The 144,179-nt window shown below is 46.3% G+C and overlaps 3 protein-coding genes across 12 annotated transcripts; 2 read left to right on the top strand and 1 right to left on the bottom strand.

Annotated features, from left to right (window-relative positions):
* Window positions 1-31,288: 31,288 nt before the first annotated feature.
* Window positions 31,289-59,982, top strand: LOC115115184 (fibrous sheath CABYR-binding protein-like). 3 transcript variants are annotated; one of them, XM_065003536.1, is made up of 7 exons: window positions 31,289-31,510; window positions 38,543-38,646; window positions 41,031-41,103; window positions 50,355-50,768; window positions 56,595-57,899; window positions 58,180-58,234; window positions 59,167-59,982. In XM_065003536.1, the coding sequence occupies exons 1-6, from the start codon at window positions 31,432-31,434 to the stop codon at window positions 58,221-58,223; spliced, it is 2,019 nt and encodes a 672-aa protein (XP_064859608.1). In that variant the 5' UTR covers window positions 31,289-31,431; the 3' UTR covers window positions 58,224-58,234; window positions 59,167-59,982. The 3 variants fall into 3 exon arrangements, with proteins under 3 accessions (XP_064859608.1, XP_064859609.1, XP_064859610.1); XM_065003538.1 differs by lacking the exon at window positions 31,289-31,510 and adding an exon at window positions 38,049-38,439; XM_065003537.1 differs by lacking the exon at window positions 58,180-58,234.
* A 1,041-nt stretch (window positions 59,983-61,023) lies between these two features.
* On the top strand, window positions 61,024-94,064 carry elf2b (E74-like factor 2b (ets domain transcription factor)). Of its 5 annotated transcripts, none has more exons than XM_065003534.1 (11): window positions 61,024-61,320; window positions 77,373-77,570; window positions 79,874-80,126; window positions 85,444-85,569; window positions 86,073-86,261; window positions 87,644-87,730; window positions 88,802-88,994; window positions 89,242-89,637; window positions 89,791-89,965; window positions 91,957-92,148; window positions 92,399-94,064. In XM_065003534.1, the coding sequence occupies exons 2-11, from the start codon at window positions 77,496-77,498 to the stop codon at window positions 92,690-92,692; spliced, it is 1,980 nt and encodes a 659-aa protein (XP_064859606.1). In that variant the 5' UTR covers window positions 61,024-61,320; window positions 77,373-77,495; the 3' UTR covers window positions 92,693-94,064. The 5 variants fall into 5 exon arrangements, with proteins under 5 accessions (XP_064859606.1, XP_064859603.1, XP_064859604.1 ...); XM_065003531.1 differs by having other exon boundaries at window positions 91,957-92,193; XM_065003532.1 differs by lacking the exon at window positions 61,024-61,320 and adding an exon at window positions 66,547-66,648 and having other exon boundaries at window positions 91,957-92,193.
* Window positions 94,065-94,826: 762 nt separating this feature from the next.
* LOC115126566 (nocturnin-like) lies at window positions 94,827-122,319 on the bottom strand. Of its 4 annotated transcripts, XR_010459635.1 has the most exons (5): window positions 121,898-122,319; window positions 98,976-99,383; window positions 98,487-98,818; window positions 96,783-98,213; window positions 94,827-96,544 (listed from the first exon to the last, which is right to left on the bottom strand). XR_010459635.1 is itself a non-coding variant. In XM_065003528.1 (4 exons), the coding sequence occupies exons 1-4, from the start codon at window positions 122,220-122,222 to the stop codon at window positions 97,683-97,685; spliced, it is 1,596 nt and encodes a 531-aa protein (XP_064859600.1). In that variant the 5' UTR covers window positions 122,223-122,319; the 3' UTR covers window positions 94,827-97,682. The 4 variants fall into 4 exon arrangements, 3 of the variants coding, with proteins under 3 accessions (XP_064859600.1, XP_064859601.1, XP_064859602.1); XM_065003528.1 differs by having other exon boundaries at window positions 94,827-98,213; XM_065003529.1 differs by lacking the exon at window positions 121,898-122,319 and adding an exon at window positions 120,929-121,026 and having other exon boundaries at window positions 94,827-98,213.
* Between the last annotated feature and the right edge of the window lie 21,860 nt (window positions 122,320-144,179).

Genomic DNA, 144,179 nt, shown 5'->3' with positions numbered 1-144,179 from the left:
TATGCCTCACTATGGTCGATACAATCACTATGCCTCACTATGGTCACTACAATCACTATGCCTCACTATGGTCGATACAATCACTATGCCTCACTATGGTCGATACAATCACTATGCCTCACTATGGTCTACAATCACTATGCCTCACTATGGTTGATACAATCACTATGTCTCACATGCCTCATGATACAATCACTATGTCTCACTAATACAATCACTATGCCTCACTATGGTCGATACAATCACTATGCCTCACTATGGTCGATACAATCACTATGCCTCACTGTGGTCGATACTACAATCACTATGCCTCACTATGGTCGATACAATCACTATGCCTCACTATGGTCGATACAATCACTATGCCTCACTATGGTCGATACAATCACTATGCCTCACTATGGTCGATACAATCACTATACGATACAATCACTATACCTCACGATACAATCACTATACTTCACTATGGTCGATACAATCACTATGCCTCACTATGGTCGATACAATCACTATGCCTCACTATGGTCACTACAATAACTATGCCTCACTACAATGGTCGATACAATCACTATGCCTCATTGTGGTCGATACAATCACTATGCCTCACTATGGTCGATACAATCACTATGCCTCACTATGGTCGATACAATCACTATGCCTCACTATGGTCGATACAATCACTATGCCTCACTATGGTCGATACAATCACTATGCCTCACTGTGGTCGATACAATCACTATGCCTCACTGTGGTCACTACAATCACTATGCCTCACTGTGGTCGATACAATCACTATGTCATTATCGATACACTATGCCTCACTATGGTCGATACAATCACTATGCCTCACTATGGTCGATACAATCAATATGACTCACTATGGTCGATACAATCACTATGTCTAATTATGGTCGATACAATCACTATGCCTCACTATGGTCACTACAATCACTATGCCTCACTATGGTCAATACAATCACTATGCCTCACTATGGTTGATACAATCACTATGTCTCACTATGGTCGATACAATCACTATGCCTCACTATGGTCGATACAATCACTATGCCTCACTATGGTCGATACAATCACTGTCTCCTATGGTACAATCACTATGCCTCACTATGGTCGATACAATCACTATGCCTCACTATGGTCGATACAATCACTATGCCTCACTATGGTCGATACAATCACTATGCCTCACTATGGCCGATACAATCACTATGCCTCACTATGGTCGATACAATCACTATGCCTCACTATGGTCGATACAATCACTATGCCTCACTATGGTCGATACAATCACTATGCCTCACTATGGTCTACAATAACTATGCCTCACTATGGTCGATACAATCTATGCCTCTATGGTCGATACAATCACTATGTCTAACTATGGTCGATACAATCACTATGCCTCACTATGGTCACTACAATCACTATGCCTCACTGTGGTCGATACAATCACTATGCCTCACTATGGTCACTACAATCACTATGCCTCACTGTGGTCGATCACAATCACTATGATACAATCACTATGCCTCACTATGTCGATACAATCACTATGCCTCACTATGGTCGATACAATCACTATGCCTCACTATGGTCGATACAATCACTATGCCTCACTATGGTCGATACAATCACTATGCCTCACTATGGTCGATACAATCACTATGCCTACTACAATCACTATGGTCGATACGATACAATCACTATACTACAATCACTATGCCTCGATACAATCACTATGCCTCACTATGGTCGATACAATCACTATGCCTCACTATGGTCACTACAATACAATCACTATGCCTCACTATGGTCGATACAATCACTATGCCTCACTGTGGTCGATACAATCACTATGCCTCACTATGGTCGATACAATCACTATGTGGTCGATACAATCACTATGCCTCACTATGGTCGATACAATCACTATGCCTCACTATGGTCGATACAATCACTATGCCTCACTATGGTCACTACAATCACTATGCCTCACTGTGGTCGATACAATCACTATGCCTCACTATGGTCGATACAATCACTATGCCTCACTATGGTCGATACAATCACTATGATACAATCACTATGCCTCACTATGTCGATACAATCACTATGCCTCACTATGGTCGATACAATCACTATGACTCACTATGCGATACAATCACTATGCCTCACTATGGTCGATACAATCACTATGCCTCACTATGGTCGATACAATCACTATGCCTCACTATGGTCGATACAATCACTATGCCTCACTATGGTCGATACAATCACTATGCCTCACTATGGATACAATCACTATGATACAATCACTATGCCTCACTATGGTCGATACAATCACTATGCCTCACTATGGTCGATACAATCACTATGCCTCACTATGGTCGACTACAATCACTATGCCTCACTATGGTCGATACAATCACTATGCCTCACTATGGTGTGGTCGATACAATCACTATGATACAATCACTATGCCTCACTATGGTCGATACAATCACTATGCCTCACTATGGTCGATACAATCACTATGCCTCACTATGGTCGATACAATCACTATGCCTACTCATGGTCACTATGATACAATCACTATGCCTCACTATGGTCGATACAATCACTATGCCTCACTATGGTCGATACAATCACTATGCCTCACTATGGTCGATACAATCACCTCACTATGGTCGATACAATCACTATGCCTCACTATGGTCAATCACAATCACATGGTCTATGCCTCACTATGGTCGATACAATCACTATGCCTCACTATGGTCGATACAATCACTATGCCTCACTATGGATACAATCGATACAATCACTATGATACAATCACTATGGTCTATGGTCGATACAATCACTATGCCTACTACAATCACTATGCCTCACTATGGATACAATCACTATGTCTCAATCACAATATGTCTCACTATGGTCAATACAATCACTATGCCTCACTATGGTCGATACAATCATCTCACTATGGTCGATACAATCACTATGCCTCACTATGGTCGATACAATCACTATACTTCACTATGGCCGATACAATCACTATACTTCACTATGGCCGATACAATCACTATGCCTCACTATGGTCGATACAATCACTATGCCTCACTATGGTCACTACAATAACTATGCCTCACTATGGTCGATACAATCACTATGCCTCATTGTGGTCGATACAATCACTATGTCTAATTATGGTCGATACAATCACTATGCCTCACTATGGTCACTACAATCACTATGCCTCACTATGCCTCACTGTGGTCGATACAATCACTATGCCTCACTATGGTCACTACAATCACTATGCCTCACTGTGGTCGATACAATCACTATGTCTAATTATTGTCGATACAATCACTATGCCTCACTATGGTCGATACAATCACTATGCCTCACTATGGTCGATACAATCACTATGCCTCACTATGGTCGATACAATCATATGCCTCACTATGGCCGATACAATCACTATATACAATCACTATGGCCGATACAATCACTATGCCTCACTATGGTCGATACAATCACTATGCCTCACTATGGTCGATACAATCACTATGCCTCACTATGGTCGACAATCACTATGCCTCACTATGGTGACTACAATAACTATGCCTCACTATGGTCGATACAATCACTATGCCTCACTGTGGTCGATACAATCACTATGCCTCATTGTGGTCGATACAATCACTATGCCTCACTATGGTCGATACAATCACTATGTCTAATTATGGTCGATACAATCACTATGCCTCACTATGGTCACTACAATCACTATGCCTCACTATGGTCGATACAATCACTATACAATCACTCACTATGGTCGATACAATCACTATGCCTCACTATGGTCGATACAATCACTATGCCTCATTGTGGTCGATACAATCACTATGCCTCACTGTGGTCGATACAATCACTATGCCTCACTATGGTCGATACAATCACTATGTCTAATTATGGTCGATACAATCACTATGCCTCACTATGGTCACTACAATCACTATGCCTCACTATGGTCGATACAATCATATCATACAATCACTATGCCTCACTATGGTCGATACAATCACTACACTATGGTCTATACAATCACTATGCCTCACTATGGTCAATACAATCACTATGCCTCACTATGGTCGATACAATCACTCACTATGGTCGATACAATCAATATGACTCACTATGGTCGATACAATCACTATGCCTCACAATGGTCATACAATCACTATGGTCGATACAATCACTATGCCTCACTATGGTCGATACAATCACTATGCCTCACTATCGATACAATCAATATGACTCACTATGGTCGATACAATCAATATGACTCACTATGGTCGATACAATCACTATGTCTAATTCACTATGGTCGATACAATCACTATGTCTCACTATGGTCAATACAATCACTGTCTCACTATGGTCAATACAATCACTATGCCTCACTATGGTCGATACAATCACTATGTCTCACTATGGTCAATACAATCACTGTCTCACTATGGTCAATACAATCACTATGCCTCACTATGGTCGATACAATCACTATGCCTACTACAATCACTATGCCTCACTATGGTCGATACAATCACTATGCCTCACTATGGTCGATACAATCACTATGCCTCACTATGGTCGATACAATCACTATGCCTCACTATGGTCGATACAATCACTATGCCTCACTATGGTCGATACAATCACTATGCCTCACTATGGTCGATACAATCACTATGCCTACTACAATCACTATGCCTCACAATGGTCGATACAATCACTATGCCTACTACAATCACTATGCCTCACTATGGTCGATACAATCACTATGCCTCACTATGGTCGATACAATCACTATGCCTCACTATGGTCGATACAATCACTTTGTCTCACTATGGTCGATACAATCACTATGCCTCACTATGGTCGATACAATCACTATGCCTCACTATGGTCGATCACAATCACTATGCCTATACAATCACTATGCCTCACTATGGTCGATACTCACTATGGTCGATACAATCACATGCCTCACTATGGTCGATACAATCACTATGCCTCACAATGGTCGATACAATCACTATGCCTACTACAATCACTATGCCTCACTATGGTCGATACAATCACTATGTCTAATTATGGTCGATACAATCACTATGCCTCACTATGGTCACTACAATCACTATGCCTCACTGTGGTCGATACAATCACTATGCCTCACTGTGGTCGATACAATCACTATGTCTCATTATGGTCATACAATCACTATGCCTCACAATCACTATGCCTCACTATGGTCGATACAATCACTATACTTCACTATGGTCGATACAATCACTATGCCTCACTGTGGTCACTACAATCACTATGCCTCACTGTGGTCGATACAATCACTATGTCTAATTATTGTCGATACAATCACTATGCCTCACTATGGTCGATACAATCACTATGCCTCACTATGGTCGATACAATCACTATGCCTCACTATGGTCGATACAATCACTATGCCTCACTATGGTCGATACAATCACTATACTTCACTATGGATACAATCACTATGCCTCACTATGGTCGATACAATCACTATACTTCACTATGGTCGATACAATCACTATGCCTCACGATACAATCACTATGCCTCACTATGGTAACTATGCCTCACTATGGTACAATCACTATGCCTCACTATGGTCGATACAATCACTATGCCTCACTGTGGTCGATACAATCACTATGTCTAATTATGGTCGATACAATCACTATGCCTCACTATGGTCACTACAATCACTATGCCTCACTGTGGTCGATACAATCACTATGCCTCACTATGGTCACTACAATCACTATGCCTCACTATGGTCGATACAATCAATATGACTCACTATGGTCGATACAATCAATATGACTCACTATGGTCGATACAATCACTATGTCTAATTATGGTCAATACAATCACTATGTCTCACTATGGTCAATACAATCAATCACTATGCCTCACTATGGTCAATACAATCACTATGCCTCACTATGCCTACTACAATCACTATGCCTCACTATGGTCGATACAATCACTATGCCTCACTATGGTCGATACAATCACTATGCCTCACTATGGTCGATACAATCACTATGCCTCACTATGGTCGATACAATCACTATGCCTCACTATGGTCGATACAATCACTATGCCTCACTATGGTCGATACAATCACTATGCCTCACTATGGTCGATACAATCACTATGCCTCACTATGGTCGATACAATCACTATGTCTCACTATGGTCGATACAATCACTATGCCTCACTATGGTCGATACAATCACTATGCCTCACTATGGTCGATACAATCACTATGTCTCACTATGGTCGATACAATCACTATGCCTCACTATGGTCGATACAATCACTATGCCTCACTATGGTCGATACAATCACTATGCCTACTACAATCACTATGCCTCACTATGGTCGATACAATCACTATGCCTCACAATGGTCGATACAATCACTATGCCTACTACAATCACTATGCCTCACTATGGTCGATACAATCACTATGCCTCACTATGGTCGATACAATCACTATGTCTCACTATGGTCGATACAATCACTATGCCTCACTATGGTCGATACAATCACTATGCCTACTACAATCACTATGCCTCACTATGGTCGATACAATCACTATGCCTCACTATGGTCGATACAATCACTATGCCTCACTATGGTCGATACAATCACTATGCCTCACTATGGTCGATACAATCACTATGCCTCACTATGGTCGATACAATCACTATGCCTCACTGTGGTCGATACAATCACTATGCCTCACTATGGTCGATACAATCACTATGTCTAATTATTGTTGATACAATCACTATGCCTCACTATGGTCACTACACAGACACATACACAGACACATACACAGACATATACACAGACAGCATACACAGACATATACACAGACAGCATACACAGACATATACACACAGCATACAGACAGCATACACAGACAGCATACACAGGCAGCATACACAGACATATACACAGACACATACACAGACACATACACAGACATATACACAGTCAGCACACAGACATATACACATACACAGACATATACACAGGCAGCATACACAGACAATATACACAGGCAGCATACACAGACAATATACACAGGCAGCATACACAGACAATATACACAGACAGCATACACAGACAGCATACACAGACATATATACACAGGCAGCATACACAGACAATATACACAGACAGCATACACAGACAGCATACACAGACAATATACACAGACAGCATACACAGACAATATACACAGGCAGCATACACAGACAATATACACAGGCAGCATACACAGACAATATACACAGGCAGCATACACAGACAGCATACACAGACAGCATACACAGACAGCATACACAGACAATATACACAGACAGCATACACAGACAATATACACAGGCAGCATACACAGACAATATACACAGACATATACACAGACACAGACATACACAGACATATACACAGACAGCATACACAGACATATACACAGACAGCATACACAGACACATACACAGACATATACACAGACATATACACAGACATATACACAGACAGCACACAGACATATACACAGTCAGCACACAGACATATACACAGACACACATACACAGACATATACACAGACATATACACATAGCACACAGCATACACAGACAGTCATACACAGACATATACACAGACAGCATACACAGACAGACAGACATATACACAGACATATACACAGACATACACATACACAGACATATACACACAGTCAGACATATACACAGACATATACACAGACATATACACAGTCAGCACACAGACATATACACAGACATATACACAGACATATACAGTCAGCACACAGACATATACACAGTCAGCACACAGACATATACACAGTCAGCACACAGACATATACACAGACATATACACAGTCAGCACACAGACATATACACAGTCAGCACACAGACATATACACAGTCAGCACACAGACATATACACAGTCAGCACACAGACATATACACAGTCAGCACACAGACATATACACAGACATATACACAGACATATACACAGTCAGCACACAGACATATACACAGTCAGCATATCGTTTGATGATTGACACACAAACACAGTCCTGGATGTTATCCTCTGACTCTGGACCGTTTTATCTCCACATCTCTTCATTCAAAGACTCGATCAGGGACATTCTTACTGACAGTTGTGGCTGCTTCTGGTGATGTATTGTTGTCTCTACCTGCTTGCCCTTTGTGTGTTTTTTTTACCATGTTGTGTTGCTACCATGTTGTGTTGCTACCATGTTGTTGTCATGTTGTGTTGCTACCATATTGTGTTGCTACCATGTTGTTGTCATGTTGTGTTGCTACCATGTTGTGTTGCTACCATGTTGTTTTCATGTTGTGTTGCTACCATGTTGTTGTCATGTTGTGTTGCTACCATGTTGTTTTCATGTTGTGTTGCTACCATGCTGTGTTGCTACCATGTTGTTTTCATGTTGTGTTGCTACCATGCTGTGTTGCTACCATGTTGTTTTCATGTTGTGTTGCTACCATGCTGTGTTGTCATGTTGTGTTGCTACCATGTTGTTGTCATGTTGTGTTGCTACCATGTTGTTGTCATGTTGTGTTGCTACCATGTTGTTGCCATGTTGTGTTGCTACCATGTTGTTGTCATGTTGTGTTCCTACCATGTTGCTGTCATGTTGTTGTCATGTTGTGTTGCTACCATGTTTTTGTCATGTTGTGTTGCTACCATGTTGTTGTCATGTTGTGTTGATACCATGTTGTTGTCATGTTGTGTTGCTACCATGTTGTTGTTGTGTTGCTACCATGTTGTTGTCGTGTTGTGTTGCTACCATGTTGTTGTCGTGTTGTTCTGCTACCATGTTGTTGTCGTGTTGTGCTGCTACCATGTTGTTGTCGTGTTGTGCTGCTACCATGTTGTTGTCGTGTTGTGCTGCTACCATGTTGTTGTCGTGTTGTATTGCTACCATGTTGTTGTCGTGTTGTGATGCTACCATGTTGTTGTCATGTTGTTTTGCTACCATGTTGTTGTCATGTTGTTTTGCTACCATGTTGTTGTCATGTTTTGCTACCATGTTGCTACCATGTTGTGTTGCTACCATGCTGTGTTGTCATGTTGTATTGCTACCATGATGTTGTCATGTTGTGTTGCTACCATGTTGTTGTCATGTTGTGTTGCTACCATGCTGTGTTGTTGTGTTGCTACCATGCTGTCTTGCCATGTTGTGTTGCTACCATGTTGTTGTCATGTTGTGTTGCTACCATGTTGTTGCCATGTTGTGTTGCTACCATGTTGTGTTGTCATGTTGTGTTGCTACCATGTTGTTGTTGTGTTGCTACCATGTTGTTGTCATGTTGTGTTGCTACCATGTTGTTGCCATGTTGTGTTGCTACCATGTTGTGTTGTCATGTTGTGTTGCTACCATGTTGTTGCCATGTTGTGTTGCTACCATGTTGTTGTCATGTTGTGTTGCTACCATGCTGTGTTGTTGTCTTAGGTCTCTCTGTATGTAGTGTTGTGGTGTCTCTCTTGTCGTGACGTGTGTTTTGTCCTATATTTATATTTTTAATCCCAGCCCCCGTCCCCACAGGAGGACTTTTGTCTTCCGGTAGGCCGTCATTGTAAATAAAACATGTGTTCTTAACTGACTTGCCTAGTTAAATAAAATAAATAAAAAGACTGCAAAATGTTAATTTCCAGGAATGAGATGTTCCTGTTTGTCATGCTCTGTTGAGAAGGAGATGACATTCCTGTCTAAATGTCTGCTGTTGGACGTGGTGCTCTGCCGTATTCAGAGCCTCAGGGAAGAGGAGGGACCCATTCTAATACTGTTGGCATCCTTCCTCCTTTCCTTCCTCTCTCCTTGATGATAGGGACATGGAGCCTGAGGAAAGGGAAGAGGAGGGACCCATTCTAATACTGTAAGCATCCTTCCTCCTTTCCTTCCTCTCTCCTTGATGATAGGGACATAGAGTCTGAGGGAAGGGAAGAGGGACCAGTAGCAGCAGCACTGTAGCCTGGTCCCAGATCTGTTTGTGTGCTGTCTTGCCAACTCCTATGGTCATTGTCATGTAGGATTTGACAAGACAGTCAAACAGATCTGGGACCAGCAGATAATCATGCCCTGTTCTGTTCTAATACTGGTCAATAATCACTGACCTGTGGCTGGATAAGTGGAAGCTAGGTTAGGATTGCTTTGACTCTCACCAATCCATCCTTGTCAGATCAATGGGGACTCTGGGGAGGAAAGGAGGAGGAGAGGAGGAGAGGGGAAGAGAGGAGAGGAGGAGAGGGGAAGAGAGGAGAGGAGGAGAGGGGAAGAGAGGAGAGGAGGGGAATGGAAGGGGGAGAGGAAGGGAGAACAGTGGGAGAAGGGAGGAGAGGGGGAGGAGGAGAGGAGGGTAAGGGAGGAGAGGAGGAGAGGAGACGGGAAGGAGGAGGAGAGGGGAATGGAAGGGGGAGAGGAAGGGAGGGCAGTGGGAGAAGGGAGGAGGGGGGGGAGGAGGAGGGAGAGGAGGGTAAGGGAGGAGAGGGGAAGGAGGGGGAGAGAGGAGGGGAAGGGAGGAGAGGGGAATGGAAGGAGGAGAGGAAGGGAGGACAGTGGGAGAAGGGAGGAAAGGATTCATGTTTTGAATAAATTGAAAGAGGGCTGGTCATTGTAATATCCCTGGCAAGAACAGAATAGTTCAAATATAATTATTTACAAGCGGCACCAACCAAAACAGACAACAACCATCCTGGGATTATTGAAATACCGTAGCATGATGGTAGCATGACAACGGTGTCATTTAAAAACTACAGAATTCCACATGAAAAAAAACTACAAATTCCACAAATCTATAGGCTACAAAAGGGGATGTGTGATGTCATGGGCCCGTATGTTAAGTCTGATAGGGGTGCAGGTCATCTGCTCTGACTCATGTGCAGCACTGATGAGTTTAAATTCATGTGTGTCTCAGAGCAGACAGGATGTATTGTCTGAGGTCTTACAGTGTTTGTACAGGGCGAAACAGACGGGGGTGTTTGTGATGTTCCTCTGGGTACCAGCTCATGTGGGAGTAGAGGGGAAAGAGGACGTGAGATGGAATTGTCAATCAGTATATTAGAAGCCAAGGGGTTAATAAGAATAGTGGTTAAAAAAAATGGTCAGAGTTGTGGAACAGGAAGAGAGAAGGGGAGACCCCTGTATAAGATCCAGGAAAAGGGAGAGAGAAGGGGAGACCCTGTATAAGATCCAGGAACAGGGAGAGAGAAGGGGAGACCCCTGTATAAGATCCAGGAACAGGGAGAGAGAAGGGGAGACCCCTGTATAAGATCCAGGGACAGGGAGAGAAGGGAGGACCCCTGTATAAGATCCAGGGACAGGGAGAGAAGGGAGGACCCCTGTATAAGATCCAGGAACAGGGAGAGAAGGGAGGACCCCTGTATAAGATCCAGGAACAGGGGGAGAGAAGGGGAGACCCCTGTATAAGATCCAGGAACAGGGAGAGAAGGGAGGACCCCTGTATAAGATCCAGGAACAGGGGGAGAGAAGGGGAGACCCCTGTATAAGATCCAGGGACAGGGAGAGAAGGGAGGACCCCTGTATAAGATCCAGGAACAGGGAGAGAAGGGAGGACCCCTGTATAAGATCCAGGAACAGGGAGAGAGAAGGGGAGACCCCTGTATAAGATCCAGGAACAGGGAGAGAGAAGGGGAGACCCCTGTATAAGATCCAGGAACAGGAAGAGAGAAGGAGAGACCCCTGTATAAGATCCAGGAACAGGGAGAGAGAAGGGGAGACCCCTGTATAAGATCCAGGAACAGGGAGAGAAGGGGAGACCCCTGTATAAGATCCAGGAACAGGGAGAGAAGGGAGGACCCCTGTATAAGATCCAGGAACAGGGAGGGAGAAGGGGAGACCCCTGTATAAGATCCAGGAACAGGGAGGGAGAAGGGGAGACCCCTGTATAAGATCCAGGAACAGGGAGAGAGAAGGGGAGACCCCTGTATAAGATCCAGGAACAGGGAGAGAAAGGGAAGACCCCTGTATAAGATCCAGGAACAGGGAGAGAAGGGAAGAAAGTGTAGTTACAAGGCTGAGACTGGGACACACAAGGCTGAGACTGGGACACACAAGGCTGAGACTGGAACACACAAGGCTGAGACTGGGACACACAAGGCTGAGACTGGGACACACAAGGCTGAGACTGGGACACACAAGGCTGAGACTGGGACACACAAGGCTGAGACTGGGACACACAAGGCTGACACTGGGACACACAAGGCTGAGACTGGGACACACAAGGCTGAGATTGGGACACACAAGGCTGAGACTGGGAAAGACAAGGCTGAGACTGGGACACACAAGGCTGAGACTGGGACACACAAGGCTGAGACTGGGACGCACAAGGCTGAGACTGGGACGCACAAGGCTGAGACTGGGACGCACAAGGCTGAGACTGGGACGCACAAGGCTGAGCCTGAGACACACAAGGCTCAATAGTACATTGAAAGTGGTGGTGAACCATCTGACTGGGAGGTGTGATCAGTGTCAGGATGAGATGGAGACAGTGGAACACGTTCTATTTCAGTGCCAGAAATATGTGAGAGAAAGGGAGCACGTTTTTAGATTTAAGGAGTAATGGGCTTGAAGAGCCAGGATTAAGTGAACTTCTGGGGAAATATTCAGGGGAAAGTAGTATTTAATTATGTATTTCGTTTCCTTAGTTTAGGGAGACCAGATTATTGGGTAGGATTTAGACCTTCACTGTCTCTGGTCCACACTCCAGTCCAGTTGGTGGCAGTAATGCACCTTAAAAGTTGGTTGCCAAACGCCATATAAAATCCACAGAAGGAGAAGGAGGAGGAAGAGGTGTCTTGCGCATGCTGATCCTTGGCCCACAGATGAGTGAAAGACACAAGAAAGGCAAATGGAGCTCCATTTCTTTTACACATTTTTTTGCTGGTATGTGACTGTGACAGTCCCATTAGGTCTGAAAGTCACGAGTTCAGGGTGATGTGACAGTCCCATTAGGTCTGAAAGTCACGAGTTCAGGGTGATGTGACAGTCCCATTAGGTCTGAAAGTTCAGGGTGATGTGACAGTCCCATTAGGTCTGAAAGTCACGAGTTCAGGGTGATGTGACAGTCCCATTAGGTCTGAAAGTCACGAGTTCAGGGTGATGTGACAGTCCCATTAGGTCTGAAAGTCACGAGTTCAGGGTGATGTGACAGGTGATGAAAGTGAGTTCAGGGTGAGTCCCATTAGGTCTGAAAGTCACGAGTTCAGGGTGATGTGACAGTCCCATTAGGTCTGAAAAGTCAGGGTGATGTGACAGTCCCATTAGGTCTGAAAGTCACGAGTTCAGGGTGGTGATGTGACAGTCCCATTAGGTCTGAAAGTCACGAGTTCAGGGTGATGTGACAGTCCCATTAGGTCTGAAAGTCAGTTCAGCATTAGGTCTGTCACGAGTTCAGGGTGATGTGACAGTCCCATTAGGTCTGAAAGTCACGAGTTCAGGGTGATGTGACAGTCCCATTAGGTCTGAAAGTCAGGTCGTCAGTTCAGGGTGATGTGACAGTCCCATTAGGTCTGAAAGTCACAGGGTGATGTGAGTTCAGGGTTCAGGGTGATGTGACAGTCCCATTAGGTCTGAAAGTCACGAGTTCAGGGTGATGTGACAGTCCCATTAGGTCTGAAAGTCACGAGTTCAGGGTCCTGAGGTGAAGAAGCCTGTGGTTGTTTGTTGTTGCGATCTGGTCGCGATCTGGTCGCATCCGCGCTTCGGTCTGCTTCGGTCTGCAGGTTGTATAACTTTTTCATTACATTTCATTACATTTCATTATAGTACAACGGTCTGATTTGTCTAATCTTAGCAATTTCCTCTTAGCTAGCTACATAGTCGTCGTTGTATCAAAGATAATTGCGTAATTATCGTATTTCGTCGTCTCCTATCTGTCGTCTCCTATCTGTCCAACACGTTCACCGTCTACCGTAGCACTGTAGTAACTATCACACTCAACTGAACGTCTTGATTAGTGTAGTGTTAGCTAGCTACATAGCTAGCTACATAGTTGTCTTTGCTGTCTTCGTATCCAAGATAATTGTGTAGCTTAGAGTGTGGAGTCTTAGAGTGATAATTGCGTTATTATCGTATTTCGTCGCCCTCCTATCTGCCTAGCAGCTAGCCAGCTAGCATACGTTCACCGGCTACCGTAGCACTGTAGTAACTATCACACTCAACTGAACGACTTGATTAGTGTAGTGTTAGCTAGCTACATAGTTGTCTTTGCTGTCTAAGTATCCAAGATAATTGTGTAGCTTAGAGTGTGGAGTCTTAGAGTGATAATTGCGTTATTATCGTATTTCGTCGCCCTCCTATCTGCCTAGCAGCTAGCCAGCTAGCATACGTTCACCGGCTACCGTAGCACTGTAGTAACTATCACACTCAACCGAACGACTTGATTAGTGTAGTATTAGATAGCTACATAGTTGTCTTTGCTGTCTTCGTATCCAAGATAATTGTGTAGTTTAGAGTGTGTAGTCTTAGAGTGATTATCTTAATTCACCGAGGTTAGCTAGCCAGCTATTTTGTCGTCCTTAACGTAGGAGACACTCCTAGCTAGCCAATAGCCAGCCAACGTCTACTGAATAGAACTTTCGCATTCGTCGCATTCCGCGTCGCTCCACAGGTAGTATCACTTTTTCATTTAATTTCATTACAGTCCCAACGGTGTGATTTGTTTGATCGTAGCTAGCTACATAGCTAGCTACATAGCCGTCTTTGTTTCAAAGATAATTGTGTAGTCTAGAGCGATTTTCTAGGTTAGCTAGCCAGCTATTGTCGTTCTCCTAACGCAACGTAACGTAACCAACACTGCTAGCTAGCCAGCTGGCCCCAGAAAAGCAGCATTGTTGAAACTTCACACTCAACGGAACGACTTGATTAGGGTAGTGTCAACAACGCAGCTAGCCTACCTCAGCAGTACTGTATCATTTTAATCATTTTAGTCAATTAGATTCTTGCTACGTAAGCTTAACTTTCTGAACATTCGAGACGTGTAGTCCACTTGTCATTCCAATCTCCTCTGCATTAGCGTAGCCTCTTCTCTAGCCTGTCAACTATGTGTCTGTCTATCCCTGTTCTCTCCTCTCTGCACAGACCATACAAACGCTCCACACCGCATGGCCGCGGCCACCCTAATCTGGTGGTCCCAGCGCGCACGACCCACGTGGAGTTCCAGGTCTCCGGTAGCCTCTGGAACTGCCGATCTGCGGCCAACAAGGCAGAGTTCATCTCAGCCTATGCCTCCTCCAGTCCTCGACTTCTTGGCTCTGACGGAAACATGGATCACCACAGACAACACCGCTACTCCTACTGCTCTCTCTTCGTCCGCCCACGTGCTCTCGCACACCCCGAGAGCTTCTGGTCAGCAGGGTGGTGGCATCGGGATCCTCATCTCTCCCAAGTGGTCATTCTCTCTTTCTCCCCTTACCCATCTGTCTATCGCCTCCTTTGAATTCCATGCTGTCACAGTTACCAGCCCTTTCAAGCTTAACATCCTTATCATTTATCGCCCTCCAGGTTCCCTCGGAGAGTTCATCAATGAGCTTGATGCCTTGATAAGCTCCTTTCCTGAGGACGGCTCACCTCTCACAGTTCTGGGCGACTTTAACCTCCCCACGTCTACCTTTGACTCATTCCTCTCTGCCTCCTTCTTTCCACTCCTCTCCTCTTTTGACCTCACCCTCTCACCTTCCCCCTACTCACAAGGCAGGCAATACGCTCGACCTCATCTTTACTAGATGCTGTTCCTCCACTAACCTCATTGCAACTCCCCTCCAAGTCTCCGACCACTACCTTGTATCCTTTTCCCTCTCGCTCTCATCCAACACTTCCCACACTGCCCCTACTCGGATGGTATCGCGCCGTCCCAACCTTCGCTCTCTCTCCCCTGCTACTCTCTCCTCTTCCATCCTATCATCTCTTCCCTCTGCTCAAACCTTCTCCAACCTATCTCCTGATTCTGCCTCCTCAACCCTCCTCTCCTCCCTTTCTGCATCCTTTGACTCTCTATGTCCCCTATCCTCCAGGCCGGCTCGGTCCTCCCCTCCCGCTCCGTGGCTCGACGACTCATTGCGAGCTCACAGAACAGGGCTCCGGGCAGCCGAGCGGAAATGGAGGAAAACTCGCCTCCCTGCGGACCTGACATCCTTTCACTCCCTCCTCTCTACATTTTCCTCTTCTCTCTCTGCTGCTAAAGCCACTTTCTACCACTCTAAATTCCAAGCATCTGCCTCTAACCCTAGGAAGCTCTTTGCCACCTTCTCCTCCCTCTTGAATCCTCCTCCCCCTCCCCCTCCTCCCTCTCTGCAGATGACTTCGTCAACCATTTTGAAAAGAAGGTCGACGACATCCGATCCTCGTTTGCTAAGTCAAACGACACCGCTGGTTCTGCTCACACTGCCCTACCCTGTGCTCTGACCTCTTTCTCCCCTCTCTCTCCAGATGACATCTCGCGTCTTGTGACGGCCGGCCGCCCAACAACCTGCCCGCTTGACCCTATCCCCTCCTCTCTTCTCCAGACCATCTCCGGTGACCTTCTCCCTTACCTCACCTCGCTCATCAACTCATCCCTGACCGCTGGCTACGTCCCTCCCGTCTTCAAGAGAGCGAGTTGCACCCCTTCTGAAAAAACCTACACTCGATCCCTCCGATGTCAACAACTACAGACCAGTATCCCTTCTTTCTTTTCTCTCCAAAACTCTTGAACGTGCCGTCCTTGGCCAGCTCTCCCGCTATCTCTCTCAGAATGACCTTCTTGATCCAAATCAGTCAGGTTTCAAGACTAGTCATTCAACTGAGACTGCTCTTCTCTGTATCACGGAGGCGCTCCGCACTGCTAAAGCTAACTCTCTCTCCTCTGCTCTCATCCTTCTAGACCTATCGGCTGCCTTCGATACTGTGAACCATCAGATCCTCCTCTCCACCCTCTCCGAGTTGGGCATCTCCGGCGCGGCCCACGCTTGGATTGCGTCCTACCTGACAGGTCGCTCCTACCAGGTGGCGTGGCGAGAATCCGTCTCCTCACCACGTGCTCTCACCACTGGTGTCCCCCAGGCTCTGTTCTAGGCCCTCTCCTATTCTCGCTATACACCAAGTCACTTGGCTCTGTCATAACCTCACATGGTCTCTCCTATCATTGCTATGCAGACGACACACAATTAATTTTCTCCTTTCCCCCTTCTGACGACCAGGTGGCGAATCGCATCTCTGCATGTCTGGCAGACATATCAGTGTGGATGACGGATCATCACCTCAAGCTGAACCTCGGCAAGACGGAGCTGCTCTTCCTCCCGGGAAGGACTGCCCGTTCCATGATCTCGCCATCACGGTTGACAACTCCATTGTGTCCTCGTCCCAGAGCGCTAAGAACCTTGGCGTGATCCTGGACAACACCCTGTCGTTCTCAAATAACATCAAGGCGGTGGCCCGTTCCTGTAGGTTCATGCTCTACAACATCCGCAGAGTACGACCCTGCCTCACACAGGAAGCGGCGCAGGTCCTAATCCAGGCACTTGTCATCTCCCGTCTGGATTACTGCAACTCGCTGTTGGCTGGGCTCCCTGCCTGTGCCATTAAACCCTACAACTCATCCAGAACGCCGCAGCCCGTCTGGTGTTCAACCTTCCCAAGTTCTCTCACGTCACCCCGCTCCTCCGCTCTCCACTGGCTTCCAGTTGAAGCTCGCATCCGCTACAAGACCATGGTGCTTGCCTACGGAGCTGTGAGGGGAACGGCACCTCACTACCTCCAGGCTCTGATCAGGCCCTACACCCAAACAAGGGCACTGCGTTCATCCACCTCTGGCCTGCTCGCCTCCCTACCACTGAGGAAGTACAGTTCCCGCTCAGCCCAGTCAAAACTGTTCGCTGCTCTGGCCCCCAATGGTGGAACAAACTCCCTCACGACGCCAGGACAGCGGAGTCAATCACCACCTTCCGGAGACACCTGAAACCCCACCTCTTTAAGGAATACCTAGGATAGGATAAAGTAATCCTTCTCCCCCTCCCCCCCCCTTAAAAGACCTAGATGCACTATTGTAAAGTGGCTGTTCCACTGGATGTCATAAGGTGAAAGCACCAATTTGTAAGTCGCTCTGGATAAGAGCGTCTGCTAAATGACTTAAATGTAAATGTGATGTGACAGTCCCATTAGGTCTGAAAGTCACGAGTTCAGGGTGATGTGACAGTCCCATTAAGTCTGAAAGTCACGAGTTCAGGGTGATGTGACAGTCCCATTAGGTCTGAAAGTCACGAATTCAGGGTGATGTGACAGTCCCATTAGGTCTGAAAGTCACGAGTTCAGGGTGATGTGACAGTCCCATTAGGTCTGAAAGTCACGAGTTCAGGGTGATGTGACAGTCCCATTAGGTCTGAAAGTCACGAGTTCAGGGTGATGTGACAGTCCCATTAGGTCTGAAAGTCACGAAAGTTCAGGGTGATGTGACAGTCCCATTAAGTCTGAAAGTCACGAGTTCAGGGTGATGTGACAGTCCCATTAGGTCTGAAAGTCACGAGTTCAGGGTGATGTGACAGTCCCATTAGGTCTGAAAGTCACGAGTTCAGGGTGATGTGACAGTCCCATTAAGTCTGAAAGTCACGAGTTCAGGGTGATGTGACAGTCCCATTAGGTCTGAAAGTCACGAATTCAGGGTGATGTGACAGTCCCATTAGGTCTGAAAGTCACGAGTTCAGGGTGATGTGACAGTCCCATTAGGTCTGAAAGTCACGAGTTCAGGGTGATGTGACAGTCCCATTAGGTCTGAAAGTCACGAGTTCAGGGTGATGTGACAGTCCCATTAAGTCTGAAAGTCACGAGTTCAGGGTGATGTGACAGTCCCATTAGGTCTGAAAGTCACGAGTTCAGGGTGATGTGACAGTCCCATTAGGTCTGAAAGTCACCGCCTGTCACGAATTCAGGGTGATGTGACAGTCCCATTAGGTCTGAAAGTCACAAGTTCAGGGTGATGTGACAGTCCCATTAGGTCTGAAAGTCACGAGTTCAGGGTGATGTGACAGTCCCATTAGGTCTGAAAGTCACGAGTTCAGGGTGATGTGACAGTCCCATTAGGTCTGAAAGTCACAGCCTGTCACGAGTTCAGGGTGAATTCGGGAAAGAACGGGACATCATATAAACAGGGACATCTTAATCCTGACGCGTTTATTTATTGGTTTGACAAGAGAACATCTAAGATATTGTTACTAAACCATTACAGTGAAACCACATGATCAAAATCACATTACTTGATTGGTGTGACATCATAAGGGCATAAGGCGAGACCCAGACCCAGACACAGACCCAGACACGGGAGGCAGACCCAGACCCAGACACGGGAGGCAGACCCAGATCCAGTCCCAGACCCAGACCCAGACACGGGAGGCAGATCCAGACCCAGACACAGACACGGGAGGCAGACCCAGACCCAGACACGGGAGGCAGACCCAGACCCAGACACGGGAGGCATACCCAGACCCGGACATGACCCAGACCCAGATCCAGTCCCAGACCCAGACCCGGGAGGCAGACCCAGACCCAGACACGGGAGACAGACCCAGACACGGGAGGCAGACCCAGACACAGACCCAGACACAGACACAGACCCAGACACAGACCCAGACACGGGAGGGAGACCCAGAATGGTCTCAGAATGGTCAGGCAGGCAGAATGGTCAGGCAGGCTCGAGGTCAGGGCAGGCAGAATGGTCAGGCAGGCTCGAGGTCAGGGCAGGCAGAATGGTTAGGCAGGCTCGAGGTCAGGGCAGGCAGAATGGACAGGCAGGCTCGAGGTCAGGGCAGGCAGGCTCGAGGGCAGGGCAGGCAGAATGAGCAGGCAGGCTCGAGGTCAGGGCAGGCAGAATGGGAAGGCAGGCTCGAGGTCAGGGCAGGCAGGCTGGTCAGGCAGGCTCGAGGGCAGGGCAGGCAGAATGAGCAGGCAGGCTCGAGGTCAGGGCAGCCTCGAGGGCAGGGCAGGCAGAACGGTCAGGCAGGCTCGAGGGCAGGGCAGGCAGAATGGTCAGGCAGGCAGAATGGTCAGGCAGGCTCGAGGGCAGGGCAGGCAGAATGGTCAGGCAGGCAGAATGGTCAGGCAGGCTCGAGGGCAGGGCAGGCAGAATGGTCAGGCAGGCAGAATGGTCAGGCAGGCTCGAGGGCAGGGCAGGGCAGGCAGAATGGTCAGGCAGGCAGAATGGTCAGGCAGGCTCGAGGGCAGGGCAGGCAAAACGGTCAGGCAGGCTCAAGTTCAGGGCAGGCAGAATGGTCAGGCAGGCAGAATGGGAAGGCAGGCTCGAGGGCAGGGCAGGCAGAATGGTCAGGCAGGCAGAATGGTCAGGCAGGCTCGAGGGCAGGGCAGCCAGAATGGTCAGGCAGGCTCGAGGGCAGGGCAGGCAGAATGGTCAGGGCAGGCAGAATGGTCAGGCAGGCTCGAGGGCAGGGCAGGCAGAATGGTCAGGCAGGCTCAAGGGCAGGGCAGGCAGAATGGTCAGGGCAGGCAGAATGGTCAGGGCAGGCAGAATGGGAAGGCAGGCTCGAGGTCAGGGCAGGCAGAATGGTCAGGGCAGGCAGGATGGTCAGGCAGGCAGAATGGTCAGGGCAGGCAGAATGGGAAGGCAGGCTCGAGGTCAGGGCAGGCAGAATGGTCAGGCAGGCTCGAAGGCAGGGCAGGCAGAACGGTCAGGCAGGCTCGAGGTCAGGGCAGGCAGAATGGTCAGGCAGGCAGAATGGGAAGGCAGGCTCGAGGGCAGGGCAGGCAGAATGGTCAGGCAGGCAGAATGGTCAGGCAGGCTCTAGGGCAGGGCAGGCAGAATGGTCAGGCAGGCAGAATGGTCAGGCAGGCTCGAGGGCAGGGCAGCCAGAATGGTCAGGCAGGCTCGAGGGCAGGGCAGGCAGAATGGTCAGGCAGGCAGAATGGTCAGGTAGGCTCGAGGGCAGGGCAGGGCAGGCAGAATGGTCAGGCAGGCAGAATGGTCAGGCAGGCTCGAGGGCAGGGCAGGCAGAATGGTCAGGCAGGCTCGAGGGCAGGGCAGGGCAGGCAGAATGGTCAGGCAGGCAGAATGGTGAGGCAGGCTTGAGGGCAGGGCAGGGCAGGCAGAATGGTCAGGCAGGCAGAATGGTCAGGCAGGCTCGAGGGCAGGGCAGGCAGAATGGTCAGGCAGGCTCAAGGGCAGGGCAGGCAGAATGGTCAGGGCAGGCAGGATGGTCAGGCAGGCAGAATGGGAAGGCAGGCTCGAGGTCAGGGCAGGCAGAATGGTCAGGTCAGGCAGGCAGAATGGTCAGGGCAGGCAGAATGGGAGGGCAGGCTCGAGGTCAGGGCAGGCAGAATGGTCAGGGCAGGCAGGATGGTCAGGCAGGCAGAATGGGAAGGCAGGCTCGAGGTCAGGGCAGGCAGGTACAGAGTCCAGAAAACAGGCAAGGGTCAAAAACAGGGAGGACTATTAAAAGAGAATAGAAGCAGGAGTACGGGAAAACATACGGGTTAACATACGGGTTGACTTGAAAAACATACAAGACGAACTGGCACAGAGAGACAGGACACACAGGGGATAATAAGTGACACCTGGAGGGGGTGGAGACAATCACAAGACAGGTGAAACAGATCAGGGTGTGACGTCATAGAGGGTGGCAGAGCTTTAAACAGGAAGCTCACCCCATGGTTAGATCAGTGACAGAAGATCAACTCTTTGTTTGTGTTTTGACGTTAAGGTTATAAAATATAGTTGGAGGAGCTATAGTGGAAGGAGCTATAGTGGAAGGAGCTATAGTGGAGGAGCTATAGTGGGAGGAGCTATAGTGGGACAAAACGGAGGAGCTGTAGTGGAAGGAGCTATAGTGGAAGGAGCTATAGTGGAAGGAGCTATAGTGGAAGGAGCTATAGTGGGAGGAGCTATAGTGGGACAAAACGGAGGAGCTGTAGTGGGAGGAGCTGTAGTGGGAGGAGCTATAGTGGGACAACACGGAGGAGCTATAGTGGGAGGAGCTTTTGTGGGAGGAGCTATAGTGGGACAACACGGAGGAGGTGTTTTTTATATATTTTTTTACCTTTATTTAACTAGGTTAAGACCAAATTATTTTTACAATGACGGCCTAGGAACAGTGGGTTAACTGCTTTGTTCAGGGGCAGAATGACAGATTTTTACATTGTTGGCAGGTAGGCTAGTGGTTATAGCATTGGGCCAGTAACCAGAAGGTTGCTAGATCAAATCAAATGACAAGGTAAAAATCTGTTCCTCTGCCCCTGAACAAGGCAGTTAACCCACTGTTCCCCTGAACAAGGCAGTTAACCCACTGTTCCCCTGAACAAGGCTGTTAACCCACTGTTCCCCTGAACAAGGCAGTTAACCCACTGTTCCTGAACAAGGTCTGTTCCCTGAACAGGCTGTTTGTAGAAATGAACAAGGCTGTTAACCCACTGTTCCCCTGAACAAGGCAGTTAACCCACTGTTCCTAGGTCGTCATTGTAGAAATAATTTGTTTCTTAACCGACTTGCGTAGTTAAATAAAAACGGGAAGCTTTGGTTTTGACTCAGTGTTCCTGTATTTATGTATTTATAGGGGACAGTTCACATGAATCTGTATGGTTATTGGTGTGGAATTTTTAAGATCCTCTCTGAAGTTCTGGAGACCTCAATAGACCCAGACCCGCTTCTGATAATCCTGGGAGTGATTCTGATTAACCAACCCCCAAAACCCTAAACGGATTAAGTCCAAGTCTCATTTTCTTAAAACAACTCATCTCCAGCCCAAAACAACTCATCTCTTACAGTCTCATTTCAGCCCAAAACAACTCATCTCTTACAGTCTCATCTCTTACAGTCTCATTTCAAAACAACTCATCTCATTTCAGCCCAAAACAACTACAGTCTCATTTCAGCCCAAAACAACTCATCTCTTACAGTCTCATTTCAGCCCAAAACAACTCATCTCTTACAGTCTCATTTCAGCCCAAAACAACTCATCTCTTACAGTCTCATTTCAGCCCAAAACAACTCAAAGTCTCATGTCTCTTGTCTCATTTTGTTTTGGCCCAAAACAACTCAAAAGGTCTCATTTCAGCCCAAAACAACTCATCTCTTACAGTCTCATTTCAGCCCAAAACAACTCATCTCTTCAGTCCATTTCAGCCCAAAACAACTATGGATCTCTTCAGTCTCATTTCAGCCCAAAACAACTCATCTCTTGTCTCATTTCAGCAAACACTGTTCACATTTGAGTCTATTAGATATATTCTGCCCAAAACAATAAATGATCAACATTTGATCAAATCTGGGCAGCAAACCTTTCTTTGATATTAGATATATTCTGAACTCCATTTACTTGCAGCCTTTCCTCTCCTACTTGGACGAGTCGGCGCTGTAAATTTGTACATTTTAACGCACTATCAATTGTAATATTTTAATCTACCTTTGGGCAGCATGTGCTGGCCCTGTCACTCGAGTGGGGGGGGTGTATACCTATACACCATTATTGTGTGTTTGAACAAAAGATATGACAGTGATGCAACATCCATGTAAATGTGCTGGGGTTAGCCAGAAGATCATTTACACCCATAGTCCCTGGGCATTTAAGGGCTATTAACACAGCCACTACGCAAATACAAAATAGTCACTAAAAACCATGCAACCTGTTCCTAATAACAGCATGAAGGAACATGAGAAACCACAGATAACTAATGCCTACAGGTTTGGATGGATCTGAGCCATGTTTTCTATTGAAATGTAAAAGTGTCGTAATCAGTGCAGTTTCTCAAGTCCATGGGCAGAGTATTCCAGTTTATCACGGCTCTTACTGAGAGGGAGGATTGTCCCAGTTTATAGTGGGGAAAAGGGACAACGCAGTCCCCTCTAGTTACTGCCCTTGTTGTCCTGGAGGGGCTTTCCTTCAGCATGATATGCCGGCATAGAGGTGGAGGAGCAAGGCCATGCAGGATCTTAAAGACAAGGCTTAAATCTGTCCAGACTGAATCAATGATGTTTGTAAATGATGTGACAATGGTGCTAACTGTTTGGTTTGTTATGTAAAAGTGTTTGTATAGCGATTCAATAGGTTTCTGAATGGTAGCTCCTACTAGTGACCAGCATGTGATGCTATAACTCAGATGGGAGAACATCATAGCATACCTACATAGTTTGGTGGCCTCCAGAGGAAGGGAAGGTCTTGTAAACCTGAAGCTTAATCCAAACATGACTGTGTTAACCACCACCACCATCACCTGTTCCTTAAATATGAAGCTGGGAGTCCAAAACGATGCCAAGATATTGAAGTTAGACACAACTTTGGAGTTTCTCCCCATGGACCGGAAACGACTCGTTGGGTAGAATCAATGGTTTTCTTACAGAAGTACATCCAAACAGTCTTGTGAATATTTAAATGCAATGTAAGAATCAGACAACCATGTAGAGACATGGACCATAGCTTCAGTTAACTTGTTAACAGCATGTTGTCTGTTTTTTTGACAGGACATACAGGACTGTATCGTCTGCATACATCTGCATGTCATCTTGTGGGAGATCATTTATATAGATGGCGAACAGAAGAGGGCCTAATATTGACCCTTGTGGGACGCCAATGTTAAAGTAGAGCGAGTCCCACACCCAGGCGAACCCTTGGCTTCTGTTTGTCAGATGGGAATACATTCAACTCGTGTCTTCAGTGGACACATTACGGGAGGATAGTTTGGACAGGAGGACCTTGATTCAGAGTATCAAAGGGCTTTTTTAAAGAGTTGTTAGTTCTGAAACCACATTCCATTTGATGTATGGAGTTGCCCTGTCTGAGGCGATCAGTCAGCTGGTCAGCCATCCATCTCATGAATATGATATCAACATTATTTTTTTTTGTGATTAGAAAACATCTTGAGGATTTTTAGAAATGTATCCTGTGTTGGGCTAATATGTTGGATAGATGTCTGAAGAGGTTACAGAAGACAGAAACACAAAAAGGGGTCCCACTTATTGAGAATTCACCCTGTATGTTGGCCACAGGAGGCTGCTGAGGGGAGGACGGCTCATAATAATGGATGGAACAGAGCAAATGGAATGGCATCAAACACCTGGAAACCATGGAAACTATGGCTGCTTCGCCAGTTAGCTTTAGGGTGCGTTTGTAAATTCACTCTGGAGTGCCAGCGTGCGCTCTGTGTGTTTGTAAATTCACTCTGGAGTGCCAGCGTGCGCTCTGTGTGTTTGTAAATTCACTCTGGAGTGCCAGCGTGCGCTCTGTGTGTTTGTAAATTTACTCTGGAGTGCCAGCGTGCGCTCTGTGTGTTTGTAAATTTACTCTGGAGTGCCAGCGTGCGCTCTGTGTGTTTGTAAATTCAGAGCATTGTGAGATTGTTGTTTGTAAATTCAGAGTGACACTGGACGCTCTGGCCGAGGAGCAGGGTTGATCCGAGCGTTCTGACCTCACAACGGCAGTCAAGTACCCAACGCTAAGTAAGCTAGCTTGCTAGTTACTTCCAGATATGAATGAGAAAACACCTCACTCTGACCATTTTATTCTCCCTAGTTACTTCCAGATATGAATGAGAAAACACCTCATTCTGACCATTTTATTCTCCCTAGCAGAGCTGGTTAGGCTGTTGTCATGTTATCCAGAGCGTTGCTGACTAACTGCTGCTGACTAACTGCTGCTGACTAACTGCTGCTGACTAACTGTTGCTGACTAACTGCTGCTGACTAACTGTTGCTGACTAACTGTTGCTGACTAACTGTTGCTGACTAACTGTTGCTGACTAACTGCTGCTGACTAACTGTTGCTGACTAACTGCTGCTGACTAACTGTTGCTGACTAACTGTTGCTGACTAACTGTTGCTGACTAACTGTTGCTGACTAACTGCTGCTGACTAACTGTTGCTGACTAACTGCTGCTGACTAACTGTTGCTGACTAACTGTTGCTGACTAACTGCTGCTGACTAACTGTTGCTGACTAACTGCTGCTGACTAACTGTTGCTGACTAACTGCTGCTGACTAACTGTTGCTGACTAACTGTTGCTGACTAACTGTTGCTGACTAACTGCTGCTGACTAACTGTTGCTGACTAACTGCTGCTGACTAACTGTGCTAATGATGTTTTTTTGCCGACGTTTACTGACAGCGGCCTTATTCAACGGGTGTTGAGCAGCTAGTAAATTCATCAGTTATTCTGCGCTCTGGCACGTAAATTCATCAGTTATTCTGCGCTCTGGCACTCAGAGAGCGCTCTGAAATCTGAGTAGATAGCCAGAGTGAATTTACGAACACACCCGAATTGGTATGATGTCTAGCTAGTAATTTGTTAAGCTAGCAAGAGGTTGCATAGCAATAGCATCAACATCCGGGAGACAGGCGAAGAGCTAGTACGCTCAACTGAAAGGATACCGTTTGTTTACAGTATACTAAAATGAACTAATAGTATGTAACAGTATGTAGTATATACTCATTAAGTATGTAGTGTACAGTATGTTAGTATGGGTATTTGAACACAGCTCATGTGATTGATGTATTTGATACCATTCCCCTGATTCCTCTCCAGTCATCACCACAAGCCCTTCCTCCCCAATTAAGGTGCCACCAACCTCCTGTGATTTTTTATTTTTTTTATTTATTTCACCTTTATTTAACCAGGTAGGCTAGTTGAGAACAGGGTCTCATTTGCAACTGTGACCTGGCCAAGATAAAGCATAGCAGTGTGAACAGACAACACAGAGTTACACATGGAGTAAACAATTAACAAGTCAATAACACAGTAGAGAAAAAAGGGGAGTCTATATACAATGTGTGCAAAAGGCATGAGGAGGTAGGCGAATAATTACAATATTGCAGATTAACACTGGAGTGATAAATGATCAGATGATCATGTACAGGTAGAGATATTGGTGTGCAAAAGAGCAGAAAAGTAAATAAATAAAAACTGTGGGGATGAGGTAGGTGGAAATGGGTGGGCTATTTACCAATAGATTATGTACAGCTGCAGCGATCGGTTAGCTGCTCAGATAGCTGATGTTTGAAGTTGGTCAGGGAGATAAAAGTCTCCAACTTCAGCGATTTTTGCAATTCGTTCCAGTCACAGGCAGCAGAGTACTGGAACAAAGGCGGACAGAATGAGGTGTTGGCTTTAGGGATGATCAATGAGATACACCTGCTGGAGCGCGTGCTACGGATGGGTGTTGCCATCGTGACCAGTGAGCTGAGATAAGGCGGAGCTTTGCCTAGCATGGCCTTGTAGATGACCTGGAGCCAGTGGGTCTGGCGACGAATATGTAGCGAGGGCCAGCCGACTAGAGCATACAAGTCGCAGTGGTGGGTAGTATAAGGTGCTTTAGTGACAAAATGGATGGCACTGTGATAAACTGCATCCAGTTTGCTGAAAGAGTGTTGGAAGCAATTTTGTAGATGACATACCGAAGTCGAGGATCGGTAGGATAGTCAGTTTTACTAGGGTAAGCTTGGCAGCGTGAGTGAAGGAGGCTTTGTTTTGCGGAATAGAAAGCCGACTCTTGATTTGATTTTCGATTGGAGATGTTTGATATGGGTCTGGAAGGAGAGTTTGCAGTCTAGCCAGACACCTAGGTACTTATAGGTGTCCACATATTGTCGGAACCATCCAGTGTGGTGATGCTAGTCGGGCAAGCGGGTGCAGGCAGCGATCGGTTGAAAAGCATGCATTTGGTTTTACTAGCGTTTAAGAGCAGTTGGAGGCCACGGAAGGAGTGTTGTATGGCATTGAAGCTCGATTGGAGGTTAGATAGCACAGTGTCCAATGACGGGCCGAAAGAGTATAGAATGGTGTCGTCTGCGTAGAGGTGGATCAGGGAATCCTGCAGCAAGAGCAGCATCATTGATATACACAGAGAAAAGAGTCGGCCCGAGAATTGAACCCTGTGGCACCCCCATAGAGACTGCCAGAGGACCGGACAACATGCCCTCCGATTTGACACACTGAACTCTGTCTGCAAAGTAATTGGTGAACCAGGCAAGGCAGTCATCCGAAAACCGAGGCTACTGAGTCTGCCGATAAGAATATGGTGATTGACAGAGTCGAAAGCCTTGGCAAGGTCGATGAAGACGGCTGCACAGTACTGTCTTTTATCGATGGCGGTTATGATGTCGTTTAGTACCTTGAGTGTGGCTGAGGTGCACCCGTGACCGGCTCGGAAACCAGATTGCATAGCGGAGAAGGTACGGTGGGATTCGAGATGGTCAGTGACCTGTTTGTTGACTTGGCTTTTGAAGACCTTAGATAGGCAGGGCAGAATGGATATAGGTCTGTAACAGTTTGGGTCCAGGATGTCTCCCCCTTTGAAAGGGGGAAGGCAGCTTTCAATCCTTGGGGATCTCAGACGATATGAAAGAGGTTGAACAAGCTGGTAATAGGGGTTGCGACAATGGCGGCGGATAGTTTCAGAAATAGAGGGTCCAGATTGTCAAGCCCAGCTGATTTATACGGGTCCAGGTTTTGCAGCTCTTTCAGAACATCTGCTATCTGGATTTGGGTAAAGGAGAACCTGGAGAGGCTTGGGCGAGGAGCTGAGGGGCCTAAGCTGTTGGCCGAGGTAGGAAGTAGCCAGGCGGAAGGCATGGCCAGCCATTGAGAATGCTTGTTGAAGTTTTCGATAATCATGGATTTGTCGGTGGTGACCGTGTTCCCTAGCCTCAGTGCAGTGGGCAGCTGGGAGGAGGTGCTCTTGTTCTCCATGGACTTCACAGTGTCCCAGAACTTTTTTGATGTAGGCCCACATTAGCGCCCTGCCTGTCCATGGCTGCGTGGTGTTTATTCTGGATTTTGGCCCAAAATGGCACCCTAATCCCTATGGGCCCTGGTCAAAAGTAGTGCACTCTATAGGGAATACCAAATGCCACCCTATTCCCTATGGGCCCTGGTCAAAAGTAGTGCACTCTATAGGGAATACCAAATGTCACCCTATTCCCTATGGGCCCTGGTCAAAAGTGGTGCACTCTATAGGGAATACCAAATGCCACCCTATTCCCTATGGGCCCTGGTCAAAAGTAGTGCACTCTATAGGGAATACCAAATGCCACCCTATTCCCTATGGGACCTGGTCAAAAGTAGTGCACTCTATAGGGAATACCAAATTCCACCCTATTCCCTATGGGCCCTGGTCAAAAGTAGTGCACTCTATAGGGAATACCAAATGCCACCCTATTCCCTATGGGCCCTGGTCAAAAGTAGTGCACTCTATAGGGAATACCAAATGCCACCCTATTCCCTATGGGCCCTGGTCAAAAGTAGTGCACTCTATAGGGAATACCAAATGCCACCCTATTCCCTATGGGCCCTGGTCAAAAGTAGTGCACTCTATAGGGAATAGCAAATGGCACCCTATTCCCTATGGGCCCTGGCCAAAAGTAGTGCACTCTATAGGGAATAGCAAATGGCACCCTATTCCCTATGGGTCCTGGTCAAAGTAATGCACTAAATAGGGAAAAGGCTGCCATTTGGGACGCTGCCTAGGCTCTGATGTATAGTGAACAAAATGTAAAACGCAACATGGAACAATTTCAAAGATTTTACTGAGTTACAGTTCATGTAAGGAAATCAGTCAATTGAAACAAATAAGGCCCTAATGTATGGATGGCGTAGCCATGGGTGGTTCTTGGGGGGCATAGGCCCACCCACTTGGCAGCCAGACCTACCCTCTGGGGACCCAGGTTGCACCAATCAGAATTTGTTTTTCCCCCCACAAAAGGGCTTTATTACAGACAGAAATATTCCTAAAAATGTCAGAGATATTTTTTTTCAGTTCGTGAAACATGGGACCAACACTTTACATGCTGCGTTGATATTTCTGACCAGTGTACATGTCCTGCCAAGCTGCAGGAGAGAGGCCTAATCCATTTATATATAGTAGTAGGGGGGAATGAGATGCTTTGGGAATCCGACAGGCACTTTGACAGTGACAATGGCCATTAGACTGCACATCGGTTAATATGGGCACTTGGTTTTTGTTTGGAATTCATATTGTTCAGATGTAGCCTGTTATCGAATAGGGCCCTATGGTAATTATATGAAATAATGAGTTATTATATGAAGTTATTTCTACATTTCTACATATTTCTATATGAAGTTATGCTTCTACACCTGCATTGCTTGCTGTTTGGGGTTTTAGGCTGGGTTTCTGTACAGCACTTTGAGATATCAGCTGATGTACGAAGGGCTATATAAATACATTTGATTTGATTTGATTTATATGAAATTATTTTTTTATTTCACCTTTATTTAACCAGGTAGGCTAGTTGAGAACAAGTTCTCATTTACAACTGCGACCTGGTCAGGATAAAGCAAAGCAGTGTGAACAGACAACAACACAGAGTTACACATGGAGTAAACAATAAAAACAAGTCAATAACATAGTAGAAAAAATCTAAAAATAATACCAAATATGCAAACAAAATATGCATACTGTACTTTGATAAAGATCCGCCTGTATTTCTCCACGGTACTATACCAGTTGAACAGGCTATCATTTATGCCTGAACGAGATCTGGTCTGTCATTCTCATTTATGCCTGAACGGGATCTGGTCTGTCATTCTCATTTATGCCTGAACGAGATCTGGTCTGTCATTCTCATTTATGCCTGAATGAGATCTGGTCTGTCATTTATGTCATTCTCATTTATGCCTGAACGAGATCTGGTCTGTCATTCTCATTTATGCCTGATTTATGCCTGAACGAGATCTGGTCTGTCATTCTCATTTATGCCTGAATGAGATCTGGTCTGTCATTCTCATTTATGCCTGAACGAGATCTGGTCTGTCATTCTCATTTATGCCTGAACGAGATCTGGTCTGTCATTCTCATTTATGCCTGAACGAGATCTGGTCTGTCATTCTCATTTATGCCTGAACGAGATCTGGTCTGTCATTCTCATTTATGCCTGAACGAGATCTGGTCTGTCATTCTCATTTACGCATAACAAAATCCACTGCAAACCCTCCGAAATATTTCACTGAAATCCGTATAGAACCTCTGGAACATGCTGTTCAAAATATTGATTTAGTTTATTATTCCCCAAAAACCAAGTGTCATGTCAAGTCAACCTTTGACCTGTCGGGGATGACGTTTATAAAGAGGCGGGCGGGGGGGTTGCTCCGTTTGGTGAATTCTCTGCCTCCACTCTAACGAGCGCAGTCTGTAGTTGCGTGATCACAGCTGGTCTCTCCTCGGTCAGTCATCCAGCAAGCCTCCTGTACCACCACACGCACTGTACACTAGATCCTGGATTCGATCAGAAATGCTTTTCTGTAGATCGGCTTGGCAGAGACTGGGGCTCCTGGCACGAATGACAGTCGCCCTACCTTTATCCAGAAATGGTGAGTGGATTAGAAGTGGTCCAATTTGATGGAGCATATTGTATTAGTTTGGGATATTTTTATATTAAGCGTTTGTTACATCGTAGCTGACGCGTCACGCGTGCGTGATGTGGGGATTTACGCGAAGGTCAATGCAATTACAGTTGGTTTTAATGACCGTCTGTGTAAACAGTTGAGCTTGATTTTATACATTTGGATGGTTTGTCCAACATTGGGTGAATTTTGTATGCAAAGTTTCAGGATTTTTCAATCAATGCAGTTTCCTTCAAATTGCGCGACATTTATGTACTTCATTCATTCCGGGATGATCCACGGCGCCATTCTTTACTAGTTTATTGAAAAACATTGCAAGAAAAGTTACATGTAATCATTTCAATCTTACATTATTGCTGAGCGCTTGTTGAGGCAGTACGCCCACTTTTCCGTTGGGGAGGTGTGTCCATGTCCACAAAGATTACAACATGCAGCTCTGCACATTTTAGTTACGAAACAGCGCATCCCCGTCCAAAAACGACTTAATCGGTGTTATGTAACATCCAAGCATCAAGTGCATGTATTTATCTGATATATCCCCTAAATCGTTGCTTTTTGAAGGCTAAGTGGAGATGTCGTATGGATATTCTTCACGTGTGATGGTAGCGCGTGTATAGCATAGGGGTTGTGTGTGTGTGTGAATATAGTTATTTGGATTGGCCTATAGCAGCCCTACTTGAATTTGACCTGTCGAGTTCTGCAGAGTCGTCAAACTCTATAATCCAAATTGATCGTGATGTTGTATTCATTCTCCCCAGACTCATCAAAGCGTTTTGTCAGGGAGAGGAAAAATGTTATTGTTGAGTTTACAGCTTTGTGTGGGTTTGAGTCAAAGAAGAATGGATTTGGGTTGTATTTTTAGTGTAGCTACTTTCCCATGCACGAGCTTCATCGATAGACTGGTTCTAGTCTGGCTTCATTCCGGAACTAGAATCCCTGTTTGCTTTGTTGCATAAGGAATTTGCCCTGAGGGAGATCTGAACAGTGCTGGTTTAATTTCCTGTTTTATAAATGTTTGAGCCTCTCCAACCTCTCCGTGTTTTGACACTAGGATGTGTATCCACCCTGATCTACAACTAGAAGCATAGACATGCATTGTAACGGTAGCTTTATCCTCTGTGTATATTTCCCCCCTGATCTACAACTAGAAGCATAGACATGCATTGTAACGGTAGCTTTATCCTCTGTGTATATCCCCCCTGATCTACATTATATGTAGCTGACTAATGACGTATTGATCACTAGTCAGTAATGTCTATGTCAGGGCAGATGGGCCTCATGGTTAGGCTTTGGGCCTACATAGGGGCGGGCATTTCTTCATGCATGTATAGTCTGTGTGTGTCACTGGTGTGAATGGTCTCTATTCAGCTGGAAGGAATCGGTGGGTTGGTTGTGGGGGGGGGGTGTTCAATGCTATTGTGCTACGATTGGCTGTCAGGGAGGAAACTGGGATCACACGTGTCTTAGACACGTCTGACCTCTAGCTCAGCTTAACTGATTAGTGCCTAGCTGCCTGTATAAATAACTGGGCCTTCACAGGAACAGACAGGAGGCACCTTGCTGTGTCATGGGATTAGAGAGAGCAGCAGAGCAGCTCTGGGTCAACCAGGATCAATGTCTGGTAACCACTGATGGCTGTGTTTTTTGAGGAATGTTTTACTGGCAGTGACTGTTGTGATTTGTCTTGTCCTACCTTAGTTGAATGTATTGACTGTGTCTATCTGGACCAGAGTCTGCTAAATGGCCTCTATGTCAAAGGTGGTGTGTTTTTATTTTTTATATATTTAACCTTTATTTAACTAGGCAAGTCAGTTAATAAAAACAAATTCTTATTTTCAATGACAGCCTAGGAACAGTGGGTTAACTGCCTTGTTCAGGGTCAGAATATCAGATTTGTACCTTGTCAGCTCAGATTCAATCTAGCAACCTTCTGGTTACTGGCCCAACACTCTTACCACTAGGCTACCACTAGGCTACCTGCCTGTGGTTCTGTTGACCTCTATCGGGGGGTAGATTAGGAGTCAGCATGGTAGGGTACATGTGGTTCTGTATACCTCTATCAGGGGGGGTAGATGAGGAGTCAGCATGGTAGGGTACATGTGGTTCTGTTGACCTCTATCAGGGGGAGTAGATGAGGAGTCAGCATGGTAGGGTACACGTGGGTTCTGTTGTCCTCTATCAGGGGGTACATGAGGAGTCAGCATGGTAGGGTACATGTGGGTTCTGTTGTCCTCTATCAGGGGGGTAGATGAGGAGTCAGAATGGTAGGGTACATGTGGTTCTGTTGTCCTGTAAGTCGCTCTGGATAAGAGCGTCTGCTAAATGACTTAAATGTAAATGTAAATGTATCAGGGGGGGTAGATGAGGAGTCAGAATGGTAGGGTACATGTGGTTCTGTTGACCTCTATCAGGGGGTAGATGAGGAGTCAGCATGGTAGGGTACACGTGGGTTCTGTTGTCCTCTATCAGGGGGGGGTACATGAGGAGTCAGCATGGTAGGGTACATGTGGTTCTGTTGACCTCTATCAGGGGGATAGATGAGGAGTCAGCATGGTAGGGTACATGTGGTTCTGTTGACCTCTATCAGGGGGGGGGGTAGATGAGGAGTCAGCATGGTAGGGTACATGTGGTTCTGTTGACCTCTATCAGGGGGGTAGATGAGGAGTCAGCATGGTAGGGTACATGTGGGTTCTGTTGACCTCTATCAGGGGGATAGATGAGGAGTCAGCATGGTAGGGTACATGTGGTTCTGTTGACCTCTATCAGGGGAGGGTAGATGTGGTTCTGTTGACCTCTATCAGGGGAGGGGGTAGATGAGGAGTCAGCATGGTAGGGTACATGTGGGTTCTGTTGTCCTCTATCAGGGGGGATAGATGAGGAGTCAGCATGGTAGGGTACATGTGGTTCTGTTGACCTCTATCAGGGGGTAGATGAGGAGTCAGCATGGTAGGGTACATGTGGTTCTGTATACCTCTATCAGGGGGAGTAGATGAGGAGTCAGCATGGTAGGGTACATGTGGTTCTGTTGACCTCTATCAGGGGAGGGTAGATGAGGAGTCAGCATGGTAGGGTACATGTGGGTTCTGTTGACCTCTATCAGGGGGTAGATGAGGAGTCAGCATGGTAGGGTACATGTGGTTCTGTTGACCTCTATCAGGGGGGTAGATGAGGAGTCAGCATGGTAGGGTACATGTGGGTTCTGTTGTCCTCTATCAGGGGGGGATGGAGTCAGATGAGGATGTGGTTCAGCATGGATAGGAGTCAGCATGTGGTTCTGTTGACCTCTATCAGGGGGGTAGATGAGGAGTCAGCATGGTAGGGTACATGTGGTTCTGTTGACCTCTATCAGGGGGATAGATGAGGAGTCAGCATGGTAGGGTACATGTGGTTCTGTTGACCTCTATCAGGGGGAGGGGGGTAGATGAGGAGTCAGCATGGTAGGGTACATGTGGTTCTGTTGTCCTCTATCAGGGGGGTAGATGAGGAGTCAGCATGGTAGGGTACATGTGGTTCTGTTGACCTCTATCAGGGGGATAGATGAGGAGTCAGCATGGTAGGGTACATGTGGTTCTGTTGACCTCTATCAGGGGGAGGGTAGATGAGGAGTCAGCATGGTAGGGTACATGTGGGTTCTGTTGACCTCTATCAGGGGGGTAGATGAGGAGTCAGCATGGTAGGGTATATGTGGTTCTGTATACCTCTATCAGGGGGGTAGATGAGGAGTCAGCATGGTAGGGTACATGTGGGTTCTGTTGACCTCTATCAGGGGGGGTAGATGAGGAGTCAGCATGGTAGGGTATATGTGGTTCTGTATACCTCTATCAGGGGGGTAGATGAGGAGTCAGCATGGTAGGGTACATGTGGTTCTGTATACCTCTATCAGGGGGGGTAGATGAGGAGTCAGCATGGTAGGGTACATGTGGGTTCTGTTGACCTCTATCAGGGGGGGGTAGATGTGTTCTCTGCAGAGCTGCAGGATGAAATGTGATACTCTTGTGATACATGGAGGGGAGAGTGGTTGTCGGGTGGAGAGCTCCCTTCTGTACATTGTTCCCTTACTGCGGCCTGCTGGGCTGCTCTACAAACACACTCTCAACCAGAGACAGGTGCGCACACACACTCTCTCAACCAGAGACAGGTGAACACACACACACACACACACACACACCTCTTATAGAACACATATGTTGCTCACACACTCAACCAGAGACACACACACACACCTCTTATAGAACACATATGTTGCTCACACACTCAACCAGAGACACACACACACACCTCCTATAGAACACATATGTTGCTCACACACACACGTACACACACACACACACACACACACACACACACACACACACACACACACACACACACCATAGAGGCACTACTTATAGAAAGTGTCTATTGTTTTTCCCCTGTAGGCGCCCCTCTGCCAGACCTTTGCATTCTGGGACACATGTTGAACTTTGAACCTAGTCCCCTGTACACCACCACGGTACAGTTATATTCCTGGTGTTTTCTCCTCGGGGCTGAATGTATACATTCATCTATAGAAGTCCTTTACTCTCTAATGGACTAACAGGCAGAACTAGACAGCAAAACACAGACATGATTTCCTGTGTAGTTGGCTGGTTTTATGTCGTGTGGCTGTGTCGTTTCTATGGTGTGTATGTGATTCGTGTGGCTGTGTCGTTTCTATGGTGTGTATGTGATTGACTGGTTGTGTGGCTGTGTCGTTTCTATGGTGTGTATGTGATTGACTGGTTGTGTGTCGTGTGGCTGTGTCGTTTCTATGGTGTGTATGTGATTGACTGGTCGTGTGGCTGTGTCGTTTCTATGGTGTGTGTGTGTATGTGATTGACTGGTTGTGTGTATGTGTTCTGTGTGCGATTTTTAGGGAGTGTTTGGGTGACGGTGTAGCAGAGGAGAGGATCTTTGGTCCAGGAAGGACGAGGTTTTATTTATGTCTGTGTTCTAAATGCACCACCATTGCCAGTGTTGATAGGATCAGGCTATTTAGCCTGAGGAGAGCCAATCCTGTCAACCCTGACAGTCTGTTTACTGACTGACTAGGCTCCTGCTCTCCACCCAGCCCTACTGGCCATGTGGACCATGCCACCCACACAACAACAACAATAACAACAACCACAACCCATTATGGAGATTTATGCTCTTATCTCTATTGCTCCATTTGGGTCTTTAGTGTTGTTAATATGATGGTTCTGTGAAGATGATTCAGTGTCCTACAGTCTGACAGTAATATTACATCAGCTCTAACCACACGGCAGGGTAGCCTAGTGGTTAGAGCGTTGGGCTAGTAACCGGAAGGTTGCAAGTTCAAATCCCCGAGCTGACAAGGTACACATCTGTCGTTCTGCCCCTGAACAGGCAGTTAACCCACTGTTCCTAGGCCGTCATTGAAAATAAGAATTTGTTCTTAACTGACTTCCTAGTTAAATAAAGGTTCATTTAAAAAATGAATATGCTATTGGCAAAGATTCAAGTGGCGTTAGCCCAAATGAAATGTGTTTAGATGGGGAGGGGTTTAGAAAGCAGGAAATGTTTCTTGGGGGTTGTCCAATCAAACACAGTATCAGGCATAAAACAAGGACTAGAATAGATCTGTGTTCAAACGCTATTTGAACTTTTTTGAGCTTTTGCTCTAGGCTTTCAGAGCGCCAGGTGGCCTGTTAAACCAGGCTCAATCAACAACAGAAACTACTTGAAATTATTTCAAATATTATTTCAACCCAGGTCTGGACTAGGATGGACTGGGATTGGTTGGCTAGTTGTTTAGCTTGGTAGGATGGACTGGGATTGGTTGGCTAGTTGTTTAGCTTGGTAGGATAGACTGGGATTGGTTGGCTAGTTGTGTTTAGCTTGGTAGGATGGACTGGGATTGGTTGGCTAGTTGTGTTTAGCTTGGTAAGATGGACTGGGATTGGTTGGCTAGTTGTTTAGCTTGGTAGGATAGACTGGGATTGGTTGGCTAGTTGTGTTTAGCTTGGTAGGATGGACTGGGATTGGTTGGCTAGTTGTGTTTAGCTTGGTAGGATGGACTGGGATTGGTTGGCTAGTTGTTTAGCTTGGTAGGATGGACTGGGATTGGTTGGCTAGTTGTTTAGCTTGGTAGGATGGACTGGGATTGGTTGGCTAGTTGTTTAGCTTGGTAGGATAGACTGGGATTGGTTGGCTAGTTGTGTTTAGCTTGGTAGGATGGACTGGGATTGGTTGGCTAGTCGTGTTTAGCTCTGTCCAATGCAAAACTAGCATTTTCCTTACTGTCTGAGAAGATTAACAAAACGTGTACATCTAGCTTTTTATTCATATATTTATAGTTTGTATATATGTATATCTCCCTCTGTATCTACAGTACCTGTCAAATGTTTGGACACTGACTCATTCAAGGGTTTTTCTTTATTTCTATTATTTTCTACATTGTATAATAATGAAGACATCAAAACTATGAAATAACACACATGGAATCATGTAGTAACCAAAAAAGTGAATCTGAATATATATTTTAGATTCCTCAAAGTAGCCACCCTTTGTATTGATCATAGCTTTGCACACTCTTGGCATTCTCTCAACCAGCTTCACCTGGAATACTTTTCCAACAGTCTTGAAGGAGTTCTCATATATACTGAGCACTTGTTGGCTGCTTTTCCTTCACTCTGCGGTCCAACTCATCCCAAACCATCTCAATTGGGGTTGAGGTCGGGTGATTGTGGAGGCCAGGTCATCTGATGCAGCACTCCATCTCCATCACTCTCCTTCTTAGTCAAATAGCCCTTATGCAGCCTGGAGGTGTGTTGGGTCTTTTTCCTGTTGAAACGGTGGTGGCTGCTACTTTGAAGAATCTTTCACAGACAGGAACCTTGACCATTTTTGGTAAACTGGTAAACCGCCTTTTTGAGATCTTCATTATCCACAGTCTTTGGTAGCTCTCTCTTCTGGTCTGTCCCCTAACCATGTCCCCCTCTCCACTGGGTCTCCTTACAGTGGTTCCAGTGCGGCAGATGTCCGTCGGGATCCCCGGTGGCTCTGCCACCAACGTGGCGTACGCCGTTCTGTGTGGCGGAGGCCTCACTGCCGCTGTGGTCTACGTAAGTACTGATTCAAGATCGGTTGTGTGTGTGTACCTAATGTTAAAGGATAAGGCCTGGGCAGTACATGCTGATCCTAGATCAGATTTGTTCCTGAAGGGCACCATCTACTCAGAACTGTATTCTACTATTTGAGTATCACGCTAGACATTGATCTTAGGTCATTTTTTTTTGTTTCCTCCCATAATGGTTAAGGTGATCTGGAGAGCAAACACTGATCTGAAGTCTGTGCTTGAAGGTTAACTTGAAAACTAAGCATGCTATATAGTTTAATTTCAAGCATATTGACATTAAGTATAGATTTTTCCTGACTCTTCCCAGATCAGTTTTCCACACTATAATCCAATGCATAAACGTCAGGACACCTGACCTCAGGTCAGTGGTTTGGTTAGGGAACAGACCCAAAGTCAGTGGTTTGGTTAGGGAACAGACCCCAGGCCAGTGGTTTGGTTAGGGAACAGACCCCAGGCCAGTGGTTTGGTTAGGGAACAGATCCCAGGTCAGTGGTTTGGTTAGGGAACAGACCCCATGCCAGTGGTTTGGTTAGGGAACAGACCCCAGGTCAGTGGTTTGGTTAGGTAACAGATCCCAGGCCAGTGGTTTGGTTAGGGAACAGACCCCAGGTCAGTGGTTTGGTTAGGGAACAGACCCCAGGTCAGTGGCTTGGTTAGGGAACAGATCCCAGGTCAGTGGTTTGGTTAGGGAACAGATCCCAGGTCAGTGGTTTGATTAGGGAACAGATCCCAGGTCAGTGGTTTGATTAGGGAACAGATCCCAGGTCAGTGGTTTGGTTAGGGAACAGACCCCAGGTCAGTGGTTTGGTTAGGGAACAGATCTCAGGTCAGTGGTTTGGTTAGGGAACAGATCCCAGGTCAGTGGTTTGGTTAGGGAACAGATCCCAGGTCAGTGGTTTGGTTAGGGAACGATGTGAGGAGAGGCTGTAGAGAACAGGTTACTCTGGTGAATGGAGGTCGTGTTTATTATTTAGTTGACCTCTCACGCACAAATATAATGCTAACCTCCCCTTGTAATTGTGATGATGAGAGGTTAGCATGTCCTGGGGGGTATGATATAAAATGCTAACCTCCCCTTGTAATTGTGATGATGAGAGGTTAGCATGTCCTGGGGGTATGATATAAAATGCTAACCTCCCTCTGTAATTGTAATGATGAGAGGTTAGCATGTCCTGGGGGTATGATATAAAATGCTAACCTCCCCTTGTAATTGTAATGATGAGAGGTTAGCATGTCCTGGGGGTATGATATAAAATGCTAACCTCCCTCTGTAATTGTAATGATGAGAGGTTAGCATGTCCTGGGGGTATGATATAAAATGCTAACCTCCCTCTGTAATTGTAATGTTGAGAGGTTAGCATGTCCTGGGGTTATGATATAAAATGCTAACCTCTCCTTGTTATTGTAATGATGAGAGGTTAGCATGTCCTGGGGGTATGATATAAAATGCTAACCTCTCCTTGTTATTGTAATGATGAGAGGTTAGCATGTCCTGGGGGTATGATATAAAATGCTAACCTCCCCTTGTAATTGTAATGATGAGAGGTTAGCATGTCCTGGGGGGTATGATATAAAATGCTAACCTCCCTCTGTAATTGTATTGATGAGAGGTTAGCATGTCCTGGGGGTATGATATTGGTGTGTGACTTTCTCACTCATCATTATTCAGGATTGTCTGTAATCATGGTAGCATCCACATTACTTTATCATATTTTATTCTTATTTATAATGACTCTAAAATTACACATTGTTTACCATTGTATTTCTATTGGGCACAAAATAATCTGGAACAACCAAAACAAAGTATTATAGTCACAAGCTTGACGTAGTCGTTTGGTGCTCTGAATATGGGACCAAATACTACACTTTTGACTACTTAACACTCATACAAGTGAAATTCTCCCAAAACTGTTAGTCCCCCCCCCCCCATTTTAGGGAAGCATGTACAAAAAGTTTTGTAATTTCTAAACGGTTCACCAGGTATGGATGAAAATACCCTCCAATTGAAAGCTGACAGTCTGCATTTGAACCTCTAGTCATTTGCATTAAAGTGCAGGCGTACAGAGCCAAAACACACTTCTGGAGCTCACTGTATAGCCTTGAGGTAACTGTTGTCATGGAGAATCCTGACCGCAGCAGTGGTGCTTTTTAAAGACCGTTATACCAGTTCTACAGAGAACCGTTGGCAAGGACGTTAGCTTAGGCCACTCCTTTATTTAACACTACACTGTAACTTACTAGTGCTGAGGGAAGAGAGGATTCAGGTTCTCAACTTAGATCAAGGCAGCCATTTTGAAATGCAGCTAGATTCACTTTCTGTGTTCTTTTAATGTGGCGTGTCCCTCCAACCTCTCTGTCTGTTCCATTCAGGCTTACAAGACAGTGAATGGTGACAGTGAGCGGTACAATGACCGACTCGCCGAGATGAACTTGAGGCCCAAGGGTGAGTTCTCAGTAGCCTACTGTCTGCACTGCCTCACACTCCATTGATCCACACTCTTGACATTCTACCAATAGACATGAACCATAGAATTTAGAACCATAGAATGTAGAATCCTAGGGGAGTTCTAGAATTTGTACTCTCAGTCTTCCAGAATTCCTCATCATAGTGGACAAGAATGGCCAGAGTTCTAGTGTCAGTTGGAGAAGGAATGTCTCATCAGAACGTTGCAACCATGACAATGTTTTGTCCACACTAAGCCTAGCCAAATGTTTTCTTTTGGCATGGACCCTGTTTTGGTGCTGCCACCGACATGCCAGCATGGTGGAATGATCACTCTGAATGTGATTAATCTAGACTGTCAGGGCTGATTTCTGTCAGTGATTAATTGACCTGTCTGGGTTCCTGGGCCCTGTGCCCAGATCGCCTGATTGGTCTGTTGGGCTAAGCTCCTTGGTTCACATGGTGTCGCTGAGAGCTCTGATTGGTTCATGTAGTTTTAGAGTCTAGTTTTCTATTCCTACCTACATTCACAACGGATGTCATCCTTACAGGCGAGGCAGAGGGGGAGTTCATTTTGGACATCTTTTAGTGGCTGAATTCCTGTCTCTCTGGCGCTGTGCTGATGGGAATAGACAAACCCTAAATCTATATATGAGACAACCTGGCATGTCACTTCCTGTCTTCGGCGCTTGCTGATGGGAATAGAGTGCCATTTGAGACAGTGCTCTAGTCCTAGGCATGAAACATCTTACAACTTCCTGTCTCTCCGGCGCTGGCAGAGGGGAGTTCATTTTGGACATCTTTTAGCCATTTGAGACAGCCTGGCATGAAACATCTTACAACTTCCTGTCTCTCTGGCGCTGTGCTGATGGGAATAGAGTGCCATTTGAGACAGTGCTCTAGTCCTACCTGGCATGAAACATCTTACAACTTCCTGTCTCTCTGGCGCTGTGCTGATGGGAATAGAGTGCCATTTGAGACAGTGCTCTACCTGGCATGAAACATCTACCTGGCATGAAACATCTGGCATGAAACACAACTTCCTGTCTCTCTGAGACAGGCGCTGTGCTGATGGGAATAGAGTGCCATTTGAGACAGTGCTCTAGTCCTACCTGGCATGAAACATCTTACAACTTCCTGTCTCTCTGGCGCTGTGCTGATGGGAATAGAGTGCCATTTGAGACAGTGCTCTACCTGGCATGAAACATCTTACAACTTCCTCTGGCGCTGTGCTGATGGGAATAGAGTCCTACCTGGCATGAAACATCTTACAACTTCCTGTCTCTCTGGCGCTGTGCTGATGGGAATAGAGTGCCATTTGAGACAGTGCTCTAGTCCTACCTGGCATGAAACATCTTACAACTTCCTGTCTCTCTGGCGCTGTGCTGATGGGAATAGAGTGCCATTTGAGACAGTGCTCTAGTCCTACCTGGCATGAAACATCTTACAACTTCCTGTCTCTCTGGCGCTGTGCTGATGGGAATAGAGTGCCATTTGAGACAGTGCTCTAGTCCTACCTGGCATGAAACATCTTACAACTTCCTGTCTCTCCTGGCGCTGTGCTGATGGGAATAGAGTGCCATTTGAGACAGTGCTCTAGTCCTACCTGGCTGATGGGAATACAGTCATTTGAGACAGTGCTCTAGTCCTACCTGGCATGAAACATCTTACTTCCTGTGCAGAACATTTGAGACAAGTCCTACCTGGTGAAAATCCAAACTGCCTGTGTTTCATGTGTTTGTGGCATGAAACATCTTACAACTTCCTGTCTCTCCGGCGCTGTGCTGATGGGAATAGAGTGCCATTTTGTAGGCTTGGCGCTGTGCTGGGAATTGCCATTTGAGATCACATCAACTTTCAATGAAATTCTACAGTGCTCTAATCCTACATTTGAGCTCCCTGACACACCTGGCACTGGTAGCCAGTTTGTCATTGCTAGCTAACAAACTTTCAATAACTAACTTGGATTTCTACACCTGGCCTACACGTATTCAACGATCTCTACCCCTTTTAAACATTCTAAACTCTCCTTTACCTGTTTCCAAAATAGCTCCATAAGCTGGGCACACTTGAAAAGAAAAGGGTAATGTTGAGCTTTGGCTCCTGAACTTGGTCAGGGAACAATGCATTAACACACGATCCAAACAGCCGATGTTCTTACCGGTGATCACATCCGTCTATCTGGCACACTTGCTTGTCATGGGAACTCTTTCATTTTATACCTATTGTCCTTTTCTTTAGTCTGGTTTTAGTCTGTAGTATCGTTGACTCTGCACTCATCTCCACACTGTTCAGACAAGTCATGGGAACTGTTCAGACTACCTGTGGTCCTTTTTTAGTCTGTAGTATCGTTTACTCTGCACTCATCTCCACACTGTTCAGACTAAGCCATGGGAACTCTTTCATTCCCTTCATACCTACCTGTTGGTCCTTTTCTTTAGTCTGTAGTATCGTTGACTCTGCACTCATCTCCACACTGTTCAGACTAAGTCATGGGAACTCTTTCATTCCCTTCATATCTACCTGTTGGTCCTTTTCTTTAGTCTGTAGTATCGTTGACTCTGCACACATCTCCACACTGTTCAGACTAAGCCATGGGAACTCTTTCATTCCCTTCATATCTACCTGTTCCACACTGTTCAGACTAGCCATGGGCCACCTGTTGGCTCCTTTTTTTCTTTTTCACATCTCATTTGCATATCTACCTTTGGTGTATTTGCATATCTTTTGGTGTATTCCAAAAAAGCTTGTTATTTGTTTCCTGTCCTGCCTGCATGTTATGTTTGGATGTTTGCTCGTTGCTTAGTCTGTCACAGCTCTATCGCCCAAAGTACCTGACCCCAAGTTCCTCGTCTTCTTAATTATGCCGTTTAAAACCAGTTGAGGCTACTGCTGTCATTCCTGGCTAATCAGTTGAGATCTTATCCTTGTTCGTGTACTTGGGTATACTTCTACAACAGAATGTGGCTGGACCTTTTAACTGGTCTGGGGCCAGTTTAAATACCAATACAGATCACTGGCTAATCAGTTGATATTATCCTTGTTACCTATTATAATGGTTTGTTTATAAAAAAACAGCTGTTTTCAGTTAACCTTGACCTTAACCCTGCTCCAGGTGTTCCCTCTGGCTGGGAGTGTGTCCCAAGAGGCACCCTATTCCCTATTCCCTATTTGGTGCCCATAGGGCCCATAGGGCTCTGGTCAAATGTAGTGCACTATGTAGGGAAATGGGGTGCATCTTGGGATTGTCGCTGTGTCTGATAAGGTTACTAGCCGTCAAAGAAATCCTGGCTTTCTCCTTCTGTCCTTGTTCACTCCATTTCTTGCCTCCCCCTGTTAATCATTAACGCCCTTGGACCAGAGATCTGTATATCAGGTCTCCACCCGAACGATGGGAGTTGTTGTCCCAATGGCGTGAAGGCAGGCGACGAGCTTCGGCCCAAAACAAGCCATAGAAACTCATTGGACTTATTTTGGACAGATTTTCGGCAAGAGTGACTCTCTGTCGATCCTTAAGTTGACACCTAATGAGCTGCAGCTCACCTCTGTGGCATTAACAGGCTGTCAAACCCCCATCCTAGATTCCACTGTTCCTCGCCGCTCTCTCTAAGGTCATTGGAGGAAAGGATCCGAGGTCTTTGCCCCTCTGACCTCCCTCCAATGACCCTTTGAGGGCTTGTAATTGAAGAGTAGGGATTTGATGTTTTTTGAAAGCCAATGAATGTGGTTTGAGTTGTCTTTGGTCAACTCTGAGGTCAACTCAGGAGGACTGCTGAATGTGGTTTGAGTTGTCTTTGTCACCAGTCAACTCAGGAGGACTGCTGTCATGTGGTTTGAGTTGTCTTTGGTCCGTTGAGGTCAACAGGATGACTGCTGAATGTGGTTTTGAGTTGAGGTCATTTCTTTGGTCAGGTTTGAACTCTGAGGTCAACTCAGGAGGACTGCTGACACGAATGTGGTTTGAGTTGTCTTTGGTCAACGCTGAGGTCAACTCAGGAGGACTGTTGACACGAATGTGGTTTGAGTTGTCTTTGGTCAACGTTGAGGTCAACTCAGGAGGACTGCTGACACGAATGTGGTTTGAGTTGTCTTTGGTCAACGTTGAGGTCAACTCAGGATGACTGCTGACACAAATGTCTATCACCTTTTATTTTAGCCAGCTTCATTTCTATGCCAACGAATCCTTCAGAACGAACTTGCCCCGGGCAGGTTAACTATACTTATCCTGAATGAAGTGTTAAAGCTTAGAGTTGAGGACCGTTCCAGTTAGATTTCCTCCCTCTTGAGTGGATCATCTCTTTATTCTCCATATTCCAGGGAGACGACTGACTCTTAATATTTTATTCATCAACTGTTCTCCTGTCAATCAAATACATATGATTAAAAAACAACATTTAGTGACTGGAATCATCTGAAACAATGTGTTAGACTGTTATCATGGGACTGGGAGGGAAAGGGCCTAAGAACACTGAAACAATGTGTTAGACTGTTATCATGGGACTGGGAGGGAAAGGGTCTAAGAACACTGAAACAATGTGTTAGACTGTTATCATGGGACTGGGAGGGAAAGGGCCTAAGAACACTGAAACAATGTGTTAGACTGTTATCATGGGACTGGGAGGGAAAGGGCCTAAGAACACTGAAACAATGTGTTAGACTGTTATCATGGGACTGGGAGGGAAAGGGCCTAAGAACACTGAAACAATGTGTTAGACTGTTATCATGGGACTGGGAGGGAAAGGGCCTAAGAACACTGAAACAATGTGTTAGACTGTTATCATGGGACTGGGAGGGAAAGGGTCTAAGAACACTGAAACAATGTGTTAGACTGTTATCATGGGACTGGGAGGGAAAGGGCCTAAGAACACTGAAACAATGTGTTAGACTGTTATCATGGGACTGGGAGGGAAAGGGTCTAAGAACACTGAAACAATGTGTTAGACTGTTATCATGGGACTGGGAGGGAAAGGGTCTAAGAACACTGAAACAATGTGTTAGACTGTTATCATGGGACTGGGAGGGAAAGGGCCTAAGAACACTGAAACAATGTGTTACTGACTGTTATCATGGGACTGGGACTGGGAAAGGGCCTAAGAACACTGAAACAATGTGTTAGACTGTTATCATGGGACTGGGAGGGAAAGGGCCTAAGAACACTGAAACAATGTGTTAGACTGTTATCATGGGACTGGGAGGGAAAGGGCCTAAGAACACTGAAACAATGTGTTAGACTGTTATCATGGGACTGGGAGGAAAGGGCCTAAGAACACTGAAACAATGTGTTAGACTGTTATCATGGGACTGGGAGGGAAAGGGCCTAAGAACACTGAAACAATGTGTTAGACTGTTATCATGGGACTGGGACTGGGAAAGGGCCTAAGAACACTGAAACAATGTGTTAGACTGTTATCATGGGACTGGGAGGGAAAGGGCCTAAGAACACTGAAACAATGTGTTAGACTGTTATCATGGGACTGGGAGGGAAAGGGCCTAAGAACACTGAAACAATGTGTTAGACTGTTATCATGGGACTGGGAGGAAAGGGCCTAAGAACACTGAAACAATGTGTTAGACTGTTATCATGGGACTGGGAGGGAAAGGGCCTAAGAACACTGAAACAATGTGTTAGACTGTTATCATGGGACTGGGAGGGAAAGGGCCTAAGAACACTGAAACAATGTGTTAGACTGTTATCATGGGACTGGGAGGAAAGGGCCTAAGAACACTGAAACAATGTGTTAGACTGTTATCATGGGACTGGGAGGAAAGGGCCTAAGAACACTGAAACAATGTGTTAGACTGTTATCATGGGACTGGGAGGGAAACTAAGAACACTGAAACAATGTGTTAGACTGTTATCATGGGACTGGGAGGGAAAGGGCCTAAGAACACTGAAACAATGTGTTAGACTGTTATCATGGGACTGGGAGGGAAAGGGCCTAAGAACACTGAAACAATGTGTTAGACTGTTATCATGGGACTGGGAGGGGAAAGGGACTGTTATCATGGGACTAAGAACACTGAAACAATGTGTTAGACTGTTATCATGGGACTGGGAGGGAAAGGGCCTAAGAACACTGAAACAATGTGTTAGACTGTTATCATGGGACTGGGAGGGAAAGGGCCTAAGAACACTGAAACAATGTGTTAGACTGTTATCATGGGACTGGGAGGGAAAGGGCCTAAGAACACTGAAACAATGTGTTAGACTGTTATCATGGGACTGGGAGGGAAAGGGCCTAAGAACACTGAAACAATGTGTTAGACTGTTATCATGGGACTGGGAGGGAAAGGGCCTAAGAACACTGAAACAATGTGTTAGACTGTTATCATGGGACTGGGAGGGAAAGGGCCTAAGAACACTGAAACAATGTGTTAGACTGTTATCATGGGACTGGGAGGGAAAGGGCCTAAGAACACTGAAACCATGTGTTCTGTTATCATGGGACTGGGAGGAAAGGCTCTAAGAACACTGAAACAATGTGTTAGACTGTTATCATGGGACTGGGAGGGAAAGGGCCTAAGAACACTGAAACAATGTGTTAGACTGTTATCATGGGACTGGGAGTGAAAGGGCCTAAGAACACTGAAACAATGTGTTAGACTGTTATCATGGGACTGGGAGGAAAGGGCCTAAGAACACTGAAACAATGGTTAGACTGAAATAAGAACACTGAAACAATGGTTGACTGTTTTTGGGAGGGAAATTTTTAAGAACACTGAAACAATTTTAGACTGTTATCATGGGACTGGGAAAATGGCCTAAGAACACTGAAACAATGGATTGATGTTATTTGGGAGGAAATTGAACATTGATGTGTTAGACTGTTATTGGGACTGGGAGGGAAAGGGCCTAAGAACACTGAAACAATGTGTTTAGACTGTTATTCGGTGTTCTAAGAACACTGAAACAATGTGTTAGACTGTTTGGGACTGGGAGGGTTAAGAACACGGAAACAATGTTTGACTGTTATCATGGGACTTTGAAAGGGTTAAGAACACTGAAACAATGTGTTAGACTGTTATGGGACTGGGAGGGAAAGGTTTAAGAACACTGAAACAATGGTTCGGACTGTTTCATGGGACTGGGAGGGAAAGGGTAAGAACACTGGGGGGTTCGACTGTTATCATGGGTTACCAGCCTGGCTTGAACAGGCTCAAGGAAGTGACAGGTGCACAATCAATATCTACTTGTATCAAGCCTGAGCTGGAATGTGAAGCTACCTGAAGCTAGCTCATTTCAGAAAAGCCTGAGCTGGAATGTGAAGCTACCTGAAGCTAGCTCATTTCAGAAAAGCCTGAGCTGGAATGTGAAGCTACCTGAAGCTAGCTCATTTCAGAAAAGCCTGAGCTGGAATGTGAAGCTACCTGAAGCTAGCTCATTTCAGAAAAGCCTGAGCTGGAATGTGAAGCTACCTGAAGCTAGCTCATTTCAGAAAAGCCTGAGCTGGAATGTGAAGCTACCTGAAGCTAGCTCATTTCAGAAAAGCCTGAGCTGGAATGTGAAGCTACCTGAAGCTAGCTCACTTCAGAAAAGCCTGAGCTGGATTGTGAAGCTACCTGAAGCTAGCTCATTTCAGAAAAGCCTGAGCTGGATTGTGAAGCTACCTGAAGCTAGCTCATTTCAGAAAAGCCTGAGCTGGAATGTGAAGCTACCTGAAGCTAGCTCATTTCAGAAAAGCCTGAGCTGGAATGTGAAGCTAGCTCATTTCAGAAAAGCCTGAGCTGGAATGTGAAGCTAGCTCATTTCAGAAAAGCCTGAGCTGGAATGTGAAGCTAGCTCATTTCAGAAAAGCCTGAGCTGGAATGTGAAGCTACCTGAAGCTAGCTCATTTCAGAAAAGCCTGAGCTGGAATGTGAAGCTAGCTCATTTCAGAAAAGCCTGAGCTGGAATGTGAAGCTAGCTCATTTCAGAAAAGCCTGAGCTGGAATGTGAAGCTACCTGAAGCTCATTTCAGAAAAAAGCCTGAGCTGGAGCTGTGAAAGCTCATTTAGCCTGAGCTGGAATGTGAAGCTAGCTCATTTCAGAAAAGCCTGAGCTGGAATGTGAAGCTACCTGAAGCTAGCTCATTTCAGAAAAGCCTGAGCTGGAATGTGAAGCTAGCTCATTTCAGAAAAGCCTGAGCTGGAATGTGAAGCTACCTGAAGCTAGCTCATTTCAGAAAAGCCTGAGCTGGAATGTGAAGCTACCTGAAGCTAGCTCATTTCAGAAAAGCCTGAGCTGGAATGTGAAGCTAGCTCATTTCAGAAAAGCCTGAGCTGGAATGTGAAGCTAGCTCATTTCAGAAAAGCCTGAGCTGGAATGTGAAGCTAGCTCATTTCAGAAAAGCCTGAGCTGGAATGTGAAGCTAGCTCATTTCAGAAAAGCCTGAGCTGGAATGTGAAGCTAGCTCATTTCAGAAAAGCCTGAGCTGGAATGTGAAGCTACCTGAAGCTAGCTCATTTCAGAAAAGCCTGAGCTGGAATGTGAAGCTAGCTCACTTCAGAAAAGCCTGAGCTGGAATGTGAAGCTAGCTCATTTCAGAAAAGCCTGAGCTGGAATGTGAAGCTACCTGAAGCTAGCTCACTTCAGAAAAGCCTGAGCTGGAATGTGAAGCTACCTGAAGCTAGCTCATTTCAGAAAAGCCTGAGCTGGAATGTGAAGCTACCTGAAGCTAGCTCATTTCAGAAAAGCCTGAGCTGGAATGTGAAGCTACCTGAAGCTAGCTCATTTCAGAAAAGCCTGAGCTGGAATGTGAAGCTACATGAAGCTAGCTCATTTCAGAAAAGCCTGAGCTGGAATGTGAAGCTACCTGAAGCTAGCTCATTTCAGAAAAGCCTGAGCTGGAATGTGAAGCTACGTGAAGCTAGCTCATTTCAGAAAAGTTTGAGCTGGAATGTGAAGCTACCTGAAGCTAGCTCATTTCAGAAAAGCCTGAGCTGGAATGTGAAGCTACCTGAAGCTAGCTCACTTCAGAAAAGCCTGAGTATATCTAGCTACGTTTGTAGTATACACCTCAGGGGTTTCCGGAGGGTTCAAAGGTCAAACTGCGTCACACATTAAAAGGTAGTTAACTGCTTAGCAGAGGACTAATAACTGAAAGCAGATTAAACTTAATTTAGTATTTAGTATCATTTTGTTCCTGATCAGGATACTTTCTACACAGGGGATCGATGTTAGAATTGGACAAAACCCTGTAGGGAGGGATAAGACCGTGTCCTCATCTTTCTCTCTATTCCACTTCTCTCTCTCTCGCTCCATCTCCTTCCAGAAGCAGCACCAGCAGCAGAGGAAGCAGCACCAGCAGCAGAGGAAGCAGCACCAGCAGCAGATGAAGCAGCAGAGGAAGCGGCACCAGCAGCAGAGGAAGTAGAATCCCCAGAAGAACCGGCACCAGTAGAAGCAGAGGTGTTAGCCGAGGTGGTCGCTGAGACAGTCGAGGAGGCGCCTGCAGCAGCAGAGGAAGTCCTGGCAGAGGTCGCAGCCAAATCCGTCGCTGTCCTAGAGGCGGTTGCAGAGGTTGCTGCGGAACCAGAGGTCGTTGCAGTTGAGGAGGCGCCCGCAGTGGAAGTTGCCGTGGTTACGGAAGAAGCTCCACCGGAGGCTGACGCAGAGGCCGTCATCGAGGACGTCGCAGATGCGGCTCCTGGCGTCGTGGAAGAGGTCGTTGCCGTGGAGGCCGCCGGTGAGGAAGTAGTGGCCGAAGTAGTGGCCGAGACGGCTCCCACCGCCCCTGAGGCAGAAGCAGCCCCTGCCGCCGAGGTGGCAGCATGAGGGGTCAAAGGTCAACCTAGAGGGGTGTGTTTAGCTGTGGTGTGTCCCTCTTACTACTACCCCCTTCCTCTTACTACTACCCCCCCCCAACCCTACACCTGACCCCCCTCTCACTGGCCCCCTCTATACCCTATTCCCTATGTAGTGCACTACTTTCCCTGGTTTAAAGTAGCACCCTACGTACGGATTAGGGTACCTTTCTGGATCACAGCCCCCTATCTACTAGCACATGTTACAATAGGAAGCAGGAGGTGGACTATGTTCTGTTAAAGAACACTTTAGTTAGGTATGATGTCATGGTAACGGGGGACAGCTGTCTCTTCTCATTTCTGACTCCTTTACACCACAGCTAAATACATAGGCGTTTCAGGTTTTTAAATCATTCCCGCTCTATTTGTCAAGCAATATGGTCCTATTTATCAGCGGGGACAGGAGTGTTTTTTTCTGGTCTGTTCATGGTTGTTGGGGAAAACTCCTGGCTCTGTTTTTCTGAGGAGTTCCTAGGTGTTAAAGGGGAAGTAAAGGGAGATATTGGATTTATGATGGTACATGTTGTCCTGACCCACAAATCTATGTGCCTCTGAAATGGCACCCTATTCCCTATATAGGGCCCATAGGCTCTGGTCAAAAGTAGTACATTGTCACTATATAGGGAATAGGTTGCCTTTTTTGGACACTTCTAATGTAAAGTTTTCCCAAGTGGCCCTTAGAATTCAGGACAGAAAATGGCAACTTCTTTTCCATCACTTTTGTCTGAATGACTTTGTCCCTTAAGATTCCAGTTGGATGGCGGAGTTCTACATAATGTCAGTCTGCCATCTTGGCTTTGTTAAAGTTTCCACTCCATTTGGACGATGTGTTGAACGTGCTCCAAGTTCAGATTGAAAGGAAGGTCATGTTATGAACCTCGAGACGATAAGCACTTCAAGCAGGTTAAAGGGTTATTATGCAAGTAATAAATATACCAGTCAGAGAAGCATTTTAATTGCTTTGTGAACTGCATCTTATTGTGAAATGTGACCAAAAAACTGCTAGCTCCTTCCTCCTCCCTGCTCTCTCCTCCTCCTCCTCTGAGTGCTGCTCACACCTCTCCCTAGGATAAGCCCTAGAAGGATTAGTCGGTGATGTCATAAAGCTCCGTGTTCCAGTGCCCAAATGGAACTCCCAGTGATTGGAACTTTGGGGATCAGTTGGGTCTGTGTCCTCACTGATCTTTTTATGACATCATTTCTGTCTGATCCTTCTTATCACGTCCTAGACACTGTGCCAGGGAGAAGTCTGCCCCCACCAAGCACAGATAAGGGATCACTCCCCCCCCCCCCCCCTGCCCCCAATGCTGAGCAAATAGGGCTGCAACCAGTGGTTCCGGAAGTGGATTCTCAACCCTCAAAACCCGTAGTGGTATCAATATTATATAGTAATATTAGCAATATTACTGTACAACGTAGATGTTCTATTTTCAACCGAGATTGCAAAACAATTTCTTATTGTTGATGTAGTGCCCATCGGTTATGAATGTTTAAACCTCTGAGAAATCACGTTTGTATTGTCAGTTTGTTTCAAAGAGCACCAAAGCCTCCACTCACCATGGAGCCTCGCGGTCTGTATTGTCCAATCACAGAGCAGATACAAGTCACGTGATCTGTTAGCACCACATGATTTGGCGTCGAACAGATCACGTGACTTGGATCTGCTCTGTGGTTGGAAGATCCTACAGCTATCGCCTATCGCGTACCATCATGTGTTCGCTAACAAACCACATGACTTGTATTCTGCTCTGTGATTGGATGACACAGCCCCCCCCCCCCGCTACACTTATTAAAAAACAAACATTTTAAAGCCATTTCTAATCTTTAAAATTATTGGTTCATCCAGGAGATTTGTGTAGCTATTCATCATCTGCGAAACTGCGATAAGCAGCATGTATTATAAACAAGTGTTTATACAAAGGATTTGTGGCCCTGTCAGTTCCTGGAACCATAACTGTGGGAAGAGGGGCGCGGCCCGTTGCAGCCCTAGGAAGTGTTGAATTAAAAGCGGGGTCTTGGATAAGTGCTTGGTGGGAAGTGACAACCACTAAAATGCACCTTTAAAAAAAAAAAATACCTTGTTGTTTACAGAACCTTAAACCTTTACCTTCAACTTCAAACCTCCCGTAACAAACTGTAGTAGTGCATTTCTTCTTTACCTGCCTTACCTCCTAGTGGAACGTTTGATCTAGAACAGCCCACTACTAGTTTAATCAACCAACACTGCATTGTAACCATGGTGACTGACACACAAACCAGCCAGGACTTACATGATGTGATGGAGCTGTCCAGGACGATGCTCCCAGGCTGCATCCCACATTTCACTTGCTCTCCTACACACACACTACACATTTAATTTCATTATTTTACCTTCATTTAACTAGGCAAGTCAGTTAAGAACAAATTCTTATTTACAATGACGGCCTCCCCCGGCCAAACCCGCCCCTAACCCGGACGATGCCGGGCCCTATTGTGCACTACGTTTCACCAGAGAACTATGTTTGTGGCCTATGTGCCCTGGTTTAAAACTAGTGCACTTTATAGGGAATAGGGATCCATTTGTGATGCAGCCACACATTCTACTAATACTGTCACACTGTTTTTCTTTCTCCTTCAGCCAACCAATCATTCACCACCACCATCTCTCAATAGAACTTCAAAAAGTCCAAGCTTTCTTTTGTTTATTTGCGCCGATGCTGTTACGAGTCTGTCTTTTTATTTCCTAACTGTGAAAGGTAAACATTAAGGGAACATTTTTATAATAAACCCAACGATCTCACTTCAACACTACTGTTCTATTCCTCTCCGACCCATCGACATTGGAAATGTTGTTCTGTCTGGAGATGGTCGCCATGGGCCAACTAATAATGCACCTTGACAACTTTAAGGAAATGTTGTTCTGTCTGGAGATGGTCGCCATGGGCCAACTAATAATGCACCTTGACAACTTTAAGGAAATGTTTTCTAAAGTATCAGTGAAGAAGAGATTCAGGAAGCTGAAGTCCTTCAATAAAGACGTTCTCAGTTACTTCTATTGCGTCCATGTCTTCTATTGTCTTACCCTCACGTGTGTAATAAACACTGCGTTTTGTCTGACGTTTTTATCCAAATAGAAATGACCATTTCAGATTTTACAACTTTTTTTTTTTTACAAAACAAAACATTTGCATATTAGGTCAGAGTTCCTGAACAGAACACATGATTAAACAGTTTTCCAGGAAAAAACGTTTTAAAATCAATATCGAAGCCTCACCTACACACTGTGGAAAGGTGTCGAGAGAATTTTCAATCCCAATGATAATAACTGACAATCAATAGCTCTGACCAATCACTGCGATCTGTAAGACCATGGGTTTAATAACAATTAGACTCAGCTTATGCAAAAAATAGTACAGTTTATTCACGAACGCTCTGAAGTCCATTATACAAAGACATCCATTTTATAGCTGCGCACATACTTCCACACAAACAGTAGGTATCCTACGCACATACATACACACAAACAGTAGGTATCCTACGCACATACATACACACAAACAGTAGGTATCCTACGCACATACTTCCACACAAACAGTAGGTATCCTACGCACATACTTCCACACAAAAACAGTAGGTGAGTTTTATCCTTCTCCGTAGTTCTCACCACTGTGTATCACTACCCACAAACAGTTCCATTCCATACTTCCACACAAACAGAGTATTAGGCACATACTTCCACACAAAAACCTAGGTGAGAAGTTCTCACCACTGTGTATCACTACCCAGCCGACAGTTCCATTCCCCCGAGATTAGGGAAACCTTGAGAAGTCCTCCCTATGCTCTCATAGTTCCTCAGAGACCTAGCCAGGTCGGTCCAAACGCAGTTTAACTGTTCTCAGGTTTTTCCCGTCAGCACACACATACAAGTTCAAATCCTAAGCTACACCTGCTCCGTGTGTTTTTCCACTATACAGGTACATTGTTTAACCTAATTCCGACTAAAACTACACACATCATCAGATTATAATTGTGATTCTAATCAATTTCATACAGTTATAAGGTTTCAGAGTGGAATTATTTTATCATTATCTTTCAACATATACATTATTTTATCAAAAGGCAGGTTTTGTTAAATATTTACCAGTTATGTAGAACCTAATAGTTCCCACACCCACCCATCCGTAACCTAGAACTCCTCTAGTCTAGACATACCCATGACCGTACATTGCTTTGAGTTTAGGGTTTTGGTAGCAGTTGGATATTCCTTTTATGATCATCTATCAGGTTCCTCAATGCCATGTTCATGCTCCCATGTGTATTGAAGGGTTTTATGTAGCTGTGTGTGTGTGTAATCTTTTAGTTCAGCATAGAACTCTTGTACCAGATTTCAGAATTGTCTAGTCTCTGTGCCTGTCAGGCTTCCAACCCAGAACTGGTCCAAACTGGTCTGTAGCCGCAGCAACAGATTGATTTGACAGGTCTGGCTCTACGAGTTTTACAACATCAAAGCTAATGTAAAAACACTAAACCATGATTAGTTATTAAATAACATTCACCTTTTAATGCTTTGTCTTTATGTGTTTAGTATAATGGTACTTGGCATGAATTGTTTTCTAGTTTTTAATTTGTAGGCTGGTTAAAGTAGTGCACACATACCAGGCAGTCAGACTACCAGCAGTTGATCAACACTATCCAATGGCCTTAGGCCCTGTGCACATCCAAACACGACCAGGAACTGGATTGAATGAGCAGTTCAGAGAACAAAATGGATCCGTACACGGTTGGCTACTCCCGAAGTGGAGTGTTAATCAGTCATCACACACCAGCCTGTAGTAGGGTCTTTATCAACAAACCTCCAGGTTTATATCCTCACTACACAGACGAGGGGCATGACACGGCTGCTGGACTAGTCCCATGTGTTTAGACTCCCCCCAGATGGTCACGTGCCCCCCCCCCCCCTCCCCCCATGGCAGAATGATGTCATCCTGAGCCCTGAGGTGAATGGAAGGTAAGTCCAGTAGATGGTAAACAACGTTTTAATTATTTTTTTATAAAGACTGAATCTTCCCAGAATGTTATTACTTTATTCACACGTGATTTGATATCTGTAATGGCTATTCTGTGAAGGTTGTAACAATAACACTCACCCACATCTAACATGGTTACTCTGTGAAGGTTGTGACTGATTTAGTATGGTATCTGTTGTAACAATAACACTCACCCACATCTAACATGGTTACTCTGTGAAGGTTGTAACAATAACACTATCACCCACATCTAACATGGTTACTCTGTGAAGGTTGTGACTGATTTAGTATGGTATCTGTTGTAACAACACGATCACCCACATCTAACATGGTTACTCTGTGAAGGTTGTAACAATTAACACTATCACCCACATCTAACATGGTTACTCTGTGAAGGTTGTAACAATAACACTCACCCACATCTAACATGGTTACTCTGTGAAGGTTGTAACAATAACACTCACCCACATCTAACATGGCTATTCTGTGAAGGTTGTAACAATAACACTATCACCCACATCTAACATGGCTATTCTGTGAAGGTTGTGACTGATTTTAGTATGGTATCTGCTGATCTGCTCCATCCTTTGTATATACAATATTTTTGTAAATACTTTTCTGAAAAGCTGTGCGTTTCTGCAGTTATACAGGCAGCCTTTCTGTCTTTCTTGTATGACTGACATGACTTGCTTCTCTTTTTAGATGCTGTGTCTGACATAACGTCTGCCTCCATGAAGCTTCTGGCCAGCTCTGAGATCGCTGCTGCCTCGGTAGCTGAGAGGAGGCTCATGCACGCCGTCCAACACCTAGAAGACCGGACTGAAGAATCCTCACTCGCTCCCGCCGAGGACATTCTAGAATCCCTGGAGGTTCCTGAAGCTAAGGTAGAGGAGGAAGTATTATCTGTGGAGGGGGAAGTGGCAGAAGCACCAGCTGCAGAAGTCTTGGAAACTGAAGAGCCCAAACCAGAAGAGGAGGCTGTTGCTGCCCCTAATATCACAGAGGAAGTGGTTGCTGAGGAGACCCCTGAGCCAGAGGAAGTGGTTGCGGAGGAGACCCCTGAGCCAGAGGAAGTGGTTGCGGAGGAGACCCCTGAGCCAGAGGAAGTAGTTCCGGTCGCCGTAGAGGAAGCTCCAGCTGCTGTTGCAGAGGAGGAGACGGCTGCGGCTCCCCTAGAGGCCACAGAGCTCCCTGCCGCTGTGGAAGCACCTGAGGCTGAGGCTTCTGCCGCTGTGGAAGCACCTGAGGCTGAGGCTTCTGCCGCTGTGGAAGCACCTGAGGCTGAGGCTTCTGCCGCTGTGGAAGCACCTGAGGCTGAGGCTTCTGCCGCTGTGGAAGCACCTGAGGCTTCTGCCGCTGTGGAAGCACCTGAGGCTTCTGCCGCTGTGGAAGCACCTGAGGCTTCTGCCGCTGTGGAAGCACCTGAGGCTGAGGCTTCTGCCGCTGTGGAAGCACCTGAGGCTGAGGCTTCTGCCGAGGAGGGACCAATAGTAGAGGAATTTTCCCCAGAAGAGGCTGCCCCAGTCGAAGAGGCAGCGCCAGTTGAGGCAGAGTTACCTGCAGCCGAAGAGGTAGTAGTGGAGGAAGCCCCAGTGGAGGAACCAGCAATGGAGGAACCAGCAGCAGAGGAACCACCGGCGGAAAAGGAGGCTGTGGAGACAGCCCAAGTGTCTGAGGATGAGGCGCTCGTCGTGGAGGCGGCGATGCTGGCAGCAGCCTCAGCCCTGGATGTCGAGGCAGTGGAGGCAGAGGCAGCCCCGGCTGAGGAAGTCAAGGAGGCCCTCTTCACTTCATGCCACCAATGTGAAGCCCCAGCTTCTGAGGCTGATGTGGCAGTCACCCCCATGGAGGTTGTAGAGGCTGCATCTCTGGGGGAAGTAGAGGCTCCCCCTGCTGGTGTGAAGGAGGCAGTCGTCGAGGGTGAGGCAGTGGAGGTGACCGCAGAGGAGCGCGCCTCCGATTGGCCTGCTGAGGTGACCGAGGCAGTGGAGGAAGCCAAGGTGGAAGGTAAGACTCTATTTCTTATGTGAGATTTTTAGTGTAGGTTTTTTATTATTATTATTTTTTACATACATTTAGAGTTAGGAAAAGGCAGACAATTTAGATTAATATATTGCTTGTATTCTTTGAGTTAAGGGCCCTTAGGTCACTAACAACAGAGGACATGTTTAATTGTTATAATGTTATTAATTAGGATAAAAAACAAATGTAAGACCCTGTCCAATACCACATATAATACAATAACTACTGTGGCCCGTTTCTGGTCCCACCTTTACTATGCCAACAGGAGAGACTGCCAGGCCAGTAAAGAGGTCCTGCTCAGTGATGTGATAGTACAGAAGGTAAATAGAATGACACATAGAACTAGAATTAGAACTAGGACAACAGACCTTCCCATTCTAAGCAACATTCCATTAGAAGTTTGATCATGAAGTTTGATCATGTCATTAGAATTCTGTGCCCCTTCATAATTCCACACATACCGAATCTTTCACACAAGCAAATTACATTATTTTCCCAGCTACTGTATGTCTGCTCAATTTATTCTAATTCTATGGACAGAACACATTGACCCCAGCTAGCTAGTAGTTGCTAATGCTTGCATGTTGCATTACACATTGACCCCAGCTAGCTAGTAGTTGCTAATGCTTGCATGTTGCATTACACATTGACCCCAGCTAGCTAGTAGTTGCTAATGCTTGCATGTTGCATTACACATTGGCCCCAGCTAGCTAGTAGTTGCTAATGCTTGCATGTTGCATTACACATTGGCCCCAGCTAGCTAGTAGTTGCATGTTGCATTACACATTGGCCCCAGCTAGCTAGTAGTTGCTAATGCTTGCATGTTGCATTACACATTGGCCCCAGCTAGCTAGTAGTTGCTAATGCTTGCATGTTGCATTACACATTGGCCCCAGCTAGCTAGTAGTTGCTAATGCTTGCATGTTGCATTACACATTGGCCCCAGCTAGCTAGTAGTTGCTAATGCTTGCATGTTGCATTACACATTGGCCCCAGCTAGCTAGTAGTTGCTAATGCTTGCATGTTGCATTACACATTGGCCCCAGCTAGCTAGTAGTTGCTAAGGCTTGCATGTTGCATTACACATTGGCCCCAGCTAGCTAGTAGTTGCTAATGCTTGCATGTTGCATTACACATTGGCCCCAGCTAGCTAGTAGTTGCTAATGCTTGCATGTTGCATTACACATTGGCTTAGCTGCTAGGAAGGATACATGGATTTTCACTAAATACTGTTATTCTTTTTCCTCCCCAGGTGCACAGAGTATGAGCCTGGTGTTGCTGACAGCCCAGTCCTGACTGGAGACCAGCGAGATGTGCCTTCTGGAACAGTCAACACCCACAGCTGTCAATCAAACAGGACGATCAACATAAAACACACACATAATTAGAACTGGTTTGAATTTAATTCTATAATTCTATTTAACTCATTATATATTTAACTGTTGTCTAATGACAACCGTTGTCAACCCGGTAACTACATTCCCGGTTCTCACTCAGTTTCTTGGTCTTGTATTTTTCCCTACCCATGGTGAGGTGACACTTCTGTAAGGGTTTGAAGTATGACTTTATTCCTAGGTTCAGACCCAAATGACACCTTATACCCTATATAGTGCACTACTTTTGACCAGGGCCCGGGGGAATAGGGTGCCATTTGGGATGGATATCAACTATTTCTCAGTACCACCCTGTTCCCCAAGGTGTCACTGTTACCAAGCTGACAAAGACCACTTGAATGTATTTGAAGTTACTTGATAAATGATTGTGTACTTGACATTGCCTAATGAAATCTGACTTCTTTTTTTTTTGATTCAATGAAATAAGATCTGAATTGTTGTATTAAACAGCCATTAGACAACATCTAGATGATTGTGTTCTTCAGAGACTGTTGAGTAAGTTCTGCATGGAGTTTTTTTTTATTCAATCAGGGAACATCTAGATTAAGTTTAGTTCTCAAGCCAGTAGACTGTTGGTAGACAGTGTTGTACCCATGTGATGTAAAAAATAAAATGTTTTTTTTTTTCAGTCCAATAATAATTTATGTAATAGCTTTGCAGGTGGGGTGGTTGTGGGGTGGGGTGGTTGTGGGGTGGTTGTGTGTGACACAGTATGGAAAGACTAGTTGTCCAAACTATCCTATGGTTATATATTCATGTTGCTTGTGTATATTTTGTATAGAAAGACTAGTTTGAAGATCCAAACTAACACTATCCTGTCACTATAGCCATGTGTATATTTTGTATAGAAAGACTAGTTTGAAGATCCAAACTAACAATATCCTGTCACTTATTTAAGTCATTATGTAAGTACTAAAAAAGTTACTATGATGTCATACTCAGAAACGTGTCATATGTTGTATTTCTAGATTAAATGGAGCTGTACGCTTATTCAGAATGGACAAGTGGACTGTACACTTTTGACCTTCATTGACATGATTCCATATCTAATTATGAGATTCAATTTGGAGAGCCCTTTTTTTAATGGATGAAATGATCAATTCAATAATTGTTTTATTATGTATATAGTATCTGTTATTGTGAAGACAAATTCTTTGTAAATAAATAAAGGTGATTTAAACTGTTTGGTTGGCAATGTAATTATTGTGATGTTTTTGTATACTACAGGATAAAACGACAACACTTGGGACAGTAGATGGAGCCTAATACTTCCATTCAATCTCCTTCAATCCGTTTGAATGGGTAACAGTCTCATTCAGCCAATGTTTATTGACATGTATTAATTAGTGACTGGATGGCTACATGACTAGTAGTAGTGACTAGTAGTAGTGACTAGTGGTAGTGACTAGCGGTAGTGACTAGCGGTAGTGACTAGCAGTAGTGCAAAATGAATGTAAAGAAACGCACAGAGAACGGGCATATCCTTCAGAAAATAATTTGATACACAACAGAGAAATAAAGTTATTATATTTCAATGCTACGAAACATAACATCAGTAGTATAACAATTTTGGAAAATGTCGCAAAATATAAATTATACTATTTATGGGGAAGGCAGTTGCTGTTCTGCGTGACGTCACGGCTGGTGTGTCGTTTCTTTGACCCGAATCTCTCCTCCCAGCAACAACGAGTCCAGCCCCCTTGGAAACCCCCCACCGTTTTATATATTGTTCAGAATAACATAGAAACGTGCTTTCACAACGACCAGAAACAACCAAATCCAAATCTAAGTGTAGCTAGCTTTACACTATGCGGCATAGTGATCTGGTTCGCTCACAACAAACGGGCTGCTAGTTACCGTCAGCTAGCTTTGACGTTAGCACCGCTAGCTGGCTCTGTTCGGGAGGAGGTTACGGAGTGGCACAGGCAGCAGCTAGCGTTTACCATTGTCTGTTGTTGACTCGGCCTGGCATCAGCAACCCCTTTTGGACTGGGCAGAGGAGGCATTTCAAGGTAAGGAGAGTCTTGTAAACTATCCATATGCTAATTCTGCAAAACTATCTAACGACAAGCTGATAATCGTGAGTACCAGAACATATGCATGTTAGCTAACTAACTATAGAGAGGAGGGGGCGTCACAATTTAGCTAGCGTTAGTTAATAATGGTAACTAGTTAGCTAGTTGCTGTGGTTATTAAATAGATACAGTCTTTAATCAATGTTAATGTTTGAGAGCGAGAGAGAGGGCTCCAGGAAGTTACAGTAAAATGTCCCTCTAGTTAACTTAGTATCCCAGTGCTGTACATGTCGCCCTCAGTTGTGTTTAATACCATCCATTTACACGGGCAATGCCCCTGGTAATGACCATTTAACCCCCTACAACCACAATATACTATTGCCCAAGAGCAGGACTACAGACAACAGTAGTGTCGGCTTAGCTGCACAGGCGTCAGTGGGTTTTGTCAATCACTCGTAGCTACTCTGCTACATTTTATATGTGTCATTTATCAGACACTCTTTTCCAGAGCGACTTACAGTAAGTAGTGAGTGGATACATTTTCATATTTCATTTTCGTACATTATTAATAAATTAATCAGATTAGATAAAAACAGACGTTACTCTGTCTGTCTGACAGCAGCGTTATCTTGCCCTAGATAAGACTATGGCGGCACTTGACATTTGGCCTGTAATAACTGCTTCCCTCACAAGGGATTTGTGACGAGCTGCTAATGCAAACAAACTGATAACTAACTAAATGAGAAGCGCTGGCCTAGAGTAACCTTTGAACCAGCGAGCTAGGCCCTGAAGGATAGTTATCTCACAAGTGAACAACGGTTTCAGCCTGGCACCCATGTCCTTGTTAGGCAACCAGTAACTAGAGTCCAACAGACACCGTTTACACAGTGAAACATGCAGTGTCCCGACTGTTGAACAGAAAGCTTACCTTTACTTGAGTATTACATATTGGGTGAATGTTTGGTTGGTTCCCAAGAGGGGGGTGGGAAACCAAGGTCTGGTGGTGGGATGGACCACAGGGTTACCATAGTGATATGAGAAGGGGTAGTGGGGTGGCAGGGGATGAATAAATGGTCACGGTGAGGGTTGGGTTTCCTGGTCAAACTCTGGCACTGATAGGAGACTGTCCTTGTAGAGTAGCATACCACTGTATGTATCTCCTCCTGATAGGCTACTTCATCTTGGAGCCGTGCTGAGCACACAGTCTAGTCTACATCCATTCTCTCAGACACTGACTGGTATAAATAATATGACCTCTCTCAGGCACTGATAATATGACCTCTCAGGCACTGACTGGTATAAATAATATGACCTCTCAGACACTGACTGGTATAAATAATATGACCTCTCTCAGGCACTGATAATATGACCTCTCAGGCACTGACTGGTATAAATAATATGACCTCTCAGGCACTGACTGGTATAAATAATATGACCTCTCAGACACTGACTGGTATAAATAATATGACCTCTCAGACACTGACTAATATGACCTCTCAGACACTGACTGGTATAAATAATATGACCTCTCACTGACTGGTATAAATAATATGATGACCTCTGGTATAAATAATATGACCTCTCAGACACTGACTGGTATAAATATAAATAATGACCTCTCACTGACTGGTATAAATAATATGACCTCTCACACTGGTATAAATAATATGACTGGTATAAATAATATGACCTCTCAGACACTGACTGGTATAAATAATATGACCTCTCACTGACTGGTATAAATAATATGACCTCTCAGACACTGACTGGTATAAATAATATGACCTCTCACTGACTGGTATAAATAATATGACCTCTCAGACACTGACTGGTATAAATAATATGACCTCTCAGACACTGACTGGTATAAATAATATGACCTCTCAGACACTGACTGGTATAAATAATATGACCTCTCAGACACTGACTGGTATAAATAATATGACCTCTCAGACACTGACTGGTATAAATAATATGACCTCTCACTGACTGGTATAAATAATATGACCTCTCACTGACTGGTATAAATAATATGACCTCTCACTGACTGGTATAAATAATATGACCTCTCACTGACTGGTATAAATAATATGACCTCTCACTGACTGGTATAAATAATATGACCTCTCACTGACTGGTATAAATAATATGACCTCTCACTGACTGGTATAAATAATATGACCTCTCAGACACTGACTGGTATAAATAATATGACCTCTCACTGACTGACTGGTATAAATAATATGACCTCTCAGACACTGACTGGTATAAATAATATGACCTCTCAGACACTGACTGGTATAAATAATACCTCTCAGACACTGACTGGTATAAATAATATGACCTCTCACTGACTGGTATAAATAATATGACCTCTCACTGACTGGTATAAATAATATGACCTCTCAGACACTGACTGGTATAAATAATATGACCTCTCACTGACTGGTATAAATAATATGACCTCTCACTGACTGGTATAAATAATATGACCTCTCACTGACTGGTATAAATAATATGACCTCTCAGACACTGACTGGTATAAATAATATGACCTCTCAGACACTGACTGGTATAAATAATATGACCTCTCACTGACTGGTATAAATAATATGACCTCTCAGACACTGACTGGTATAAATAATATGACCTCTCATATGACTCTCACTGACTATAAATAATATGACCTCTCACTGACTGGTATAAATAATATGACCTCTCACTGACTGGTATAAATAATATGACCTCTCACTGACTGGTATAAATATGATATGACCTCTCAGACACTGACTGGTATAAATAATATGATAAATAAATAATATGACCTCTCAGACACTGACTGGTATAAATAATATGACCTCTCAGACACTGACTGGTATAAATAATATGACCTCTCAGACACTGACTGGTATAAATAATATGACCTCTCAGACACTGACTGGTATAAATAATATGACCTCTCAGACACTGACTGGTATAAAATATGACCTCTCAGACACTGACTGGTATAAATAATATCTCAGACACTGACTGGTATAAATAATATGACCTCTCACTGACTGGTATAAATAATATGACCTCTCAGACACTGACTATAAATAATATGACACTGACTGGTATCAGACACTGACTGGTATAAATAATATGACCTCTAAATGGTATATGACCTCTCACTGACTGGTATAAATAATATGACCTCTCACTGACTGGTATAAATAATATGACCTCTCACTGACTGGTATAAATAATATGACCTCTCACTGACTGGTATAAATAATATGACCTCTCACTGACTGGTATAAATAATATGACCTCTCAGACACTGACTGGTATAAATAATATGACCTCTCAGACACTGACTGGTATAAATAATATGACCTGACTGGTATAAATAATATGACTGACACTGACTGGTATAAATAATATGTGACTGGTATAAATAATATGACCTCTCACTGACTCATGACCTCTCACTGACTGGTATAAATAATATGACCTCTCACTGACTGGTATAAATAATATGACCCTCTCACTGACTGGTATAAATAATATGACCTCTCACTGACTGGTATAAATAATATGACCTCTCACTGACTGGTATAAATAATATGACCTCTCACTGACTGGTATAAATAATATGACTGACACTGACTGGTATAAATAAATGATCTCAGACCTCTCAGACACTGACTGGTATAAATAATATGACCTCTCACTGACTGGTATAAATAATATGACCTCTCACTGACTGGTATAAATAATATGACCTCTCACTGACTGGTATAAATAATATGACCTCTCACTGACTGGTATAAATAATATGACCTCTCACTGACTGGTATAAATAATATGACCTCTCAGACACTGACTGGTATAAATAATATGACCTCTCAGACACTGACTGGTATAAATAATATGACCTCTCAGACACTGACTGGTATAAATAATATGACCTCTCAGACACTGACTGGTATAAATAATATGACCTCTCACTGACTGGTATAAATAATATGACCTCTCAGACACTGACTGGTATAAATAATATGACCTCTCTCAGACACTGACTGGTATAAATAATATGACCTCTCACTGACTGGTATAAATAATATGACCTCTCAGACACTGACTGGTATAAATATGACCTCTATGACTGGTATAAATAATATGACCTCTCAGACACTGACTGGTATAAATAATATGACCTCTCAGACACTGACTGGTATAAATAATATGACCTCTCACTGACTGGTATAAATAATATGACCTCTCAGACACTGACTGGACTGGACACTTTATAAATAATATGACATGACCTCTCACTGACTGGTATAAATAAATGACCTCTCTCTCAGACACTGACTGGTATAAATAATATGACCTCTCACTGACTGGTATAAATAATATGTATAAATAATATGACCTCTCACTGACTGGTATAAATAATATGACCTCTCACTGACTGGTATAAATAATTGACCTCTCACTGACTGGTATAAATAAAATAAATAATATGTCACTGACTGTAAATGTTGCTGTGGAAGATGTTACAGTTGATGGTGAATGACTGCTAGTGTTTGTCTGTAAATGTTGATGTTGCTGTGGAAGATGTTACAGTTGATGGTGAATGACTGCTAGTGACTGGTATAAATAATATGACCTCTCTGACTGGTATAAATAATAACTGTGACTGATGTTGCTGTGGAAGATGTTACAGTTGATGGTGAATGACTGGTATAAGTGTTTGTCTGACTGGTATAAATAATATGACCTCTCAGACACTGACTGTATAAATGATGATCATCTGTATAAATAATATGACCTCTGTGACTGTGTGACACTGACTGGTATAAATAATATGACCTCTCACTGACTGGTATAAATTATGGTCATCTAAGACTAAAGTATAAATAATATGACCTCTGACTGGTATAAATAATGTGTGCTGGTATAAATAATAGACCTCTCAGTGACTGGTATAAATAATATGCAGACTGGCATAAAGGCTGGTATAAATAATATGGACACTGCTGGTATAAATAATATGATCTTTTGTATAAATACTAGCTCTCACTGTCTGGTATAAAAAAGCTCTGTTGTATTGCAGTATCATGTGACTGACTGTATAAATAATATGTGACTGTGTTCCACCCTCATCATGTGATCTGGGGGCAGGGCTCACACTCTCAAAGTGCTGAGTCTCTGAGGCTCACTCTCTTTCCACCGCATGGAGAAGACGGATGAGAGGAGAGAGGGATGGAAAGAGAGGAGGTTAGAGGGATGGGAAGAGAGAGAGATGGAAGGAAGAGAGGTTACAGAGAAATCTAGGTAAGGAGAATGGTTCTGCAATGCAGCAAGGCCACATTCTCTCTCTTTCTCTCTCTCTGTATAAATAATCAGACAACTCTAAATAATATCTCTCTGACTGGTATAAATAATATGACCTCTCAGACACTGACTGGTATAAATAATATCTCTCTGACTGGTATAAATAATATCTCTCTCTCTCTCTCTCTCTTTGTATCACTACTTGTTTATTTAGCTTGTTGAAAGACAGTCAAACAAAGCTCCTACCTTTTTCTATATGTCGTGGATGAATCAACAGCAGGAGTAAGTCAGAATGTTGACCTCTCACTGACTGGTATAAATAATATGTCTCACTGACTGGTTTTAAATAATATGAATATTGAATGATACTTGTATGGAATGTTGGATACTTGTGTGGAATGTTGGATACTTGTGTGGAATGTTGGATACTTGTGTGGAATGTTGGATACTTGTGTGGAATGTTGGAATCCTTCCCATATTGGATCCAGTCTGGGGATGAATGTGCAGGGTTCAGATTGAGCATGTGGAGCCAGGTCATGAGACTCTGTGACTCTATCTAACCCTGCTCTCTCTGTTCCATGGTGTTCCTTGGTAAGTAGCCTGTCTGAGGAAAGTTTGCAGTGGTTGTGTGGCTCCTCTGTATCTTGTATGGTGAAGATGTTGGCTTTCGTTAGACTTGTTTATTTTTGGAATGACAGGACATGGTGTAAGTCAGAATGTTGTGTTGTGGAAGATCCTCTGAATATTGGATACTGCTTGGTTTGTTTGGAATGACAGGACTTTGGAGTGAGTGATAACCTACTTTCTCTTTATGTAATGTATATGGATAGGCGTTCGCTAGTGTTTTTATGCCAGTAGTCCAAACTAATCATGCTAGCTTTGGAAACTAACAACTACAGTTTGGTGTGTTGCTTTTATCTTGCCAGTAGTCCAAACTAATCATGCTAGCTTTTGTGAAACTAACAACTACAGTTTGGTGTGTTGTGGGGTGTTTTTATGCCAGTAGTCCAAACTAATCATGCTAGCTTTGGAAACTAACAACTACAGTTTGGTGTGTTGCTTTTATGCCAGTAGTCCAAACTAATCATGCTAGCTTTGGAAACTAACAACTACAGTTTGGTGTGTTGCTTTTATGCCAGTAGTCCAAACTAATCACGCTAGCTTTGGAAACTAACAACTACAGTTTGGTGGGTTGTTTTTATGCCAGTAGTCCAAACTAATCATGCTAGCTTTGGAAACTAACAACTACAGTTTGGTGGGTTGTTTTTATGCCAGTAGTCCAAACTACTCACGCTAGCTTTGGAAACTAAGAACTACAGTTTGGTGGGTTGTTTTTATGCCAGTAGTCCAAACTAATCATGCTAGCTTTGGAAACTAACAACTTGTTTTTATGCCAGTAGTCCAAAACTAAGAACTACAGTTTGGTGGGTTGTTTTTATGCCAGTAGTCCAAACTAATCACGCTAGCTTTGGAAACTAACAACTACAGTTTGGTGTGTTATTTTTATGCCAGTAGTCCAAACTAATTACGCTAGCTTTGGAAACTAACAACTACAGTTTGGTGGGTTGTTTTTATGCCAGTAGTCCAAACTAATCACGCTAGCTTTGGAAACTAACAACTACAGTTTGGTGTGTTATTTTTATGCCAGTAGTCCAAACTAATTACGCTAGCTTTGGAAACTAACAACTACAGTTTGGTGGGTTGTTTTTATGCCAGTAGTCCAAACTAATCACGCTAGCTTTGGAAACTAACAACTACAGTTTGGTGTGTTGCTTTTATGCCAGTAGTCCAAACTACTCACGCTAGCTTTGGAAACTAACAACTACAGTTTGGTGTGTTATTTTTATGCCAGTAGTCCAAACTACTCACGCTAGCTTTGGAAACTAACAACTACAGTTTGGTGTGTTATTTTTATGCCAGTAGTCCAAACTACTCACGCTAGCTTTGGAAACTAACAACTACAGTTTGGTGTGTTATTTTTATGCCAGTAGTCCAAACTAATTACGCTAGCTTTGGAAACTAACAACTACAGTTTGGTGGGTTGTTTTTATGCCAGTAGTCCAAACTAATCACGCTAGCTTTGGAAACTAACAACTACAGTTTGGTGTGTTGCTTTTATGCCAGTAGTCCAAACTACTCACGCTAGCTTTGGAAACTAACAACTACAGTTTGGTGTGTTATTTTTATGCCAGTAGTCCAAACTACTCACGCTAGCTTTGGAAACTAACAACTACAGTTTGGTGGGTTATTTTTATGCCAGTAGTCCAAACTACTCACGCTAGCTTTGGAAACTAACAACTACAGTTTGGTGGGTTGCTTTTATGCCAGTAGTCCAAACTAATCACGCTAGCTTTGGAAACTAACAACTACAGTTTGGTGGGTTGTTTTTATGCCAGTAGTCCAAACTAATCACGCTAGCTTTGGAAACTAACAACTACAGTTTGGTGGGTTGTTTTTATGCCAGTAGTCCAAACTAATTACGCTAGCTTTGGAAACTAACAACTACAGTTTGGTGGGTTGTTTTTATGCCAGTAGTCCAAACTAATCACGCTAGCTTTGGAAACTAACAACTACAGTTTGGTGGGTTGTTTTTATGCCAGTAGTCCAAACTAATCACGCTAGCTTTGGAAACTAACAACTACAGTTTGGTGTGTTATTTTTATGCCAGTAGTCCAAACTAATCACGCTAGCTTTGGAAACTAACAACTACAGTTTGGTGGGTTGTTTTTTTTCCTGTCTTTTGTTGACTTTTAGGGTTTGGAACTGTTGTGTACTTCTGTGGTGACATGGCAGTCTCTCTTGACCAGCCTGTAATTCTGGTTTCAATGTTGAAGGTCTTGTTTGAGACTTGTTTAGTCTGCTGTGTGTGTGTGTGTGTGTGTGTGTGTGTGTGTGTGTAAGGCCGTCATACGTGTGTTTGTCCCACGTTAACTAGCTACAAAGAATATGCTACTCCGTTCCAGTATTGCTTTGAACAAAGGAACATCGGGTGCAGCAGCTGTCAGGGAATGTTTGTGTTTGTGGACTTTGATATCATGTTTATGAAACAACTACAGCTGGCGCCACTGCATTTCCTATGTTTCTGGGAGTGGGAGAGAGGGAGGCGATGGGAGAGAGGGAGGCGATGGGAGAGAGGGAGGCGATGGGAGAGAGGGAGGCGATGGGAGAGAGGGAGGCGATGGGAGAGAGGGAGTGGGAGTGGGAGGGAGGCGATGGGGGAGAGGGAGTGGGGAGGGGATGGGGGAGAGGGAGTGGGGGGGGAGTGGGGGAGGCGATGGGGGGAGATGGGAGTGGGGAGGGAGCGGGGGGGGGGGAGAGGGAGTGAGGGGGGGGATGGGGAGAGGGAGGGGGAGGCAATGGGGGAGAGGGAGTGGGAGGGAATGAGGGAATGAGGGAGAGGGAGGCAATAGGGGAGAGGGAGTGGGAGGGAATGGGGGAGAGGGAGTGGGAGGGAATGGGGGAGAGGGAGTGGGAGGGAATGAGGGAGTGGGAGGGAGTGGGAGGGAATGAGGGAGTGGGAGGGAATGAGGGAGTGGGAGGGAGTGGGGGAGAGGGGAGTGGGAGGGAATGGGGGAGAGGGAGTGGGAGGGAATGAGGGAGTGGGAGGGAGTGGGAGGCAATGGGGGAGAGGGAGTGGGAGGGAATGTGGGAGGGAATGAGGGAATGAGGGAGTGGGAGGCAATGGGGGAGAATGGGGGGAGTATGAGGGAATGAGGGAGTGGGAGGCAATGAGGGAGTGGGAGGCGCAGAGATCATCCTTCAGCTGGTTTGTGATTTGCTGATGTCATCCTTTCCTTGACTGTTATCTTCGTGTCAACGTTTTCCACCAGCCTTGGGCCAGAGTGGAAAGAAACTTGCGGATGTTGCAGCCCTCAAGGATGCAGACCTGTGTACTTTAACAATCACACACTATGTTGCTTGGATGATGGGGCTGCACATTCCAAGGTCTTGACGTTTCACTGTGTGACCAGGCAACGTCCATTGCACTGCCCACATGCACAGTTGTGCACACTCACTCACTCAGCCAGTCACTCACTCACTCAGCCAGTCACTCACTCACTCACTCACTCACTCACTCACTCACTCACTCACTCACTCACTCACTCACTCACTCAGCCACTCAGCCACTCAGCCACTCACTCACTCAGCCAGTCACTCAGCCAGTCACTCACTCACTCACTCACTCACTCACTCACTCACTCACTCACTCACTCACTCACTCAGCCACTCAGCCAGTCACTCAGCCAGTCACTCACTCACTCACTCACTCACTCACTCACTCACTCACTCACTCACTCAGCCACTCAGCCACTCACCACTCACTCAGTCACCAGCCAGTCACTCACTCACTCACTCACTCACTCACTCACTCACTCAGCCACTCACTCACTCACTCACTCACTCAGCCACTCACTCACTCACTCAGCCAGTCACTCACTCACTCACTCAGCCACTCACTCACTCACTCAGCCAGTCACTCAACCAGTCACTCACTCACTCAGCCAGTCACTCACTCACTCACTCACTCAGCCAGTCACTCACTCACCACTCACTCACTCACTCAGCCAGTCACTCACTCACTCACTCACTCAGCCAGTCACTCACTCACTCAGCCAGTCACTCACTCACTCAGCCAGTCACTCACTCACTCAGCCAGTCACTCACTCACTCAGCCAGTCACTCACTCACTCAGCCACTCACTCACTCACTCACTCAGCCACTCACTCACTCACTCAGCCAGTCTCTCACTCACTCACTCACTCAGCCAGTCTCTCACTCACTCACTCACTCAGCCAGTCTCTCACTCACTCACTCACTCAGCCAGTCTCACTCACTCACTCACTCACTCACTCAGCCAGTCTCTCACTCACTCAGCCAGTCACTCACTCACTCACTCACTCACTCACTCACTCACTCACTCACTCACTCACTCACTCACTCACTCACTCACTCACTCACTCACTCACTCACTCACTCAGCCACTCACTCACTCACTCACCACTCACTCACTCACCAGTCACTCACTCACTCACTCAGCCAGTCACTCACTCACTCAGCCACTCAGCCAGTCATTCACTCACTCAGCCAGTCACATGACCAAGGTCTTCTCTGCACGACAAGTCCTGAGTCTGTTTTAGTCCACTACAGGTTAGGTGAACTTAACTATATGAATCAAGTTGTTAATAAGGTCTGCAGGTCCTGGATCAGTCAGCTGTGTTGAAGAATTGAAGAGGGATTTCCATTAGTACTGATCCCAGTCCTGTCCTCCTACCTATACAACTACATTACAGTAGGGAACACCAGCCCTGTCCTCTACATTACAGTAGGGAACACCAGCCCTGTCATCTACATTACAGTAGGGACCACCAGCCTGTCCTCTACATTACAGTAGGGAACACCAGCCCTGTCCTCTACATTACAGTAGGGAACACCAGCCCTGTCATCTACATTACAGTAGGGAACACCAGCCCTGTCCTCTACATTACAGTAGGGAACACCAGCCCTGTCCTCTACAGTAGGGAACACCAGCCCTGTCATCTACATTACAGTAGGGAACACCAGCCCTGTCATCTACATTACAGTAGGGAACACCAGCCCTGTCATCTACATTACAGTAGGGAACACCAGCCCTGTCATCTACATTACAGTAGGGAACACCAGCCCTGTCCTCTACATTACAGTAGGGAACACCAGCCCTGTCCTCTACATTACAGTAGGGAACACCAGCCCTGTCCTCTACATTACAGTAGGGAACACCAGCCCTGTCCTCTACATTACAGTAGGGAACACCAGCCCTGTCCTCTACATTACAGTAGGGAACACCAGCCCTGTCCTCTACATTACAGTAGGGAACACCAGCCCTGTCCTCTACATTACAGTAGGGAACACCAGCCCTGTCCTCTACATTACAGTAGGGAACACCAGCCCTGTCCTCTACATTACAGTAGGGAACACCAGCCCTGTCCTCTACATTACAGTAGGGAACACCAGCCCTGTCCTCTACATTACAGTAGGGAACACCAGCCCTGTCCTCTACATTACAGTAGGGAACACCAGCCTGTCCTCTACATTACAGTAGGGAACACCAGCCTGTCCTCTACATTACAGTAGGAAACACCAGCCTGTCCTCTACATTACAGTAGGGAACACCAGCCTGTCCTCTACATTACAGTAGGGAACACCAGCCTGTCCTCTACATTACAGTAGGGAACACCAGCCTGTCCTCTACATTACAGTAGGGAACACCAGCCCTGTCCTCTACATTACAGTAGGGAACACCAGCCCTGTCATCTACATTACAGTAGGGAACACCAGCCTGCCCTCTACATTACAGTAGGGACCACCAGCCCTGTCCTCTACAGTAGGGAACACCAGCCCTGTCCTCTACATTACAGTAGGGAACACCAGCCCTGTCCTCTACATTACAGTAGGGAACAGTCGTTATGTTTTGGTATCGACCTGTCCTGTATCAAACAGAGGGAACACCAGTCGTTATGTTTTGGTATTGACCTGTCCTGTATCAAACAGAGGGAACAGTCGTTATGTTTTGTCCTGTACATTATGTTTTGGTATTGACCTGTCCTGTATCAAACAGAGGGAACAGTCGTTATGTTTTGGTATTGACCTGTCCTGTATCAGAGGGAACAGTCATTATGTTTTGGTATTGACCTGTCCTGTATCAAACAGAGGAGCAGAGGAGGGAACAGTCATTATGTTTTGGTATTGACCAGTCCTGTATCAGAGGAGGAACAGTTGTTATGTTTTGGTATTGACCTGTCCTGTATCAGAGGGAACAGTCGTTATGTTTTGGTATTGACCTGTCCTGTATCCAGTCATTATCATTGACCTGTCAGTATCAGAGGAGGGAGCAGTCATTATGTTTTGGTATTGACCTGTCCTGTATCAAACAGAGGGAACAGTCGTTATGTTTTGGTATTGACCTGTCCTGTATCAAACAGAGGGAACAGTCATTATGTTTTGGTATTGACCTGTCCTGTATCAGAGGGAACAGTCATTATGTTTTGGTATTGACCTGTCCTGTATCGGAGGAGGGAACAGTCATTATGTTTTGGTATTGACCTGTCCTGTATCGGAGGAGGGAACAGTCGTTATGTTTTGGTATTGACCTGTCCTGTATCGGAGGAGGGAACAGTCGTTATGTTTTGGTATTGACCTGTCCTGTGTCGGAGGAGGGAACAGTCATTATGTTTTGGTATTGACCTGTCCTGTATCAGAGGAGGGAACAGTCGTTATGTTTTGGTATTGACCTGTCCTGTATCAGAGGAGGGAACAGTCGTTATGTTTTGGTATTGACCTGTCCTGTATCAGAGGGAACAGTCATTATGTTTTGGTATTGACCTGTCCTGTGTCAAACAGAGGAGGGAACAGTCGTTATGTTTTGGTATTGACCTGTCCTGTATCAGAGGAGGGAACAGTCTTTATGTTTTGGTATTGACCTGTCCTGTATCAATCAGAGGGAACAGTCGTTATGTTTTGGTATTGACCTGTCCTGTGTCGGAGGAGGGAACAGTCGTTATGTTTTGGTATTGACCTGTCCTGTATCAAACGGAGGGAACAGTCGTTATGTTTTGGTATTGACCTGTCCTGTATCAAACGGAGGGAACCGTCGTTATGTTTTGGTATTGACCTGTCCTGTATCAGAGGAGGGAACAGTCGTTATGTTTTGGTATTGACCTGTCCTGTATCAGAGGAGGGAACAGTCGTTATGTTTTGGTATTGACCTGTCCTGTATCAGAGGGAACAGTCATTATGTTTTGGTATTGACCTGTCCTGTATCAGAGGAGGGAACAGTCATTATGTTTTGGTATTGACCTGTCCTGTATCAGGAGGGAACAGTCATTATGTTTTGGTATTGACCTGTCCTGTATCAGAGGGAACAGTCATTATGTTTTGGTATTGACCTGTCCTGTGTCAAACAGAGGAGGGAACAGTCGTTATGTTTTGGTATTGACCTGTCCTGTGTCAAACAGAGGAGGGAACAGTCATTATGTTTTGGTATGGACCTGTCCTGTATCAAACAGAGGAGGGAACAGTCATTATGTTTTGGTATTGACCTGTCCTGTATCAAACAGAGGGAACAGTCATTATGTTTTGGTATTGACCTGTCCTGTATCAAACAGAGGGAACAGTCATTATGTTTTGGTATTGACCTGTCCTGTATCAGAGGGAACAGTCATTATGTTTTGGTATTGACCTGTCCTGTATCAGAGGGAACAGTCATTATGTTTTGGTATTGACCTGTCCTGTATCAGAGGGAACAGTCATTATGTTTTGGTATTGACCTGTCCTGTATCAGAGGAGGGAGCAGTCATTATGTTTTGGTATTGACCTGTCCTGTATCAGAGGGAACAGTCATTATGTTTTGGTATTGACCTGTCCTGTATCAGAGGAGGGAGCAGTCATTATGTTTTGGTATTGACCTGTCCTGTATCAGAGGAGGGAACAGTCGTTATGTTTTGGTATTGACCTGTCCTGTATCAGAGGGAACAGTCGTTATGTTTTGGTATTGACCTGTCCTGTATCAGAGGGAACAGTCGTTATGTTTTGGTATTGACCTGTCCTGTATCAAACAGAGGAGGGAACAGTCATTATGTTTTGGTATTGACCTGTCCTGTATCAAACAGAGGGAACAGTCATTATGTTTTGTTATTGACCTGTCCTGTATCAAACAGAGGGAACAGTCATTATGTTTTGGTATTGACCTGTCCTGTATCAAACAGAGGGAACAGTCATTATGTTTTGGTATTGACCTGTCCTGTATCAGAGGAGGGAGCAGTCATTATGTTTTGGTATTGACCTGTCCTGTATCAGAGGGAACAGTCATTATGTTTTGGTATTGACCTGTCCTGTATCAGAGGAGGGAGCAGTCATTATGTTTTGGTATTGACCTGTCCTGTATCAGAGGAGGGAACAGTCGTTATGTTTTGGTATTGACCTGTCCTGTATCAGAGGGAACAGTCATTATGTTTTGGTATTGACCTGTCCTTTATCAGAGGGAACAGTCATTATGTTTTGGTATTGACCTGTCCTGTATCAGAGGAGGGAACAGTCGTTATGTTTTGTCAATTATCTACTTTCTATAATTCTGCCTCCTACAGCTCTGCTGCTGTGTGTGGGAGAGAAAGTGAAAAGTGTGTGTGACATGGGGCGGCAGGGTAGCCTAGTGGTTAGAGTGTAGAGGTGGCAGGGTAGCCTAGTGGTTAGAGTGTAGAGGTGGCAGGGTAGCCTAGTGGTTAGAGTGTAGAGGTGGCAGGGTAGCCTAGTGGTTAGAGTGTAGAGGTGGCAGGGTAGCCTAGTGGTTAGAGTGTAGAGGTGGCAGGGTAGCCTAGTGGTTAGAGTGTAGAGGTGGCAGGGTAGCCTAGTGGTTAGAGTGTAGAGGTGGCAGGGTAGCCTAGTGGTTAGAGTGTAGAGGTGGCAGGGTAGCCTAGTGGTTAGAGTGTAGAGGTGGCAGGGTAGCCTAGTGGTTAGAGTGTAGAGGTGGCAGGGTAGCCTAGTGGTTAGAGTGTAGAGGTGGCAGGGTAGCCTAGTGGTTAGAGTGTAGAGGTGGCAGGGTAGCCTAGTGGTTAGAGTGTAGAGGTGGCAGGGTAGCCTAGTGGTTAGAGTGTAGAGGTGGCAGGGTAGCCTAGTGGTTAGAGTGTAGAGGTGGCAGGGTAGCCTAGTGGTTAGAGTGTAGAGGTGGCAGGGTAGCCTAGTGGTTAGAGTGTAGAGGTGGCAGGGTAGCCTAGTGTTTAGAGTGTAGGGGTGGCAGGGTAGCCTAGTGGTTAGAGTGTAGAGGTGGCAGGGTAGCCTAGTGGTTAACGCGTTGGGCTCCTAACCTAAATGTTGCAAGTTCGAATCCCCGAGCTGACAAGGTACAGGCTGTCGTTCTGCCCCTGAACAAGGCAGTTAACCCAGGCTGTCATTGAAAATAAGAATTTGATCTTAACTGACTTGCCTAGTTAAATAAAGGTAAAATAATTAGAGAAAATGTGTAGTTTGTGTGTGTAGGAGGGCAAGTGAAATGTGTGTGTCCAGTCTGTATTTCCTCCTCTCAAAGTCCAATCATTCTTCCTTTGAGCAGGAAATGAGGGCCTTGTGCCCTTAGCAACCATTGGCCCTTAGCCATATGAAGAAGGGAGAGGGAACAGGCCCTTAGAGGTATGAAACCTGGTACTGGCTCAGAAGGGAAGAGAGCAGCAGCTGGATGTTTCTCTAGACCATCATGTAGGCCTGTCCAGGCTCTATTACCATCATGTAGGCCTGTCCGGGGCTCTCTTACCATCATGTAGGCCTGTCCAGGCTCTCGTACCACCGTGTAGGCCTGTCCAGGGCTCTCTTACCATCGTGTAGAGGCCTGTCCAGGGCTCTCTTACCATCGTGTAGGCCTGTCCAGGGCTCTCTTACCATCGTGTAGGCCTGTCCAGGGCTCTCTTACCATCGTGTAGGCCTGTCCGGGCTCTCTTACCATCATGTAGGCCTGTCTGGGCTCTCTTACCATCATGTAGGCCTGGCCGGGCTCTCTTACCATCATGTAGGCCTGTCCAGGGCTCTCTTACCATCATGTAGGCCTGTCCGGGCTCTCTTACCATCATGTAGGCCTGTCCAGGGCTCTCTTACCATCGTGTAGGCCTGTCTGGGCTCTCTTACCATCATGTAGGCCTGTCCGGGCTCTCAACGACTGGCTTCATAAAGTTTAAATAACTTTTCTTCTGTCTCTTCCTCAGTGGTCTGAGCTGTGGCCTGGCTGCAGTACCAGAGGCCAACAGCGTGGGGCAGCAGAGCGAGGTGGGGCCAGGAGGCAGCAGTGAGTAGGCCGGGGCTGGATCTAGCCTGGAGGGGCATGCGTCATGACCTCGGTGGTGCTCGTTGACAGTGGAGGGGCGGTGGTGGAGTATATGACCGCCGTGGAGGACCCTCATCAGGTGAGTGGTGAGAGGGTTGGACTGAGTAACAAACACCTTTACTGAACTAACACTCGCACTTGACTTTGCTGATAACTACTTTAATGAGGAAAAATGTACCGACTTTGACTGAGATGTGGTTGTTTCACCTGGCTATCTGAAGATGAATTCACTAACTATGACTGAGATGTGGTTGTCCCACCTGGCTATCTGAAGATGAATTCACTATGACTGAGATGTGGTTGTTTCACCTGGCTATCTGAAGATGAATTCACTATGACTGAGATGTGGTTGTCCCACCTAGCTATCTGAAGATGAATTCACTATGACTGAGATGTGGTTCTCCCACCTAGCTATCTGAAGATGAATTCACTATGACTGAGATGTGGTTGTCCCACCTGGCTATCTGAAGATGAATTCACTATGACTGAGATGTGGTTGTCCCACCTAGCTATCTGAAGATGAATTCACTAACTATGACTGAGATGTGGTTCTCCCACCTGGCTATCTGAAGATGAATTCACTAACTATGACTGAGATGTGGTTGTCCCACCTGGCTATCTGAAGATGAATTCACTAACTATGACTGAGATGTGGTTGTCCCACCTGGCTATCTGAAGATGAATTCACTAACTATGACTGAGATGTGGTTGTCCCACCTGGCTATCTGAAGATGAATTCACTAACTATGACTGAGATGTGGTTGTCCCACCTGGCTATCTGAAGATGAATTCACTAACTATGACTGAGATGTGGTTGTCCCACCTGGCTATCTGAAGATGAATTCACTAACTATGACTGAGATGTGGTTGTCCCACCTGGCTATCTGAAGATGAATTCACTAACTATGACTGAGATGTGGTTGTCCCACCTGGCTATCTGAAGATGAATTCACTAACTATGACTGAGATGTGGTTGTCCCACCTGGCTATCTGAAGATGAATTCACTAACTATGACTGAGATGTGGTTGTCCCACCTGGCTATCTGAAGATGAATTCACTAACTATGACTGAGATGTGGTTGTCCCACCTGGCTATCTGAAGATGAATTCACTAACTATGACTGAGATGTGGTTGTTTCACCTGGCTATCTGAAGATGAATTCACTAACTATGACTGAGATGTGGTTGTTTCACCTGGCTATCTGAAGATGAATTCACTAACTATGACTGAGATGTGGTTGTCCCACCTGGCTATCTGAAGATGAATTCACTAACTATGACTGAGATGTGGTTGTCCCACCTGGCTATCTGAAGATGAATTCACTAACTATGACTGAGATGTGGTTGTTTCACCTGGCTATCTGAAGATGAATTCACTAACTATGACTGAGATGTGGTTGTCCCACCTGGCTATCTGAAGATGAATTCACTAACTATGACTGAGATGTGGTTGTCCCACCTGGCTATCTGAAGATGAATTCACTAACTATGACTGAGATGTGGTTGTTTCACCTGGCTATCTGAAGATGAATTCACTAACTATGACTGAGATGTGGTTGTTTCACCTGGCTATCTGAAGATGAATTCACTAACTATGACTGAGATGTGGTTGTCCCACCTGGCTATCTGAAGATGAATTCACTAACTATGACTGAGATGTGGTTGTTTCACCTGGCTATCTGAAGATGAATTCACTAACTATGACTGAGATGTGGTTGTCCCACCTGGCTATCTGAAGATGAATTCACTAACTATGACTGTGATGTGGTTGTCCCAGCTAGCTATCTGAAGATGAATTCACTATGACTGAGATGTGGTTGTCCCACCTGGCTATCTGAAGATGAATTCACTATGACTGTGATGTGGTTGTCCCAGCTAGCTATCTGAAGATGAATTCACTAACTGTAAGTCTCTCTGGATAAGAGCATCTGCTAAATGACTCAAATGTAATGTTGAATTATGAGCAGTGAAATCACCTAGGACCTAGACAGGCTTCCTTTACACGTCTCCTTTCCTTAAAGACAGGACTAGATATGTTCTGCGCTCCAATATTCATACTCACTGGCTTCCTTTACACGTCTCCTTTCCTTAAAGACAGGACTAGATGGGTGCTGCGCTCCAATATTCACACTCACTGGCTTCCTTTCCTTGTGTCCTTGCTTTTATGAAAGGACACGATCAGGGCTGCGGTACATAATGTTACCTACACTGGCTTCCTTTATACGCCTCCTTTCCTTTAAGGACTGTATAGCAGTAGAGAAAGTGCTCTGTTTGGGATGTTCTGTCTTCTTAACCAAGCTCCCCTTCTCCCCTTCTGTTTTTCTATCCTCGTCCCTCCATCTCTGTTCCTCTTTGTCCTACTCCCTCACCCCTGTTCTCCAGGAGGGAGAGTGTGAGGAGGGAGACGGTGAAGCTGAGGTGGAGGTGGAGGTAGAGGTAGAGGGAGACATGATGGAAGAAGAGACAGACGAGGACCTGGATGAAGAGGAGAACCCAGCAGTGATCGTGGAGGAGGTCCCAGGCAGGGGGCTGGAGCAGTATTTCTCTGCCCAGGTTCTGGTCTACGAAGACGGGACCTACCTGATACAGGACGTGGGGGAAGAACAGGAGGTGGAGACTGAGGTGGTGGAGACAGGTGAGAGACCGGGGTGGGATGTACACACAGGCCTAGGTCTACATATACCATCTACCATCTTCCTACCCAACCTGAATACACTAGTGGTAAACATTCAGTACCAGTCAAACGTTTGGACACACCTACTCGTGTTTCTTTATTTGTACTATCATCTACATTGTAGAATAATAGTGAAGACGTCACAACTATGTAATAACACATATGGAATCATGTAGTAACCAGACAAGTGTTGAACAGAGTGAGCACAGCTGTCATCAAGGCAAAGGGTGGCTACTTTGAAGACTCATATATTTTCATTTGTTTAACACTTTTTCAGTTATTGCATGACTTTGAAATGTGTTATTTCATAGTGTTGATGTCTTCACTATTATTATACAATGTAAAAAAATAAAGAAAACCCCTTGAATGAGTAGGTGTGTCCAAACTTTTGACATGCATACATACACACACACGCACCTTTTTATATACAACCTGAATACACACACAGTAAAATAAGAGTAGAAGTAGGACAGCTTTCAGCTTTGGCACTAGTTGTTGATAATAAAGCTAAGTGTTAGAGGGGGATAGTGAAGTATTACACTTTGATTTTGACATTCACTTGACATACACACCACACACCAGTTTACAGATGTTATTTTCATTTGGGGGATGTACATTATTTTCCACACCTTCATCCACAGTACTACAGTCACTCACAGCTTTGGTGTGGTTGCTAGGAAACTCAGAAAGCGGATATGTAAGGCCTGTCTGCCAGTAGACATCGCCCTCTTGTGGCCGTCCACTGTAGTACATAAAAAGTTCACAAGTGTACTGTTTGGAAGTTGTAAACATGCCTTTGATTGCAGTTGTGATTCCACTGTGATTATTATTATTTGACCCTGCTGGTCATCTATGAACATTTTGAACATCTTGGCCATGTTCTGTTATAATCTCCACCCGGCACAGCCAGAAGAGGACTGGCCACCCCACATAGCCTGGTTCCTCTCTAGGTTTCTTCCTAGGTTCTGGCCTTTTCTAGGGAGTTTTTCCTAGCCACCGTGCTTCTACACCTGCATTGCTTGCTGTTTGGGGTTTTAGGCTGGGTTTCTGTACAGCACTTTGAGATATCAGCTGATGTAATAATGGCTATATAAATACATTTGATTGGTTGATTTAGGGTTTTAGGCTGGGTTTCTGTACAGCCCTTTGACATCGGCTGATGTAATAAGGGCTTTATAAATACATTTGATTGGTTGATTTAGGCAAACAGTTTAAAGCCTGTAGTTAGTTGGACACGGTGGAGGGAAAAACACAACAAACCAAAAGCATTTAAGATGTAAACAGACAGGTATTTATTTACTTATTTTTGAAGTATTCTCTTTGGAAAGGAGTGTTGTCCAGACAGACAACGGTGTGTTCTCCTTCCCTCAGCGTTTCTAAAGGAGCCGACCTCTACTGTAACATCCTAAACTTATTTTTATTTTTTAACTCCTTGTTTTTCTTGCCCTTTTTTAAAATTCCGTCATTGGTTGCTGACACGATGACTTGTTGTGCGAGTCGCTGAGTGCTGTCTGGGGCGTAGACTTGGTGTTAGACTCCAGTCAGAAAACTAACCCATTAAAGTGGATGATGACCTAAGTACCTACAAGCTCTGGCATCGATATAAACATTTCTGCAGACTGTTTCATTTTTATTTTCTTTAGTAAGAGATTTTTTTAAAATCAGGCTTACATCATTCCTACTTAGACTAAGGTCTTTGCCATAATGCAAATGAAGACACGTTTATATGCTCTTAAAGTCTTTATTCCTTGCGCTGAATGTTCATTGTTAGGAATGCAATACATACATTATATTAATGGTGTCTTAAAATGCTCTGTTATGCTTTTTTAAATGTTGAATGCACGGGCCTATTATGGGGGAATTGCCCTTTTTCCTGCTTTGGTTGACGTTCGATGATGCAAGAGCAGAGATGGAAAAGAAAGCGAGACATCTCACTCGCTCCTTTTTTTTCTCCTTCATATACAGTCAATGGACTAAGCGAATCAGACCCAGCTGCTAATTTATTGGTGCCTATGGGAGAGCCTCCTCTTAAGCAGACAGGAACTTTAAAACATGGTTAACGGCCTGAGTGGGACATCTAAATGTATCCACCATCTTTGGCAAGAGCTCAAGAGAGAGCGGAGGATTTCCTGTGTTTAGCGCGGAAGGGCACCCGTCTGCCGCGGTGTGGGGGTTGTGAAGCGGTCTGGATGAATTTGAGATTTCCTCTGGCGGCGGAGTGATCTGAGCTTTGGCTGCCTTTGCATTTCAGTGTGAAGTCAATACGAATCTGCAACACGGGAAGAACATGGCGACTTCACTTCATGACGGGCCCGCTAACCAACTCGATCTGCTCATCAGAGCAGGTAACGGAATTTATTTAGAACTCGTTCTACCGGCGACCGTTTGACACGTTATGTGTTTATTTTAGCGACCGCTGCGTCCCCATATCCGTTAAGTAGTTTCATGAAATAATGGAGGGCAAAGCAGGAAGTGATCACCTTGCTTAGTAACCTGCATGGCGATGTCCGCTTTTCTTCAGTCGTTCTTAAAATGTTTAAAATTACCGTTTGGATTTGAGCACTGGAGGATTAGACCGCAATCTGCACGTAGCAGCGCGTGCATATCGTGATTTATAGTTTCTTCGTCCATGTGTATCATAATAACTGGTTATTCTGGCAGAGAGGGAGCCCCGCTGAAACCAGGAAGTGTTGTAGATATGTTGTCTTTCCTACGTCTTTGCCACGCTGTCTGAGTCGGAAGGGCATGTGGATTTATGTTTATTCCGCGTTTATCATGGCTTTAAATACACAATCTGTTTATATCATCTACCTATATTGAATCAGTTATGTTGTGATTTTATCCCTGTATTGAAATATAGTCTATCGATAAATTTTTCCTTGTTGAATAACACATACAGCCAGTTTGTTCAAACATTGAATGACACGGAAGTGAGTGTAAACATTTAGTTGAAAGCTATATTCTAGTCATTTTGTGACTTTTTCCCCCATCTGTTTTCAGTCATGTACCGTTTTTCTGAGTCAGATTCGGACCGTTATCTAAGTGTGGGCCCAGTGGTTTATCCCGTGAAGTGTGTGGCTGCTAACGGTGCACTCAATGCTGGCTTTTGCGTTTACTCGCTAGCGATTTTTAAGTGCAAATCGTGTCTCGTTTAAGTTCAGTTCGCCATACAAAGGTTATTCTTTTTTACATTGGCTAGAGTGTTGCATTTTCTTCCTTGATTTAGCGATAATTTAAAAATATTTTTGGATAATTTCGATGGCGGAAGCATTGTTATGCATCTAGGCGGGTTGTGGATTGATTGACAGGTCCATTTGACCAACGGCGTTCGTGAGGCGTTCGAAATCCTCCCACCAGCCAATGAGCGCTGCTAGACGGGTGGGCGTAGATTACTGACTTATCCAATGGCCCCCGGGGCGGGGAGTGAGTGACGTGGGGTGGAGACCGTCTTCACCGTCTTCGAAGAGAACTGGAGGGAAAGGCTACGCGAGTGTAAACACGGAAGTCATAGGGGACTGCACTACTTTGTGTCGGACTTGCTATTATTGGCTCGGTCAAATAGTACCAGCTTTTTCTTTCTTTCTTGTCGAGAAGTAATGATGAAAATCATATTTATTCACACGCATTTTGTACTTTTGAAATATGCTGACTTTTAGCCTCAATTGCTTTTTACAGATGTTAATTCATTTTCTTAAATACAATGACTGAATAAGGTAGTGCAGCAGTACTATTTCAACCCGAGTCCGTACCCAACCAAATATTCGGATAACCAACCTTGCTTATTATTATTAACCAACACTCACTATTGAACGAATCCCTAGAAATATGAAAATGCATAACATTTTATTTCACTTTTACAGTTAAAAGTTAACTTTTTTTATATTTTTTAAAAAGTGTTAACACTTTTACAGTTAAACCCGTATGTATAATATGCTTCCAGATAAATGCATCTATGTATGCATGTGAAATGTCTATGTATATTTCTCGCCTATGTATCGGTGTCAAAGTATCCAGTGCCCAGTCTATGTTATGGTCTATGGTGGGTTTATTTAGGTAGTCCTGCCTGGTTTCAACGGCAGCTCGGCCTATCAGGTGCCTATAGTAGTTCTGCTTGTTTATGTGTGGGGGGCTACAGTTTGTTTGCGCTTGGGACGACGGGTAGTGTGTGTCAGGGTCTGAATGAGAGGGATTGGGGGGGGGGGGGGCAGGCAGGCAGTCAGTCTTCCTAAAGATAACCCCTGTGCCTGCCTCGTAGCCAAACATGGGCAGGGGTGATGGTAACCAGAGACGTGCTTCCCAGAGAGGGACAACAACAGGTGCCCTGGGTTTGGTCCCAAATGGCACCCTATCCACTATATAGTGCACTACTTTTGACCAGGGCCCAGAGCGCTCTGGTCAAGAGTAGTGTACTGTAAATGGAATCCCTGGGCTTAGTCTGTCTCCTAGTTCCTCAGAATGACTGCATACCCCATACTAATAAATTGCATAATTTTTCCTTGTCTCCTTTTCTTTGTGAAACGATTCCTAGCCCAAATGATTTACCATGACCAGATGAGCACAAGGAAACCCTCTAGACCCCTTGTTGTAGACAGCCCGTAATGAGGAAAACAGATTGGGTCATTTTATAAGGGAAAACCTTAGGGAAAGGAGAAAAAACCTCCAAAGGAAAGGAGAAAACCATGACTTCTAACCAATACTTATTATATGGTTATATATTTTTAATTTGAATTTTACCTTTATTTTAGTAGGCAAGATCAGTTAAGAACAAATTCTTATTTTCAATGACGGCCTAGGAACAGTGGGTTAGTTATAGATGGTTGGTTAGTTATGGTTAGTTAGTTACTTGATGCTCTGTAACATCTGTTTTAAGGTCAGTCTGACACTGTAGGTCATAGTGGTAAAGAGAGACTTTTATTTGCAGCTGATCCTACATCAGTTATGCCATAGTAACTGGAGACTGAACGGTTTCTAGGGGGCGCCAGAGAGATGATGTCAGCTTTCACAGACTTTAGAAGTCCTGTGTGAAGTGTAGTAAACAAGCCATTTGAAGTGTCTCAACCTTTTAGTTTGGTAGTAAACTGTTAATGGTGGAACACCGACAGTGTTTTTACAAACCAAACCGTGGTAACAGTCTTGAGGTAACCAAACACAACTTTTATTTCCAGTAGGATGCATCAGAACCCCTCTGTACTGTACAAGTAATGAAATGTCTACAGCGGCTGTACAGACCTGCAACGGTGCTTTTCACCTTTACTAATGTGTGTTTTCTGTGTTTCAGTGGAGGCGTCCGTCCATTACCAACAGTCTGGCACCAGTATCTACTGTTCTGATAAGACCATCGAGGCTGCGGAGGCTCTGCTGCACATGGACTCTGTTACCAGCCTGAGAGGAGACCGCAGCCCAGGTATTCACCATGACATATTCCATCCATAAACAGCAGCCCAGGTATTCACCATGACATATTCCATCCATAAACAGCAGCCCAGGTATTCACCATGACATATTCCATCCATAAACAGCAGCCCAGGTATTCACCATGACATATTCCATCCATAAGCAGCAGCCCAGGTATTCACCATGACATATTCCATCCATAAACAGCAGCCCAGGTATTCACCATGACATATTCCATCCATAAACAGCAGCCCAGGTATTCACCATGACATATTCCATCCATAAGCAGCAGCCCAGGTATTCACCATGACATATTCCATCCATAAGCAGCAGCCCAGGTATTCACCATGACATATTCCATCCATAAACAGCCGAGAGACAAGAACAGAGAGACATTATTGATGTCGTAGATCTCAGATGATTTCATACGAATGTTGGTGTTCACACAACGTCCCATCCACCAGAACATACTCTGTTTCTCTCTTCTTAACGTTTTCCCTCTTGTCCCACTAGATGTGTTCATCCCGGCAGGGTGTGGTACCACCCCAGACTTCATCCACGCGGCGATGCGTCCAGACGTGATGACCGAGACGGTGGTGGAGGTGTCTACGGAAGACTGTATGGACGAGGACATGGAGGTCACCCTCATAGAGGAACCAGACGAGTCAGAGCCTGACCACCAACCTGTCAAGAAGAAGAAAGGTTAGTGATGAGGACATGGAGGTCACCCTCCTAGAGGAACCAGAGCCTGACCACCAACCTGTCAGGAAGGTTAGTGATGAGGACATGGTCACCCTCCTAGAGGAACCAGAGCCTGACCACCAACCTGTCAGGAAGGTTAGTAATGAGGACATGGTCACCCTCCTAGAGGAACCAGAGCCTGACCACCAACCTGTCAGGAAGGTTAGTGATGAGGACATGGTCACCCTCCTAGAGGAAGCAGAGCCTGACCACCAACCTGTCAGGAAGGTTAGTGATGAGGACATGGTCACCCTCCTAGAGGAACCAGAGCCTGACCACCAACCTGTCAGGAAGGTTAAGATGACTCTAAGACAGAATAGAATACTGGCTATCCACTGAGAAATCAATAAACTTTCCATAATACTACCCAAAGATACTGTCTGTTGATTGGAGATACTGTCTGTTGATTGGAGATACTGTCTGTTGATTGGAGATACTGTCTGTTGATTGGAGATACTGTCTGTTGATTGGAGATACTGTCTGTTGATTGGAGATACTGTCTGTTGATTGGAGATACTGGCTGTTGATTGGAGATACTGGCTGTTGATTGGAGATACTGGCTGTTGATTGGAGATACTGGCTGTTGATTGGAGATACTGGCTGTTGATTGGAGATACTGGCTGTTGATTGGAGATACTGGCTGTTGATTGGAGATACTGGCTGTTGATTGGAGATACTGGCTGTTGATTGGAGATACTGGCTGTTGATTAAGACATAAAAGTAATGCTAAAGAGCCTAAATGGTTTTAATGATAAAGGTACTATAAAGATGATGATGATGTTAAATAGGACAGGTTGTATCTTGTAGACAGGATGTTGATGTTAAATAGGACTGGTTGTATCTTGTAGACAGGATGTTGATGTTATATAGGACTGGTTGTATCTTGTAGACAGGATGTTTATGGTAAATAGGACTGGTTGTATCTTGTAGACAGGATGTTGATGTTAAATTGGACTGGCTGTATCTTGTAGACAGGATGTTGATATTAAATAGGACTGGTTGTATCTTGTAGACAGGATGTTGATATTAAATAGGACTGGCTGTATCTTGTAGACAGGATGTTGATGGTCAATAGGACTGGCTGTATCTTGTAGACAGGATGTTGCTGGTCAATAGGACTGGCTGTATCTTATAGACAGGATGTTGATGGTCAATAGGACTGGCTGTATCTTGTAGACAGGATGTTGATGTTATATAGGACTGGTTGTATCTTGTAGACAGAAAGAGCGCCGTCTATTGTCATATTGGGAGATTGCACGCAATGTGAAATGCTCATGTCTTCGACTCATGTCAATTGATTTGATTGATTTTGAATAACTTTATTGGTCTGTTTGTCTGTGTAGCGGGGAGGAAGCCAAAGACCCACCCGCCTGCTGTGGCCAACGGATCGCCGGACCTCGGCATCAAGAAGAAACCCAGAGAAGGAAAAGGTGGGACACACCAAATATACAGAAAGGACACATCCATAAACCCCTAGGATTTCATTTGTTGATTAGGGGCTTGGACTTAATTTTCCCACAACCAAGTGTTCCTCAACCATATTCTTTGTGAAGTTTAACCTGTTGTTTAAGCCTGTAAACATAGAGGAAGGATAAGTATTGTCTCTGTTGACCGACCCGCCTGTCTCTCTGTCGACCGACCCGCCTGTCTCTCTGTCGACCGACCCGCCTGTCTCTCTGTCGACCGACCCGCCTGTCTCTCTGTCGACCGACCCGCCTGTCTCTCTGTTCGACCGACCCGCCTGTCTCTCTGTTCGACCGACCCGCCTGTCTCTCTGTTCGACCGACCCGCCTGTCTCTCTGTTCGACCGACCCGCCTGTCTCTCTGTTCGACCGACCCGCCTGTCTCTCTGTTCGACCGACCCGCCTGTCTCTCTGTTCGACCGACCCGCCTGTCTCTCTGTTCGACCGACCCGCCTGTCTCTCTGTTCGACCGACCCGCCTGTCTCTCTGTTCGACCGACCCGCCTGTCTCTCTGTTCGACCGACCCGCCTGTCTCTCTGTTCGACCGACCCTGTCTCCTGTCTCTCTGTTCGACCGACCCGCCTGTCTCTCTGTTCGACCGACCCGCCTGTCTCTCTGTTCGACCGACCCGCCTGTCTCTCTGACCGACCCGCCTGTCTCTCTGTTCGACCGACCCGCCTGTCTCTCTGTTCGACCGACCCGCCTGTCTCTCTGTTCGACCGACCCGCCTGTCTCTCTGTTCGACCGACCCGCCTGTCTCTCTGTTCCCGCCTGTCTCTCTGTTCGACCGACCCGCCTGTCTCTCTGTTCGACCGACCCGCCTGTCTCTCTGTTCGACCGACCCGCCTGTCTCTCTGTTCGACCGACCCGCCTGTCTCTCTGTTCGACCGACCCGCCTGTCTCGCTGTTCGACCGACCCGCCTGTCTCTCTGTTCGACCGACCCGCCTGTCTCTCTGTTCGACCGACCCGCCTGTCTCTCTGTTCGACCGACCCGCCTGTCTCTCTGTCGACCGACCCGCCTGTCTCTGGTCCCCCAGGCAGCACCACGTACCTGTGGGAGTTCCTGTTGGACTTGCTCCAGGACAAGAACACGTGTCCCAGGTACATCAAGTGGACTCAGAGGGAGAAGGGCATCTTCAAGCTGGTCGACTCCAAGGCCGTGTCCAAGCTGTGGGGCAAACACAAGAACAAACCTGACATGAATTATGAGACCATGGGACGGGCTCTGAGGTGAGGGTTTACCCTACAACCGTCTAGCACTTGAAATGGCATTGACTGTGGAAGAGGCTTTAAGCTGAGTTAGGAGTGTAGGTTGTTGGTTTGGATGAGTTCCTCTGAGGAGCATTATCCCCACCCTCCGTCTTCCCCCTCTCTCCCCTCCTCCTCTCTCCCTATCCCCTCCCTCCTCTATTTCCCTCCCTCCGTCTTCCCTCTCTCTCACCCTCCTCTCTCCCTTCCTCTCCTCCCTCTCTATCAGGTACTACTACCAACGTGGTATACTGGCCAAGGTCGAAGGTCAGCGGCTGGTCTACCAGTTCAAGGAGATGCCCAAGAACATCGTTGTCATCGAGGACGACAAGGCCGACTCCAGATCGGGCGATCTTATCGGCTCAGAGAAGTCTTACCACGAGAGAGTTCTGCCTTCGTCGGAGACGATACTGAATGTGGCCGAGCTCGCCACGACGCCCACCATCCTGAGGGGTGGGACTAGAACCGTGGTCCATCCTCCGGTTGCTAAGGGCAACAAGGCGGTGATGACGGGGGGCGGGGCGGCGGTGGGGGTTCCGAGGATAGTGACCATTTCCACGGCGCCAGACGGAACCCAGACGCAGCATTCTCACACGGCCATCATCCCCACTGCCTCAGGACCCAGGTTAGAGACACACCCTAATACTGACCCTGAAACATACAATTCACTTTGGGGGTTTTATGCTGAATGTAAAATAGTTTATCTATCGATATCTAGTAAGTTTGTATTTACAAAACTTTGTCACGGACTCCATTTTGTTATCGTTTCCGTCTCCAGGACTGTACGGGTTGCCATGCAAGTGCCTGTAGTCATGACAACGTCACTGGGCCAGAAGATCTCAACGGTTGCCGTGCAACAGGCGCCAGGGACGTCGGGAGGCCAAACGACGTATCAATTGGCCAACGCCTCTCCCATCGGCACGGCAACGGGCAACGCGAACTCCCAACCGAAGGTGGGTAACCACGCTAGTTGGTGTGTCAGTTTGATGGCTGAGCTACACAGACACGCCTCATACTAACCAAGTCCACGATTCATAACTACTCTGTAGTGTAGACAGACTGGACAGTTTGACAGCTGAGCTACACAGACACGCCTCATACTAACCAAGTCCACGATTCATAACTACTCTGTAGTGTAGACAGACTGGACAGTTTGACGGCTGAGCTACACAGACACGCCTCATACTAACCAAGTCCACGATTCATAACTACTCTGTAGTGTAGACAGACTGGACAGTTTGACAGCTGAGCTACACAGACACGCCTCATACTAACCAAGTCCACGATTCATAACTACTCTGTAGTGTAGACAGACTGGACAGTTTGACAGCTGAGCTACACAGACACGCCTCATACTAACCAAGTCCAGTCATAACTACGATTCATAACTACTGTAGTGTAGACAGAATGGACAGTTTGATGGCTGAGCTACACAGACACGCCTCATACTAACCAAGTCCACGATTCATAACTACTCTGTAGTGTAGACAGACTGGACAGTTTGACAGCTGAGCTACACAGACACGCCTCATACTAACCAAGTCCACGATTCATAACTACTCTGTAGTGTAGACAGACTGGACAGTTTGACAGCTGAGCTACACAGACACACCTCATACTAACCAAGTCCACGATTCATAACTACTCTGTAGTGTAGACAGACTGGACAGTTTGACAGCTGAGCTACACAGACACGCCTCATACTAACCAAGTCCACGATTCATAACTACTCTGTAGTGTAGACAGACTGGACAGTTTGACGGCTGAGCTACACAGACACGCCTCATACTAACCAAGTCCACGATTCATAACTACTCTGTAGTGTAGACAGAATGGACAGTTTGATGGCTGAGCTACACAGACATTCGCCTCATACTAACCAAGTCCAATCATCATAACTACTCTGTAGTGTAGACAGACTGGACAGTTTGATGGCTGAGCTACACAGACACGCCTCATACTAACCAAGTCCACGATTCATAACTACTCTGTAGTGTAGACAGACTGGACAGTTTGACAGCTGAGCTACACAGACACGCCTCATACTAACCAAGTCCACGATTCATAACTACTCTGTAGTGTAGACAGAATGGACAGTTTGACGGCTGAGCTACACAGACACGCCTCATACTAACCAAGATTCATAACTACTCTATAGTGTAGACAGACTGGACAGTTTGCTGATCCAGACACGCCTCATACTAACCAAGTCCACGATTCATAACTACTCTGTAGTGTAGACAGACTGGACAGTTTGACAGCTGAGCTACACAGACACACCTCATACTAACCAAGTCCACGATTCATAACTACTCTGTAGTGTAGACAGACTGGACAGTTTGACAGCTGAGCTACACAGACACACCTCATACTAACCAAGTCCACGATTCATAACTACTCTGTAGTGTAGACAGACTGGACAGTTTGACAGCTGAGCTACACAGACACACCTCATACTAACCAAGTCCACGATTCATAACTACTCTGTAGTGTAGACAGACTGGACAGTTTGACGGCTGAGCTACACAGACACGCCTCATACTAACCAAGTCCACGATTCATAACTACTCTGTAGTGTAGACAGACTGGACAGTTTGACGGCTGAGCTACACAGACACGCCTCATACTAACCAAGTCCACGATTCATAACTACTCTGTAGTGTAGACAGAATGGACAGTTTGATGGCTGAGCTACACAGACACGCCTCATACTAACCAAGTCCACGATTCATAACTTGAATCTTGGAAACCATATTATCTTTTGAAAAAATATAAAATGACGAGATCTAATCCTTCACCTTCTACATCATAATTATTTTCCCTGCGTTGTAATCAGACCCCCCCCCCCACTCTGTATAGATCTAGAATTGTGATCCAGACCCCCCCCACTCTGTATAGATCTAGAATGTGTAGACCTGTTCCTAACCATATCTCTCCTCTACAGGTTGTGATCCAGACCATCCCCACTATGGTTCCAGCCACAGCGGAGAACGGAGACAAGATCACGGTCCAACTGGCTAAGATCATCACCATCCCAGCCCACCAGCTGGCCCAGTACCAGCAGCAGACCAAGCCTGGCCTGGGGGGCTCCCCGACGGGCAGCATCTCTCTCCTGGGCGGGACAAACTCCTGGGGGGTACGAGCCCTGGCACCTCATGTTACCATGGCTGCAGGGACACAGGTGTCTGTTTTAAAAATAGTTTTTTTATTGGCCATTTTAAGCTAGAAATCGGAAAACACATACTTTAAAACATAAGATACTGAAATGCAAGTATAAAAGTATTGCATTTGGGCACAGACTTAATGTGTATTTGTATTTATTTTTGTTACAAATTCAAACGTTGTCTTCATTTATGGAATTACAAATTGTGTCCCCTGTGACCAAGGTGATGAGGCTGGCTGTTCCCACAACGCTGCATCATCATCAACAACAACAGACGCATCATATCGTCACGACGACGCAAGGTGGCGGGACCGGGACGGCAGTGGTCACCGTGACGACGACAACAGCCAATCAGAGCGCTCCGGTGGCGGCATCCCATATCATCAGCGGCATCATCAAGAGATCTGGCACGGCGACGAGAGAACAGCAGCAGCAGCAGCAGGCCAAGACGGTACAGGCCCTCCCCGTCCAGACCACGTTACCGGAAGCACCGGAGATCATCACGGTAGTCGTCTAAATCAGAGGAGGTCCCACCGGAGATCAAGTCAGAAGATCCTGAGTGTTGAGGCCACAAGTATGGACACACACACAGACACACACACACACACACACACACACACACACCTCAACATTGTTTGTACAGTTTTTGCCCACATAGTTTGTTCTTCTTTTTCTACATGACAATTTGAGAGACTATAAAGACCCACAACCAGCTCTGATTTACCCTGGGGGGTCTACCTTCCTACCACAGCCTCATCTCTATGGAGACCCCGTGTGCATCCCAAATGGCCCCCTATTCCCTATACAGTACACTACTTCTGTAGGGAATAGGGTGTCATTTGAGTCGTACAATACTGTCGGTTACCCAGCCAACACAGGAACCCAGCAATGACTTCTCAAAAGGGAAGAATCTCCTTCAGAAAAAGGGACCAAGTCAAGTTTAAATCACTACATGTTCTGTTTCTGGCAGATGAGACACTAGCTGACTAAGCTACAACGGACAAATGCAAACTTAAAAAGACAAAACGAGAACACTAAACAAAATGCTAATTATTAAAAACCAAAAAAAAATGTGAACTGGAAAAGGAGAGAGATGGAGGGGGGTTGTATTGAACTGTATCTGTGTACGACCAGCATTTGATTTGCCGAATCACTGTGCAGATTCCCGGTGCGTTAACAAACGACACGAAAGACCCTGCGGGCTGTTCTAGGATCAGCTCTTACAAGGGGAAATAAAAAGCCAAAGGGACTTGTGTGTATATAACTATTATACAGTTTAGGGGGAAGTCAATTCACAACAAAACAGCCTTAGAATGACCTGTTTTTATTTGTCATTCATTGTTTATAAGAGAATTTAGCTTTTTTTGTGTGTGTTATGGTTTCTTGACCTTTTTGGATACCTTGTACCAAGCACAGTGTTATAAAACAATACGACAACACCATTGTTCTATTATAGTCTGAAGCCCAGGTCAGTGGGTCGGTTACAGGGTTTGGGGTCAAAACCATTACAATTCAGGAAGTAGACTGAAATTCCAATTCTCTTCAATGATAAAAAAAATAAATCAAAATTAGCATTGACTGTAATAGAAATGGAATTGACTCCCAACCCCTGGTTGGTTCTAGTAGGCCTTGACCATAGGCTTACTACATCTACATCCCCACGGTAACGGTCTCTAGGGTAACTGCTCGTCAGCCATCTTGGCTCCGCCCCCTCCCTTTCCTTCAGCAGTTTCTGCTTTTCTTAGTCGTATGAAGAGGCAGAGAGCTGTTCGGACTGAACTAGTTTGTATATTCAACATTTGAAGTATATTCTATTTTGTTGTACTCTTGTTTCAAAGTGTATTCAAGTAGATTTTACTGAAATATAAAAAAACATTTGAATTAAACAACTTTCTGTTTTGTCTTTTGTTTAATTAAATTATGCTTTTCCAAAGGTGACGTTTCTGCATTTGTGGAAAATGCTGTTGTTGGCTCAGACATGGGCCGTGTTAGAGAGGTGATCCACACACCACCGGGAACCCTTCTCTCTGGGACCTGTTCCAACCGACAACTAGTAACCCTTTGGTTGCAGGGATTCTGTTTCTAAACAGTTCCATTCATTCGTTTAACTAGAACTAGTTGACCGGGAGGCAACAGACTGGCTTCAATGGGTCAGCTGGTTGGTGCAGAGTGACTGCAATGTACTTAGTTGTAATTCAAAGTGTGTAGACGGAGTACAGAAGTTTAGTAGCTCTGGTACCAGTTAATCAGAGTTCTAGGTTCCATCCCCATCAGGAACAGGTGTGTAGAAGTTTAGTAGCTCCGGAACCATTTAATCAGAGTTCTAGGTTCCATCCCCATCAGGAACGTGTGTAGACGGAGTACAGAAGTTTAGTAGCTCCGGAACCATTTAATCAGAGTTCTAGGTTCCATCCCCATCAGGAACACACAGCAGAGTTTAGTAGCTCCGGAACCAGTTAATCAGAGTTCTAGGTTCCATCCCCATCAGGAACACACAGCAGACGGTACTATGTCGTAGTAAATATCCACATTTCACATGCTGGTGATAACTGTAGTTCCACAGCTTACCACCAGGGGACATTGGATGGCATTTCAACTGGTGAGGTAGGAAGTGATTTATAATGTGTAGAACACCACACAGAGACAGAAAAGAAGGGCAGATTGTTTTATTGCACACAGGCTGACAGTTTGAATATAAACTACTGTCCTGAGACTCATGGACTGGAAATAACTGGGTCAGTTGGTTGTACGTGGCACCGTGCCAGGGATATGGTTTAGTTTCCTACTGGGGCCACCCATACAATGTATAGACACACTACTGGAAGGTTGTTTTGGATAAAATACATCTAGATACTGTTTATATTACAGATGAAATGTACCGTAGGCATACGTTCAGATAGAAATATGCTATTTAGAACAAATGCTCATCTCTGACATATACAATAAGGATTCACGTTGGCTCTATTTAGTGGTATTTCTATATAACGTTTTTGTACTGAACATGGCCCCGTTACAAGTATCAGTAGGCATTAATGACACACCTCACCAGTATTAGACCAGAAAAGGACATATATATATATACACACACACAGTAAGACTCCTGCGTTGTCTTGGCTGTGTGCTTAGGATCGTTGTCGTGTTGGAAGGTGAACCTTCGCCCCCAGTCTGAGGTCCCGTGTGCTCTGGAGCAGGTTCATCGAGGATGTCTGTACTTTCTGTTAATCTTTACCTCCATCCTGACTAGTCTCCCAGTCCCTGCCACTGTAAAACATCCCCACAGCATGATGCTGCCACCACCATGCTTTACCATAGGGATGGTGTCAGGTTTCCTCCAGACGTGATGCTGCCACCACCATGCTTTACCATAGGGATGGTGTCAGGTTTCCTCCAGACGTGATGCTGCCACCACCATGCTTTACCATAGGGATGGTGTCAGGTTTCCTCCAGACATGACAGAGTCATGGTTAAGTTCAATCTTGGTTATCATGGTTCGAGTCCTTTAGGCAAAGTCCAAGCGGGCTATCATGTGCCTTTTACTGAGGAGTGGCTTCCGCCTGGTCACTCTACCATAAAGGCCTGATTGGTGGAGTGCTGCAGAGATGGTTGTCCTCCTGGAAGGTTCTCCAATCTCCACAGAGGAACTCTGGAGCTCTGTCAGAGTGACCATCAGGTTCTTGGTCACCTCCCTGACCAACGCCCTTCTCCCCCAATTGCTCAGTTTGGCCAGGTTGTCAGCTCTAGGAAGAGTCTTGGTGGTTCCAAACTTCTTCCATTTAAGAATGATTAGGCAACTGTTTACTTGGGGACCTTCAATGCTGCAGAAATGTTTTGGTACACTTCCCCAGATCTGAACCACGACACAATCCTGTCTCGGAGCTCTACGGACAATTCCATTGTCATGCACTGTCAACTGCGGGACCTTTATATAGACAGGTGTGTGCCTTTCCAAATCATGTCCAATCAAGTTGTAGAAACATCTCAAGGATGATCAATGGAAACAGGATGCACCTGAGCTCAATTTCAAGGCCCATAGCAAAGTATTGCTATAAGTGAGGTATTTCTAAAAACCTGTTTTTGCTTTGTCCATTGTGGGGTATTGTGAAGATTGATGAAAAACATTAATTTAATCAATTTTAGAATAAGGCTGTAATGTAACAACATTTTGAAGAAAGTTAGGGTGTCTGAATACTTCCCAAAATGCACTGTAATACTTCAGAATATTTAGGCAAGTTAACTCCTAGTTAGCCGGCTAACCCCTTGATCCTGCTCTGTAGGATTACCCTCTTCAACTGAAGCAGCCCAGGACAAGTAGAGTTGAATAGGAGCAGGTAGGGTGCAATCATCACAGTGTCAGAGACAACAACAGCACCTCTACTGTAGACAGGAACCAGAGCCTAGTTTCAGCAGTCTGTCCAGTCCATTCATCACAGTGTCAGAGGTGCACCTCTACTGTAGACAGGAACCATAGAGCCTAGTTTCAGCAGTCTGTCCAGTCCATTCATCACAGTGTCAGAGGTGCACCTCTACTGTAGACAGGAACCATAGAGCCTAGTTTCAGCAGTCTGTCCAGTCCATTCATCACAGTGTCAGAGGTACAACAACAGCACCTCTACTGTAGACAGGAACCATAGAGCCTAGTTTCAGCAGTCTGTCCAGTCCAATCATCACAGTGTCAGAGACAACAACAGCACCTCTACTGTAGACAGGAACCATAGAGCCTAGTTTCAGCAGTCTGTCCAGTCCAATCATCACAGTGTCAGAGACAACAACAGCACCTCTACTGTAGACAGGAACCATAGAGCCTAGTTTCAGCAGTCTGTCCAGTCCAATCATCACAGTGTCAGAGGTACAACAACAGCACCTCTACTGTAGACAGGAACCATAGAGCCTAGTTTCAGCAGTCTGTCCAGTTCATTCCTCTCGGTCTCTCCTTCATTCAGAGTGTTTTAAATCGATAACATGACTTCTGAAAAGTAAGCTCACACCAAGCGGGTTGTCTCCTCCCTACTTCCCTCCTCCTGTTCTCCAGTCATCATACCCCAGAGAGATGGGTTCGGACTCAGAGGGACAGTGGCGCTTCTATTCCCTCCATCCCTCGTTCTGGTCACTCCATCCCTCATTCTGTTCCCTCCATCCCTCGTTCTGTCCCCTCGTTCTGTTCCCTCCATCCCTCGTTCTGTTCCCTCCATCCCTCGTTCTGTTCACTCCATCCCTCGTTCTGTTCCCTCCATCCCTCGTTCTGTTCCCTCCATCCCTCGTTCTGTTCCCTCCATCCCTCGTTCTGTCCCCTCCATCCCTCGTTCTGTTCCCTCCATCCCTCGTTCTGTTCACTCCATCCCTCGTTCTGTTCCCTCCATCCCTCCCTCGTTCTGTTCCCTCCATCCCTCGTTCTGTTCACTCCATCCCTCGTTCTGTTCCCTCCATCCCTCGTTCTGTTCCCTCCATCCCTCCCTCGTTCTGTTCCCTCCATCCCTCGAATTGTCAATCAAGAGTCCATATGATCCTGTTCACTCCTCCTGCTGCTTTTTAAAGCTGAAGTCACACACCAGCGAGAGGTGATCGGAGGGGTAGTTGTACGACGGAAGCCTGTTGGGGCCAATCTGTTCCTCTGTAGGCATATCCAACACGGCGTCCACACTGAAAGCTTCTCTAGAGTACCAGATATAATCCAATGTGGTGCAGCACTCTCCCGTCGGCCGGATCTTCCACGTGGTGTAGGCCGGTTCCGAAAGCCCGTCCCGGCTTAACCGTTTATAGGCGGAGTCAAGGATCAACGGTGATGAGGCGAAACGCTGGTAGACGTCCTCGGAAGGCACAGCGTTGAAGTCGCCGCAGACGAGGAGAGGGGTGTCTGGGGAGACGCCGATGGGACCCGAAGGACCCCCCGGTGATTGGGTGAGGGTGGCGAGGTTCCGGAGAAGGTCGGAACCCTGGGCACTACGGAGGCATTCCCAGCCGCTCCGGGCTTTGAGGTGCGTCACGGCAACACACAGCCGCCGGCCTGTCACCCTGCAACGCAGCGTCGTGACGACCGCCACCTGTAGGGAAGACAAATGCATAAATCAGTTAAGGGTTTACGTTCCAGTCTGTATTTTTTAACAATCTACACAAACAGTGGCTATCCAGGAGGAGGGTTGACCTCTGACCTCTCTTGCCTGTTCTAAAATAGGATCCTGTTGGAATCCTTAATTCCTTGAGGTAATCGACGTGCTTGTAAATCAGAGTTTCCATCCTATTAGGGCCAGACATTGTCAGACCAGTGATTTACTTCAAGGAAGGAAGGACAGTTCAACTGGCATAGTTTTACAGACCTGGTTGGTGGGTGTGAAAAGGTCACACAGCCGGACATTCACACTATCCACCAAGTCCAACCGGGCTTCATCGTAGAACAGAGCACATCCATCCGGACCGTTGTTGCCCTCCACATCCAAACACGGAGACCAGGGCTTGGGGCAGAAGTTGCCGCGGTAACCCAGGCTGGCCAGGATTGGCTGGAAGGTGTCGTAGTAGTGGTCGACTTCCTGTAGACACAGGATGTGAGGTCGGTAGGTGAGGATCTCTTCTAGGATGAGGTATTTACGCTCCGCCCAGTTCAGGGCTTCCAGGGGACAGTTGACGAAACTGTCCATACCTTCACCTAGAGCTGGAGGGAGAGAGAATTCATCTGTCAGTCCATCCATCTCACTGTCCTCGATGCCAATTAAAATGAGCAGTAATATACCATTTAATAGCCCTGAATGAGATGAAACGTTCATTACTATTTTTGCTAAAGAAAGGCTACAATAAAAAACCATATTTACCTTGAGCCAGTATGTTCCACTGCATAACTCTGATGGTCCTCTGGGTGGCATCGTTGTCCACTTCCTCCCTGTCCACCTCTCCCTCCCCGGGGCAGATGAAGGCTCTGAGGAGGCGAGGAGGCCTGTCCCGTAGAGCCTCCTCACACTCCCTCAGCAGCTCCAGGGGGTGCCCCCCCGGGGGAGAGTGACACCCCTGTGAGGGGGAGGGGTGCTGGGGGTCCTGGTGATGGGCCAGCGGGGTGGTAGTGGTACTGGTGCTGACTAGGGTCTGGGCCAGGGGGGTGGTAGTGGTGGTGGTGGTGTTGTTGACTAGGGTCTGGGCCAGGGGCGTGGTAGTGGTGCTGGTGCTGACTAGGGTCTGGGCCAGGGAGCTGTAGAGTCTACTGGCACCACTGCCCATTGGACAGACTGGAGAGAGACAGAGAGAGAGAGAGACAGACCCAGAGAGAGACAGACAGAGAGAGAGAGAGACAGAGAGACAGACAGACAGAGAGAGAGACACAGAGAGAGACACAGAGAGAGAGAGAGACAGACAGACAGACCCAGAGAGAGAGACACAGAGAGAGAGAGACACAGAGAGACAGACAGAGAGGGTGTAGGGAGATGAGTTACAACAATAACATGATATTTTACAGGACACTTTAATCCAATACCAAGTCCCAAACTATTTTAACCACAACTCTCAGTGATCCCCACAACATAGAACCACACAAAGGGCCAACAAGGGTAGCCCGAGGTTGATTCCATCCCAGAAATAGGTGTCAGTCTCTAGGGAGAAGTCCTGCGAACCCTGGGCCTCACTCCCCACGTGCCTGGTTCCTCACACTAACAGGGCCTAGTGTTGTACTGATCCATGTCTACTGCTGTAGCAACACCAGCGTTTCCCTACACACTGATCTTAGGTCAGTTTTCCCTCCAGCCCTTTATGGTTAAGGATTTGGGGAAGCTGATCCTAGATCTGTGCTTAAGGGTGACATTTATCCTCTCTCTCTCTCAATTCAGGGAGGATCCGACTAACCTAATCCCCTTGGTCAATCAGGAGTAAGTTCAAAGGTGAGATTGGGGTTGTTGCCAGGTGAAGGGATTAAAGGTCACTTATTGACTCGTCATTTGACTTGGAACACAGAACATATTGACAACCAAAGGCCTTTTTGTTTTTGCCCCAGAAAGTGTTTTTCATAGAAAACTATCTGAATAGGACATCTATGGGTGGACTATCGGAACGGTGTGTGTTTCATAGAAAACTATCTGAATAGGACATCTATGGGTGGACTACCGGAACGGTGTGTTTTTCATAGAAAACTATCTGAATAGGACATCTATGGGTCGACTTATCGGACGGTGTGTGTTTTTTGCAAGGCAAATTGTGTGGTTCAGTTAATGTGTGGATACAGAAAGGACTGCTTGTTAGCTGGTTCTGACTGCCACAGCTGACTGATGTGCCTTACCTTGTCCTGGGACAACAGTAGCTCTGTGTGCTATGAGGGAGTGTGTGTGTGTCATCTCTGGTTTCAGACAGTCAGTGTATATGTGTGTTTCCTTCCTCCATAGTGTGTCTCATCTCTGGTTTCAGTGTATATGTGTGTTTCCTTCCTCCATAGTGTGTGTCTCCTTCCTCCATAGTGTGTCTCATCTCTGGTTTCAGTGTATATGTGTGTTTCCTTCCTCCATAGTGTGTGTCTCCTTCCTCCATAGTGTGTCTCCTTCCTCCATAGTGTGTGTCTCATCTCTGGTTTCATTGTATATGTGTGTTTCCTTCCTCCATAGTGTGTGTCTCCTTCCTCCATAGTGTGTGTCTCATCTCTGGTTTCAGTGTATGTGTGTTTCCTTCCTCCATAGTGTGTGTTTCCTTCCTCCATAGTGTGTGTCTCCTTCCTCCATAGTGTGTGTCTCATCTCTGGTTTCAGTGTATATGTGTGTTTCCTTCCTCCATAGTGTGTGTTTCCTTCCTCCATAGTGTGTCTCCTTCCTCCATAGTGTGTGTCTCATCTCTGGTTTCAGTGTATATGTGTGTTTCCTTCCTCCATAGTGTGTGTCTCCTTCCTCCATAGTGTGTCTCATCTCTGGTTTCAGTGTATATGTGTGTTTCCTTCCTCCATAGTGTGTGTTTCCTTCCTCCATAGTGTGTCTCATCTCTGGTTTCAGTGTATATGTGTGTTTCCTTCCTCCATAGTGTGTGTTCTTTTGGCTCCGTTTCGCTCACTTTCAGTCGGTCAATATATATATATATGTGTGTGTGTGTGTACTATTTATTTCTCTGCTGGCAGTTTGTGTGCCAGTTCCTCTCAACTAGTCACATGCACCAGTGACCCTACTGTCAGCTGACTGCGTGTTCCTCCTTTTGCCCACTCTGGACACATGAACCAGTAAGGCTCAGTTTATGAAGGACTACATCTCCCAGCTCTCACATGAACCAGTAAGGCTCAGTTTATGAAGGACTACATCTCCCAGCTCTCACATGAACCAGTAAGGCTCAGTTTATGAAGGACTACATCTCCCAGCTCTCACATGAACCAGTAAGGCTCAGTTTATAAAGGACTACATCTCCCAGCTCTCACATTAACCAGTAAGGCTCAGTTTATAAAGGACTACATCTCCCAGCTCTCACATGAACCAGTAAGGCTCAGTTTATAAAGGACTACATCTCCCAGCTCTCACATGAACCAGTAAGGCTCAGTTTATAAAGGACTACATCTCCCAGCTCTCACATGAACCAGTAAGGCTCAGTTTCTAGTAGGACTACCATCTCCCAGCTCTCACATGAACCAGTAAGGCTCAGTTTCTAGTAGGACGAAATCTCCCAGCTCTCACATGAACCAGTAAGGCTCAGTTTATAAAGGACTCCAGCTCTCACATGAAACAGTAAGGCTCAGTTTCTAGTAGGACTACATCTCCCAGCTCTCACATGAAACAGTAAGGCTCAGTTTCTAGTAGGACTACCATCTCCCAGCTCTCACATGAAACAGTAAGGCTCAGTTTCTAGTAGGACTACATCTCCCAGCTCTCACATGAACCAGTAAGGCTCAGTTTATAAAGGACTACATCTCCCAGTCTAATGGCAGCTCTCAGCTCTGTCTAGTCTTCATTGTTTCTAAATTCTAGTTGAACCTCTGATGGCCTTCAGTTGAACTGGATTAGCCTCATCTAGTCCCCTGACATTAGTATCTCTCTACCTCAATACTGATCTAGGGTCAGTATGGTTATTAACCTCATGAAGGTAAAAGGTTATGTCAGGCGAAGGGTGATCTGATCCTAGATCTGTTGTTAATGGAAACTCCTGAGTATCTATGAATGGTGAATCAAATGATCCTAGATCTGTTGTTAATGGAAACTGATCTGATCCTGGAAAGATCTGATCCTAGATCTGTTGTTAATGGAAACTCCTGAGTATCTATGAATGGTGAATCAACCCATATAAAATGGAAAGGTGATCTGATCCTAGATCTGTTGTTAATGGAAACTCCTGAGTATCTATGAATGGTGAATCAACCCATATAAAAGGGGAAGGTGATCTGATCCTAACTGGTGTTTAGGCTCCCAAGAGGAGCAGTTGTCTAAGGCACTGCATCTCAGTGCTAGTGGTGTCACTACAGACCCTGGTTTGATCCCGTGCTGTATCACAACCGGTTGTGATCATGAGTCCCATAGGGCAGAGTACAAATGGCCCAGTGTCGTCCGGCTTAAGGGAGGGTTTGGCCGGGGTAGGCTGTCATTGTAAAATAAGAATTTGTTCTTAACCGACTTGCCAAGTTAAATAAAGTTAAATAAAAAAGAATGTACGAGTAAATCAAAACCTAAAACTATTAGGTAGGTTACTAAGCAACAAACAGACCTTTTGTTGACACTACCACTAATACCTAATCTCTGTGCCAAGACCAATAGCCATCCAGAAACAGTCAGTGGCCAGCAGTTTTACTATCTGCTGTTTATTCTATTGCAAACTCCTGATTCCTGACGATCTCACACTGGCCCATAGGTCCTGAGGATCTCACAGTGGCCCATAGGTCCTGAGGATCTCACAGTGGCCCATAGGTCCTGAGGATCTCACACTGGCCCATATGTCCTGAGGATCTCACACTGGCCCATATGTCCTGAGGATCTCACACTGGCCCATAGGTCCTGAGGATCTCACACTGGCCCATAGGTCCTGAGGATCTCACAGTGGCCCATAGGTCCTGAGGATCTCACAGTGGCCCATAGGTCCTGAGGATCTCACAGTGGCCCATAGGTCCTGAGGATCTCACACTGGCCCATAGGATCTCACAGTGGCCCATAGGTCCTGAGGATCTCACAGTGGCCCATAGGTCCTGAGGATCTCACACTGGCCCATAGGTCCTGAGGATCTCACACTGGCCCATAGGTCCTGAGGATCTCACTGGCCCATAGGTCCTGAGGATCTCATACTGGACCATAGGTCCTGAGGATCTCAGTGGCCCATAGGTCCTGACGATCTCACACTGGCCCATAGGTCCTGAGGATTTCAGTGGCCCATAGGTCCTGAGGATCTCATACTGGCCCATAGGTCCTGAGGATTTCATACTGGACCATAGGTCCTGAGGATCTCATACTGGCCCATAGGTCCTGAGGATCTCATACTGGCCCATAGGTCCTGAGGATCTCAGTGGCCCATAGGTCCTGAGGATCTCAGTGGCCCATAGGTCCTGAGGATCTCAGTGGCCCATAGGTCCTGAGGATCTCAGTGGCCCATAGGTCCTGAGGATTTCATACTGGACCATAGGTCCTGAGGATTTCATACTGGACCATAGGTCCTGAGGATCTCAGTGGCCCATAGGTCCTGAGGATCTCATACTGGACCATAGGTCCTGAGGATCTCATACTGGACCATAGGTCCTGAGGACACACCACATGTCCCTATCTGTTGCTCTGAGACCAGGACATGGCTGTTTACCAGGGTGTGATGAGCAGGTGCATGGTTTGAACCACAGCTATGGTAACCAGGTCAGACACAGTGATGGATAAAGGTTTTGCTCTTAAACAAATACTGCACGTCGGTCTACATGTTCAGTGTGTGTCGGTCGCTGACAAATGAACCACATGCATCATATGGATATTTATCAACAGGATCCCTTATCTCTGACCCCTAGTCTCCGACCCCCAGCCTCCGACCCCCAGCCTCCGACCCCCAGCCTCCGACCCCCAGCCTCCGACCCCTAGCCTCCGACCCCAGTCTCCGACCCCTAGACTCCGACCCCTAGCCTCCGACCCCTAGACTCCGACCCCCAGTCTCCGACCCCTAGTCTCCGACCCCTTATCTAAACACATCTGAATCACTACTGCACCTCGTTCTGAACGAAGTCCCTCCATCTAAATGAATGGCAGCTCTGAAGACTCATCACAGAAAGACAACAGAGTTTACATACAGAGAGATGTCGCTAGCATCCCAGTCCCTTGGTTCACCTTAACAGTGACCAAGACAACTGTGTGCTTCTTAACCAACATAAACAACCTCTGTGTTGACCCACTAGGGGCCCTCGCAAAATCTGACCTTATTGGGTGAAATAGAACACCCCTCCCCCAACAACTCCGCTCTCAACCAAACAAGGATCAGACTACATCACACGACCCGTTCTACCCAAACATGAGGATATCCACAACAATATGAAGGAGAATCTATTACATGACAACATCCAGGAGCTCAATCAGTTCAATAAACACCAGTGGTCCTCTTGCAGTGTACTGGTTTTCCCTTTTAATTCACTGTCAGATAAACCCCATCTGCATCAAGTCACCTCAGACGTAAGAGAACCTTTCCCATTACAACCACCAATATAAACCTGCTAACACAAGAGTTGAATAAAGATCCCACAGTCCTGCTCACCCATAGTTTCCATCAGTCTCTTGCTTCCGTGTGTATCTGACTGACAGTCTTGAGAAAGAACCGTCAGTAAAATGTTGCTCAACTTCTGATAACGGATGATAAACACTTGGTGTCTTGTCTCTCGTCGAGTGTGTGAGAGATGTACTCAGTGTGTTTCTGAGTGAGCTCAATGTTCACTACACCTTATAACCCGGAGGGAGGGCGGGAGGGAGGGAGGGAAGGGAGAGAGACAGAGATTAGGAGGGAGTGAGGGCAGCAGTCCATATGAGGCGTCACCACAGATCATGTGCTTGGGGACAGGATATAAAGCTACACAATCTCAACCGCTGATTCACACACACAGGGTGCGTTCTTGTATAAACAAACGTAGACGTAGGGAGGGTTATTTCACCACACAGGGTTTGTGGTTTGGTTCATGATAATAGAGTTAGTGGAATCAATGCCAGTCACTAGCCAACAGCCACTTCAGCGTCACACACAGTTCCTCAATACGTCCAGAGACAGAACGGTGACATGAGATGTCCACAGACCCGTTATATCTGCTCACGTTCCTGACCACAGATGACGTAGGAAAAACACATTTATTCAAGCATTTACGAAATTTAATTTTTCCACTTGATATTGTGTAACTGTCCTATCCTCTCCTATCATGTCTAACTGTCCTCTCCTATCATGTCTAACTGTCCTCTCCTCTCCTATCATGTCTAACTGTCCTCTCCTCTCCTATCATGTCTAACTGTCCTTCCTCTCCTATCATGTCTAACTGTCCTCTCCTCTCCTATCATGTCTAACTGTCCTCTCCTCTCCTATCATGTCTAACTGTCCTCTCCTCTCCTATCATGTCTGACTGTCCTATCCTCTCCTATCATGTCTAACTGTCCTCTCCTCTCCTATCATGTCTAACTGTCCTATCATGTCTAACTGTCCTATCCTCTCCTATCATGTCTGACTGTCCATTCCTCTCCTATCATGTCTGACTGTCCTATCCTCTCCTATCATGTCTAACTGTCCTATCCTCTCCTATCATGTCTAACTGTCCTCTCCTCTCCTATCATGTCTAACTGTCCTATCATGTCTAACTGTCCTCTCCTCTCCTATCATGTCTAACTGTCCTCTCCTCTCCTATCATGTCTAACTGTCCTCTCCTATCATGTCTAACTGTCCTATCCTCTCCTATCATGTCTAACTGTCCTATCCTCTCCTATCATGTCTGACTGTCCTATCCTCTCCTATCATAACTGTCCTCTCCTATCATGTCTAACTGTCCTCTCCTCTCCTATCATGTCTAACTGTCCTCTCCTCTCCTATCATGTCTAACTGTCCTCTCCTCTCCTATCATGTCTAACTGTCCTCTCCTCTCCTATCATGTCTAACTGTCCTCTCCTCTCCTATCATGTCTAACTGTCCTACCCTCTCCTATCATGTCTGACTGTCCTGTCCTCTCCTATCATAACTGTCCTCTCCTCTCCTATCATGTCTGACTGTCCTGTCCTCTCCTATCATGTCTAACTGTCCTCTCCTCTCCTATCATGTCTGACTGTCCTGTCCTCTCCTATCATAACTGTCCTCTCCTCTCCTATCATGTCTAACTGTCCTCTCCTATCATGTCTAACTGTCCTATCCTCTCCTATCATGTCTAACTGTCCTCTCCTCTCCTATCATGTCTAACTGTCCTCTCCTATCATGTCTAACTGTCCTATCCTCTCCTATCATGTCTAACTGTCCTCTCCTATCATGTCTAACTGTCCTCTCCTATCATGTCTAACTGTCCTATCCTCTCCTATCATGTCTGCCTGTCCTATCCTCTCCTATCATAACTGTCCTACCCTCTCCTATCATGTCTGACTGTCCTGTCCTCTCCTATCATAACTGTCCTACCCTCTCCTATCATGTCTGACTGTCCTGTCCTCTCCTATCATAACTGTCCTCTCCTCTCCTATCATGTCTAACTGTCCTACCCTCTCCTATCATGTCTGACTGTCCTGTCCTCTCCTATCATAACTGTCCTCTCCTCTCCTATCATGTCTGACTGTCCTGTCCTCTCCTATCATGTCTAACTGTCCTCTCCTCTCCTATCATGTCTGACTGTCCTGTCCTCTCCTATCATAACTGTCCTCTCCTCTCCTATCATGTCTGACTGTCCTGTCCTCTCCTATCATGTCTAACTGTCCCATCCTCTCCTATCATGTCTAACTGTCCTATCCTCTCCTATCATGTCTAACTGTCCTACCCTCTCCTATCATGTCTAACTGTCCTACCCTCTCCTAACTGTCCTCTCCTCTCCTATCATGTCTAACTGTCCTCTCCTCTCCTAACTGTCCTATCCTATCATGTCTAACTGTCCTATCCTCTCCTATCATGTCTAACTGTCCTATCCTCTCCTATCATAACTGTCCTACCCTCTCCTATCATGTCTAACTGTCCTCTCCTATCATGTCTAACTGTCCTCTCCTCTCCTATCATGTCTAACTGTCCTATCCTCTCCTATCATGTCTAACTGTCCTATCCTCTCCTATCATGTCTAACTGTCCTATCCTCTCCTATCATGTCTAACTGTCCTCTCCTCTCCTATCATGTCTAACTGTCCTCTCCTCTCCTATCATGTCTAACTGTCCTACCCTCTCCTATCATGTCTAACTGTCCTCTCCTATCATGTCTAACTGTCCTATCCTCTCCTATCATGTCTAACTGTCCTATCCTCTCCTAACTGTCCTCTCCTCTCCTATCATGTCTAACTGTCCTCTCCTATCATGTCTAACTGTCCTCTCCTCTCCTATCTGTCCTCTCCTCTCCTATCATGTCTAACTGTCCTCTCCTCTACTATCATGTCTAACTGTCCTCTCCTCTACTATCATGTCTAACTGTCCTATCCTCTCCTATCATGTCTAACTGTCCTATCCTCTCCTATCATGTCTAACTGTCCTATCCTCTCCTATCATGTCTAACTGTCCTCTCCTATCATGTCTAACTGTCCCTCTCCTATCATGTCTAACTGTCCTCTCCTATCATGTCTAACTGTCCTCTCCTCTCCTATCATGTCTAACTGTCCTCTCCTATCATGTCTAACTGTCCTCTCCTATCATGTCTAACTGTCCTCTCCTATCATGTCTAACTGTCCTACCCTCTCCTATCATGTCTAACTGTCCTCTCCTCTCCTATCATGTCTAACTGTCCTCTCCTATCATGTCTAACTGTCCTATCCTCTCCTATCATGTCTAACTGTCCTCTCCTATCATGTCTAACTGTCCTCTCCTCTCCTATCATGTCTAACTGTCCTCCTCCTATCATGTCTAACTGTCCTCTCCTCTCCTATCATGTCTAACTGTCCTCTCCTCTCCTATCATGTCTAACTGTCCTCTCCTCTCCTATCATAATTGTCCTATCTTGAGGGAGGATGGGGAGTAAGTCTCACGGATTCCCCTAATCTTGGTCGGCTGCGTAGCAGGACATTGTGTGTGAATGTGTGTGCGAATGTGCGTGAGTATGTTAGTGCGAATGTGCGTGAGTATGTTAGTGCGAATGTGTGTGTTAGTGTGAATGTGTGTAGTGTGAATGTGTGAGTATGTTTGTGTGAATGTGTGTGTTAGTGTGAATGTGTGTGTTAGTGTGAAAGTATGTGCGTGAGAAGCCAGTATAAAATGAATTGTTTTGTACAACAGACCAGCGCTCTCGTGAATAAACGTTGACTATTTTAGCTGGGCCTCCGTCTGTTCCATTTCAATCAGTATCTTACAAATCCTGATCAACAGACTGAGTAGTTTAATCGACTTGGTTTATGAACATTGAGAACATAATTCATGACATTTGCACACCAGCACTTCTACTTGCACAACATCATCTGCTCATCTATCACTATTTATTGCCTTACCTCCTCACACCATTTACACACACTGTATTTACAATTTACACACACTTGTATTGTGTTATTGACTGTATGTTTGTTTACTCCATGTGTAACTCTGTGTTGTTGTTTATGTCACACTGTTATGTGTTTATCTTGGTTAAATACAGGTCAACAGTTGTTAAATAAAGGTGTTCTCAATGACCTGGTTAAATAAAGGTGTTCTCAACTAGCCTACCTGGTTAAATAAAGGTGTTCTCAACTTGCCTACCTGGTTAAATAAAGGTGTTCTCAACTTGCCTACCTGGTTAAATAAAGGTGTTCTCAACTTGCCTACCTGGTTAAATAAAGGTGTTCTCAACTTGCCTACCTGGTTAAATAAAGGTGTTCTCAACTTGCCTACCTGGTTAAATAAAGGTGTTCTCAACTAGCCTACCTGGTTAAATAAAGGTGTTCTCAACTAGCCTACCTGGTTAAATAAAGGTGTTCTCAACTTGCCTACCTGGTTAAATAAAGGTGTTCTCAACTAGCCTACCTGGTTAAATAAAGGTGTTCTCAACTTGCCTACCTGGTTAAATAAAGGTGTTCTCAACTTGCCTACCTGGTTAAATAAAGGTGTTCTCAACTTGCCTACCTGGTTAAATAAAGGTATTTTTATTTTATTTTGATAAAATATCGTTGCTGTTTGAAAATACAATCTACACAGGACCTTCTAAACAGCAGGTTTCTGCTTGCCTGGTGACATCACCAGGCAGTATAAGTTAATAGACCAATAACAAAGAGTTCCATACCTCTCTGCCAATAGAAAGGTAGTATTCAAGTTAGATATCCCCCCTGTTTGTTTGTTTTTGACCATTTTAATGGAAAAATATTACAGTAAGGAACTTAACTGTTAGCCAGAAAGGATTTGATATTAGAATAATAACAGCTTCATTGGGCCTTTAAGTCCAGTACTAGGTTTAATATGTGTCTGGGAAACCAGCCCAGAGTGTATAGGGTTAGGGATTGATTTGGGACTGGGCAGCTGTGTTCAGGATATGACCAACAACCACATTGACCTACTTCGATGACTGTCTGGATTTTTCATTTGTGTACATGATGTTTCAGATGTCATGTGTTAATGGAGAGAAGATCAGATCAGACAGACAGACAGAGAAGGGCATATCAGAGCAGTAGACAGACAGACAGAAGGGCATATCAGAGCAGTAGACAGACAGACAGAAGGGCATATCAGAGCAGTAGACAGACAGACAGACAGAGAGAGAGAGAAGGGAACATCAGAGCAGCAGAGGGGATGGAACACAGTACACTGCCAGGGTGGAAATGTCAATGTGTCACGCACGGATAAAGTGACACTGTCTGAGTGAACATCTCTCTGAGACGGTGTATGTGTACTGTGTGTGTGTACGGTGTGTGCTGTGTGTGTGTCTGTGAGAGAGAGTACATACCTGTGTGTCCTTCACTCAAATGCCTGACAACTTTCCACTGGCTTACCTGCTCATGTCATTTCTATACCACTTGGCCCTAATATTAGAAATTAATAGACAAATTAACTAATATATATATATATACATACATACATACACACACACACAACCAGTTGAAGTCAAAAGTTTACATACACCTTAGCCAAATACATTTAAACTCAGTTTTTCCACAATTCCTGACATTTAATCCTGTAAAAATCCCTGTCTTAGGTCAATGAGGATCACCACTTTATTTTAAGAATGTGAAATGTCAGAATAATAGTAGAGAGAATTATTTATTTCAGCTTTTATTTCTTTCATCACATTCCCAGTGGGTCAGAAGTTTACATACACTCAATTAGTATTTGGTAGCATTGCCATTAAATTGTTTAACTTGGGTCAAACGTTTTGGGTAGGCTTCCACAAGCTTCCCACAATAAGTTGGGTGAATTTTGGCCCATTCCTCCTGACAGAGCTGGTGTAACTGAGTCAGGTTTGTAGGCCTCCTTTCTCGCACATGCTTTTTCCGTTCTGCCCACATATTTTTGATAGGATTGAGGTCAGGGTTTTGAGATGGCCAATCCAATACATCGACTTTGATGTCCTTTATTAAGCCATTTTGCCACAACTTTGGAAGTATGGTCATTGTCCATTTGGAAGACCCATTTGTGACCAAGCTTTAACTTCCTGACTGATGTCTTGAGATGTTGCTTCAATATATCCACATAATTTTCCTACCTCATGATGGCATCTATTTTGTGATGTGCACCAGTCCCTCCTGCAGCAGCACCCCACAACATGATGCTGCCACCCCCACAACATGATGCTGCCACCCCGTGCTTCACGGTTGGGATGGTGTTCTTCAGCTTGCAAGAATCTCCATTTTTCCTCTAGATAGAACTAGACCCATCTAACTAGACTACACCCATCTATACCACTAGACTATACCCATCTATACCACTAGGACCTAGATATAACTAGACTAGACCCATCTATACCACTAGACTACACCCATCTATACAACTAGACTAGACCCATCTATACAACTAGACTAGACCCATCTATACACACTAGACCCATCTATACCTAGACATAGACCCATCTATACAACTAGACTATACCCATCTATACAACTAGACTACACCCATCTATACCACTAGGACCTAGATATAACTAGACTACACCCATCTATACAACTAGACTACACCCATCTATACAACTAGACTATACCCATCTATACCACTAGGACCTAGATATAACTAGACTACACCCATCTATACCACTAGACTACACCCATCTATACCACTAGACTACACCCATCTATACCACTAGACTACACCCATCTATACCACTAGACTAGACCCATCTATACCACTAGACTAGACCCATCTATACCACTAGGACCTAGATATAACTAGACTACACCCATCTATACCACTAGACTACACCCATCTATACCACTAGACTAGACCCATCTATACCACTAGACTATACCCATCTATACCACTAGGCCCTAGATATAACTAGACTAGACCCATCTATACCACTAGGACCTAGATATAACTAGACTACACCCATCTATACCACTAGGACCTAGATATAACTAGACTAGACCCATCTATACCACTAGGACCTAGATATAACTAGACTACACCCATCTATACCACTAGACTATACCCATCTATACCACTAGACTATACCCATCTATACCACTAGACTATACCCATCTATACCACTAGACTACACCCATCTATACCACTAGACTACACCCATCTATACCACTAGACTACACCCATCTATACCACTAGGACCTAGATATAACTAGACTACACCCATCTATACCACTAGACATCTATACCACTAGACTATACACCCATCTATACCACTAGACTACACCCATCTATACCACTAGACTACACCCATCTATACCACTAGACTACACCCATCTATACCACTAGACTACACCCATCTATACCACTAGACTACACCCATCAATACCACTAGACTACACCCATCTATACCACTAGGACCTAGATATAACTAGACTACACCCATCTATACCACTAGACTAGACCCATCTATACCACTAGGACCTAGATATAACTAGACTACACCCATCTATACCACTAGACTACACCCATCAATACCAATAGACTATACCCATCAATACCACTAGACTATACCCATCTATACCACTAGGACCTAGATATAACTAGACTACACCCATCTATACCACTAGACTACACCCATCTATACCACTAGGACCTAGATATAACTAGACTATACCAATCTATACCACTAGGCCCTAGATATAGCTAGACTAGACCCATCTATACCACTAGACCCTAGATATAGCTAGACTAGACCCATCTATACCACTAGACCCCTAGATATAACTAGACTACACCCATCTATACTAGACACTAGACCCTAGATATAGCTAGACTAGACCCATCTATACCACTAGACCCTAGATATAGCTAGACTAGACTTAGGACCAAACATTGGCTGGCTATATACATGATGGTTAACACTGATACTGCTTGACTGCCCACACAGAACTCAATGTTTTTTGTAATGACACATGACTGAGAAATACTCAACCGTTCCCAAAGCCACTCTAGATCATACAACCTCGAGGTCTAGCAGGTCCGTCCATCTCACACCAGGTCTCATCCCCAGAGAACGGGATGTCATTTTAAGAAGGACGTCTAGCTGTTCCATCCATTGTCTGCAAAACATTCTATACCAGAATAGAACACCGCTGGGAATGTCTTCTGAAATCAAACACACACCACCATTCTACAATACAGGTTTACAAAACATAACCTCTACAGATGTATTTAAACACAGCTAATCCTCTACTATATTACACAACAGCTGCCTCAGATACACAGACACGGTGTGCCATCGACTAGTTCTGGTTAAACAGGCAGGCTTGAACAGGCCTGGTACTAACTGGGAGGGAACCATATGTTCTGATTACTCAACTGTTACATAGCCCTCGATAAAAGGACCAGAGCCAACAGGAGGCTGGGTGTCAACAGTAACCCAGCTAGCAGGTCTCTACTGGACGGTGGGGACGGACCCAGTAACCCAGCTAGCAGGTCTCTACTGGAGCACGGTGAGGGACAGGCCCAGTAACCCAGCTAGCAGGTCTCTACTGGAGCACGGTGAGGGTAGGCCCAGTAACCCAGCTAGCAGGTCTCTACTGGAGCACGGTGAGGGACAGGCCCAGTAACCCAGCTAGCAGGTCTCTACTGGAGCACGGTGAGGGACAGGCCCAGTAACCCAGCTAGCAGGTCTCTACTGGAGCACGGTGAGGGACAGGCCCAGTAACCCAGCTAGCAGGTCATCTACTACGGTGAGGGACAGGCCCAGTAACCCAGCAGCAGGTCTCTACTGGAGCACGGTGAGGGACAGGCCCAGTAACCCAGCTAGCAGGTCTCTACTGGAGCACGGTGAGGGACAGGCCCAGTAACCCAGCTAGCAGGTCTCTACTGGAGCACGGTGAGGGACGGGCCCAGTAACCCAGCTAGCAGGTCTCTACAGCACGGTAGGGACAGGCCCAGTAACCCAGCTAGCAGGTCTCTACTGGAGCGCGGTGAAACCCAGTAACCCAGCTAGCAGGTCTCTACAGCTACAGGTGAGCGCGGTGGGGACAGGCCCAAACATAGCAGGTCTCTACTGGAGCGCGGTGAGGGATTTAAACCCAGCTAAGGTCTCTACTATGACGGGCCCACAGAACCAGCTAGCAGGTCTCTACTGGAGCACGGTGAGGGACGGGCCCAGTAACCCAGCTAGCAGGTCTCTACTGGAGCACGGTGACAGGGTAACCCAGCTAGCAGGCTCTACAGTGGGAACAGCTAGCAGGTCTCTACTGAGCACGGTGGGGACAGGCCCAGTAACCCAGCTAGCAGGTCTCTACTGGAGCGCGGTGAGGGACAGGCCCAGTAACCCAGCTAGCAGGTCTCTGATGGACCGCAGGTCTCTGGTTGTGGGACAGGCCCCCAGCAGGTCTCTACTGGAGGCGGTGAGGGACAGGCCCAGTAACCCAGCTAGCAGGTCTCTACTCTCTACTGTAACCCAGCTAGCAGGTCTCTACTGGAGCACGGTGAGGACAGGCCCAGTAACCCAGCTAGCAGGTCTCTACTGGAGCGCGGTGAGGGACGGGCCCAGTAACCCAGCTAGCAGGTCTCTACTGGAGCACGGTGAGGGAATGGCCCAGTAACCCAGCTAGCAGGTCTCTACTGGAGCAGCGCGGTGAGGGACGGGCCCAGTAACCCAGCTAGCAGGTCTCTACTGGAGCACGGTGAGGGACAGGCCCAGTAACCCAGCTAGCAGGTCTCTACTGGAGCACGGTGAGGGGGCCCAGTAACCAGCGGGCCCACGGTGGGGACGGGCCCAGTAACCCAGCTAGCAGGTCTCTCTACTGGAGCACGGTGGGACAGGCCCAGTAACCCAGCTAGCAGGTCTCTACTGGAGCACGGTGAGGGACGGGCCCAGTAACCCAGCTAGCAGGTCTCTACTGGAGCACGGTGAGGGACGGGCCCAGTAACCCAGCTAGCAGGTCTCTACTGGAGCACGGTGGGGACGGGCCCAGTAACCCAGCTAGCAGGTCTCTACTGGAGCGCGGTGGGGAGGTCTCTACTGGGCCCAGTAACCCAGCTAGCAGGTCTCTACTGGAGCGCGGTGGGGACGGGCCCAGTAACCCAGCTAGCAGGTCTCTACTGGAGCACGGTGAGGGACGGGCCCAGTAACCCAGCTAGCAGGTCTCTACTGGAGGCGGTGAGGGACGGGCCCAGTAACCCAGCTAGCAGGTCTCTACTGGAGCACGGTGAGGACGGGCCCAGTAACCCAGCAGCAGTCTCTACTGGAGCGGTGAGGGACGGGCCCAGTAACCAGTGGAGCGCGGGCCCAGTAACCCAGCTAGCAGGTCTCTACTGGAGCACGGTGAGGGACGGGCCCAGTAACCCAGCTAGCAGGTCTCTACTGGAGCACGGTGGGGACGGGCCCAGTAACCCAGCTAGCAGGTCTCTACTGGAGCACGGTGAGGGACGGGCCCAGTAACCCAGCTAGCAGGTCTCTACTGGAGCACGGTGAGGGGACGGGCCCAGTAACCCAGCTAGCAGGTCTCTACTGGGCGCGGTGAGGGACAGGGGCCCAGTAACCCAGCTAGCAGGTCTCTACTGGAGCACGGTGTCTCTACTGGAGCGCGGTGAGGGACGGGCCCAGTAACCCAGCTAGCAGGTCTCTACTGGAGCCGGTGAGGGACGGGCCCAGTAACCCAGCTAGCAGGTCTCTACTGGAGCACGGTGAGGGACGGGCCCAGTAACCCAGCTAGCAGGTCTCTACTGGAGGGAGGGGCCCAGTAACCCAGCTAGCAGGTCTCTACTGGAGCACGGTGAGGGACGGGCCCAGTAACCCAGCTAGCAGGTCTCTACTGGAGCGCGGTGGGGGACGGGCCCAGTAACCCAGCTAGCAGGTCTCTACTGGAGCGCGGTGAGGACGGGCCCAGTAACCCAGCTAGCAGGTCTCTACTGGAGCGGTGGGGGACGGGCCCAGTAACCCAGCTAGCAGGTCTCTACTGGAGCGCGGTGGGGACGGGCCCAGTAACCCAGCTAGCAGGTCTCTACTGGAGCACGGTGGGGGACGGGCCCAGTAACCCAGCTAGCAGGTCTCTACTGGAGCACGGTGGGGACAGGCCCAGTAACCCAGCTAGCAGGTCTCTACTGGAGCGGTGAGACGGGTCTCCAGTAGCGCAGCTAGCAGGTCTCTACTGGAGCGCGGTGAGGGACGGGCCCAGTAACCCAGCTAGCAGGTCTCTACTGGAGCGCGGTGAGGGCGGGCCCAGTAACCCAGCTAGCAGGTCCTACTGGAGATCGGTGGGGGACGGGCCCATCCAGCTAGCAGGTCTCTACTGGAGCGCGGTGGGGACGGGCCCAGTAACCCAGCTAGCAGGTCTCTACTGGAGCACGGTGAGGGACGGGCCCAGTAACCCAGCTAGCAGGTCTCTACTGGAGCGCGGTGAGGGACGGGCCCAGTAACCCAGCTAGCAGGTCTCTACTGGGGACGGGGCCCAGTAACCCAGCTAGCAGGTCTCTACTGGAGCGCGGTGGGGGACGGGCCCAGTAACCCAGCTAGCAGGTCTCTACTGGAGCGCGGTGGGGGACGGGCCCAGTAACCCAGCTAGCAGGTCTCTACTGGAGCGCGGTGAGGACGGGCCCAGTAACCCAGCTAGCAGGTCTCTACTGGAGCGCGGTGGGGGACGGGCCCAGTAACCCAGCTAGCAGGTCTCTACTGGAGCACGGTGACGGGCCCAGTAACCCAGGCAGGTCTCAGTGGAGCACGGTGAGGGACGGGCCCAGTAACCCAGCTAGCAGGTCTCTACTGGAGCACGGTGAGGGACGGGCCCAGTAACCCAGCTAGCAGGTCTCTACTGGAGCGCGGTGAGGGACGGGCCCAGTAACCCAGCTAGCAGGTCTCTACTGGAGCGCGGTGAGGGACGGGCCCAGTAACCCAGCTAGCAGGTCTCTACTGGAGCGCGGTGGGGGAGGCCCAGTAAGACAGCTAGCAGGTCTCTACTGGAGGCGGTGTGGGGACAGGGCCCAGTAACGCAGCTAGCAGGTCTCTACTGGAGCGCGGTGGGGACGGGCCCAGTAACCCAGCTAGCAGGTCTCTACTGGAGCACGGTGGGGACGGGCCCAGTAACACAGCTAGCAGGTCTCTACTGGAGCACGGTGGGGGATGGACCCAGTAACCCAGCTAGCAGTCAGACGGGCAGCGGTGAGGGTCTCTACTGAGCACGGTGAGGGGCGGGCCCAGTAACCCAGCTAGCAGGTCTCTACTGGAGCGCGGTGAGGGACGGGCCCAGTAACCCAGCTAGCAGGTCTCTACTGGAGCGCGGTGAGGGACGGGCCCAGTAACGCAGCTAGCAGGTCTCTAGTGGAGCACGGTGGGGGACGGGCCCAGTAACCCAGCTAGCAGGTCTCTACTGGAGCGCGGTGGGGGACGGACCCAGTAACCCAGCTAGCAGGTCTCTAGTGGAGCACGGTGGGGGACGGGCCCAGTAACACAGCTAGCAGGTCTCTACTGGAGCACGGTGGGGGATGGACCCAGTAACGCAGCTAGCAGGTCTCTACTGGAGCGCGGTGAGGGACGGGCCCAGTAACACAGCTAGCAGGTCTCTACTGGAGCGCGGTGAGGGACGGGCCCAGTAACCCAGCTAGCAGGTCTCTACTGGAGCGCGGTGAGGGACGGGCCCAGTAACGCAGCTAGCAGGTCTCTAGTGGAGCACGGTGGGGGACGGGCCCAGTAACCCAGCTAGCAGGTCTCTACTGGAGCACGGTGAGGGACGGGCCCAGTAACCCAGCTAGCAGGTCTCTACTGGAGCACGGTGAGGGACGGGCCCAGTAACCCAGCTAGCAGGTCTCTACTGGAGCGCGGTGAGGGACGGGCCCAGTAACCCAGCTAGCAGGTCTCTACTGGAGCGCGGTGAGGGACGGGCCCAGTAATGCAGCTAGCAGGTCTCTACTGGAGCGCGGTGAGGGAAGGGCCCAGTAACGCAGCTAGCAGGTCTCTACTGGAGCGCGGTGGGGGACGGACCCAGTAACCCAGCTAGCAGGTCTCTAGTGGAGCACGGTGGGGGACGGGCCCAGTAACACAGCTAGCAGGTCTCTACTGGAGCACGGTGGGGGACGGACCCAGTAACGCAGCTAGCAGGTCTCTACTGGAGCACGGTGGGGGACGGACCCAGTAACGCAGCTAGCAGGTCTCTACTGGAGCGCGGTGAGGGACGGGCCCAGTAACACAGCTAGCAGGTCTCTACTGGAGCGCGGTGAGGGACGGGCCCAGTAACCCAGCTAGCAGGCCTCTACTGGGATGGGCATAGTTGTGACATTCAAATGGTTTTAATGGTCTCCAAAACCTTTAATTGTAACCTCTGGTCTAGTTGTTCTAAAAAAGGGCCAGATCAGCCTCCTGCAGCGTTTCCACTGGGTGATCTAGACATCTACCAGATCAGCCTCCTGCAGCGTTTCCACTGGGAGATCTAGACATCTACCAGATCAGCCTCCTGCAGCGTTTCCACTGGGTGATCTAGACATCTACCAGACCAGCCTCCTACAGCGTTTCCACTGGGTGATCTAGACATCTACCAGATCTGCCTCCTGCAGCGTTTCCACTGGGTGATCTAGACATCTACCAGACCAGCCTCCTGCAGCGTTTCCACTGGGTGATCTAGACATCTACCAGATCAGCCTCCTGCAGCGTTTCCACTGGGTGATCTAGACATCTACCAGATCAGCCTCCTGCAGCGTTTCCACTGGGTGATCTAGACATCTACCAGATCAGCCTCCTGCAGCGTTTCCACTGGGTGATCTAGACATCTACCAGATCAGCCTCCTGCAGCGTTTCCACTGGGTGATCTAGACATCTACCAGATCATGGAAGGGATTTGCTCGTGGCTAAAATGATGAAGTAAGTTAGTTAGGTCGGCCACACCATAAAGGGGCAGAGCCTACAACAGTGTTGCCACTAATGGGTTCCATCTATCCATCTCTAGAAAACTAAATTAAATGTGGCGGTTTCCCGGACACTGATAAAGCCTAGTCCTGGACTAAAAAGCACTTTCAATTGGGATTCTCTAATGAGCATGCTTTTTAATCCAACGCCTAACCACTATCCAGGAAACCACCCCAAATGGTTTTGTCAGAGTTCTGCCATGAACAGACACAGGTCTGAAAGAGTCTGGTAGCAACACGCAGGCCTACACTTCTTAGGAAAGTGTAGGAGCATGGTGAGGGAAGATGTAGGGCAACAAGTTTGTCAAAGGCCCCAGTGCAGTTTGTCAAAGGCCCAGTGCAGTTTGTCAAAGGCCCCAGTGCAGTTTGTCAAAGGCCCCAGTGCAGTTTGTCAAAGGCCCCAGTGCAGTTTGTCAAAGGCCCCAGTGCAGTTTGTCAAAGGCCCCAGTGCAGTTTGTCAAAGGCCCCAGTGCAGTTTGTCAAAGGCCCCAGTGCAGTTTGTCAAAGGCCCCAGTGCAGTTTGTCAAAGGCCCCAGTGCAGTTTGTCAAAGGCCCCAGTGCAGTTTGTCAAAGGCCCCAGTGCAGTTTGTCAAAGGCCCCAGTGCAGTTTGTCAAAGGCCCCAGTGCAGTTTGTCAAAGGCCCCAGTGCAGTTTGTCAAAGGCCCCAGTGCAGTTTGTCAAAGGCCCCAGTGCAGTTTGTCAAAGGCCCCAGTGCAGTTTGTCAAAGGCCCCAGTGCAGTTTGTCAAAGGCCCCAGTGCAGTTTGTCAAAGGCCCCAGTGCAGTTTGTCAAAGGCCCCAGTGCAGTTTGTCAAAGGCCCCAGTGCAGTTTGTCAAAGGCCCCAGTGCAGTTTGTCAAAGGCCCCAGTGCAGTTTGTCAAAGGCCCAGTGCAGTTTGAAGCTAGGGGGCGTTTGACATGTTTCTGTGGACATTATGGATATAATTTGGAATTTTTGTCTGCGTTGTCGTGACCGCTCTTTCCGGTGGATTCCTGGGATAACGCACCAAACTAACAGAGGTATTTGGATATAAAAAATATCTTTATGGAACAAAAGGAACATTTGTTGTCTAACTGGGAGTCTCGTGAGTGAAAACATCCGAAGAGCATCAAAGGTAAACAATTAATTTAATTTCTGCTTTTCTGATTTGTGACCAAGTTACCTGATGCTAAGTGTACTTATCGTTTTGTCGGCGATCGATAAACTTACACAAACGCTTGTATTGCTTTCGCTGTAAAGCATCATTTCAAAATCTGAGACGACAGGTGGATTAACAAAAGGCTAAGCTGTGTTTTCCTATATTGCACTTGTGATTTCATGAATATGAATATTTTCTAGTAATATTATTTGACTGTGGCGCTATGCTATTCAGCGTTGCTGATGACAATTATCCCGGATCCGGAATGGGTGGTTCAGAGAGTTCATCCAATTGAGAATCTGTGGTATGACTTAAAGATTGTTGTACACGAGCGGAACCCATCCAACTTGAAGAATGGACAGAAACCCCAGTGACTAGATGTGCCAAGCTTATAGAGACAAACCCCAAGAGACTGTCAGCTGTAATGGCTGTAAGAGGAGGCTAAACAGAGTATTGAGTTTTGGGGGGGGGGGGAACGCTCCAGTTCAGTTTTTGTCTTATTTCTTTCACAAAACATAAATCAAAGTGATTTTACAACCCTCCCCCAAAATCTATTTTAATTCCAGGTTATAAGGCAACAAAATAGGAAAAATGTCAAGGGGGTGAATACTTTGACAAGTCACTGTACATCATACAACAAGCTTACCCACAAGCCCCAGAGAGAGAGAGAGGAGAGAGCGAGAATAAAACAGTTTGCTTGAGAGTAGGGTGTTATTACATAATTGTTCCAGAGCCATGAAAAAGATCGAGAAAATAAAAGAGAGTTGAGCAACGGACCAACAGTAGAAGAGGTTCAACTTCAAAAACATGGTTAGAATCCTGGTAGACAGGCTACTGTTGAAACGTTCTTTAAAACATAGTTAGAATCCTGGTAGACAGGCTACTGTTGAAAACGTTCTTTAAAACATGGTTAGAATCCTGGTAGACAGGCTACTGTTGAAACGTTCTTTAAAACATGGTTAGAATCCTGGTAGACAGGCTACTGTTGAAACGTTCTTTAAAACATGGTTAGAATCCTGGTAGACAGGCTACTGTTGAAACGTTCTTTAAAACATGGTTAGAATCCTGGTAGACAGGCTACTGTTGAAACGTTCTTTAAAACATGGTTAGAATCCTGGTAGACAGGCTACTGTTGAAACATTAACTTACCAGACTGGAGCGATCGTATCCTCAGCAGATTCACTGTGTGTGCGTTTCTTACTCCTACCGTGCTGTGTGTCCAGTATGTGTGTGTAACCGTGTGGAGAAGCGTGGTAGCGCTGTGCTTTTCAACAGCTGCACTACAAGGTCATTGGAATGAGTCAGTGTGAAAACATGGGTTCTACTGTCACCTACTGGTGAACTGGAGAAACAGCAGCTATGTAAATGACCGTTCAGGAATGTTGGCGCAGGGCCAGAGCAAAAGCCTCCACACGCAAAGGTGAGATAGAGAACCAGGGGAAGCCTTTTCAAATCAGAGGCTGTGCTGGATGAATGTCTGCTGTTTCTCCTTCTCTAACATACCTGACCCAAATCTATGAACCCAGCTCCTGGTGTTTAGAGTAGGGCTGGAGCAAAAGCCTGCAGTTGCCGTGTGAAAGGCGGAGGAGAGCCTTTGAAGTAATGCAAGCGCTTTGGGGGTTAAATTATCGGAATGACGTTTAGAATTTGTGAAACAAACATGCACATTCCCAACTTGCATACATGGAGGCATTTATGTATATATAATATTCTTATAGTTTAAACGAGATTTACCCCTGATACAATACCACTGGACATGAATCATAACTTTGTTGCATTTTCTAATGATGCTTTTAGAGTAGTTACCAGCTTCCCTTCTCTCAACAGCACAATTAACTATATTGTAGTGACATGAACCCAACACTTAACGACGTCGTCAAGAGGTTTGGACCTCTTTGCGTAACGGGTTTTGATTTGACCCGATTTCGAGTCCCAATCGGGGCCACCCCCCGAATTTGCTACGATATCTAAGTTACATCTTTACAAGATGCCCATCTTTAAATCAGTAAGAGAACATTTCAAACTTTAGCATTAAGTCTTGGATCGATAAGAGTAGAGACACCATTTATCTGACTTGTTGAGTGATTGTGCTGTAACATTGTTACAAAACCAACTCACCGGTTCCGGAACCTGCGAAGCGTTCCTGCCTTGTTTGGATCGCATGTTTCTTCCGTTTATTGTTAAGATTATCGATGTGTGTCTCCGAATAATAAGGAGAACCGGCCCGTGAATTCAGCAACCCCGGGTTCATCACGAGCATGCGGTGGTTGGACGCACAGAAAGCCGGTAACTCTTTAGGCAGCGTCAGTAGACTACTTGACAGTCGTGACACCGCAGGACTTTGATGATACATGGCGTTTGCCGGTGGTGGTTCCGTCTCTTTTTCACCGGGGCTTTGCCCACCTGTGGGGTAATCACTGTTCATCTCCCTGTGTGCGTGCATGTCGCGGATCGGATTACCGGTTAAAAGATATTCAAAAACGATGTTAACTTCTCTTTAGTAGTCTTGAGCCTTATGAGATTGGGCAAAAGGCGATACCGAATGTCTCCAGCTTCAGAAAAAGGACACTTCCCGTCACTCTTTCGTAACTTGGGACTCCGCTTCCCCTTTCATAATAACAACAAGGCCTGCCAAGCAGGTTTGGGTGTCACTTAGTACAGAGGTTCTGTAACCACTTCTGATTCTGAAAGAAACAAATATTCTGAAAGTAGCATTTACTCTCTTTACACTGGCAACCATATACAACGCACATCGTGGTACTTGTGAAAAGTCAAGGTATACAATTACATTTTAAAATCCCTAAAAATAAATACTGCATGGGTCTTAGTTTAATTTGCCTCCGCCTTGATCACACCGACAGTGTTGGCATTTTTTAATACACCGTAAGTACCTTCGTGTCCAATGGAACGTTGCGTTTGCCTTGCAGTGCGTTCTTTGTTGCGCGCACGGTGACGTATGCGTGAAACTGTATGCGTTGACGGGCTTGACAGAAATGGTAGCAGAAGGTGAATGTTGAACTGTTGTTGCACACATATCCAGATGATGCTTCGTACTAATATGCGCTCAGTGTGATCAAGGCGTTAGTCCTCTATCGCAGGGTTTCTGAACTCGGTCCTTGGGTCCCCTCCTTGGTGCTCATTTTGGGGGTTTTCCCCAGCAATACACAACTGATTCAAATAACCAACTCATCATCAAGCTTTAATCATTTGAATCAGCTGTGTAGTGCTGGGAAAAAAACTAAACGTGCACCCAGGGGGGAAACCCTACTCTATTGGGTACACTACCTCTAGCTGTGTGTTTCATCACCCTTGTGCTCCAATACAGCCTCCCCTCCCTAGTTTCCTACCTCTAGCTGTGTGTTTCATCACCCTTGTGCTCCAATACAGCCTCCTCTCCCTCTGGTTTACTACCCGTGTGTTTAATCACCCTTGTGCTCCAACACAGCCTCCTCTCCCTCTGGTTTACTACCTGTGCATTTAATCACCCTTGTGCTCCAACAAAGCCTCCTCTCCCTAGTTTACTACCTCTAGCTGTGTGTTTAATCACCCTTGTGCTCCAACACAGCCTCCTCTCCCTCTGGTTTACTACCTGTGTGTTTAATCACCCTTGTGCTCCAACACAGCCTCATCTCCCTAGTTTACTACCTCTACCTGTGTGTTTCATCACCCTTGTGTTTCATAAAGCACCTAGCATCCCAAATGGCACCATGTTCACTTTATAGCACAGGAAGTTGGTGGCATCTTAGTTGGGGAAAGACAGGCTCGTGGTAATGCTATAAAACACATGGTTTCTGTGTTTGATGCCATTCCATTCTCTCCCAGACACTATTATGAGCCGTCCTCCCCTCAGCAGCCTCCACTGATATAGTACTTTACTTCTGACCAGAGTATTAGGCAATAGGGTGCCATTTGGGACCTCCTATGATCCACAAGTAAACACACAGAACAGTTTTCCCGGGCCAGGATCCAGTATTAAGCCATGACCCAAGGACAATCAGCCAGGATCCAGTATTAAACCATGACCCAAGGACAATCAGCCAGGACTGACGGGCCAGGATCCAGTATTAAACCATGACCCAAGGACAATCAGCCAGGACTGACAGGCCAGGATCCAGTATTAAACCATGACCCAAGTGAAATCAGCCAGGACTGACGGGCCAGGATCCTGTATTAAACCATGACCCAAGGACAATCAGCCAGGACTGACGGGCCAGGATCCAGTATTAAACCATGACCCAAGGACAATCAGCCAGGATCCAGTATTAAACCATGACCCAAGGACAATCAGCCAGGACTGACGGGCCAGGATCCAGTATTAAACCATGACCAAGGACAATCAGCCAGGACTGACGGGCCAGGATCCAGTATTAAACCATGACCAAGGACAATCAGCGAGGACTGACAGGCCATGACCCAAGGACAATCAGCCAGGACTGACGGGCCAGGATCCAGTATTAAACCATGACCAAGGACAATCAGCGAGGACTGACGGGCCATGACCCAAGGACAATCAGCCAGGACTGACTGGCCAGGATCCAGTATTAAACCATGACCCAAGGACAATCAGCCAGGACTGACGGGCCAGGATCCAGTATTAAACCATGACCCAAGGGAAATCAACCAGGACCGACAGTCAAGCTGCTGTGTGTTTGTTTACTGTGAGGAGTTAGAGGAGGAAGAGAGGAAGCGGAGGAGGAAAAGAGGAGAAGGAGGAGAGGAAGCGGAGGAGGAAGAGAGGAGACAGAGGAGGAGGAGAGGAAGCGGAGGAGGAAGAGAGGAGACAGAGGAGGAGGAGAGGAAGCGGAGGAGGAAAAGAGGAGCAGGAGGAGGAAGAGAGGAGCAGGAGGAGGAAGAGAGGAGCAGGAGGAGGAGGAAGAGAGGAAGCAGAGGAGGAAGACAAGTTGCAGGAGTGGGAGAGGAAGTGGAGAGGAGCAGGAGGAGGAAGAGAGGAGCAGGAGGAGGAAGAGAGGAAGCAGAGGAGGAAGAGAGGAGCAGGAGGAGGAAGAGAGGAAGCAGGAGGAGGAAGAGAGGAAACAGAGGAGCAGGAGGAGGAAGAGAGGAAGCAGAGGAGGAAGGAGGAAGAGAGGAGCAGGAGGAGGAAGAGAGGAGCAGGAGGAGGAAGAGAGGAGGAAGAGAGGAGGAGGAGGAAGAGAGGAGCAGAGGAGCAGGAGGAGGAAGAGAGGAGAGGAGGAGGAGGAGAGAGGAGCAGGAGGAGGAAGAGAGGAGCAGGAGGAGGAAGAGAGGAGCAGGAGGAGGAAGAGAGGAGCAGGAGGAGGAAGAGAGGAGCAGGAGGAGGAAGAGAGGAAGCAGAGGAGGAAGAGAGGAGCAGGAGGAGGAAGAGAGGAGCAGGAGGAGGAAGAGAGGAGCAGGAGGAGGAAGAGAGGAAGCAGGAGGAGGAAGAGAGGAGCAGGAGGAGGAAGAGAGGAGCAGGAGGAGGAAGAGAGGAGCAGGAGGAGGAAGAGAGGAGAGAGGAGCAGGAGGAGGAAGAGAGGAGCAGGAGGAGGAAGAGAGGAGCAGGAGGGAGGAAGAGAGGAGCAGGAGGAGGAAGAGAGGAGCAGGAGGAGGAGGAAGAGAGGAGCAGGAGGAGGAAGAGAGGAGCAGAGGAGGAGGAAGAGAGGAGCAGGAGGAGGAAGAGAGGAGCAGGAGGAGGAAGAGAGGAGCAGGAGGAGGAAGAGAGGGGCAGGAGGAGGAAGAGAGGAGCAGGAGGAGGGAAGAGAGGAGCAGGAGGAGGAAGAGAGGAGCAGGAGGAGGAAGAGAGGAGCAGGAGGAGGAAGAGAGGAGCAGGAGGAGGAAGAGAGGAAGCAGGAGGAGGAAGAGAGGATCAGGAGGAGGAGCAGGAGGAGGAAGAGAGGAGCAGGAGGAGGAAGAGAGGAAGCAGAGGAGGAAGAGAGGAGCAGGAGGAGGAAGAGAGGAGCAGGAGGAGGGAGGAGGAGAGAAGAGAGGAAGCAGAGGAGGAAGAGAGGAGCAGGAGGAGGAAGAGAGGAGCAGGAGGAGGAAGAGAGGAAGCAGGAGGAAAAGAGGAGAGGAGGAGGAGGAGGAGGAGGAGGAGGAGAAGAGGAGTTGCAGGAGCAGGAGGAGGAAGAGAGGAGTTGCAGGGAGCAGGAGGAGGAAGAGAGTGGAAGTGAAGGAGGAAGAGAGGAAGAGGAGGAAGCAGAAGGGGATAACATTAGAGCTCAGAACATTCTGTTCTTTTCCACTTTCCTCTAGACAGACTAATGCATGTTGACCTGTGTCCTCTAGACAGACTACTGCATGTTGACCTGTATCCTCTAGACAGACTACTGCATGTTGACCTGTATCCTCTAGACAGACTACTGCATGTTGACCTGTGTATCCTCTAGACAGACTACTGCATGTTGACCTGTATCCTCTAGACAGACTACTGCATGTTGACCTACTGCATGTTGTGTATCCTCTAGACAGACTAGACAGACTGCATGTTGACCTGTGTATCCTCTAGACAGACTACTCTAGACAGACTACTGCATGTTGACCTGTATCCTCTAGACAGACTACTGCATGTTGACCTGTATCCTCTAGACAGACTACTGCATGTTGACCTGTATCCTTAGACAGACTACTGCATGTTGACCTGTATCCTCTAGACAGACTACTGCATGTTGACCTGTATCCTCTAGACAGACTACTGCATGTTGACCTGTATCCTCTAGACAGACTACTCTGACCTGTATCCTCTAGACAGACTACTGCATGTTGACCTGTATCCTCTAGACAGACTACTGCATGTTGACCTGTATCCTCTAGACAGACTACTGCATGTTGACCTGTGTCCTCTAGACAGACTACTGCATGTTGACCTGTGTCCTCTAGACAGACTACTGCATGTTGACCTGTATCCTCTAGACAGACTACTGCATGTTGACCTGTATCCTCTAGACAGACTACTGCATGTTGACCTGTATCCTCTAGACAGACTACTGCATGTTGACCTGTGTCCTCTAGACAGACTACTGCATGTTGACCTGTATCCTCTAGACAGACTACTGCATGTTGACCTGTATCCTCTAGACAGACTACTGCATGTTGACCTGTATCCTCTAGACAGACTACTGCATGTTGACCTGTGTCCTCTAGACAGACTACTGCATGTTGACCTGTATCCTCTAGACAGACTACTGCATGTTGACCTGTGTCCTCTAGACAGACTACTGCATGTTGACCTGTATCCTCTAGACAGACTACTGCATGTTGACCTGTATCCTCTAGACAGACTACTGCATGTTGACCTGTGTCCTCTAGACAGACTACTGCATGTTGACCTGTATCCTCTAGACAGACTACTGCATGTTGACCTGTGTCCTCTAGACAGACTACTGCATGTTGACCTGTGTCCTCTAGACAGACTACTGCATGTTGACCTGTATCCTCTAGACAGACTACTGCATGTTGACCTGTGTCCTCTAGACAGACTACTGCATGTTGACCTGTGTCCTCTAGACAGACTACTGCATGTTGACCTGTATCCTCTAGACAGACTACTGCATGTTGACCTGTATCCTCTAGACAGACTACTGCATGTTGACCTGTATCCTCTAGACAGACTACTGCATGTTGACCTGTATCCTCTAGACAGACTACTGCATGTTGACCTGTGTCCTCTAGACAGACTACTGCATGTTGACCTGTATCCTCTAGACAGACTACTGCATGTTGACCTGTATCCTCTAGACAGACTACTGCATGTTGACCTGTATCCTCTAGACAGACTACTGCATGTTGACCTGTATCCTCTAGACAGACTACTGCATGTTGACCTGTATCCTCTAGACAGACTACTGCATGTTGACCTGTATCCTCTAGACAGACTACTGCATGTTGACCTGTGTCCTCTAGACAGACTACTGCATGTTGACCTGTATCCTCTAGACAGACTACTGCATGTTGACCTGTGTCCTCTAGACAGACTACTGCATGTTTGACCTGTGTTGATCCTCTAGACAGACTACTGCATGTTGACCTGTGTCCTCTAGACAGACTACTGCATGTTGACCTGTATCCTCTAGACAGACTACTGCATGTTGACCTGTGTCCTCTAGACAGACTACTGCATGTTGACCTGTATCCTCTAGACAGACTACTGCATGTTTGACCTGTGCATCCTCTAGACAGACTACTGCATGTTGACCTGTATCCTCTAGACAGACTACTGCATGTTGACCTGTATCCTCTAGACAGACTACTGCATGTTGACCTGTGTCTAGACAGACTACTGCATGTTGACCTGTATCCTCTAGACAGACTACTGCATGTTGACCTGATCCTCTAGACAGACTACTGCATGTTGACCTGTATCCTCTAGACAGACTACTGCATGTTGACCTGTATCCTCTAGACAGACTACTGCATGTTGACCTGTGTCCTCTAGACAGACTACTGCATGTTGACCTGTATCCTCTAGACAGACTACTGCATGTTGACCTGTGTCCTCTAGACAGACTACTGCATGTTGACCTGTGTATCCTCTAGACAGACTACTGCATGTTGACCTGTGTCCTCTAGACAGACTACTGCATGTTGACCTCTGTATCCTCCAGACAGACTACTGCATGTTGACCTGTATCCTCTAGACAGACTACTGCATGTTGACCTGTATCCTCTAGACAGACTACTGCATGTTGACCTGTATCCTCTAGACAGACTACTGCATGTTGACCTGTATCCTCTAGACAGACTACTGCATGTTGACCTGTATCCTCTAGACAGACTACTGCATGTTGACCTGTATCCTCTAGACAGACTACTGCATGTTGACCTGTATCCTCTAGACAGACTACTGCATGTTGACCTGTGTCCTCTAGACAGACTACTGCATGTTGACCTGTGATCCTCTAGACAGACTACTGCATGTTGACCTGTGTCCTCTAGACAGACTACTGCATGTTGACCTGTATCCTCTAGACAGACTACTGCATGTTGACTACTGCATGTTCCTCTAGACAGACTACTGCATGTTGACCTGTATCCTCTAGACAGACTACTGCATGTTGACCTGTATCCTCTAGACAGACTACTGCATGTTGATGTATCCTCTAGACAGACTACTGCATGTTGATCCTCTAGACAGACTACTGCATGTTGACCTGTATCCTCTAGACAGACTACTGCATGTTGACCTGTATCCTCTAGACAGACTACTGCATGTTGACCTGTGTCCTCTAGACAGACTACTGCATGTTGACCTGTATCCTCTAGACAGACTACTGCATGTTGACCTGTATCCTCTAGACAGACTACTGCATGTTGACCTGTATCCTCTAGACAGACTACTGCATGTTGACCTGTGTCCTCTAGACAGACTACTGCATGTTGACCTGTATCCTCTAGACAGACTACTGCATGTTGACCTGTATCCTCTAGACAGACTACTGCATGTTGATCCTCTAGACAGACTACTGCATGTTGACCTGTATCCTCTAGACAGACTACTGCATGTTGACCTGTGTCCTCTAGACAGACTACTGCATGTTGACCTGTGTCCTCTAGACAGACTACTGCATGTTGACCTGTGTATCCTCTAGACAGACTACTGCATGTTGACCTGTATCCTCTAGACAGACTACTGCATGTTGACCTGTATCCTCTAGACAGACTACTGCATGTTGACCTGTATCCTCTAGACAGACTACTGCATGTTGACCTGTATCCTCTAGACAGACTACTGCATGTTGACCTGTATCCTCTAGACAGACTACTGCATGTTGACCTGTATCCTCTAGACAGACTACTGCATGTTGACCTGTATCCTCTAGACAGACTACTGCATGTTGACCTGTGTCCTCTAGACAGACTACTGCATGTTGACCTGTATCCTCTAGACAGACTACTGCATGTTGACCTGTGTCCTCTAGACAGACTACTGCATGTTGACCTGTATCCTCTAGACAGACTACTGCATGTTGACCTGTGTCCTCTAGACAGACTACTGCATGTTGACCTGTATCCTCTAGACAGACTACTGCATGTCCTCTAGACAGACTGCATGTTGACCTGTATCCTCTAGACAGACTACTGCATGTTGATGTATCCTCTAGACAGACTACTGCATGTTGACCTGTATCCTCTAGACAGACTACTGCATGTTGACCTGTATCCTCTAGACAGACTACTGCATGTTGACCTGTATCCTCTAGACAGACTACTGCATGTTGACCTGTGTCCTCTAGACAGACTACTGCATGTTGACCTGTATCCTCTAGACAGACTACTGCATGTTGACCTGTATCCTCTAGACAGACTACTGCATGTTGACCTGTATCCTCTAGACAGACTACTGCATGTTGACCTGTGTCCTCTAGACAGACTACTGCATGTTGACCTGTATCCTCTAGACAGACTACTGCATGTTGACCTGTATCCTCTAGACAGACTACTGCATGTTGACCTGTATCCTCTAGACAGACTACTGCATGTTGACCTGTGTCCTCTAGACAGACTACTGCATGTTGACCTGTATCCTCTAGACAGACTACTGCATGTTGACCTGTGTCCTCTAGACAGACTACTGCATGTTGACCTGTGTCCTCTAGACAGACTACTGCATGTTGACCTGTATCCTCTAGACAGACTACTGCATGTTGACCTGTATCCTCTAGACAGACTACTGCATGTTGACCTGTATCCTCTAGACAGACTAGACAGACTACTGCATGTTGACCTGTATCCTCTAGACAGACTACTGCATGTTGACCTGTGTCCTCTAGACAGACTACTGCATGTTGACCTGTATCCTCTAGACAGACTACTGCATGTTGACCTGTGTCCTCTAGACAGACTACTGCATGTTGACCTGTGTCCTCTAGACAGACTACTGCATGTTGACCTGTATCCTCTAGACAGACTACTGCATGTTGACCTGTGTCCTCTAGACAGACTACTGCATGTTGACCTGTATCCTCTAGACAGACTACTGCATGTTGACCTGTGTCCTCTAGACAGACTACTGCATGTTGACCTGTGTCCTCTAGACAGACTACTGCATGTTGACCTGTGTCCTCTAGACAGACTACTGCATGTTGACCTCTGTATCCTCCAGACAGACTACTGCATGTTGACCTGTATCCTCTAGACAGACTACTGCATGTTGACCTGTATCCTCTAGACAGACTACTGCATGTTGACCTGTATCCTCTAGACAGACTACTGCATGTTGACCTGTATCCTCTAGACAGACTACTGCATGTTGACCTGTGTCCTCTAGACAGACTACTGCATGTTGACCTGTATCCTCTAGACAGACTACTGCATGTTGACCTGTATCCTCTAGACAGACTACTGCATGTTGACCTGTATCCTCTAGACAGACTACTGCATGTTGACCTGTGTCCTCTAGACAGACTACTGCATGTTGACCTGTATCCTCTAGACAGACTACTGCATGTTGACCTGTGTCCTCTAGACAGACTACTGCATGTTGACCTGTATCCTCTAGACAGACTACTGCATGTTGACCTGTATCCTCTAGACAGACTACTGCATGTTGACCTGTATCCTCTAGACAGACTACTGCATGTTGACCTGCATGTTGATCCTCTAGACAGACTACTGCATGTTGACCTGTATCCTCTAGACAGACTACTGCATGTTGACCTGTGTCCTCTAGACAGACTACTGCATGTTGACCTGTGTATCCTCTAGACAGACTACTGCATGTTGACCTGTGTCCTCTAGACAGACTACTGCATGTTGACCTCTGTATCCTCCAGACAGACTACTGCATGTTGACCTGTATCCTCTAGACAGACTACTGCATGTTGACCTGTATCCTCTAGACAGACTACTGCATGTTGACCTGTATCCTCTAGACAGACTACTGCATGTTGACCTGTATCCTCTAGACAGACTACTGCATGTTGACCTGTATCCTCTAGACAGACTACTGCATGTTGACCTGTATCCTCTAGACAGACTACTGCATGTTGACCTGTATCCTCTAGACAGACTACTGCATGTTGACCTGTATCCTCTAGACAGACTACTGCATGTTGACCTGTATCCTCTAGACAGACTACTGCATGTTGACCTGTATCCTCTAGACAGACTACTGCATGTTGACCTGTGTCCTCTAGACAGACTACTGCATGTTGACCTGTATCCTCTAGACAGACTACTGCATGTTGACCTGTATCCTCTAGACAGACTACTGCATGTTGACCTGTATCCTCTAGACAGACTACTGCATGTTGACCTGTGTCCTCTAGACAGACTACTGCATGTTGACCTGTATCCTCTAGACAGACTACTGCATGTTGACCTGTGTCCTCTAGACAGACTACTGCATGTTGACCTGTGTCCTCTAGACAGACTACTGCATGTTGACCTGTGTCCTCTAGACAGACTACTGCATGTTGACCTGTGTCCTCTAGACAGACTACTGCATGTTGACCTGTATCCTCTAGACAGACTACTGCATGTTGACCTGTGTCCTCTAGACAGACTACTGCATGTTGACCTGTATCCTCAGACAGACTACTGCATGTTGACCTGTATCCTCTAGACAGACTACTGCATGTTGACCTGTGTCCTCTAGACAGACTACTGCATGTTGACCTGTATCCTCTAGACAGACTACTGCATGTTGACCTGTATCCTCTAGACAGACTACTGCATGTTGACCTGTGTCCTCTAGACAGACTACTGCATGTTGACCTGTATCCTCTAGACAGACTACTGCATGTTGACCTGTATCCTCTAGACAGACTACTGCATGTTGACCTGTGTCCTCTAGACAGACTACTGCATGTTGACCTGTATCCTCTAGACAGACTACTGCATGTTGACCTGTGTCCTCTAGACAGACTACTGCATGTTGACCTGTATCCTCTAGACAGACTACTGCATGTTGACCTGTATCCTCTAGACAGACTACTGCATGTTGACCTGTATCCTCTAGACAGACTACTGCATGTTGACCTGTATCCTCTAGACAGACTACTGCATGTTGACCTGTATCCTCTAGACAGACTACTGCATGTTGACCTGTATCCTCTAGACAGACTACTGCATGTTGACCTGTATCCTCTAGACAGACTACTGCATGTTGACCTGTATCCTCTAGACAGACTACTGCATGTTGACCTGTGTCCTCTAGACAGACTACTGCATGTTGACCTGTATCCTCTAGACAGACTACTGCATGTTGACCTGTATCCTCTAGACAGACTACTGCATGTTGACCTGTGTCCTCTAGACAGACTACTGCATGTTGACCTGTGTCCTCTAGACAGACTACTGCATGTTGACCTGTATCCTCTAGACAGACTACTGCATGTTGACCTGTGTCCTCTAGACAGACTACTGCATGTTGACCTGTATCCTCTAGACAGACTACTGCATGTTGACCTGTGTCCTCTAGACAGACTACTGCATGTTGACCTGTATCCTCTAGACAGACTACTGCATGTTGACCTGTATCCTCTAGACAGACTACTGCATGTTGACCTGTGTCCTCTAGACAGACTACTGCATGTTGACCTGTATCCTCTAGACAGACTACTGCATGTTGACCTGTATCCTCTAGACAGACTACTGCATGTTGACCTGTGTCCTCTAGACAGACTACTGCATGTTGACCTGTATCCTCTAGACAGACTACTGCATGTTGACCTGTATCCTCTAGACAGACTACTGCATGTTGATGTATCCTCTAGACAGACTACTGCATGTTGACCTGTGTCCTCTAGACAGACTACTGCATGTTGACCTGTATCCTCTAGACAGACTACTGCATGTTGACCTGTATCCTCTAGACAGACTACTGCATGTTGACCTGTATCCTCTAGACAGACTACTGCATGTTGACCTGTATCCTCTAGACAGACTACTGCATGTTGACCTGTATCCTCTAGACAGACTACTGCATGTTGACCTGTGTCCTCTAGACAGACTACTGCATGTTGACCTGTGTCCTCTAGACAGACTACTGCATGTTGACCTGTATCCTCTAGACAGACTACTGCATGTTGACCTGTGTCCTCTAGACAGACTACTGCATGTTGACCTGTGTCCTCTAGACAGACTACTGCATGTTGACCTGTATCCTCTAGACAGACTACTGCATGTTGACCTGTGTCCTCTAGACAGACTACTGCATGTTCCTCCTCTAGACAGACTACTGCATGTTGACCTGCATCCTCTAGACAGACTACTGCATGTTGACCTGTATCCCTTAGACAGACTACTGCATGTTGACTACTGTATCCTCTAGACAGACTACTGCATGTTGACCTGTATCCTCTAGACAGACTACTGCATGTTGACCTGTGTCCTCTAGACAGACTACTGCATGTTGACCTGTATCCTCTAGACAGACTACTGCATGTTGACCTGTATCCTCTAGACAGACTACTGCATGTTGACCTGTATCCTCTAGACAGACTACTGCATGTTGACCTGTGTCCTCTAGACAGACTACTGCATGTTGACCTGTGTATCCTCTAGACAGACTACTGCATGTTGACCTGTGTCCTCTAGACAGACCTGCACCTGTGTCCTGACAGACTACTGCATGTTGACCTGTATCCTCTAGACAGACTACTGCATGTTGACCTGTATCCTCTAGACAGACTACTGCATGTTGACCTGTGTCCTCTAGACAGACTACTGCATGTTGACCTGTGTCCTCTAGACAGACTACTGCATGTTGACCTGTATCCTCTAGACAGACTACTGCATGTTGACCTGTGTCCTCTAGACAGACTACTGCATGTTGACCTGTGTCCTCTAGACAGACTACTGCATGTTGACCTGTATCCTCTAGACAGACTACTGCATGTTGACCTGTGTCCTCTAGACAGACTACTGCATGTTGACCTGTATCCTCTAGACAGACTACTGCATGTTGACCTGTATCCTCTAGACAGACTACTGCATGTTGACCTGTATCCTCTAGACAGACTACTGCATGTTGACCTGTATCCTCTAGACAGACTACTGCATGTTGACCTGTGTCCTCTAGACAGACTACTGCATGTTGACCTGTGTCCTCTAGACAGACTACTGCATGTTGACCTGTGTCCTCTAGACAGACTACTGCATGTTGACCTGTATCCTCTAGACAGACTACTGCATGTTGACCTGTGTCCTCTAGACAGACTACTGCATGTTGACCTGTATCCTCTAGACAGACTACTGCATGTTGACCTGTGTCCTCTAGACAGACTACTGCATGTTGACCTGTATCCTCTAGACAGACTACTGCATGTTGACCTGTATCCTCTAGACAGACTACTGCATGTTGACCTGTGTATCCTCTAGACAGACTACTGCATGTCCTCTAGACAGACTACTGCATGTTGACCTGTATCCTCTAGACAGACTACTGCATGTTGACCTGTCCTCTAGACAGACTACTGCATGTTGACCTGTATCCTCTAGACAGACTACTGCATGTTGACCTGTATCCTCTAGACAGACTACTGCATGTTGACCTGTGTATCCTCTAGACAGACTACTGCATGTTGACCTGTGTCCTCTAGACAGACTACTGCATGTTGACCTGTATCCTCTAGACAGACTACTGCATGTTGACCTGTGTATCCTCTAGACAGACTACTGCATGTTGACCTGTATCCTCTAGACAGACTACTGCATGTTGACCTGTGTCCTCTAGACAGACTACTGCATGTTGACCTGTATCCTCTAGACAGACTACTGCATGTTGACCTGTATCCTCTAGACAGACTACTGCATGTTGACCTGTATCCTCTAGACAGACTACTGCATGTTGACCTGTATCCTCTAGACAGACTACTGCATGTTGACCTGTATCCTCTAGACAGACTACTGCATGTTGACCTGTATCCTCTAGACAGACTACTGCATGTTGACCTGTGTCCTCTAGACAGACTACTGCATGTTGACCTGTATCCTCTAGACAGACTACTGCATGTTGACCTGTGTCCTCTAGACAGACTACTGCATGTTGACCTGTGTATCCTCTAGACAGACTACTGCATGTTGACCTGATCCTCTAGACAGACTACTGCATGTTGACCTGTGTCCTCTAGACAGACTACTGCATGTTGACCTGTATCCTCTAGACAGACTACTGCATGTTGACCTGTATCCTCTAGACAGACTACTGCATGTTGACCTGTGTCCTCTAGACAGACTACTCATGTTGACCTGTATCCTCTAGACAGACTACTGCATGTTGACCTGTATCCTCTAGACAGACTACTGCATGTTGACCTGTATCCTCTAGACAGACTACTGCATGTTGACCTGTGTCCTCTAGACAGACTACTGCATGTTGACCTGTATCCTCTAGACAGACTACTGCATGTTGACCTGTGTCCTCTAGACAGACTACTGCATGTTGACCTGTATCCTCTAGACAGACTACTGCATGTTGACCTGTATCCTCTAGACAGACTACTGCATGTTGACCTGTATCCTCTAGACAGACTACTGCATGTTGACCTGTGTCCTCTAGACAGACTACTGCATGTTGACCTGTATCCTCTAGACAGACTACTGCATGTTGACCTGTGTCCTCTAGACAGACTACTGCATGTTGACCTGTGTATCCTCTAGACAGACTACTGCATGTTGACCTGTATCCTCTAGACAGACTACTGCATGTTGACCTGTGTCCTCTAGACAGACTACTGCATGTTGACCTGTATCCTCTAGACAGACTACTGCATGTTGACCTGTATCCTCTAGACAGACTACTGCATGTTGACCTGTATCCTCTAGACAGACTACTGCATGTTGACCTGTATCCTCTAGACAGACTACTGCATGTTGACCTGTATCCTCTAGACAGACTACTGCATGTTGACCTGTATCCTCTAGACAGACTACTGCATGTTGACCTGTATCCTCTAGACAGACTACTGCATGTTGACCTGTATCCTCTAGACAGACTACTGCATGTTGACCTGTGTCCTCTAGACAGACTACTGCATGTTGACCTGTGTATCCTCTAGACAGACTACTGCATGTTGACCTGTGTCCTCTAGACAGACTACTGCATGTTGACCTGTGTATCCTCTAGACAGACTACTGCATGTTGACCTGTATCCTCTAGACAGACTACTGCATGTTGACCTGTGTCCTCTAGACAGACTACTGCATGTTGACCTGTGTCCTCTAGACAGACTACTGCATGTTGACCTGTATCCTCTAGACAGACTACTGCATGTTGACCTGTGTCCTCTAGACAGACTACTGCATGTTGACCTGTATCCTCTAGACAGACTACTGCATGTTGACCTGTATCCTCTAGACAGACTACTGCATGTTGACCTGTATCCTCTAGACAGACTACTGCATGTTGACCTGTATCCTCTAGACAGACTACTGCATGTTGACCTGTGTCCTCTAGACAGACTACTGCATGTTGACCTGTATCCTCTAGACAGACTACTGCATGTTGACCTGTATCCTCTAGACAGACTACTGCATGTTGACCTGTATCCTCTAGACAGACTACTGCATGTTGACCTGTATCCTCTAGACAGACTACTGCATGTTGACCTGTATCCTCTAGACAGACTACTGCATGTTGACCTGTATCCTCTAGACAGACTACTGCATGTTGACCTGTATCCTCTAGACAGACTACTGCATGTTGACCTGTGTCCTCTAGACAGACTACTGCATGTTGACCTGTATCCTCTAGACAGACTACTGCATGTTGACCTGTATCCTCTAGACAGACTACTGCATGTTGACCTGTATCCTCTAGACAGACTACTGCATGTTGACCTGTATCCTCTAGACAGACTACTGCATGTTGACCTGTATCCTCTAGACAGACTACTGCATGTTGACCTGTATCCTCTAGACAGACTACTGCATGTTGACCTGTATCCTCTAGACAGACTACTGCATGTTGACCTGTATCCTCTAGACAGACTACTGCATGTTGACCTGTATCCTCTAGACAGACTACTGCATGTTGACCTGTATCCTCTAGACAGACTACTGCATGTTGACCTGTATCCTCTAGACAGACTACTGCATGTTGACCTGTGTCCACTAGACAGACTACTGCATGTTGACCTGTATCCTCTAGACAGACTACTGCATGTTGACCTGTATCCTCTAGACAGACTACTGCATGTTGACCTGTGTCCACTAGACAGACTACTGCATGTTGACCTGTATCCTCTAGACAGACTACTGCATGTTGACCTGTATCCTCTAGACAGACTACTGCATGTTGACCTGTGTATCCTCTAGACAGACTACTGCATGTTGACCTGTGTCCTCTAGACAGACTACTGCATGTTGACCTGTATCCTCTAGACAGACTACTGCATGTTGACCTGTATCCTCTAGACAGACTACTGCATGTTGACCTGTGTCCTCTAGACAGACTACTGCATGTTGACCTGTATCCTCTAGACAGACTACTGCATGTTGACCTGTATCCTCTAGACAGACTACTGCATGTTGACCTGTGTATCCTCTAGACAGACTACTGCATGTTGACCTGTGTCCTCTAGACAGACTACTGCATGTTGATGTTAGACAGACTGCTGTATCCTCTAGACAGACTACTGCATGTTGACCTGTATCCTCTAGACAGACTACTGCATGTTGACCTGTGTCCTCTAGACAGACTACTGCATGTTGACCTGTATCCTCTAGACAGACTACTGCATGTTGACCTGTATCCTCTAGACAGACTACTGCATGTTGACCTGTGTCCTCTAGACAGACTACTGCATGTTGACCTGTATCCTCTAGACAGACTACTGCATGTTGACCTGTATCCTCTAGACAGACTACTGCATGTTGACCTGTGTATCCTCTAGACAGACTACTGCATGTTGACCTGTGTCCTCTAGACAGACTACTGCATGTTGACCTGTATCCTCTAGACAGACTACTGCATGTTGACCTGTATCCTCTAGACAGACTACTGCATGTTGACCTGTGTCCTCTAGACAGACTACTGCATGTTGACCTGTATCCTCTAGACAGACTACTGCATGTTGATCCTCTAGACAGACTACTGCATGTTGACCTGTGTCCTCTAGACAGACTACTGCATGTTGACCTGTATCCTCTAGACAGACTACTGCATGTTGACCTGTATCCTCTAGACAGACTACTGCATGTTGACCTGTGTCCTCTAGACAGACTACTGCATGTTGACCTGTATCCTCTAGACAGACTACTGCATGTTGACCTGTATCCTCTAGACAGACTACTGCATGTTGACCTGTATCCTCTAGACAGACTACTGCATGTTGATCCTCTAGACAGACTACTGCATGTTGACCTGATCCTCTAGACAGACTACTGCATGTTGACCTGTGTCCTCTAGACAGACTACTGCATGTTGACCTGTATCCTCTAGACAGACTACTGCATGTTGACCTGTATCCTCTAGACAGACTACTGCATGTTGACCTGTATCCTCTAGACAGACTACTGCATGTTGACCTGTGTCCTCTAGACAGACTACTGCATGTTGACCTGTATCCTCTAGACAGACTACTGCATGTTGACCTGTATCCTCTAGACAGACTACTGCATGTTGACCTGTGTCCTCTAGACAGACTACTGCATGTTGACCTGTATCCTCTAGACAGACTACTGCATGTTGACCTGTATCCTCTAGACAGACTACTGCATGTTGACCTGTGTCCTCTAGACAGACTACTGCATGTTGACCTGTATCCTCTAGACAGACTACTGCATGTTGACCTGTATCCTCTAGACAGACTACTGCATGTTGACCTGTGTCCTCTAGACAGACTACTGCATGTTGACCTGTATCCTCTAGACAGACTACTGCATGTTGACCTGTATCCTCTAGACAGACTACTGCATGTTGACCTGTATCCTCTAGACAGACTACTGCATGTTGACCTGTATCCTCTAGACAGACTACTGCATGTTGACCTGTATCCTCTAGACAGACTACTGCATGTTGACCTGTGTCCTCTAGACAGACTACTGCATGTTGACCTGTATCCTCTAGACAGACTACTGCATGTTGACCTGTATCCTCTAGACAGACTACTGCATGTTGACCTGTATCCTCTAGACAGACTACTGCATGTTGACCTGTGTCCTCTAGACAGACTACTGCATGTTGACCTGTATCCTCTAGACAGACTACTGCATGTTGACCTGTGTCCTCTAGACAGACTACTGCATGTTGACCTGTATCCTCTAGACAGACTACTGCATGTTGACCTGTGTCCTCTAGACAGACTACTGCATGTTGACCTGTATCCTCTAGACAGACTACTGCATGTTGACCTGTGTCCTCTAGACAGACTACTGCATGTTGACCTGTGTATCCTCTAGACAGACTACTGCATGTTGACCTGTATCCTCTAGACAGACTACTGCATGTTGACCTGTGTCCTCTAGACAGACTACTGCATGTTGACCTGTGTCCTCTAGACAGACTACTGCATGTTGACCTGTATCCTCTAGACAGACTACTGCATGTTGACCTGTATCCTCTAGACAGACTACTGCATGTTGACCTGTATCCTCTAGACAGACTACTGCATGTTGACCTGTATCCTCTAGACAGACTACTGCATGTTGACCTGTATCCTCTAGACAGACTACTGCATGTTGACCTGTGTCCTCTAGACAGACTACTGCATGTTGACCTGTGTCCTCTAGACAGACTACTGCATGTTGACCTCTGTATCCTCCAGACAGACTACTGCATGTTGACCTGTATCCTCTAGACAGACTACTGCATGTTGACCTGTATCCTCTAGACAGACTACTGCATGTTGACCTGTATCCTCTAGACAGACTACTGCATGTTGACCTGTGTCCTCTAGACAGACTACTGCATGTTGACCTGTATCCTCTAGACAGACTACTGCATGTTGACCTGTATCCTCTAGACAGACTACTGCATGTTGACCTGTGTCCTCTAGACAGACTACTGCATGTTGACCTGTGTCCTCTAGACAGACTACTGCATGTTGACCTGTATCCTCTAGACAGACTACTGCATGTTGACCTGTGTCCTCTAGACAGACTACTGCATGTTGACCTGTGTATCCTCTAGACAGACTACTGCATGTTGACCTGTATCCTCTAGACAGACTACTGCATGTTGACCTGTGTCCTCTAGACAGACTACTGCATGTTGACCTCCATGTTGACCTGTAGACAGACTACTGCATGTTGACCTGACAGACAGACTACTGCATGTTGACCTGTATCCTCTAGACAGACTACTGCATGTTGACCTGTATCCTCTAGACAGACTACTGCATGTTGACCTGTATCCTCTAGACAGACTACTGCATGTTGACCTGTATCCTCTAGACAGACTACTGCATGTTGACCTGTGTCCTCTAGACAGACTACTGCATGTTGACCTGTATCCTCTAGACAGACTACTGCATGTTGACCTGTATCCTCTAGACAGACTACTGCATGTTGACCTGTATCCTCTAGACAGACTACTGCATGTTGACCTGTATCCTCTAGACAGACTACTGCATGTTGACCTGTATCCTCTAGACAGACTACTGCATGTTGACCATGTTGACCTGTATCCTCTAGACAGACTACTGCATGTTGACCTGTGTCCTCTAGACAGACTACTGCATGTTGACCTGTATCCTCTAGACAGACTACTGCATGTTGACCTGTGTCCTCTAGACAGACTACTGCATGTTGACCTGTATCCTCTAGACAGACTACTGCATGTTGACCTGTGTCCTCTAGACAGACTACTGCATGTTGACCTGTGTCCTCTAGACAGACTACTGCATGTTGACCTGTATCCTCTAGACAGACTACTGCATGTTGACCTGTGTCCTCTAGACAGACTACTGCATGTTGACCTGTATCCTCTAGACAGACTACTGCATGTTGACCTGTGTCCTCTAGACAGACTACTGCATGTTGACCTGTATCCTCTAGACAGACTACTGCATGTTGACCTGTGTCCTCTAGACAGACTACTGCATGTTGACCTGTGTCCTCTAGACAGACTACTGCATGTTGACCTGTATCCTCTAGACAGACTACTGCATGTTGACCTGTATCCTCTAGACAGACTACTGCATGTTGACCTGTATCCTCTAGACAGACTACTGCATGTTGACCTGTATCCTCTAGACAGACTACTGCATGTTGACCTGTATCCTCTAGACAGACTACTGCATGTTGACCTGTATCCTCTAGACAGACTACTGCATGTTGACCTGTATCCTCTAGACAGACTACTGCATGTTGACCTGTGTCCTCTAGACAGACTACTGCATGTTGACCTGTATCCTCTAGACAGACTACTGCATGTTGACCTGTATCCTCTAGACAGACTACTGCATGTTGACCTGTGTCCTCTAGACAGACTACTGCATGTTGACCTGTATCCTCTAGACAGACTACTGCATGTTGACCTGTATCCTCTAGACAGACTACTGCATGTTGACCTGTATCCTCTAGACAGACTACTGCATGTTGACCTGTGTCCTCTAGACAGACTACTGCATGTTGACCTGTATCCTCTAGACAGACTACTGCATGTTGACCTGTGTCCTCTAGACAGACTACTGCATGTTGACCTGTATCCTCTAGACAGACTACTGCATGTTGACCTGTATCCTCTAGACAGACTACTGCATGTTGACCTGTATCCTCTAGACAGACTACTGCATGTTGACCTGTGTCCTCTAGACAGACTACTGCATGTTGACCTGTGTCCTCTAGACAGACTACTGCATGTTGACCTGTATCCTCTAGACAGACTACTGCATGTTGACCTGTGTCCTCTAGACAGACTACTGCATGTTGACCTGTATCCTCTAGACAGACTACTGCATGTTGACCTGTGTCCTCTAGACAGACTACTGCATGTTGACCTGTATCCTCTAGACAGACTACTGCATGTTGACCTGTATCCTCTAGACAGACTACTGCATGTTGACCTGTATCCTCTAGACAGACTACTGCATGTTGACCCTGTATCCTCTAGACAGACTACTGCATGTTGACCTGTGTCCTCTAGACAGACTACTGCATGTTGACCTGTATCCTCTAGACAGACTACTGCATGTTGACCTGTATCCTCTAGACAGACTACTGCATGTTGACCTGTATCCTCTAGACAGACTACTGCATGTTGACCTGTATCCTCTAGACAGACTACTGCATGTTGACCTGTATCCTCTAGACAGACTACTGCATGTTGACCTGTATCCTCTAGACAGACTACTGCATGTTGACCTGTATCCTCTAGACAGACTACTGCATGTTGACCTGTATCCTCTAGACAGACTACTGCATGTTGACCTGTATCCTCTAGACAGACTACTGCATGTTGACCTGTGTCCTCTAGACAGACTACTGCATGTTGACCATGTTGACAGACTACTGCATGTTGACCTGTATCCTCTAGACAGACTACTGCATGTTGACCTGTATCCTCTAGACAGACTACTGCATGTTGACCTGTGTCCTCTAGACAGACTACTGCATGTTGACCTGTATCCTCTAGACAGACTACTGCATGTTGACCTGTATCCTCTAGACAGACTACTGCATGTTGACCTGTATCCTCTAGACAGACTACTGCATGTTGACCTGTATCCTCTAGACAGACTACTGCATGTTGACCTGTATCCTCTAGACAGACTACTGCATGTTGACCTGTATCCTCTAGACAGACTACTGCATGTTGACCTGTATCCTCTAGACAGACTACTGCATGTTGACCTGTATCCTCTAGACAGACTACTGCATGTTGACCTGTGTCCTCTAGACAGACTACTGCATGTTGACCTGTATCCTCTAGACAGACTACTGCATGTTGACCTGTATCCTCTAGACAGACTACTGCATGTTGACCTGTATCCTCTAGACAGACTACTGCATGTTGACCTGTATCCTCTAGACAGACTACTGCATGTTGACCTGTGTCCTCTAGACAGACTACTGCATGTTGACCTGTATCCTCTAGACAGACTACTGCATGTTGACCTGTATCCTCTAGACAGACTACTGCATGTTGACCTGTGTCCTCTAGACAGACTACTGCATGTTGACCTGTATCCTCTAGACAGACTACTGCATGTTGACCTGTATCCTCTGACCTGCATGTTGACCTGTGTCCTCTAGACAGACTACTGCATGTTGACCTGTATCCTCTAGACAGACTACTGCATGTTGACCTGTATCCTCTAGACAGACTACTGCATGTTGACCTGTATCCTCTAGACAGACTACTGCATGTTGACCTGTGTCCTCTAGACAGACTACTGCATGTTGACCTGTATCCTCTAGACAGACTACTGCATGTTGACCTGTATCCTCTAGACAGACTACTGCATGTTGACCTGTATCCTCTAGACAGACTACTGCATCCTCTAGACAGACTACTGCATGTTGACCTGTGTCCTCTAGACAGACTACTGCATGTTGACCTGTA

Source organism: Oncorhynchus nerka, linkage group LG18 (genome assembly GCF_034236695.1).
Source record: "Oncorhynchus nerka isolate Pitt River linkage group LG18, Oner_Uvic_2.0, whole genome shotgun sequence".
Lineage (NCBI taxonomy): Eukaryota > Metazoa > Chordata > Actinopteri > Salmoniformes > Salmonidae > Oncorhynchus > Oncorhynchus nerka.
This window is presented reverse-complemented; position numbering and strand designations above follow the sequence as displayed.

Excerpts from the sequence above, each read along its gene's own strand:
- elf2b (XM_065003531.1), top strand. The coding sequence starts at position 77,496 with ATGACCTCGGTGGTGCTCGTTGACAGTGGAGGGGCGGTGGTGGAGTAT. Across the intron at positions 77,571-79,873 it reads CCGTGGAGGACCCTCATCAG|GAGGGAGAGTGTGAGGAGGG; the intron begins GTGAGTGGTGAG and ends CCTGTTCTCCAG. Across the intron at positions 92,194-92,398 it reads CCATGGCTGCAGGGACACAG|GTGATGAGGCTGGCTGTTCC; the intron begins GTGTCTGTTTTA and ends CCTGTGACCAAG.
- LOC115126566 (XM_065003528.1), bottom strand. The coding sequence starts at position 122,222 with ATGCACGCACACAGGGAGATGAACAGTGATTACCCCACAGGTGGGCAA. Across the intron at positions 98,819-98,975 it reads GTGGAACATACTGGCTCAAG|CTCTAGGTGAAGGTATGGAC; the intron begins GTAAATATGGTT and ends CTCTCCCTCCAG. Across the intron at positions 98,214-98,486 it reads TTTTCACACCCACCAACCAG|GTGGCGGTCGTCACGACGCT; the intron begins GTCTGTAAAACT and ends TCTTCCCTACAG.
- LOC115115184 (XM_065003537.1), top strand. The coding sequence starts at position 31,432 with ATGCTTTTCTGTAGATCGGCTTGGCAGAGACTGGGGCTCCTGGCACGA. Across the intron at positions 31,511-38,542 it reads CCTACCTTTATCCAGAAATG|TGGTTCCAGTGCGGCAGATG; the intron begins GTGAGTGGATTA and ends GTCTCCTTACAG. Across the intron at positions 38,647-41,030 it reads TCACTGCCGCTGTGGTCTAC|GCTTACAAGACAGTGAATGG; the intron begins GTAAGTACTGAT and ends TGTTCCATTCAG.